This window comes from Calonectris borealis, chromosome 17 (assembly GCF_964195595.1).
Source record: "Calonectris borealis chromosome 17, bCalBor7.hap1.2, whole genome shotgun sequence".
Taxonomy (NCBI): Eukaryota; Metazoa; Chordata; class Aves; order Procellariiformes; family Procellariidae; genus Calonectris; species Calonectris borealis.
The window spans coordinates 8,216,315-8,340,317 of NC_134328.1; the positions used below are offsets into that span (position 1 = coordinate 8,216,315).

Here is a 124,003-nt window from a genome sequence, read left to right on the forward strand (position 1 = left end):
CTGCTCTTCCATATTGTTGGCCTGAGGAGCTTACAAATGCTGAAATGTTTGCTTTCCCATCTCACTTTGCTTTCCTGTTGTGGTAGTAGTGTTGCTGTACCCCCGTTTAAGGTAATAATAAATGAAGCAAGATCAACTTTGGGATGTAGAAGTCCTTCTTCAGACCCATCTGTCCAGATTCCTTATTTCCTCACACCATCACAGCTACAATACCACTAAGACTACAAGGCCTAAAGAAGGGCATATGTGCTCAAAAGCTCATTTCGGTTTTCCAGCTAGATCGGTTAGTCTGCTGAAAGATATTCTCCCTCCTTCACCGCCGAGTTTGCCTTTCCTCTGTCTCTGCAGCTGATGGGTTGCGGGTTTGAGCGCAGCTCTGGGACATCTAGTGGCTGGTAGCACTTGCAGTTCCAGGGCTCACGGCAATTTTGCGATGCTTCCTGCAAGAAATCTGGCAGAAAAGTGATTTAAAACCAAAAGACACACTCTGTCTCAGTTCCTGGAGCTACAATTACAGATGACTTCATCCTTGATACATTTATGTTTGCAAAATATTTAGGTATGCATTTATGATAGTTTTGTTATCCCTTTGCATCTCAAACTCACCCAGCTTGGGGAGCCATCTTCTGCTATTTTCATTTCATCATTTCTTTACCACAGTTGCTTCTTTATTAAGGGCTTTTTGTGTTCCAAGGCAGCTGGCATTAACATAGACAATTAGATAATGTTTTGGCAATCCAAGGGTAAATGCATTAACACATTCCCATATATTGTCCTGGCCTTTGGCTGATCTGTGAGTATTCGATAAATGAATCAGGCCTGAAATAAAGATATTTTGTAGAACCGGGCAGATCTCTAATATGAATAGGGAAGTCTCAGTTGGGATTTTCAAGAAAGCTTCAGGCTGTTATGGGCCCAAATCCTTATTCCTGCAGGATTCACCTTAGGCAAGAACCTAAAGGAGTCAAAAAAGAAGCAACCCTCCTGCTGTGTTTTTCTGAACCTGGAAAGTCTCAGACCAGCTGTAGCATCCTGGCCAGAGATCTGGTGACTGTTGGTGGCTTTCTGGGAATTTGAGCAAAAATTCAGCTATGTCTTCTCTTCAGCCCCTTCAATGCAGCAAGAGCGTGGCCTATTCCTTTTCATCCCTGATGACACTATTAACCCTGGGCAGAGGTCAGATATATCTCAACCAAGGGGAATGCCAGGCTACCGGGAGAAATGATACAGCCCTGAAAGGAGCTATGTAACTGTGGCAACCCTTTCTGATTTCATGTTTGTGTCTGCACTGCTCTGAAAAGGTGACCTGAGGCATAGCTGGAAGTCCAGCAGATGACCCACAGCAGACCCACCTGCTCTTACCCATACCCAAGCCTTTGAGCAGCCAGCTGGGTATCTTCTGCAGTGCATCCAGGCCCGCAACACCAAACTAACAGCATATTAAACTCCTGGGTGTCCTGTGTTCTCCAGAGTACACTCTCTGATGGGTTATAACTTTTTCATCTATAAAAACGCTAAGGAATCCTGCTAAGGAAACTCAGGTGGCCCATGATCAGCCCCACTGATGTTTTTTTTGCTCTCCTGGAAAGTAGGACTAACCCGTACTGTTGGGAGAAGAGTGCTCATCATGTTAAGTGGTTCACTAAAAGACGGGTGTCAAAGATGACTCATTTGGAGAGTTTCTCCTGGAGTCAAAGGGCAGTTTAAATTTTTTCTTCAAAAGCACAAGTGAATCTGCAATAAGCTGACTTGCACAGAAGACAAACCTCAGGCCACCTCAACTGTCTACCGTTGCTCGCATCAAGAGGTCACCATGAAGAAACTTTTTGGTCATAGTGTTCTTCACTTGTGCCTGGGATAAAAATATGGTCTGTGCTTGGAAATCATACCCTGGTTTCCAAATGCTTGTCACTAGATAAGACCCAAAGCTAAAGTGAATCTTGGTTTTGGATTCTCTTTCTTGTTTTGCCAGATCAGATTGTCTTACCGTTCGGCAGAGAGATGACATTTTGTACCTACAGACAGAACTTGAGATTTCCCTGAAATGCTTTACCGCTTTGTGAAAAAGTAGATCAAATCTAGTAACACATTGAATTTGGTTACTGAAATTTCAGGAAGATCAGTGTGATGAAATGTCCTTAGTTTGCCGTTGGGAGAAATGGTACCTTCATTATAATAAAACAGCTCTTTCATATGGAAATAGCAGGTGGCAGGAGTAAAAACAGTCTTTCGTTTTCAGAGAAACAGATGGAACAATTCCAAGAAAAGTGGAATAGCAGAGCTAGGTTGGAATTGTTTGCAGTTTTATTCTGCAAAAATATTCTACTTTTGCCATGATGGAAGTGAGAGAAGGTGTCACCCATACCCTCTGTGTTTATCAGTCCAATCAATATACCTCAAATACAAGAGTCTGCTGAAGGACCAGAGTTTAAATATAAATTAGGAAGAAATCTAGTTCAGTTTGTTTGGGAAAGCTCTAGAAAGCCTATCCCAGAGCTGCATACGGAACTTCTGGGGAGAAAAAGCAATTAAGAGCACTGAATATACGAAATAATCCTTAATGCCAGTGTCAGACAAAACTGAACTCACAGCTCTCGGTGCTGTGATTTCTTAATCCTTTTATCAGACCTATGCCTTCCTCTGAACTATATTCCAGCTCTGACTGCTGGTAAGCAGTTCCTTGGAAGCTGTGGACTGTTAAACTATTAATGGTCTAGTGGTAGGTGCTTATTAAGAAAAAGACACCTTGAACCACAACCAGAATAAAGAACAGAAATCCAGTTGGAGACGTGCTACTTCAGAGCTCTCACCCTGACTTCCCCGAGAAAAGTGAAGTTTTTGAGAGTCATTTGCATGGGGAGGCGGAGGAACGGTCATCTCTTCTGCAACTGATTCATTGCACACCAAAATTTGAGATTTGGGGCAGAAATGGAAGGAGGAAAATTCTTGTCCTATTTAGGAGCAGATAAAACTCCACCCTATGCTGTAACTTCTTTTTTGAAAGTCAGGGTTTGCACAGGATGAAGGCTAAATATTTCATGCATTTATTCTAATTATAAAGAAATTCTTCAGAGCTCTAGGCAGCTTGTATAGTTCTTTAAGCTTCAGATTTTTAGGCCTTCAGATAGTTCCTATTTAAAAGGAGCAAAGCAAACACCAAAAACCCAGGCTCAACTTTGAAGTATGGCCTGAAACAGATACATATTGCTGTGCGAAAAGCTGCCTTTCCCCAGAGACATTCAGAGAAAACATCATGCCAGGCTCCCCTATGCTTTATACCAAAGAAGGAGCTCCACCACTCCGTGTATTAGGGAGAAGTTTCTCCCATATTGGCCCTAAGGGGCCCAGACTTGTCTAAGCTGATCTCATCAAACCCCAAAGGGATCCATCCTCCCGCCAAATGGAGGTTTCTCCTTTGGCTGCATCTCCCCATGAAGAAGTCCAGCTGACCTGCACCCGCTGAGGAGTGAAATATCATCAAGATTTTAACAGACCTAACTCTAATTACAACATGGAGGTATATTTCTTCCATAGCTACTTTTCTAGCAGAAATCACACTTCAAAGGCACCTGGAAGATAGCTGGTTGCGAGGAAGCTGGAGCTCTGCAAGCCTCAGGGAGCCAAGCCTTGGAACTGACACTGGCTTGGAAGATCTGCACAGCAGACTGGTATTAAATACCAAGAGAGAAAAAGAATGAGAAATCAGGAAATGGAATATTATTGGTATTTCCTAAATATCAGAGTTTCCTATAAAATGAACGCTTGTCATGCAATTTCAAAATATCAAGACATTTGCCTTTCTTCAGGGCTTGTCAGAAACAGCTAATAAATAAAGATCAGGGCTTGGGAAGTTACCTCTTCAAACCTCTCTTAACACGCTGCTTTGAAACTGGATTTCCTTAAGGTCGTTGAGTTGGCAGCTTTGAAGGGCTTGCTATGTGTTCCTTGGCTTGAATTTTTTTTAGGCATTACCTAGCATCAGATGTACACGACAACTCTACAGGTCTCAGTGACTACAAAATTTACAGCAATATACTCTGTTCTATTTCTGCTTGTTTTTTTGCACTGCCACTATTTACGAGCCAAACATAAATTACCTGAGTTTAATTCATGACCCAGAGTTCAGTGCATTTCCCCAGAAATAGCATTCTCTGTTTGGGACGCTACTGCCAAAATTGCATTCCTGGAACTGAATTCCTATCCCATCCAAGACATTTGTTCTACCCATATTTCCCATCATACTATTTTATACTATTTAGGTCATTTATATTTTCATGCTCTCACAGTTACTTCTTATATGTTGCTTTGTTGCTTTGCAATTATGCTCTTAACTGTGTTCTCTAAAGTCACCTTCAGACCTTTAAACACCTTCAAATTAAAATAGCCATTTAACTTCAGTCCAAATTGCATTTAACAGAAAAGCTGTACTAAACCTCTTGCATTCTTTGGACAGAAGGAAGAACTGAAAGATGCCCAAACAAAGTATTTAGTCTAGCATTTAGCTGGCAGGGACCATGAAGAAAACCTGCTACTCTTTGCTTTAAATGTTGCTTTAATTAAAGTTAATAATAATGCTAATATTAATTCTATTCTATGCAAGATGTTTATCCCTGATCCCAGTTTGGTTGTCAATTTAATTCTAACTAATCTAATTTTAGTTTTAACTTCATCACAGCTGTCTGTAATGTCACAAGCAGTTTATGTACAGAGAAAATACAAGACAGACACGAAATGTAGAAATTCTTCCCTTGGGGCTTTTTTAATTTCCTATTGCAGAAATATTCATGAAAAAAATACTGATTGTTTTCCTTTTTTGTGTTCCATGTTGCTTCCGTACAAGCCTCCTTCTTATCTCCACCGTGTACAGTTCAAAGCAGCACCACAACCAGCACTGACAAATGATGAAATTCTTAATATACTGACCAGACTTCTGCTGGACATCCCAGCCATCAGTTCCAGCAAGGCAGCCATGATAGCTGTCATAAACCATTACGCTAATTCCATTTGGGATCCATCACCTAATATGTTATTTAGTGATCTGTTATAGAGATCCAGCTCTATAACAACTGAAATGTCCAGGCTGTAGACTGTCATACACAGAGCAGAAGATAGAGAAAATGAGTAACAGAAGAATAAAGAAATAAAATACACTTAGTAGGTAACAGTTATATTTTGTGAGTGTTTTTCCTGCAGCATGAAAGTGTAACACCTTCCCTTTTCATTCCGAGAAAGACTGATGGGTAGCCAGGGAGACATAAATTGCAGGGACAGTGATCATGCAGTGCCATCAACTGTTTGCTTCTGGTATCCACATCATCTGAGACCTACTGCTGTCAACAAAAATGACCGAAAAAATTACAAAAATTGAGCAACTCATCAGGACTCTATTTCTGAATGAAAGTTTATCAATTTAAAAACAATATTTTGCTATAAATCCCAGGTTCACTTTTCTTGTTCAAGAAGCCAGACACCGAACGGCAGGTACCTTGCTGTTGAGAGCAGCAACTGAAGCAGCTCAAGCACTTGTGCCATCTGCTGGGAACAAATTAAGTGTCGCTGCTTGCACAGGGAGCAGACCCAGCCCTCCTTGTTCAGCAACAGCCCATCTTTGACAATGAGGTTGTTCCCTTCTTTTAACTATTGTTGATGCTAAGTAAACTTAATGCTAAAGAAGCATTTTGAAGACTGAAAGCCTCTCTCTGTAGCGAAAGCAGTTGCAAAAGACAGGAACAAACTGTCCTTGCACACCTCAGATGTCTGCAAGAGGCTTTTCTAACGGTGAAGCCTATTATGTAGCCAGGGAAGAGCATAGGTCTCACAGTTCTTGTAATGAACCACTCCTCTAACGAGGGGACTCCACCTCGGCCACGGGCTGTCTCCTTTCTTGGAGCAGAATCCTGTGATCTCCTTCCTTGCCGTTTTATTCTATGCCTGCCTGCAACTCATCGCGAGCATGTCAACAAGCATGCTCTCAGCACAGCCGTTCTGCCCTCCGCAGAGCAACAGCAGGGTTAACGCTGCCCAGCTGCTAAAGCCAAATACCATTTGTACTTCTTCATGCTTATGTACCTGAAATGCGTCTCTTTGGGAAAACGCAGAGCAGTGCGGTTTCTACTGGAGAGCCAGGCAGGCTGGTCTCTGTGTTGAGCTTGTTTATTCATGGATCGAGCCTGTCCCTGAGATAAAGGCTGTTCTTTCACAAAGTTTTGGATCTCCTGTCTCAGATCCTTTGAGCCGCATCAAGCCGATTTGCACTTCCTCCTCTGAAAGGTGACGCTTCGAAAGACTTGCTGCTGTTGCAACATGTTTCAGAGCTGAGGTTTGGTGTTAGTTCCAGCCTTCACCCTTCTGTGCCTGGAGAGGCTGCAGGATGCGTTGCTTATCTCTTCCACCAAACCAGGCATACGAGGACGAGGAAGACCCCAGGGTGAGAAGAGCTCACGGAGGAATGAAATATGTTATTAATACAGTTGTCTCTCAATGGCCTCTGGCACAACAGGGACCCAGCGCAGGGGTGGCAGCATGCTCTGTAAAAGCAGAGAGTGGTATTTTCACCTCTGTGACTACACAGTGCTGAATTGCTCGACCTGGATAGTGAGATGCAGAATGCATGGTCCAAAAATACCAACTAAGAAGGATTGCAAGCACTTCAGAGGTGATGATCAGAATTTGATCTGGACACGTTGGAGCAGCAGCACGAAGGGAGCTGGATGCACCTTGCTGGAAGTAGGAGCTGTGACAATGTGGGCAGGGCAATGATGAGCTAGAGTAGGCTGCGAGGTGAGAAGGTTGAGGGAGGTACAGCAGGTGACTAAACGAAAAGGCGACAGACAGTACACTTCTACAAACCAAGTATTATATGGGGATATAGGTGAAAGGAGTGTTGAATACAAGTGTCATGAATCAGCACTCCCAAGGCCTCAGCAAGAACACTGGGAACGGCCCAGCCGGAAACCTGGAAAATAGGGACTATGGAGAAGATCAGGGAAAAAAAACAAGTTTAGCCTAGGAAAGAAAAGAACAAGAGAGAGAGATGACAGTAACCGATCTAGCTGAATCAGCGTTTGCAGCTTAAGATAACTCGCGGGTGCCAAGTCATTTTCCTCCTGACTTTCCAAAAGTAATTAACCTTTGGACTGAGACTAAGCAGGAAACTAATGAAGTCCTTCCATCACCGAAAAGGAATCTGACAGTGTCTTTGACAGGACCAGGATTGTGTCTGAAAGGATAAGAGAAAATTGGGCTCCAGGATACTGTAATTGAGCAGACTGCCTTCAGCCCCAATAATAGTGCTTTGACAAGTGGTGCTGCTGTGAACTTGAAACTTGGGAGCGGGGGGGTTGTGTGTTCAGTCACTTCTTATCCAAAAGAATTACATGCATTATAAAATTGAACTCTTTTCTTTGGATTCCTTGTTGGAGACCAAGCTAGACTTTTCCTCATGCCCCAAAAATGCTCTCTCTCTCCATTTCTCTAGTAAATGTCATTTATTACCGTTGCATAAAACTTATCTAGCCAATAAGGATCTTGTTTTTTTCAGTGAAAACATGCAGTTTAAATTGTAGGGAGGAGCCACTGCTAAAACAGTGTTTAAAGGTGACCTTGCAATTCAAAGCACTTGTGAACTTTTACTTATATGACGGTGCGCAGAATGACACCCACTGCCTGCGGAGATGTCCCTTATTGTGAGGCTCAGCCAGAGAACAGTAGTGAGAAATGGCAAGAAAACCCAAAACGCTGTCTTCTTGTTGCTCGAGAGGATGCTGCACCTCCCAGCCAGGGCAGCTCTCCCCCCTAGACACCCATCCCACCCCTCTATTGCGGTCGGCATTGACCAGAGTCGCACCAGGCATCGAAACGAGCTCAAACAAGACACAGAGCTCACAGGCTACAGGGTGCCGAGGTGTGACCGAACGAGCAGGCCCTGCCTCCCTCAGGAGCCCGGGGTGGCTTCATGCAGCAGGCGGGGGCCGCCAGGTCCGCCAGGCCCTCGGCCACCTCAGGCTCGCTGAGGGAGCGCCGCGCTGGGAGAGCCGCCCTCCCTCCGGCCTGGCCGAGCTCCCTCCGCCGGGCCTTGGGTGACGGAGCCGGGCCCGCCCGGGGCGGAACGGCGGCGGCCGCGGAGGCCGACGGGGATGGCGGCGGCGCGCGTCTGGGCGGGAGCGCGCGCAGCGGGGGGCGGGGGGGACGCGCACGGCTCCCCCCATCGAGGCGGGTGGGCGGGGGAGAGCGGAGGGGGCTCAGCTCCCCCCCCGTCGCTATAGCAACTGAGAGCCGGCTGGCGCCCGCCGGCCCAATGGGGAGGCGGGAGGGGCGGTGGCGCCCCCTGGCGCCGGAAGGGGCGTGTCGGCGGCGCCGGAAGCGGGACCGCAGCGCCGCAGGGTGTGTGTGCGTGCGCCGAGCGGCCGCCGCGCTCCGAGTCGCCTCGCCCGCCGGGATCCAGGCCGCGGTGCCGCCGCCCCCGCCAGGTGAGGGTCCCGGGCCCCTCCCCGCCGGCCCCGCCCGGGCTCCCCCCTCTTCCCCCGCCGCTGGGGTTGGGCCGCGCCGGGCCGCTGCGGCCGCGCTGGCGCCCGCAGGAGTGTGCGGGGGAGGCCTCCCCGGCCTGCCCCCCGCCTCCCCGGCCTGCCCCCCGCCTCCGCGCCGGCCGGGCCCGCTCCTCCCCGCCGGCTGGGCCGGCGCAGCCCCGCGGCGGGGAGGGGCGTCGGAGGCCGCAGCAGGCCGCGGGGGCTGCCTCCGGCGCGCTGCGGGAGGGTCCCCGCGGGAGGGGGCGCGGCGGGTCCTGCCCCCCTCCTTCCCGCTCCGAGTAACGGTGTGACCCTCCCGCGGCTGCCGCTGCGGAGCCCGAGCGGGCGGTGCCGCCTCCTCCCCGAGCGCCCGGCCCTGCCCCGCCCTGAGTGAGTCACTTGCTCCCCGGAGGGCGAGGCCGGCCGCGCACACCTGTACCGGGCGGCCAGCGGCGGGGAAGGGCTCCCCTGCCCGGCGGCCGGGGCAGGAAGGGAAGCGAGCCCCTCCACGCCAGGGTCGGTACCGGTCACAGCCCTGCTCTTCCCGAAGGCTCCTGCGTTCACGACCCCGAACCGGGAGAGGGGTTGGGGCCTCCTCGCAGCTTCACCGAACGGGGAGCTCGGCCGAAATGCTGAGCGTGAGGTGCCATGTCTGTGCCGGTTTGTATGAGCCTGCTCACGTAGGACCAGAGGCGATCATGGACATGTCACGAACGTTTTAGAAGGAAGCAAATCATTTTATTATTATTCTCAAATTTTGATTATTTGCGTCTATCTGGAAATAGAGATGAGGTTAGGGAGGACTCCAGAGGGAAAGAAGGTTGCTTCAAGCCAGCCCCAGTCTACAAAAAGGCTGGGCAGTGACCCGAAACTAACAACCATAGGTTTTATTTGAGGTATGTATAATCAGATATTAATTGGGATGGTCAAATGTCAGTGGCATACAGTCACTGTCTTAGCGTATGGGAGCAAACATGCATCTGACACAAAGATCACAATATAAATTGGTTGTTTTCAGGTAAATTCCTTGTTAATAGTGAAAATAACTTCTGGTGGTAGGAAAACAAACTGTGCATCATGCAACACCATAAAAGCTAAATTCCTACGTAAAAATTTCAGAGAGTTTGAGAACGTTTGTAAGGTTTTGTAACTTCAGTGACTGTAGGAATATTTGTGTCTTTACACGTTCACTGCTGCAGGATACCTCAGTCAAATTTTAATACTTCCTTGTGAAAAGAAAAGCTTGCTTTTATTTTAAAATAATAATAATGAGACATAAACTGGTCTAGAAAAGAAAACAAGAATGCTAGTGCCTTTTTCACTCTTCATATTAAAGGACTGCAAAAATATAGCCTGTATAATGTTTTGTTTATTAAATTGGTACCGATAAAGTGATAGACTCGTTGGACAGATGGGCCTAGTGCAGTTTTCTCAACCTCATTATGTCAGTACCGCATGTTCTGATCTCTGCTATTTTGATGTTGAGTCTTTTTTTTTTTCTAAGCAGGCCTTTGCCAGTATGCAGCTTTTTGTGCTGCATGTGAATAAACTCAAATGAGGAGGAGTTAAGTAAATAATGATTTGAATAATGAGGTAAAAAGCTAGTACTCTAATCCGTTTGGTATCCGAATACATCCCAGTAAGACTAGGCGTTATAGTAGTGTGTCTTTTATATGGCCGCACTTTTTGCCCCACCCTGTAATATAAATACTCTCAGTTTATTATTAACAAAAGCGATTTACCTGTGATATGAATACATTAGTTTGGCATGAACTTTATGCCTGGGGGAAGATTTTTTGGGATAACTCACTATTTCCACCTGGACTCTAGCCAAAACCAATTCTGCTAGGTGTTACCATGTAAGTATATTGTACTTTGGAACTGCGTGCTTGTCTCCACCAGCAGCTGTCCTCTGCGAAGTGCCATAGCTATGTAGCAGTGCAGTGCTTTCTCTCCTGCGGTCCCTCATTTAAGTGACGTTAAGAAGAACAAGGCTACTGTCACTGAATTTCAGTTGTCCGCACAGTATCAGTATTTCTACTCACTATTGGTACTTGTCATAGAAATTTCATAATTGCCTATGGAGATTGAAAACTGTTGAATGTCATTTTATTCAAAAATTATGTTGGTCAGTTTTAGGAAGCAACAAGTAATGATGGCAGAAGATGGCCAGAGCAGGTTTAGGCATGGCTTTATAGAGTGTTAATTTTATCTGAACATTTGCACAAAGATTTGAGCTGAAGGGTATACAGTTAATCAGTAAATGCAGAGGAGGCTAAAGTTATGTGCTGCACAAGGTCAGCAAGAATATCACAACTATGAAGTAATTGTCCTTTTTCCCTTGTTTTGTTTGTGGTATATTTTACTGAACTCATTGTTATACCCAAACTCTTGACAGTTGTGGAAGGTTTCATTGTTCAGATCTTACCAGTCACATTCATTTTCTAATCAGCTATTTAACAGTATGTGGTAGCCTTTGAGGGAACCAAAACAGAGAAACACAACTAATGAAGTGAAATGCCTAATACTTGCAAGGAAGGTTTCTTGCACTCCATTTAAAGAGAGTTGATTCCTTTCCTATAAAGAATATCTGTTGGGAGAGATGTCTACTTGAGAGTGAATGCCATCAACATCATGCACATACTTGTGTCAGCATGTGTGTACCTGAATTATGGGGAAGAATTTTCCATTTGTTTTAGAAGTAGTACCTCCAAAGCTCTTACTCTCTCTAATTATAGAACTGTAATTTGAAATACCGCTTACCTCATGTGAATGTTTAATTTTGGAATGAATTGCCCATCCAGAAATCAAATAAGGTATGTTCACACATTGTTGGAAGATTGAACATCAAATTTTGTACCAGTCTGCTGCTTTTCCTGTTATAATTTGAATGGACTTACAGAGTTTGTGACTGAGAAGTACGATTGCATCCCATTTCACCAAATCTGGTTTTACATTCATTTTTCACAGTGAAACATGCAGGTCTGTTAACCTGCATCCCTACTTGACTCATTAGAGACCAGTATGTCAAACCAGTAATGACACTGCTTTCTCACTAATATTTTACAACGTGGAAGTGTTTGTCTGATAGATTCTAATGCTTGCTATAAAGAGAAAAACAGTACACAAAAATCAATGACTTAATTAGCATCAGAAGAACAGGTCATCGAGAGCAGCAGACTTCAGGCCAACGTAGGCTTATTAGTATTGTCTTGTCAGTTCAATATGTTATATAAGCCAGATTTTTTTCAGTGTCAGTTTTCATTTGATTTCTGCAGACTTTAAACACAGTTATTTCTGATCTGTTTTGGCTTTGTCCTAAACAGCTCATTAAGATTGGAAACAATAAAAACTATGAAGCAGATGTAGTAACTGCTGAGCAGCAAGATGTAGTTCTCCTCAAGCTCCTGCAGTTTTCTGAAGAACATCTGTATGTTTTACTCCTCTGCTGTTGCTGAGATGTAAACGTCCAGTTCTGTGTGTCCATCCGCTCTTGAAAGTTCTGTGGGCGTCCTGACTTCAGGTGCTGTTCCCAGGATGGTCGCACCATCCCCTTCTTACTGCGTCTTCCACTGGCAGTAGCAAGGCAGTTACAAACTAATGTGTTTTGCAGGTTCTGACCTCTACCTTTGATGCTTTGGAATATGTTTCAGAGTCATGTCTACACAGATGTAACGCTTTTCTGGGGGCAGGAAGTAAGCACTTGTAACTTTTAGTACGTGTATATATGCTATTCTGCGTTTGTAAGAGTGAAAGAACTTAGGCTGAATGGGAGATAGAGAAATAAAATAATAATTAAAAAACCTACGTTTTGAGTGTGGGATTTAGGGTGATTCAAATTTCTGGCAGCTGGTACTATTGGCTGCAACTGCTGGCTAGTCATTGGCATTCCTTATCCTAAATAGTGTCCAGCCACTTCATTTTGGAGGCCTACTAAGTTATGGTTTGACAGATTCTTAAGAAGACAGTCTCTTAAGAATTTGAAATGTATCAACGCATCTAATATGAGAATCTTCTGCTTAGAACGGGCAACTTTCTGGACTCCTCCATGGCTGTGATCTGCACGTCTCTGCTCCTTTTTCCATCTTCCCTCTTTCCCCCTTGCCGATGTGGCATGGCTTCATTAGTGCTAGAATAGATCATTCCTGTTGGCCTCCTGTTCATCACCTTTGTGTGTTTTGCTCCTAGCTGCAGGTAACCCTTGTTAGATGGCTTCTGTTTGTGGCCTTAGGAGTATTTTTAGCTGTAGGCTTTGCTTGTTTCAGACTGTGGCACACTGATCCATTGTTAGAGTTTGGCTTTCATCTCCTGTACGGGAGGGACCAGTTATAACTGATAGTTGCTTCTTTGCCTTTTCAAACATCACTCCTTTCCTTGTATCTTTTTTCCTTCTGGCAAACACTTCCCTCTTTTGGAGCTCAAGCCAGCATAGCTCTGCAAAGCTCTCTCCAAGCTTCTAACAAGGTAAGCAGTGGAGAATCAAATAAGGATTTTAAGTGTTCCTTTATGCAGCACCCTGTGAACGAAATAATTGTAGGCTTACTGTCGATTGCAGGTATTTTTATGTGGGGAATGATTTTCTTACTGCATTTAAGTTCCGTTAAATCCATGTTATTGAATAACACTTTGTGTTTCATAGCAAACCTACTAACAGTACAGATATTAAGATGAATTAATTAAACAACTCAAGCCCCTGTATACTGAACTTTTATGTCAAAACTAAATCACTTCGGAGGAGCTCCATCTTCAGTAATCAGTTTGCGTTACATTTAAGATGTGCATAAATTAGTTACATTACCGAGGAAAGTTGTTTGATGAGAAACAACATTTTGATGCTTTGTGCTGGTATTTTGCCTGTATAATTGATATGTTAAACTGGTTTCTGGATCTCTTTTATCCACTACGTCTTTATGCCCTTGCAGGTCCCTCTGTGATTTCCTTCATGTGTCCTTATATGAACCCATTGACCGCCATGAAGTAACTTACATCTAAAGATAAATATGTCAGTGAGCTTGATAAAAGAAACTCTGCACCATTTCTAAACTAAACTCTATGTTGTTTGTAAATAGAATTCTGCACGGATGACTTGTCTACAAATTAGACCACTATTGGCAAAGTACAGATCAAAGATAAAACTGACCTTTCAATGGCAAAATGTAAACTCTGTTGGAGATACTTGCCTCTGGATTTCAACAAGCAGGCTTTTTCTACATAATAATCACATTCCATAAGAAGAAGAGGAGAAGATAGACAGCTACAGTAGAAATGGTTCTAGAAGCTATGCAGGCTGTGTGAAAACTAGAACTGCTCTGAAACTGTTCTGTTTAAATGTCCTGTCATTTAAAGTTGGCTCTTGTAACTTACAAAACATTCTTCAGGTGTACTTTGTTCATGTTCAGATTTTAGTGAGTGGGTAGAGAAATGCCACTGACAAATTACTTCCTGCGTTCAGCACATAGTCTAAATTTAGTGCTGAGTTAAGGGAATAGTTTACGAGGTTTGATAGACTCAACAGTGAAAAGTGGGATGGATTCCCAATGGTAAACGGTCTGATGATTTCCTTAGGCTTTTTATGTGTTGGTACTATGATACGCTTCAGAGTCGGGAGAAAAAATGCACATCACAAATTCCACTTATCCCTTTCCATCCTCAAGAGCTATCCTTTTGATAAGCCTGCAGAACCCAATGATAATATAGCATATCCCCATGGTAAAAGCCTTTTGGGGAAGACAGAGCCAAATTAATCATGCCTTACAAAACTTGTCACACTGCTACCCACAGTCAGTCTGTCTTGTTGAGGGCTTCGATCTGAAGTCTGTGTCACCTTTTAATAGGCGCCAGAATCCGCTAGTTTAAACGCAGTGTTTGAAATGGAACAGAACTGCAGCTGAATTTTACTTACAAGTATGCAAGAGGTCTCTTTCCAGGAGGCTGGTTTTAGCATTACATATCCTTACTGAGTGCCTTATGTAGATGAATGTATTAGGCTAGATATGCAAAGGATCAAACGCAAGCAGGAGTGTGACTTGCAAATGTATAGCAGGTAGGACATTTGGTTGCTGGGTGAAATAACAATGTTTGACTTGATAACTTGGGTGAATTTTTTTGCTGAAGTGGAGTATCTTCAGCTGGAGGGATTGAATACGCTTATCCCAAAATAATTTTGTAGTTAGGACTCTGTCCTTGGCAGTAGGAAACTCTGAAACTGCTCATACGCACAATGGGAATTTGGGTCTGCATCTCAGTGTCCTGGTTGAGGATTTAGTATAGGGGACTGGTTTCCCTGTGTAATAGTGTGGTAGGTGAAACTTGGATTAAAATACAAGCTGAGCAGTGTGTGCGGGGTGTTCTCCATCAGGAGGCTGTCAGACTGGGATCTTCAAAGGAGAGGGCCCAGGGAAAAGGCTACAGCAATCGCTTTCAGCCTGTTGGTTCTTTCTAATAGGGCTGTAGATGCTTGTCGAATTAACAGAAACCTGTGAAAGGCAGTTGTAAATTTACTGTTCTTGTTTGCTTTTTATTGTTCTTTTAGAAATTGTTTTTAGGCTGTTAGGTCTCAGCCTGAAAACTTCTCATCTGGACAGTGAGAGTCCTGACTGAGATTTAGGGAGTAGGAGAGGAACATTATTGCTCAGTAATGGCAAGAATAACAGTTCGGGGTCTGTCCAAAAGTGAACCTATGCACCTGGAGAAATTTTACAGATTAATTTGGGGCATCTGGGAGTTTGTGAGGTATTAAGGTCCACTTACTTTGATAAAGACAAAGAAACTTGTTTAAGTTCTCCTATGAATTTGGCCCTAAGTGGTTGAGTATAAGGTTGGCAGCTCAATGACCGAGTTAACTATATGTTAGCATCATCTTGTAGAAGTAGTCAACACTCAAGCTGCCTCACTGACACGTTCCTTACTAACTTCATTTTTCATTGCTGAAGCTCTTCAGGGGCCTTGTGATCACATGTTTTTCTTGGCTTCAGTTGCTAAACTGCATTATTAGAAATGACAAACAAGTTGTTTCCATATAAGCAATTAGTTTTGCAGTAGTGACCATCACGCGGGCCACATCTCATTTGGTTTTTGGGAATGTCAGTGTTATTTGAAAGGTCTTGAAAACCTGAGAGTGCAGCCACCCTAGCTATGCAGAATTGTCCATTATATGTATGTTGATGCGTGTATAAAAAAAAACAATTTTCTGGCAGAATAGTATAAATGTACTTTCCATAGTTGCCAACAACTACAGCTTTACTGGGTATGGTTTATTTAAACGCACAGAAACATCTCCTGTAGTGTGCAAAAAATCTTTGGTGTCAGGAGGAGCTGTCCAGTGCTTCAGTGCTCCTAAGTAGTTGCTGTTGTATAATAGTGAGGGGAAAACAAAAAAAACCCCAGAAAACAAACAAAACTGGTGGTGTCTAGCTTAGAACATGCAGTGTCTCCCAGGCTGAACTGTGGCCATATAGGAAAGGGGAGAGATTTACATAGGGAACATATTGATGTGCTGTGCTTAATGCCAATATGAATTTTGGTGCATTTTGAAGAATAATGCTTACATATCTTCAGGATTGTGATTAGTCATTTACACATAGAAATTATACATATTTGGCAACAGGTCATATAAATTTTTAAAAAGAAACCCTTCATATTACTTTGTTAGAGTTGATAGACTTCCCACTTATTAGTGACTCTGAGTTCTGCTTCACCCTTCAGCATTAACCTCCACAGTGCAGACAATCAAGAGACATTTTTCTCAATTTTTATTCCCCACTAATTACAGGAGAGCCATGGATAAAAGTGAGTTGGTACAGAAAGCCAAACTGGCTGAACAGGCTGAGCGTTACGATGACATGGCTGCTGCTATGAAGGCTGTCACTGAGCAAGGACATGAACTGTCCAATGAAGAAAGGAATCTACTCTCAGTCGCCTACAAGAACGTGGTTGGTGCCCGTCGCTCGTCCTGGCGTGTAATTTCCAGCATTGAACAGAAAACAGAGAGGAATGAGAAGAAACAGCAGATGGGAAGAGAATATCGTGAGAAAATTGAGGCTGAATTGCAGGATATCTGCAATGATGTTCTGGTAATAATCCAACAGCAAAAATAACAGTAGTTAGTACTGCAGCATTCCTCAGAGAGGCTTAAGGAATCTTACTAGTGCTGTAGACACTGCAGCACCTTAGCAGGGGAATAATTTTGCATAGCCACATACTTGGGTCCAATTCTAGCTCTCAAGTCATCTAGTTTGTTTCTTAGGAAATTTGTTCTAAAAGGGCATTTATTTTTTTTAATAGAAAGAAGCAAACAAGGCAATGTTGAAGACCACTAGCTGCTGGCTAGGGATCACCATGAAAACAAATTTAGATCTGGGGCACTGGCATGAGTCCTGCTAAAAAGCCTACCATTTAAATTCTATCGTTAACGAATGCTGATGTCCTGAGGCTTGTTTAGTACCTTTTTGGGATGGAAAAGATACGCACTTCTTCCTCCAAACCTGTTTTGCTATTTCTTTCACTTAGACGAGAGGGATTCTTTTTATTGCTGTTCAGTTTGCTAAAGATCTGTCAAGAGCCGTTGCTATCAGTAGTGTCAGCCTTTGCATCTCTCTCTGAATGCACATGTGCTGACTGTGCCACTATTCAGCTTTTCAGCTAGAGTTGCAGATAGAATCAGTTTGTTCTGGATAATTTCACTGCTCTGTGTAGAATTCAAGTTTGTGGCAGCAAAAGTGACCAGACTTGTGCTAATGTCAAGCTGCTGCTTGTCATTAGCTTGGTTGTAGACATAGGTTTGCATCAGTGTATTTCAAGGAAAATCTTTGCAGTCTTAAGCCCTGATAGCCATTAGGTTCTGCAGGAGTGAATTGTGGGTAGCCTAAACACAGCAAGTTTTCTGCTTTCTGCATTAGGATGCAAGTAGTTTCTCTTTTTTTCTGAGTTTAGACAGCGTAGGCAAAGTGATTAACGCATGAGCATACATAAGTCATTGTTAATGTTTTAACAGTTCATGCTTACCATTGTAACGAAGGCTCTGTTTCAGACATTATTTTTATGACTTGGAAGAAAAAAAAGTGATGTTTCCTTTCTCAGGAACTCCTGGATAAATACCTTATTGTCAATGCCACGCAGCCAGAGAGCAAGGTCTTCTATTTGAAAATGAAAGGTGATTACTACAGATACCTCTCAGAGGTGGCATCTGGGGACAATAAGCAAAGTAAGTAGAGATGAAATCTCTCATTCTGCTGGGGGCCGAGCAGAGTAAAGTATAAAAAATACTTGTGTACTTTTCCCCTAACATGAAGTATTTGCTTCTTTTCGCTACTGCTCTACAGTATTGAAGACGGGTGCAGTGCAAGTCACTTTTAGAGAAAGACTTCACTGAAATTAATAGAAATGATTGACAGACGTTCATCAAACCAGTCAAATTCTGCTTGCAGCCCTCGACCTCAGTGGCTGATTTTCAAGCATATTTGGCAGTGTAAACTCCTTTTCCTGGAGAATGTGTTTTTTCTCATGGAAAATGCTGTCATCTTGTTTAAACCATGAATTTAGCTCACAAGTCTTCACTATTTGCAAGCTTTCTGCATGCAAATATGGGATATTGGGTTACTGGATCCGAAGCCAGTTAATCCTGAAATGTTAAAGCAATGCAGAACTGTGCTTGAATTCCTGGTGAGTGTCCGATGTAGTCCATGTCTTGCAAACTTAGTTCGACGCCATTCTGGAGCTTGTTACCCATTAGCCAGGAAGGGATTGTTGTCTTTCCTCTGAAACCCCAAACTGAAATATAAAGTTCACGACCTACCTGCTAAATGTTTCCTTCAGTTTAAATAGGTAGTTTAGATACCTCTTCTTCCCCATATGGTTTTGTCTGGATTTGTTATTCAGAACAACTACTTCTTCAGCTAGGCTGAAAGTGAGTGTTTAATCACAGTACACTTTGACTTAGGTAGAGCTTATGTGCATTCGGATTGGTTGGAATTTATTTTGAATAAACTTCATTTTAGGACTTTTAAAATGTTGAATTTAATTTCCATAGCTCAAAGCTTTATCTGAACAAATATTTCTGCCTTAATAGTTCAGCCAGTGGTAGGCTTTTATATCTAAAAAACATTGAAAGAAGTGTCTGTGCATATGTAATTGTATGAATTTCTGGTGGCACAATAGTCTAAACCAAGAATATAATAGCTTCCCCTGTGAAGTACAGTGATGTACTGTGCGTTAATATGATTGTAATTACTTCTTGCAGCAACAGTAGCAAATTCTCAGCAAGCTTACCAGGAGGCATTTGAAATTAGCAAGAAAGAGATGCAGCCAACACACCCCATTCGACTTGGCTTGGCTCTAAATTTCTCTGTCTTCTACTATGAGATACTAAATTCTCCTGAAAAAGCCTGTAATCTGGCAAAGACGGTAAGCAGACTCCTCATATTACCAATTTTTGTGGAGGCTAAGGACATAATTACACGGTTGCAGTAGCACTTTGTAGATGATTGTTCTTTTTCATATCAAATTCCTTAAAAATGCTGTCATCTTTAAATTATTGTCATCGTAAATATATTTTCAGGGAAGTTAGCTAGACTAGCTTAGCTTTAAGAAAAGCTCATTTGCTAGTGCAGTTGATCCAGTGAAAGGGGAGACAAAATGCCTCGTCTTATGTCCATGTAACTCTCTTAAAATGCGCTTGTGTCAAATTTGAAAACACTTGGATTAATTTAGCACTTCTAAAGTGAAATATTTACTTAAATTTGAACACTTAGCAAATACATGAAGTGTCATCTTTGTGACTATGATCGTAGCCCTAGATGTCCTTGTGTGTCTGTGTGTGTGCGCTTCTCTCTGCAGAGACCAAAAAGAGCTTGTGTGGTGGGTTGTGCCAAACAAATAGCTAGTCATTTTTGTGTTAGCCTTCTCCTTAAAATAGCGTTAGAGCCTTCTAAATGGAGCTTTTTGCATCTGTGAAAGTTACCTGGTAGTAACTTGAATAATATGGTGTTAGGTGAATCTTTGTGTTTTAAGATACGCTTTAATAATACTTGGAAACAAGTAATGTTTTGCTGTGCAAAGCTGCTGTTCCTGCTTTTTTAGTTGATATGCTTATATCTATTTGAAACCGGAATGAAGAAATAGCACTCATTCATGGCTCTCAGCTCTCAGACTTGCAGCATGGGCTTTGATGTCTAACAGATCAATAGGAAGAATGGCTTTATAAATCTCTAGTGGAACATACCTGATTTCCTATGCTGTTTTGAAAAGAAATCCAAAACCTTCTACGCCACCGTCAAAAAACCCTTGTCTTCCATTTTCTTTCCTACTTACTCACATGCAATACATATATCAATTTAATGGCACCTTTGTCTTTTACTGCCAATTTAAATCAGTGAGGCCTTCATTTTTAATGAAAGTATTGCTTTTAAGTGGCGGTGTTAAACCTGACTTCAAGCTGTGTGAATCATTCTTCAGTATGACAGAGTGTGCGCTTGCCTCTTCAGTACTTGGTATTGCCATGGTAGTAAAGTTGTTCTGGGCTTTCATCTGGACCCCCCTGAAGACTTCTGTTTTCCCACTGGTTGTCTAGTGATCTGGTGCTCACTTTGGTTTACTTTTCTTCTCTTGGTGTAAAAGAAAAATGCTGGAAGCTTTTGTCACAGAATTTGAATAGTAATGTAGCAAATTTGTAAGCTCTGTGTAAGCAGAAGCGAATTCAGAGCGCAGAGCATGAAAGTGCCGTCTTGCATATTTTTAGGCATTTGATGAAGCGATAGCAGAGCTGGACACGCTGAACGAAGAGTCTTACAAAGACAGTACTCTCATCATGCAGCTGCTTAGGGACAACCTCACTGTAAGTATCGGGGGGCAAACGGCTGCACTGTGCGCTGTTACTTCTTTAGGCTGCTGGACTCCACTATGTGGGACTCAACATCTGAAGGCTTGAGTAGTTCTGTGCCATTAAAAGCCTTTTCTGAGGCATTAACTGCATGTCTTAACTGCACTATTTTTTGTAACCAGACCAGTTAGACTTGCTTGTTTAAACCAGAAATCACTTGTTAACCACTGTAACAAACAGCTTCTTTGTAACAGAAAGTCCAGTTTGTCTGTTCTCAACAGCCAGCTTGTCTTTGTTGAGCTTGCAAACTTTTGCTGGCTTTTTACTTGTAATCCTCTGCCCGTTTTCTAGTTCATTACTCTTTAGCTTTACTGTTAAGTTCAGTTCTGTATTGCTCTTAGCTAAGAAAATTGCCCAGCTACTGCTAGCTATGCTGTCTTCCCTTTCCTGACAATTGTAATTAACTGCGTGCTTTCAGTGTAAACACGTGTTTGTATTTTCTTACAGCTATGGACGTCGGAAAACCAGGGAGATGAAGGGGATGCTGGGGAGGGAGAGAACTAATGGCTGTCACGCTTCACTATATGTTCAATGTCACCCTGTATCCTACACATATACCCCTTTGTGCGACAAGCAAAAAGAATAGTACATCGACTTTCACAACCTCAACGTAGCAAAAACTGTCTGTGGGGTAAAAACAGTTGGTTGGTGTTCTGTGTACTTAAAGCGGAGGTTGGTTATTATAATGGCATTCCGAACTTTCCTATTACGAACATTTACAGTTATGATTACCGTGTTTATATTTTTAACTGAACACTGTGATTATGGGTTTTGTGATTGCAATTGGCTTTACAAAACTCTTATTGGTAGAAAAGTAGACATCAATTATGTAACTCTGGCGAGCTTAATTTGGCACCAAAATAGTCGAAGTACAATTCTGTTGTAAAGTTGTACAGAAAGTTATAGAGATTCTATTGTGACACTGGGGCATGGAAGGAAAACAATCCGATGTATGGCATTCCAGTTAGTGACACTGCTATGAATTAGTTTAACAGGCACACTCTGTAGACATTTGTAACCAAGTCTGAGGCACCGCTTTCAGTCAAAAGCTCACTTTGTCAATCCTATCTTTCTGGGGATGGGGTTTGTTTTGGGGAGGAGGGTGATGGGGGAGTTAGCAGCTTGATTTCCAAATTCTTTACACTGGCAGATAACTGGGATTTGACTTCTAAAAGCGCTTTCATGCTCATATGACATGCATGACTAAGCCCCTTCCCACAGCAATAACGTACCTAATTATACCTTAGATATTCTTCAGTAGTGAGAATTCTTGGTTCACTACCATGGACTTGCAATAGGAGAAGATTCAATTTTTTGAATGGCCTTATTAGTTTGGATGATACCATGAAGTGATCTGCCACTTTTGCATTACTTTACTCTTAGGTGAATTGAAATCTCCATGGTATTCCCGCTTTGAATTTACCTGAAAACTTCTTAAGTAATCCACTGAGCCATCTTTAAGTTCACTTTATAGAAATTTTTCTCTCATTGGACTCCGTTCATCCTTGACCCTCTCACCTGTTTAAACTCCATTAAAGCAATTTTGGACTCCCACATACGCGTCATCCTTTCTTTGGTTATGGGTGATGTCAGGATGGTGGGTGAGACCTGAGTCTGCTCGAGGACAGGTTTCTTTCCTGGGTGTTTGAGAGCTGCTAGTGCTGTTGCAGTCTTCAGCTCTTGCCTGCCATTTTTTGGTAGTACCAGGATCTGGCTCAAATATTCAGGATTTCCCATTTATTGTACTGGAATGCAGACCTACACATTTGTGATGCTTGTAACTTGTAATATTTGAGCTCCAAACGTCCTCACCTAGTTACGTTTCAAACGTCCCATTAAATAAAACCTAGTAAGAGTTGCGTGAATAATGCAGTGGAAAAGATTAGGAATAGTCACCTATCAGTCTCGCGGTATCATCCCCCTACCTTCACATTCCACTTAGGTATAGGATCCATCTGTTTGTCTGTCCATCTGTCTGCTGAAGAGAATTTCATGCACTGATTTTAAAACTCCCTTCTACTAGCTGAACAAATTGTGCAGTTAATACTTGGCGCTTGATAAATGCAGTAGTGAATGTGGAACCGAGCCTGTCTGTATATCTGGTAGCTCTTTTCGCTTTGTTTTTACTGACCAGTATTCTGCCTAAAGTTTGCTTCTGTGACGGTTATATTGCCTAGCACACACGTGGTTGTGAGAATAGTATAGCAAAAAGAAATACCTGGTTATTGATGTACTAGATTCGTGTATGTCTTTTAAACAGTTCTAGTTTCACCTTACACAAAATAATCAGGAAAGTGTAAAAGAATTCAAAAGTGAATAATAAAAAAAAATTTTATCAGTTGTTTGTGTCTGTTATCTTTGCCGTACTAGTGGCAAAAAACTCGTGGTGGCAAAATCACCACTTACTTTTATTAAATGCACAGATCTTGGATTGTGTGAGTTGATTCATGGTTTCCAAATGGTGTGAATACTTAATTACTCATCCCTTTGCAGAGAGACTTCCCCACACACACCCTCCCAGATTTGTAGTAGAGAACACTGGTTCTCTTCATTTTTGTTGAGGGCATACTTAAAATATATTGTCGTTGCAGGACTTAAAAGAAATGCAACTATAAATATCTATTTAACTTGCCATGAGTCATTGCATATTGTAGGGTTCAACACACCGTACCTGAGAAAAGTCCGTTGGTGACATGTAAAGCTTTTTCCTTAGGGAATCCTTTAAATGCACGCTTTTGAACGCAGGGTTAGCTCTTCGGCTGGCCTCTGCCAGTCGTCTGTTTGCACACCCAGCTGCACTAGTGACCTGTAACCTGCACACACGCAGCTCTTCTCAGCTGGTGCTGTGCAACAGCACTACTGGGAGTGAGCTGCACATTTAAGCGCAAGTGGAGGCGTCTTCCTGGAAATAAAGTGCTTGAGGAGGTGGATAGCAACAGCCGGGCTACTTGATACCAGTCAGCCTAAAAGCTCCGAGGAGGCTGGAGCATCTCTCACTCCTGCAGTGGGACAATACGGAACTCTGCTCTGTGGATAATGTCACTCAGCTCCTTTTGAGGGACCACTGCAAAGGTGTTAGGCCAAAATCTAACTAGCTGCCGATTCAGCACTGATCTGTCCTGTGCCATGGCTTTAAATGGTGGTCCCTCTTTATATCTGTGATTATTGCTACTTTGTCATTTTCTTCAGCCTTTATAGACATACTTGCTCTTAAATGACTTTATAGTGTATGCTAACTCTCAGTCTGACGCATGCTGATGACATCGTCAGCTCTGAAAAGAAAAAATCCCAGGTCCTGCTAGCTGCTCCTGTTCATAGAGCACTTGTCCTGCCTCGGTTCTCTCAGGTGACATCTCCCATCCTTACTTTCTCTTTTGGGGGAAATGATGAGCCTAGGAGACTGCTCTGCAGCAGTGAGGAGTTAAGGAAATATCTTAATTTCTCAAGTAATTGTAACATTTTGGGAAAGGGCACTCCAGCTGGCCCAGCCGCAGTAAGAGTCCGGGTGTACTCCACGCATTTAACTGATCTAATTGGTGCTGCTGCGGCTTCTCGTTCCTGGCACTGGTGCTCGTCTGACCTCTGGGTGAAGCAGTGTGGGAAACCACCAGAAGGCTTTTGGGAAGGTAAGGTTTCTCCTGATCTGCACTGCAGCTGACCCTACCGAGAGTACAGGTTGGGGTGGAGCTCAGCAACCACGCTTGGATTAGTTTTGCTAATTAGTAACACGTGGGACCGTGGTGCTGCATGGCGTGTGTTGCCTGGAGCAGGCTGGTGTGTCTCCTGAGCAGCGTTCAGGGATTCCATGGCAGCAGAGAAATCGCATTTTTCATGAAATCCAGCAGACCTGTTCATGAAGTCAAAAGGATTCACTTGTCCTGCTCCACTAGCTTCCCTGCTTGAAAGTGTGGAAGCAGAGGGAGCGTGGCCCTGAGGAACGGGTCTGGCTGAGACACAGAGGTGCTGGTGACTCAGGCCCAGCACAGCCCTGCAAGCAGAGTCGTGCTGGGGAAGTTGCAGGTGGAGCTGCCCTGCCCGCTGCCCTAAGCTCCTGTGCTTTTTCATCCAGCCTTTCAGCTGCACAGCGAGTTGTTGAATGACAAATCATCACCTCTCATACACCTACCATTATGTCCAGCACAGCTGGGGTGTGATCTCTGTGGATGAAGGTGTCCTTACAACACTCGTGTCATCCAGACAAAAGGTGATGGCAGAGGCCAGGTTCTGCATCCCGTGGGTCTCTGTGGGGTGTTGAGGGAGTTTGCTGTGGAGTTTGCATTAATGACGAGGGGTTGGTACCGAGCTGTGCATATCCTACTGGCTCCTGCCTGGATTTCTTAACTTCGGGGAAATACCTTCCAGAACTTGCAGGGGATTTCCTAAAAACGCGCGGGTGGGACATGCAGCGTGGGCAAGCGCTGTCAGTGCTCACGGGCAAAACGCAGCACCGCTATTCCCCTGCCGCTGATTTGAAAGGACCCGAGGAAGGCAGGCAGCTGCCATCTGCAAAAATCAGGAGATGCAACGGCTGCCTCTCTGCCTGACCCCGTTAGCTCCGCGGCGCTGGGGGCTGCCGCGGGGCTACCGCGGGGCTGCTGGGGGCTGCCGCGGGGCTACCGCGGGGCTGCTGGGGGCTACCGCTGCCCCGCCCCGGGGCTGCCCGCCCCGCCGGGCGCAGCTCGGGGCGGTGCCGGGCCGGGCCGGGCCGCAGCTGCCGGAGGGCGGGGAGGGCCCGTCCCGCCCCCGGCGCCGCCGCGGGAAGAGGCGGGCGGGCCCGGCAGCCGCGGCCGGAGCCGTGCTGTGCCGCGAGCCGAGCCCAGCCCGCCGGAGCGCTCGGCGTGAGTGCGGGGCCGGGGTCCCGCCGCCCGGCTCCGGGCTCGGCGAGGGCGGTTTCTCCCGGGGTCTCGCTTACCGGGTCCTCCCGTGCCTGGCCCGGAGCGGGGGTGGCCGGCGGTCCCCGCCGGCGGAGCGGGGTCGGGCAGGGCGGGCAGCTCGCTGCTCCGGCCGCTCCGCCTGTCCGTGGCGTGCCGCGGGCTGCCTGTGCTCGGCCCCTCGGCTTTTGCCGGGCGCGGGGGCTCGGCAGCCGGCGGCGATGGGGCGGTGCGGCCTCTCTGCTGGCTCCCGGCCTCGCCCTGCGCCCCGTCTCTGCTCGGTCCGCTCCTTTCTCAACTCCCTGCCCTCGCTCTTCGCCCCGGCAGCGGCAGAGGAATGCTGCGTTTGCTCCGTCAGCCTGCATTTGGTTTGCTGTCAGCATTGCTGTGAGGGCACCTCGGCTGCCTGAGGAGTAGGGCTGTCTCACGGAGCTGGTGCGCGGCTCTTCCACCTTCTGCCCTCGGTGGTGACTTGCCTTTGACTGAGGGATTGCTTAATGCACCTCTGCTATGTGTGAGCACAGGGTGTCTTAACAAGCGTCTCAGGTCTTTTGAGCTTTATGGTAAGAGCCCCAGAGATGGGCTTACAAGCTTTTAGGGCAGGAGCTGCATTTCTGTTTTCCCAGGCAGTACCTCGGGGGTCTCAAGCAGCGACTGTCATCTTCACACGCAGCTTTATACCCAGCTAAAACCAGTGAGAGACTGAGCATCAGTTTTCCTGCTTTGGGGGCCTTGTCAGCAAGCTGAGAAATTGGGAAGGGGTGGCTAAAAACCTGTGTTTGCCTTGTTAGAGATGGAGACGGTTGCCGGGGGCACTGGCTGCAGCCGTGTGGGCTGCAGGGCTGCTCGTGGGAAGCTGCTCCCCTGGCAGGGCAGCACCCTGCATGAAAGCAAACCTGTACTCCTCCGGTTTGTTCTGGCTGAGCAGCCGGCCGGAGGGAGCTGTTAAGGGGAAATTAAAATGGAAGTCTCTGGTGGAGAAGGGCTCTTTACCTTCTGAGGAATTAAATTCCATTTTATTTCTCTTGGGTGTCGAAAGGAGCAAATCAGTGTGTGTGATGTGGTGCGGTGTGTCCCTCTGGCCGCTCCCTGGGTGTGCGGGGGCTGTGATGTGCAGATCGCCCCAGCTTGGCTTTTGCACCAACACTGAAATGTCCCTGAAAAATGTGGGAACTGCAGCATCCTTGGGGCATTCCTGGTCCTACCACCACTGGTGGGAAGGGCACGGCTCGCGCTGCTGCAGTGGGCCCAGCCCCAGCGTGGGTCCGTGGTTGCTGCGTGCGATCCAAAACCTGTGCCCTGCAGCCTCGGGTCTGTCTTCCTCCACAGCTGAGCTTTGTGGTTGACCATGAACGCTAGCGGCCCTGGCTATCCGTTAGCCTCTCTCTACGTGGGAGACCTCCACCCAGACGTGACCGAAGCCATGCTCTACGAGAAGTTCTCGCCTGCTGGGCCCATCATGTCCATCCGAGTCTGTCGGGACGTTGCCACTCGCCGATCGCTGGGCTATGCCTACATAAACTTCCAGCAGCCTGCGGATGGTACGTTCCCTGTAACGCAGCCCCGAGGAACTGCCTCGCAACAGGGGCTTGGGGTGTGCAAGAGATGGAAGGGCAGGCAGTGGAAAAGGGAGGAGCAGAATGGATGCATCAGCCGTTGGGGCTTGGGCAATATTCTGCTGATGTTGAGTTTTGGTTGTAACTAATCCCAACCTGCTCTCAGATGGTGACACATCCCACTCCCATCTCTTCTTAGGGATTGGGAGAGGATGCAGCATCTGGGCTTTGGGCTTGTGGGGGGAGGAAGGTGACTTGCAAGAGTCACCTCCCTCCACGAGCTGATGGAGAAGGGCACCAAAACCCCTTCTGCCCTTCCCCGGGGCAGCCAGCTGCCCGCTGGCTCATGGCGTGAAGCGAGGCCCCCCTCCTGGCAGGCGTCACAGCGATACAGTGCCGTAACTGAAAGGTGTTTCATGCTGGAGCGAGGCAGCGGTGATGGGAAGGTGTTGGGCTAGTTGCCCTGGAGACCAAAATCGTTACTGGGTAAATGAGTTGGGCACCTGCCAAACTGGAGCTTGCAGGGAAGTGGATGATCCTGTGGGAGTCGGACATGATTTGGAGGGGGGGGGAAATAAAAAATTAAAAAGGAAGGAGTGGTTTGGTGGCAGGAGGGGAGGAACGCAGCCCCTGCCTGGCCCTGCTGCGCTGGGAGGCAGAGCTGCCTGTCTCATTTAGGTTAACGAGCCCCTGTCCAAGAGCATCTCTGATTCCTGTGCGTGTCTCAGCTGCTGTAGGATGTGAAAGGGATCTGCTTATGTTACCCTCCTTTCTCCCCCTGTCTTTGCTTCTTTGCCAGCTGAGCGAGCCCTGGACACCATGAACTTCGAAGTGATCAAAGGCCGTCCCATCCGCATCATGTGGTCCCAGCGGGACCCCGGGCTCCGGAAGTCGGGGCTTGGAAACATCTTCATCAAGAACCTGGACGACTCCATTGACAACAAAGCCTTGTACGACACTTTCTCCGCCTTTGGAAACATCCTGTCGTGCAAGGTACACGTGCACATGAGCCCTGCAGGAAAGGGCTTGCTGCAGAGCTGCCCCGCGTTCTTGGCAGCGTGCTCCAGCCAGCTGAAATTCACTTTCTTGTTTCACTTCCTATGAAGTTTCCTCTAAATTCCCACCTGCTTTGAAGCCAAAAGGCCCTGCTGTGTTTCCCCTGGGGATGGGGGCTTTTCCCCAGTGTCCCCCTTCTTCCCAGTCCCTGCACAGAGACGTTGTGTGCTGTCCTGTCTGAGCTCAGTGCGTCGACGGCACTCGGGTCTCAGTGAGCCGCAAGCTCCTGAGCATCATATAAAGCACCGGGCATCTGGCCTTGGGCTCGCCCGGCTCCATGACCTGCTGCCAGCACCCCAACACAGCTCAGCCGCAGCGGGAGCGGGATGTCAGGGAGGGTGAATGCCCCTGGAAAACGAGGAAGGGTTTTCCTGCGACTTACTTGTGTGCAAGCGTGGAGAAAACCAGTGTCTGTCTCTTTTTCCTCCTCCTTGCTCTGCGTTTGTAGGTGGTTTGTGATGAAAACGGATCCCGTGGCTACGGCTTTGTTCACTTTGAGACTCACGAGGCAGCGACTCGGGCCATCGAGACCATGAACGGGATGTTGCTCAACGACCGGAAGGTGTAAGTGCCGGAGAGGAGAGCGTCTCCTCGGCCCTGCGCTTGGCTCTGCTCCTCCCTTGCCGTGGTGCACGCTCGGGAGCAAACGCCTGCCCTGCTTGGGCTGCCACCTCCCGCTGCTCTCTCTTTTCTCCCCTCGTCCCGTCCCCGCTGGGCACGGTGGCCCCGCTGCTCGCCGGGGCAGTGAGTCACTCGTGGTCGCTGCTGGTGGAAGTGCGATAGTGGTTTGGAGCTGTTCCTGACGGTGGGGAAGGAGTCCAGCCCCGGGCTGGGTTTTATTGCTGAGGCGGTGTAACGAGTGCCCACAAAGCAGGGCTGGTCCTCGATCTCGGCTGTCAGCATCAGATAATCTGGGCAGGAAGAGGTTTTGTTGTTCTTCAGCTCTCTGCTTACATTGCATCACTTTATTCTCTACATCCCTGTCTCTGCAGAGGCAAGCGGCTGCCCAAAGGGCTTGGGGATACCTTGGAGGAAGAGAGCTGGCACTCGGTGGCATCCCTTGAGGTCTTTTGGGGTCTGCTGGGGTGACACTCCCAGCGTGGGGCTGCGCCCTGTGTTACCACTCTCTGTGTTTCAGTAGTGCCAAGTGGGGTCCAGGCAGGGGAACAGCCGGGTGGGACATGCTGAAGTTGCTGGATGTGAAACACGTGGTGGGTTTACGGGTGGGCAAAGCACGGCCTGAGATGACGGGGTCTCTCTTGACCTCTACCGAGACAGATGTGCCTGTGTCCATCTCCCCTCTGCAGGGGACATGGAGGGTTTCATGTCCTTTCCTTGCTTCCTGCAGGTTTGTTGGCCATTTCAAATCCCGCAAAGAGCGCGAGGCAGAGTTTGGCGCTAGGGCGATGGAGTTCACCAACGTCTACATCAAAAACTTTGGGGATGACATGGATGATGACAGACTGCGGGAAATATTCTCCAAGTTTGGTGAGCTGAAGTTTGCTTTGTTGAAGCAAAGTAGCCTCATGTCTGATAAACTGGAGTTGGGGCAACTGCAAAGAAAGCTGGGGAGAGCGCTTGATTGAAATACCGAGACCCTTCCCTCGATGGGATCTGACTTGCTTAAATATCACCTCACCAAAGGACCACAGTGGTCTTAAATCGTCAGGACATTACATGCGCTTTCCTGCTATGATGGAGGATAACTTGTGTTAGGCTCTCTCCTGAAAAAAAGACGACGTTTTTTACTTTCTTGGGTAACAAAAGTGGCATTTTTTTGTTTTGTTAGTTTTTTAAATTGTCTTGAAACCAGCCTGCTGTCTGGTTATAGGAGCCCTGGGAATAAGAGATGCTGAGTCTGAATTTAAAGCAAAAAAGGCTTTTCAGTTCAGTCCATTACTGAAGGATGCTTCTTGTGATGGGGTTTAGTGTTGTGCCAACCCGTGGACCATACTGTCCATGCTTGGCCAGTATTAACTCAGGTAATTTGTGAATACCAACCCAATACGTGTGTTCACACATAAAGGAGATGAGAACTTCTGGCCAAAGGAACTCGGTACGCTGGCTGGAGAAACCGAGAAGCCATCGGCGATGAGAGCAGCATCCAGGGTGGGAGGGATCGCCCTCACGGACACGCGCAGCCTCCCATTCCTGCCTTGCAGCGGGGATCCCGCTGTCTGTCCTCCTGTCTGGCTCTTGCGTGCTGCCACAGCCGTCAGTCTGCTCGCCGGGCTGGCGTCTCGTGGTGGCTCCGGAGCACAGGGCTGCCTGCCAGCAGCACCCCCTCGGTGGGCACCCTTCTTCAGATGAATACTTTCCTTTCCTCTTGCAGGAAAGACGCTAAGTGTCAAAGTCATGATGGACAACACTGGCCGCTCGAAGGGCTTTGGATTTGTCAACTTCGAGAAGCATGAAGAAGCCCAAAAGGCAAGAGGCTCCTCGCTGCCCATCTGCTGTCTCAGCCCCGAGCTTGTCGCCTGCTGATGTTCCCACCTCTCCTCGGGGGGCAACCTCACCAGCTTCGTGCTTGCTAGGGTGCCGGCACTGGAAGGGCAGGACCTGGCAAAGGGGAGCAGAGCTGCTTCCCGGCCCTCTCCCGGGGGGTCTCTGCTCGCTGTAGGGATGGACTGGGGTGGTGGGTGAAGAGTAGAGCTGTTGGCTTCCCGCAGCACTCAGACCCTTCCCTCCGCTGGCAGGCGGTGGCCGACATGAACGGGAAGGAGATCAACGGGCGGATGGTGTACGTGGGCCGAGCCCAGAAGCGGCTGGAGCGCCAGAGCGAGCTGAAGCGGAAATTTGAGCAGATCAAGCAGGAGCGAGTGAGCAGGTACCAGGTAAGGGGAGAGCGGGATGCTCTGTCCTGCAGGTCCACACCGAGGACGTGCCCTGGGCAGCCAGGGACATCCTTGGCTTGGGGACAGTGCGGGGCTCTCCAGAGCAGATCAGTGTGCTGGGTCCCTTCTGCAATTAAAAAAGACCCGCACAGGGGTCCAGTCACTGCCTGGTAACGTCCTGGGAAGCCGTATCTGGAAAGAGGAGAGAGATCTAAAGAGATCTCTACAGAGACGATGTCGGCAGGCGAACAAAGGGGTGTGCTCTTTTCCAGAAATTAAGATATTAGTCTGGAAATGAGGCGGCTTCCTGAGGTCTTGGAGCACCTTCATAGCGATGGTCTGGGCACCCTCTTCACTCGGTGTGTCTCGCCTACGAGTGGAGCACGCGCGCGGTCCTGGCTCCTCTCCACGTCACCGGTCCCGCGGCAGCTCTGGAGAGGACGTGTTTGTGGCGTGTCCCACCCTCTGGCTGAGCTGCTGGTGAATCACGCATCCAGCTTGAAAAGCTGCTGTGAACTTTGGGAGCGCGGGGGCCAAGCTGCTTTTCTGCCTGTTTGCAGGGGGTCAACCTGTACGTGAAGAACCTGGATGATGGGATAGACGACGAGAGGCTGAGGAAGGAGTTCTCTCCCTATGGCACCATCACCAGTGCCAAGGTGAGGGACTGGGGCTGTCACTGGGGTTGCTGGGGTCAGCCAGACGGTGTGCTCAGCCCTTGGAAATGGATTGGGATTATCATCCTGTCGAGCTATGGTTCTCTGCTGGTGGCTTGTATCTCAAGCCAAGTGTGAAGGACATGCCACTCATCCCCCAGGCTGTCCTGAGGAGCTCACTGGTTCAGCCAATATTTTGTAGCTTTCCTGAGTTACCCCAGCCCCGGGGAGGTGTAGGGTATGGGACCTTAAAGCCACATCATTCTGAATATCGCAGAGCCGCTCTGCGGTTCGGGACCAATGTGACACTGATACAAATGGAAATGACCCAAAAGCCACCTTGCTCTGGGGAGAGCGGGGTTTGCCTGGCTGACAGGCCGGCGTTTTGCCTTTTGGAAAAACATTACAAGTGTCAGTCTTGCCACCAAGACTGGTGTCAAGCTTCTCTCGAAGGCTGTGCGTACTGGTGCAGAGGGCTGGTCTGGCTTTAAGGTCAGGTACCTGTAACCTGCCAGCTGCTGGGGACAGACGCTGCCTGGCCCTCGGGCAGGGCACCGTGTCCCACTGGTCCCCAGCCCTTGCTGGCTCCTGCGGCATTAAGCACCGGAGCGTTGCTGGCCCGTGGGGCCGGGACACAGACCCCCTGGAAGATCACAGGCTGCAGATCTCGGGCTTGCCCAGATTCTGCCATCTTCATTTACCAAATCTACTGGTTTTGCCCGAGCAAATCCTCTGCTTCCCCGGAGAAACCTCTGCATGGAACCCCACGGGCACAGCCCCATCCGTCCCATCCTGGGTGTGGGGGCTGCAATGGGGTGCCTGCGGGTCCCACACACCCCCCTGCCACACCGTGCTTCGCGGGTGCTGCAGCGATCTGTGGACTTAGCTGTCTTGTTCTAATCCAATTTTAGGTGATGACAGAGGGTGGCCACAGCAAAGGGTTTGGGTTTGTATGTTTTTCCTCCCCAGAAGAGGCTACCAAGGCCGTGACAGAAATGAACGGGCGGATCGTCAGCACCAAGCCTCTCTACGTCGCGCTCGCTCAAAGGAAAGAGGAGCGGAAAGCAATCCTCACCAACCAGTACATGCAGAGATTAGCCACCATGAGGGCTCTGCCCGGCCCTCTCCTGGGCTCCTTCCAGCCCCCCCCGGGGTACTTCCTACCCCCCATCCCCCAGGTGAGTCCCCACTCCCGAACAGCCTTGCTCGGGTACCCGAATTTGGGCTGGAGGAGGGGGGTGGCAGTTGGGCTGAGGAGAGCATCTCGGTTTGTGCGGACCCAAGCACACGCTGGCATGGGACCGGTGGGATCGGCGCTGGGCTTCTGCCTAAGCAGCAGGGCTTGCCGAAACGCTGATGGGGTGCAGGTGCTCCAGGCAATGGCCTGGGGATTTAGTAGCCACCCCTGCTCCTCAGAGGAGGTCCCCAAGGAGGAGTTTGGTGGGAGGGCGTGAGCACGGTGAAAGAGTCCCCTGATGAAAGAAGGGGAGGAAGAAGGGTTACAGAGGTGCAAAAGCTTGCGGGGAGGAGATAAGCGGAGCTGCTGGAGGGCACACAGGCAGCAGGACTGGAGGTCGATCTTTAAAGCGCTCTGGCACGCTGCAGCGCGTGGTTTTGGCTCGCCTGTCTGTGCCTGGCAGCCGCTGAGATGCCCTGCGTTAGGTCTGGCTCAGCTCGGCTCCCGAGTCACCTTCGATAACGTGTTCTCCTTTCCTAGCCACAAACCAGAGCTACCTTCTACAGCCCCAGCCCAGTTGTCCCAGTCCGTCCTGCCACTCGCTGGAGTGCGCAGCCCTCCCGGCCGCCCCGTGAGTCAGCCTGCCTCTCCCCGGGGGTGCGAGCAGGGCTGGGTTAGGGACTGAGGGTCTCTAAAAGCAGCACAAAACCTGTAACCACGGGGGGCCCTTGCCTGGAGAAGTGTGCGGGGGTTTGGTGCAAGGGTCATGGTGATGGGCACCGGGGGATGAGACGTTAGGGTTGACCCCAGAGGTGAGGTGCTCCTGAGGTTTCTCCAGCTGTGGTCACTCCCCTCCCGCCTCCTTCCATGCCTTTGATACCAAGAAGCTTTATTAATCGTGCTCCATCTTTACAGCAGCGTATCCTGCAGCTACCCCCATCCTGAGGGCTGCCGCGCCGCCCCGGCGCCTGCTGTCCAACATCAGCACCATGAGACAGGCCTCCACCCAGGTGCCCCGCGTGCCCCCCCAGGCCCAGAGAGTGGGTGAGTGGGGGAAGGACCCACCTCGGACATCGCCATAGCGGCCGTGCGTGGGCGAGGGTGCTTGCTGCGAGCTTGGGTCTGCCTCTGAAGATGGTTTGGTTTGTGGAATTGCTCGTGGAGAAGTCTGGATGGTGCCCTCGGATGTGATGAGACTGGAGCAATGTCGGTAGTAAATAAGGGTGTAACTTCTGGGGAAGGTTGTGGTCTTTCAGGCAACGGGACAGGTCTCTGATATGCAGATTGGTCTTGTCGGCCACTGCTCCTTGAATACGTTCATTAAAGATGACGATGGTGCAGCCATGACACCCTAGGCTTGGTGCTCAGACCGAGGCGGAGGTTGGGAAAGGACCTCGTGGGCAGCAGCAGAGGGTCTCACCGGCTCTAGCTGAACTGCTGCCGAGGCCAAGCCTCCAGTAAAACACGCTCGTGCTAGAAGTGTCTGGAGCTATGGCCTGAGAACCAGACCCTGCTGGCATCCCCGGTGCCTTGCTGTGCTGGGGCTGTCCCTGTGTCCCAGGGTGTCCCCTCCACCAGCGTGAGGTGGCTGTGCTCCTGCAGGGCTGGCGGGGTGGTGACCGAGCTGCTGTCCTGCACATGGTGCCCAGAGCACTCCTCACCCCGAGAGTGCTTCAACCCCGTGTCTGTCCCGCACCCCTCTGCCTCTCCTGTGAGTGAGGAAGAGGAGGATGCTCAGTGGGGCTCGCAGTGTAGCCCCCTCTGAGGTTCCTCTCTGGACGGGCTTTGAGGAGAGGCTTAAGTAGCGGTGGGTGGAAGCTGCCCACCTGGTGAGTGGGTGAAGGTCTGATGTCCCCCAAAACATAGGACGATCTGGTGCGGCAGCATCTACCTACAACCCTCCCAGTTTCATGCGGATTTAGCCCAAGGTCATCTCTGGTGTTGAGTGTCTTATTGCTGAAGCGAGCAGGGGGACCGGGAGGGCTGTCTTTGGCTTGTCCCCTCTCCTTTAGTCCTCGTCCCCCCATTTCTCTGCCCTTGCCTCCCTGCAGGAGGGCAGCCAGGGTGAGCTGGGGGACAGGGGCACTTGCTCTTGCAGCACCCTGCTCGGTGCTGTCCCCGTCCTCTGGCTGCTGATACAGATGGGCATTTCTGGAGGAGAGACAATGAGGCGTAGGTGCCTTTGCAGCTCTCCTGCCCTCTGCACAGTCAGACCACCCCAGCCCAGTGGGCAGGATGGCAGTGCCCTGCCTGTCCTGGGGAAGCTGCCTTTGACCTGGGGGCTGCTTTGAGCCTGGGGGGGGATTTTTCAGGCCCTCTGGCTGAGCACACTGCCCTTGTGGCTCCAGCCTCCTCGGCACAGGCGTGTGTTTAGCGGGCTCTTCCTTACAAATGGTCCTGTCCCCATTGCAGCCAACATCGGGACGCAGACAGTCAGCGCTCGGGTGCCCTCCTCGCCCACCCTGCCACGGGGTACCCCGCAGTACAAGTACTCCTCGGCCATCAGGAACGTCCAGCCGATGGGGCACGTGCCGCCCATGGTGGCCCCGCAGGTAACCGCTCTGTGGGCTCCCAGCTTCGGCACGGCCACCGCAACGTGCGTCAGTCCTGGTCCTGCTCCGGGTTAATGCGACTGCTGACCCCAGGCAGCCCCATGGCTCTGTTTATGACCGGTACCGGGACCTTTCCCGGGGCCTGCTGGGGTAACTGGGGCTACAGATCTAGTAGCCACACAGCTGTGATGCCTGGCTCCAGCTTTCCTGGAAGCCGGCATTTGGATGCAAACAGGCAATGCCAGAGTCTGCGTCAGCATCTCTGAAGGGTGAAATGCCCTGCTGCGTTCCGGGATTAGCACCATTCCTGCAAGCCAGGTAACTCGCACGTTGCTTCCAGCCTTTGATTGCTGCTCTTCTCTGTTTTTTCTCCAGGTGGGAGAACCTGCTGTGCATGTCCAGGGGCAGGAGCCGCTGACGGCATCCATGCTTGCAGCAGCCCCTCCTCAGGAGCAGAAGCAAATGATAGGTGGGTGTCACGGCTGCTCTGCTGGAGCAGATCCAGCTGTGCGTGCATGTGAGGGCATGTGGACTTGCATGGTCCAGGGAATAATTAGCTGCTAGGAGAAGCTGTAAGCCTTTGTGGGATTGCTCTGATATTATGCTGCTTTGAAAAAGAAAATTAAAAACATTCGGGCTGTGTTGGAAGGGTATGGAAGCAGCAAAACCACTCCCTGTCTGTATTAGCTGCCTGGTAGTCAGATGGCATCTGGTGAAGCTCGGCAGGAGAGGCAGAGCTCCATGCTGCCAGGCTGCACCAGGGCATTTGTGATTCCCCTGAACTCTGAGCCATCCTGCATCGCTGCTCTCAGGCACTGATGAACAGCTTGGTGGCCGTAGGAGTTAGGGTCAGCTCTGCTGCACAGCCCGTGGGCTTTGGGAGCCGTCTGGCGTCCTGCTGGTGGGGTGGCTGGTGCCCGTGGCATGGGAGGGGATCGCTCGCCCTGCTGCAGGGAGGCTGCCCTGCTCTGCCTGCCTTGGTGGCTTGGTTTGGCAAAAGCACAGCAGGTCATGGACCAGCTCTTCCCCCCACGGGAGGAAACTGCTCCTGCAGAAGTAGGCCCCTTCACGGGCACGCTGGTGGGCAGGCGTGGGCAGCGCTCGCCGTTCCACTGCCCTGCTCCCACAGCGGGTGCCTGCTGCTGTCTGGCTTCACCCGGCAGCTCCCCTGCCTGCAGACACCGTTGCTGTGACATGCTGGAGTAGGTTTGCTTGTGAGCAGTGATTTTTCCACCACCATCACCACCCTTGTATCCCTTTTCAGTTGAAAGGACAGAGCTGGGAGGGCTGAGGGCACTGGGTTTGAAAATGCTGAAGGTCTTGCATAGTGCTGATGTCCTCCCTGGTGTTTGGAGCAGGTGAGCGCCTCTACCCTCTGATCCACGCGATGCATCCCTCACTGGCCGGAAAGATCACTGGGATGCTGCTGGAGATAGACAACTCTGAGCTGCTGCTGCTCCTGGAGTCCCCCGACTCCCTGCGCTCCAAGGTAGGAGGCACGCGGTGCCCAAACAAATCACATCCCGAAGGGCTAACTACCCGCTGCTGCAAGGAAAGGGGACCATGGCCCAGAAGATGGGCCAAGGACGTTGATAGCCATGGGAAGAGCAAGTAGCTGCTTTTTTTTAAGTGAAAAATGAGCAGAAAGGGCCCCAGGTTGATGGCTCCGCACCCAGTGCCTGAATGCCTGCCTGCCTTCAGCAAAAGGGCCAAGTTCAGAGGTTTGGAGGTGGCTGGGAAGTGAAAGGGGGAAAGCAGGGTGGGTGTCATTCCCTGGAAGGACAGGGGGAAATGAGAATACAGACCTGAGAATAGAAACCCAGATAAATACCGCCTCTCTAAAGCATTTCTTCAGTTTCCTCCTTAATCCTGGTGAATATTTAGCTTTGGTTCCCATCAAAACAGTTGCAGTGAATTGACTGCATCTCCTTGTTGCTCTCTGGAGGCAGGATTCACTTTTACCCTTTCACTGACTTTTTTCCGAAGGAGCGTGGGCTCTGCGGGGTGGTGCCAGGCAGCTCCACCTACGGAGAAGTTTCATTTCTCTCCGGACAGTTCTGACTCCTATAGAAAGGGAGAGATGCCCCAGCATTTTCCAAGGGAAGAGACAGAAGAGGTCTGTGAGCTGATCAGTCTCCTGCAGAAGCAGCAGACTTGGATTTTATAATTATTATTATTAAAGTCCTTTCCCTCTTGGAAGAGGGTCTGTGCAGGGGCCAGATCGGGACCTGGAATATTGCATTTCTTGTGCGGTGTGCTCCTATGTTGGAGCAACTCAACTTCTCCCCCCTTGTGCTCTCTGTTGTAAGATCGAGGAAGCGGTTGCTGTTCTCCAAGCGCACCAGGCTACCGAGACGTCGCACAAAAGCAGTGCTGCGGCGTTCCTGCAGTGACTGCGGGTAGGTGCAGGGAGCTGTTGCAAGTGTCGGAGTGTGCGCGGTGTGCTCAGGGTTTCTGACTCTGAAATTGGGGATTGGCTTTCTTGTCCAGATCAAGTATGGCTTGATGAGCAATGTAAGTATCTTTGACTGTAATATTCCACTTAAGTCACATCTTCCGTTTTCCAGACTTAATTGTTCTGCAGAGACATGGTTCTCTGTGGTTTTTCTGTGTTCACAAGGGCAATCACTGTGCAACCAGGAAGGGAGATAGGAAAGGACCTTGCTTTTTCTGTAGGTCTAGTGGGGACTGGCACAATCTTTCCTGGGATTTCCCAGTGTTTTTTGCAGAACCTTGTCAGTAGATACCCTATAAAATGTTGGCGGTCCTGTGTGGGCTTTATCAGGAGAGCTGGCCCTGCTGCTGAGGGTGGGACAGACCCATTAACAAGCAATTCAGACTTTCACATACCCCTTCGAAGATAGTATTTTCTTGACTTGTGATCACAGGGAAACTGTGTGTTAATCCAAGTTCAGGTGAATTCTTATCTGGATGAAGTTGTTCCTTTAGCAGTTGAAAATCGCATATGTGGGTTCTTTTGGGTTTTTTTGTAGACTTCAGGACTGAGACTGAGCCCTGAGAACACTGCCTTGGAAGAACAGCAGCAGCAATCCCACCGTGCTTTTGGAATCATGCCTGACTGTGACCCTGGCTTGTCTTCAATGCTCCATCCTATTTTTTTGTGTGTATTGTACGCCTTGCAGAATTGCTTCCTCCTGCACCTGTGAAAAATCCCCACGTTAATTCTCTTCTGGCTACGGAAAGCATTTGTGTGAAATGTAGTGTGGAACCCAGCCTGGTTCAGTTGTCCAGGAAATGACAAGTGCTGATGAATCATCATTTTTAGTGAATTTATTGGGTTCTGTAGTTTTATTTGTTCCTATAGCTGACACTAATAAAGAACTGATGCTTCCACCCCCAAAGCATGGGTTAGTTCCCTTTGCAGAGAGACAGCAAATACTTTTTCTGTTTCATGTGGGTGGAGGGATGGACTTAGGTCAGGCTGCTGTAATTAGTGTTTGAAGCTTGTGATGCTGGCGGGGCGGCAGTGCTGAGAGCTGGCAGGAAGGGACATACAGGATTAAATGAACAAATTGCCAACCAACAGGCTCTCCTGATCCTTTCTGACTCTCTAGGAGGATGGCTTTAAGCAAATTTCATACTATCTACCTGGATTTTATCGTTTCTAGCTAGCTGTTTTTAACTTCCTTTATAAAAGGCATCATCTTCCTGCAGTTCTCCTTTTGTAATGGACCTTGTATGCCTGCAGGAGTACTGGCACCGAGCGTCTTCTGCTGGTCACCACACTGTGTGTGTTGGTCACCACACTGTGTGTGTGTCTGTGGTGCACAAGACCCAGCTTTTGAGGTATTGTGGAGTAGCTGTAAATCAAAAGCTGCTTCTCCAATGTGTGCTCCTGACCAGTGGTTTCAAGGAGTCATTGGTGGGCCTGAAAACATTCGTAACTGCATTGCGTCCCACTGGGACACTCCCTGCTTGCAGGAATAGCTGGAACCTGTTGCTACTGTGTTCTGCTCTCTGGGCCTCTCCCAGGGCACGTTGCTGTCGTCATCCTGCCCGTAACGCTCTGCTCTTCCTATCTAGGAAAGGAATTTCAGTCCCTAGAGGCTCCTTGGTACTCGAGACTGGCGATGTATTGACCTTGCCTGACTGCTTCCTTGAGCTGACAGGAGCACACCGCCACCACCACCACCTACCTTCTTTCTGTCCAACGTGCGTGCTGGTGTTACTGTCTCAATCTTCTGTGCTGTATCATACTCTCACTTCAGCTTGCTGCTGAGTCATCCCTCCTACCTCTTGTTTTCCTCCCAGCATTTTAATAGAATCACTTACACTTGCTGCTGTGGTGTCTGCTCTGCTCAGCTGGGACTCGGTTTCTTTTTTTTTTTTTTGCCAATTTTTCCTCTGACCTTAAATATTTCTTTTCCTCATAGTGGATGCCTGAACTGTGCACTCTTTAGATATCTCCTTCTCTGCGAGATGCTTGTAAAGGATCTTAATCCACTTAAATGAAGGTTCTGTGTGTTATTTCTCCCAAAGTGTAACTGGCTGGAAGCTTTCATGCTTTGTCTCTAGAGGAAAACTGTGTATTTGCATGAGTGTAATGCATGTAAGAAGCCAGAATAGAACTGTACAGGTAAACTTCATTCTGCTGTTGGCTAGCACCAACAAGGTGCTAGGTCTGCAACCTTTTTTCAGGTGTAACGGGCCAGTTCGGATGCGCCTGTGACACCGCCTACAATGCTAGATGGCTTGGCTTGAGAAGACAGCCGTAGAGCTAGAGGGAATGCAGAGTGGGGCCAAGGAACCCAGGGACATCAGAATAGCCTAAAAAAAGGACATGAACAAGGACCAGGGTCTTTCAAATGTTTATCAGAAAAGGTGAAGTTGGAGCTTGGATCCCCTTGTATACTGGAGGATACTGGAAAGTTTTCGGAGTAGCTTCCTGGCTGAACTCCTCGGGGAAGTCTGAGGCTTTAGGGAATTGAGGCAGGAGCAGCAATGCACACGTGAATCTGGAGTCTCTAGTCCGGAATGGTTGCTGTGGCTTTTGAAAGGGGTGGATGAAGGTGTGCCTCTGGCAAGGGCTCTCCAGCTGCCCATGTGGACAGCACTATCTTTGCATGCCTGGGAAGCGTCCTGCACGGACAGCAGCACCGTCGCTAGAAGAGAAGGGGAGATAGGAGCAGAAGTGACCCTGGGCTTGAAGTAGTGCGTCTTGTTGCTGTGCTTGATCTTTGTCTACCTGGTGGTATTGCTGGGGAAAGTCTTAGAGATAAGGTACACAAACAGCAAACGCTGCTGCTTAGAGGTGTTACCTGCACTGTTCAACTACAATTCATTGTATCTGCCACTCCAGATAAGAGCTATCCTTTTAAGAGCTCTGCTGTTAACTAAGTGAAGCCAGTTTTTTTCCTGTATTCCGTGACCTTCCTTTGCTTATCTGTGTGCTGCTGCCCTGTGCTTCCCCACCCTGAAATCCATCACACTTACTTGCTAAAAGCTCGGGCAAGCACTGGTTGCAAGATCAAAGGAGCTGTGGGCTTAGAGGTGGGAGTGGAGTGAATGGAGCAATTTGTGCCCCTCAGGGAGGAGTTGTTTCAAGCTCTGGCCCATTACAGCTGATGGAGTACAGCCCTGGGACCTACAAAAAACTACTTAGTATCAGGCTAAGATAAGAAATCTTTGTCTGTCTTTTAATGGCATTAAAGTGATGCCTGCTTTCTAAATTCAGTTCAGTGGGGTACCTGCCTGAAACCCTGACTGCTGGCAGAACAGAGCAAGGTGGGAAACAAAGATATGGCCTAGCTTCTATCTCTTGGTCTGTACTGTGAGCAGTTGGCTCAGGTCTAGTGTTGTCCAGCATCTTGACTTACTAGTTAAAGCACTTCATCCACGCACAGCGTGCAAGGCTGAGCAATGTATTGTCACTGCCTGACAGCTGGCTTCCAAAGCAAGGCATTATACAGCAGCGCTTGAAGTCTCTGACAAAAAGGGGGGACAGTATGAAGTGGTTAAAAAAGCAGTTAAAAATTCATCACGTAAAAAAAACAACAGCTCTAAGGTGAAAATAAACATGGCTTTAATGAGAACTGGTTGTAACGGTTCATAGAATAACTCCAAATATCTCTTTACCTACAATTTTAAGTCAGTGCTGTCAATACCAGATAAGGAGAAAATAAAAAAATACAAACATGCATTGAAGTAGTAAGCCAAACCTCAGCTAGGATGTTACTGCGTATCCTCCTCCCTGTAACATCCTGTAGCAACTGCTCCAAAAGGCACAGAGGAGCTAAAGTGGTTTTTAAAAAACAAACCAAAAAACAACACAAAAAACAACTGTAAAATTCCCAAGCACCCAGAATCTGAAAGTAGTAGTGCACAGTGTAACAAGGCAGGCTTAACTTGCTGCTGTTTTCTTAAATGTGCAGAGTAATTAAAAATAAAAGAAAGCCGCTACTGTAAACACCTGCCCAGCCACACTAAGCAGCAGAAACTCAGCTGAGGGCCAGCAAGCATCAAGTGGGAGAGGGACAAGCTTGGCCCTGGGCAAGTAACTGTGCCTCTGTTACAAGAATGGTGTGTGGTGCCAGGGCAACTGCAGCAGTTCCTGCAGCAACCTTATTTAAGTAATAGCAGCACAAATGCAGCAAAACTGTCACCTGAATAAGGACAAAAAAACCTCTTTTTGTAGCTCTTCAGAAAGAGAACAGCCATTTCACATGCATCTTAGCCAACATGGAAAGAGTCCCTGAGGCCAATAGTTACAGGCAAGTGGACTTCAACCAGGGAAGTTAACCTATATGCCTCTCAGGGAGGGGCATTAAAACTTTGAATGATCTTAGAGGAAGATAATAGAGTTTGATACAGATTGTGTGTCTTAACATTCATTGTGCTGGCACAGAACCTGTTACATCTCAGCAGCAGTGGAAGATAGATTTCAATACCAATCCTGCATTAAGATTGGTCCCTATAACATCATCAGAAGGGAAAAAGCTTTCTTCTGCAGTGGAAAATAAAGCTTTCCTTGTTGCTTGGTTACCCTAGACTCTGTTCAGTTCTTGCAATAATCTCAGTGCAGCTGTGTTCTTTGGTTCAGTTTTCAACAAGCTCTTGATATCGGCAATACTTGATTTGTAATCCTAGAAGGAGAATATTTTTTAAGTGTTAGTACATTGAAAATGCAGTCTAAGGCTCTTGCTGCAGAATTACTACCCTGCAACACAACTAAGCCCGTGACTCCCCCTGTATAATTGCTTAAGCACTGCCATCAATGTAGCTGTTCTAAACCACACTTAACTAGGGCTGAGAAGACAATTTCGTCACCCAAGTGGGTTCTGAGTCCAACACCAATGCAGTAAGTCTTCCAGTACTGCCTAGAGAATCTCTCACCAGACACGAAAAGATGAAGCTCAACACAACATGTAGCCGCTTCCAGCACCTCCAGAAACAGGACCTGGTGCTGAGAAACTCAGGAGATCCAACCAGCAAATAGTGATGTGAAAGAAAATCCCCCCAGTCCACACAGGTCTCAGCTATCTGATGGCAGATACTGTCTAGCACAGAAACGAGTTCTAAATGGCATCTCTTGCCCTGATCATGCATTAACAGGCTTCTAGTCCTAGCCTAAAACTGTTCAAAAACTCCTGACTGACTTACCTTCAGTTCTTTAAGTGCCTGAGCACGCCTGTAGAGTGCCTTAACGTTTTTAGGATCTAACCTCAGAGCTTCTGTGCAGTCTTGTACTGCTTCCTTGTATTGCTTCAGAGTCAGGTAACAGAGAGCTCTGCAATACAATTACCTGGTTAGAGACCTTTGGCTAAAAGCAGCATCTACTGCTGCAACATACGCAGCAGATCTCAGCCAACCCCTACGCAGCACAAAGCCGGACTCCAAAACAGTCTTTAGCCTCATATGTTATGTAATCTTACTTCTTGAGCTCAAGTTTGTTTCAATTAAAAGGGTGGAAAAAGGGAAACGGTTTTTCAGTCTGAAAAAAAAAAGAGGATTTTTAGAGTAACCTACACTAAAGCACTTCAAGGATGCAGGTTCCTAGCTATACCAGTCCAGAATATGCGCTGCTTGCTGCAGTTGCCTTAGGAGTCTTTAAGTATAGCAGTCTGCAATTTGTAGTTCATGGGGCAGCAGACGCTACTGCAAATAACAGAGTCCTGGCAGACAAGCATTAAAGGGAGAAATCCCTTACCAGCCCTAAGCTGATGTCTCCAAGGGTTTTTTGCAGTACCTGATCAAAGAACATTACACAAACTACAGGGAAGACTGCACTTGGGGCAAATGTGTGGGTAGTTTTGGTTTATTCATTTGTTTGGGAGCAAACATTAGGCAGCTCTGTCAGAAGTACCACCGTGGCTTTTATAAAGGGCCAAGAGGTACTTGGGCAAAGAGCCAAGTAGTACCTGTTGGTGTAAGTCGCACATTCCTCGTTGAGCTTTAAACTCTCACTGTACTTCTCAACTGCTTTTTTATGGTTTCCTTTCTTTACAAGTTCATTTCCTTCTTCCTTCAGAGTTCGAGCTCTCTCCATGCCAGCAGCAGTCTGCTCTGGAAACAGCGTGAAAGAATACAGAACACTATAAAGCTGACAAAATCAGCACAGCCTCTCAGAAAGCAAATATCCTCATGCCAGAGGTGAGACACAGAGACATCAAAGGATCCAGAATCAACCAAAAAGGCTGTGGCAGAACCAGGCCCCGGTTTCTCCAGGCCTCAGCCCCAGCTGCAGACACGCCAAGCAGGCGTGGCTGCTGCCTTGTTCATCACCCTTCTGAGCTACAGGGCTCTGTGCCCGGCCCAAGGGCACGCTCTCACCTGGTCCTCCCCGCGGTGCAGTTGCAGGAGGAGTGTTTTCCCCGGGGGCTCCGGCAGAAGGAACGCTCCACCTCGTCTGGGCAGAAATGGGGACTGTGGGGATTGGCGGGAGCTTCTGGCGCCAGTTCACGCCATCCTTCTCCAGCAAGGCTTTAGTCATCCTGGAAGAGAGAGCTGGCAGTCACCCCGTCTGTTGGCCGGACGGGCCATGCAGTAGCCAGTAGGGTCACTTTTTAACCTGGCTCATGTATCGAGGACAGCATCTCTCCACTAACCCCTTTACATGCATCTAAACTAAGTTCCTTCTACAGGACATTAATGAAAGGAGCTTCTTCATGTCAGCAGAGCTAAAAATACCACAGGACGAGGGCTGGACCTGTCAGTGCTCAGCCGAGCAAGAGATGTGCGCGTCACCCCTCAGCCTGGCAACCGATGAAGTGAAGCAGACAGCTCCAGGAAGAGAAAAGGACTACGGCTCCCTGTGAACCCAGTCAGCATAGGGAGGCTTAACGGACAGGGTACTGGAGCCTGTGGCTTATTATTTGTTTTAAAATAGGCACTGAGCAAAGCAGAAAGAGTCCCAGGGAATTCATTCCCAGCCCTCAACCAGCATCTCGAAAGGAACTAAGGGTGCTAGCAGACAAAGGGAGCACAGCCAGGCCTGCGCCTTGCGCGAAGCATCAGAGGCCTCGGTTGCTTCATCCCTGTGCTCGCGACACGGCTGCAGCAACAAAGCAAGACTCGCAGAGGCGGCTAACCAAGCTGCTGTATTCCCAAGCCTTTCGGTATTACCGGTGCCCCGTTACCTCTTGTGTGGTGTTACCTGTTGACGCCGTCGTGTGCCGCCTGTATGGCGCAGTCCACCTGCAGCACGGTCTTGTAGTCCACGTAGGCCAGCTGGTACCTCTCCAGGGCCTCGTAGGCCGCGGCCCGCCTGAGGAGGGGTTTGATCCCAAAAGGGACCAGGTCGAGGGCGCTGCGACAGAGGGGAGAGAGCCGCCCGGGGCGGTTTGGGAGGGCGGGCGGCCTCGGGCAGGGCCGCGGAGCCCTGTCACGGCCCGGCCTCGGGCACGGCGCGGCCAGGTCAGGCCGGCGTTGCTCCGGGGCTGTCACCGTCCCCGCCTCGCCTCCCGCCCTAACCTCACGGTGGGGGAGGGAGTGAACGAGCCCTCCGGCCCCGCCGCCCCCGGCCCCGCCGCCGCTCACCCGCTGCAGTCGGCGACGCAGAGGCGGCAGGCGCCGTCCTTGAGGTGGCAGGCGGCGCGGTTGGCGAGCAGCACGCTCCGCTCCTCGGCGGCGGCCTCCCCTGCGCCGGGACACAAGCGGGAGAGGGGTTCAGCCCGGGTCCGTCCGCCCGCCCCCCGCCCGGCCCGGGGCGCGCCGTACCTGCGGCCTCCAGCAGCGCCAGCGCGCGGGTGTAGAGCGCGGCGGCCGGCCCGTACTGCCCGCGGCGGAACTCCTCGTTGCCGGCCCGACGCAGGGCGCTGGCGCTGGGCGACGCCGCCATCGCGCCGCTGCCGCCGCGCCGGGCCGGGGCCGGGGGAGGCCACGCCCCTCTCTGCCGGCGGGGCGGGGCGGGGCGGGGCCTGGACACACCACTCCCCGGGGCGGGGGCGGGGCCTGTCAGGCCACGCCCCCTCGCCCCGGGCGGTGGGGCGGGGGCGGGTGCTCCCCCCTGGCTTCCGGCGGCGGGCGGAAGCGGCGGCGCGGCGCGGCGGGCTGCCATGGAGGAGTGAGGGAGTGACCGGCCGACCGACCGCCGCCCCGCAGCGCCATGGAGACGGTGCAGCTGCGGAACCCGCGCCGGTAAGCAGGGGCGCGTATCCCCGCGGGGACCGGGGCGCCGCGGTCCGGCCGGCCCGTGTGGGGGCCGCGGCCTTCCTGTCGCCGGCGCGTCCCGGGCCTGAGGGGTGTCGGCGCGGGGCCTGGCGCCGGCGGGAGCGGGGCAGCCGGCCGCGCTGAGCTGCTGCCCTTTCGCCGCTCCGGGGCCCTGCCGGCGCACCGAGCCGGAGGAGTGCCGGGGGCCGCGGGCCGTTGGCCTTAATCGCTTCGCACCGGGACGAACCGGGGACAGCACCGAGCTCAGGCGGTGGAAAAACGGCTTAAACAAATACGGGAGCCTGCGGAGAAGGCGCTGGCTCCGGCGGCTGCGGAAGCTCACACCGGTTAATGTGGCTGTACTGAGGGGCTGTGCTGGCCCGTGCCGGTGTAACGGCAGAGCCCCCGAGAGCTTGTTCTTCCCGCTCGTCTCCCTTGGGTGAGTTTCGGGCAGGTTTGTTAGCCCAGCCTCGGCGCACAGCGCGGGCGCTGCCTGCCCTCCCGCTGCCCCGCGCTGGGCCCGGTCGCGCCGGCGAGGTGCGAGCCCGGCTCTTCGAGGGGCTTCGGGGCGACCTGCGAACGAAGCCTTGAGCCACCTATCTCTGAACGCCAGGCCGCAGCGGAGTAGGTCTGCGGGGGGAGTTTGGGGATCAGCAGGAGTTTGAATGAAGTGTCGGTCTGTCAAAATGCTATCGGTGGTTTGCAGCTGGGTCCCAGGGAACGCTGTCGGCAGCGAACAAAGGAAGCTGCCGGCTCTGGTCTTCAGTGACATAGTCTTTTTCTGTTAAGCAACAAAACAGCAATGTATCTTCTATTAAAAAAAAAGAAGTAGTCTGTTTTTATTCTATAAGTGCTTATGCCAGTGTTTAACTGGGAGGTGATTCAGATTAGATCTGAACAACAACTGAGGCGAGATTGGTTTTGTGTTGCTGTTCTGTCCTTGTTGTATAAACATACAGTAACAAGGCAGAGTGTGTCTTTGGCAGCAGCGAGTGCGCTGGGCGAACTGGACAGTGCAAAGTAGTTGTGCTCCTGGACTATAGCAGAAATGAGGTAGTTTGATGCAAGCGCAGTAGTTGTTTGGTTATTGTGTTTGGGTATATGAAAAGCCTTTTTTTTTTTTAACAGAATTTAGGCCTCATCTTACCTTCAGCGATAAGGATCTGCCTCTTGCATCGCCACTTTTTGGGCTCCTTGGAAATGGCGGCTTGTGTGGTCACTGATAATTTTTTTTTTCCCCTTTTCTCCTCTTCCCACACCTTCCTCCCTCCCCATTTTCACAAGGACAAGTAACATTCTGTTGGTTAATGCATATCTTTGCAGGGAAGCTAGTGCCTACTTTCAGTATTTCACCACTTCCTGAGTCTGCTACTTTATAATGTTTCCTTTGCTTCAGGAAGCCATTGTATGTACTCCATGTGTGAGCTGCTCCTCCTATGTGGCTTTTGTGCATAAACATAATAGCCAGGGCTCAATGACTGGTTTCTCACTCTGTTTCTGAAGAAATTGGGGAAAAAAATTATATATTTAGTATAAAAATTAGCATGCCTGTGGCTGGAGTCATGATCTTTAACAGCAGCAGTAAGAGCTTTCAGTAATAATTTGCAGCTGCAGGCGACCACGCACATTTCATTTTAAACACTGCGTGCTGTGAGACCAGTAAGTTCTGAAAACTCTGAGACTAATAAGTTTCTGTGTTTCAAAAACTTGCATGAGCTGGTTTGGGGACTTTGGAGGCTTTTTTGTTTGGGTGTTTTTTGTGTTGTTTTTTGCTGTTTTTCAGAATTTTTTTTTTGTTGGTGTGAAAATGAAAGAGCATTTGTTTGTGGGCTGTTGAATACTGCTTGTTCGACAGTAAAATACTTTGTTATCAGAACTTTTTTTTTTATGTAGTCCTTAGCTATTTCAGGAGGTTTCTTGGTGACCAGCTCTCCGTGTGGTAGAGGTGGACTGAAACAAATGGGATTGATCTTGCTGCTTTGTGTACAGAATCTCCCTGAAAGTTGTACTGGGGGCTAGGGGGGCTAAGTGAAGGATCACAGTACATAGCATGTGGTTTTTCCCCTAGGAAGTATTCCAGCTGACTTTTATTAGCAATGCATTTAAGAGGGATGGACCAAGCAGCATTAAGATCTTGAAAGAGTCAGATATCAGTTTCCTTTCCCTTTTTTTTTTTCCCCCTCCCGGTAGAATTTTCCTAGTATTTGTCCAGGCCCACAAAGTTAAGATGTGAACTTCTGATGTTAAGAACATACAGGTGAGATCAGTATTGCCTCCTTCCGCCCAACAAGTATATTCTACACGTACTCTAAGGCATGAGGGAAGATGATGTTCCCTTTTGCATGGCCTTAGTACGTGTCCTTCCATTCAAGATATTGACCTTTAGCAGATATGTTCAGTAGCTGCAAGACTCTGCAGTGTTGTGTTGGGATTTGACCACCGGCATGTGGATCCCGAGATGCGTTTCCACCAAGAGGAACTCTGGATTTGTGTGCCTGATCACATTCTGTTCTCTGTAATTCCTGGTCCTTTTTTGCTGTTAGATGCTAATAATATTCGGTCTCCTGATGAGGTGAACTAAACTTACTTCATAATCAATTTACTTCATGCTAAGCCTCGCGTATGTTTAAGCAGTGCTATTTATTCTTCTGTTTCAACAAAGTCCAAACTGCCATAAAATTAAATGTAATTATTTCTCCATTCTTACATATACAGGCAGCTGAAGAAGTTAGATGAAGACAGTTTAACCAAACAACCTGAAGAAGTATTTGACGTATTGGAGAAGCTTGGAGAAGGGTATGTGCTCTATTTCAATATGCCCAACGTACGTTTCTCTAAGAACAAATCTATGTAATGGGTATGTGTTCAGCGTTCTCTGACTTTTCACTTTTGTCATGATCCTGTTACTGCAAAGGTATGTACTAACATAGTGACAGTGTTTGGTTAGTAACAAAATAAAGAATTTGTTTCCCAAGAGTAAGATATCTTAATCCAAGCAGTAGCTTATGGCTCAGCAGTAGGGAGTTAAAACATTGTTGAAAAACGCCAATCTGAAGTTGATAGGGCTTTGTGGGAACTCGAGGTTTTGTAGTTCATCCCTGGTGCCTCTTGTGGAAGATCTGCATGCTGGAAATGAACTTCTGTTGCATTGTGCCGCTTGACAAGGCAGAGCAGCATCGGAATGCTCGGTGAGTGACATGTTTGCCTTCTTAAGCAGTTCGTTTGAAAAAGCTGATTTGTAAATCTGCCTGGCTGCTGTACGTAAAGAAGCTGGAAATAAGACAGGTAATATCTGAGAAGAACAAGCAAACCTCTGACCAGAGCTGTAGTTCTTACTGATGCTCAGCTGCCACTGTATGCTGGAAAAAGAGAGAATTGTATTTGTTGGATTAGTGTAGAAGGCCCTTCCAAAGCTATGGGCAGTGTAATGATGATTGGCTCCTTTCTGACCGTCTTAGTGTGCTGTGACTTATTTGTATTATTATAGTGTTTAGAAGCTAGTGGACGGATTATTTACATTAAAATACAAAATATTTTGAGCAGAAGGATAGTTAATTTTTTACCTGATGGTTGCACTTGCAAAAAGCAAAACCATAACATTTGCATTTTTAAAATGTTGTTGCCTTCAGCGTTTGTTTAATATTTTGTTTCGTAGTTCCTATGGCAGTGTGTTCAAAGCCATTCATAAAGAAACGGGTCAAGTTGTTGCAATTAAACAAGTTCCTGTGGAATCTGACCTGCAAGAGATTATAAAGGAAATATCCATAATGCAGCAATGTGACAGGTAAATGTATACTGCAAAATTGGTATGCAAAGGAAAGTATTGTCTATGATCTGGCATTTTAATCAAATAAAAGCCATGATGTTGCCTTAAATGTTTTTTAAAAGGCCGACTTGTACGATCAAGTTACCTCGTGTTAACTGACCGTTTGGGTAGTGTTAATCCAAGCAAAGGTAAGACAACGAAAATTTAGCTTGCAACAAGAGAGCATTCAGCTAAATTGAATAACCTTGCACTTGCTGCCAGCAGAGAGCCAAGCGTGTGAGCAGTAACTGCGGTTCTCCCCATGCACCGTCACTTGTTGAACAGTGGTAACTTGATTGTGTGCTAGAACAGCAGTTCCCATGTCCAAAGGGGTAATGAATCCTAAACAAGTTTTGGTATGGACATAGGAAACTGTTAGAAGAGAGTTTTTTGTTTGTTTTTTTTTTTTTTTTTGGTTTTAAGGGGCATGTGGATTAGAGCCACTAATGCATGACTGCTCTTGCATGTGCATAATCTACGTGCTGTCATCTGCTTGGGTGGCAGAATTGTCCTTCCTGGCCATTTTCTGCCTGTGCAGGTTCTAGTGCGAAACAAGCTGTTTGCTGATCTGAGCATCCCCAGAATAACTTGCTGGCAGCTCTGCGGGCTGATGGTTGGCTCTCTGGGTTGTCTTTGCATGTTTCTTATGGGAAAAGATGTTGTGCTAACTTAGCTAATGAGAAGCTCGTGGGTGCAGAAGACCTCTTCTCAAAGTGTGTCCTAGGCTGAAAGTTTAAAATATACTAATTTCTTCTGGTAGTATGAATTTAGCCTTAAGAAACACTACTTTGGTGGACTTCAGGCATGGAAAACTATATAAAATAAATTACATTAGCAATATAAAACCGTGGTCCCAGTCACTCTATTGTACTTCACCCTCCCTATCTTTAAATGAAGGTGACTGGTGGCAGACAACAAAATGTAACTTTGAAAGTATTTGTTAGTGAAAAATCTTACTGTGTAACTTGGAAAACATTACTAGGTGTCTCTTTCCTGAAAGAAATTAAATATTAGCATTGTAAGGCCTAAAATGAGACCTTGCAGTTACGAACAGCAGAGGGAGTGAATCACTGGAACATCACGTTTTCCGTGCAGGCATTAAGGGACGCTGTGCGGTTGCTAGTTTTACAGTTTTTCATTAGAAAATATTCAGCAGAGAATAGATTAAGTGCACTTTTGTTCCTTAGCTCCGTTCCCACAAAATCAGGAACAGTTTTTCTGTTAGTTTTCTGCTTTGCCTTTTCCAGAGGACAGATGGTTATTCTGATCAATAGACTTTACTAGGTGGTTTGCTTTTTGGGCAGCCAGATAGCTGACTGTGAGAGACAGTCTTAGGTTGAACTGGTTTCCTAAAATACATCCTGGACTGGATTGTAGAAACAAGTAGGTGCATGTGGTAGTGGGGGAACATTTGTCTTAATGAACATGATAGCTGTTTTCCAGCAAACTTTGGACCTTATTTAATGTTTCCATTTGGTTGCAAATGCTCTGCAGCAACTGTACCAGGGACTGCTGTGGTCTGTTTCTCATTCCCTTGTCCTGCCTTCTTGCTTGCCGTAGCACTGACCTTGTTGTAACCTGGTTCAGGGAGCTAAACCAGATTGAAGGCTAATCGCTCCTTATTTCTATAGGATTTGTGTTCAGATGGTTTGGCGCTCTGAAGTGACTTACTGGCAGGTCAGATGAGCACCACTGTGGGGAAGAGGCTTGGCGGAACTATAGTAGTCCTGTGCAACTTCAGACTGTTTAGGAATAATTTTGATCAGGGTTTCAGTGGCACTTCAACTCTGAATTTCTAAAACTTATTTAGGGACTCTGCAGTGTGTTTTGCTTATTCAGTTATGCTGGTTACTGGTATTTGACCTTTTGTTTTCTTCTTTTTTTCACATTTCATAGTCCTCATGTGGTGAAATATTATGGCAGCTATTTTAAGAATACAGACCTGTGGATAGTCATGGAATATTGCGGCGCTGGATCTGTGTCTGATATTATTCGATTACGAAATAAAACTGTACGTCCTTTCTCCTTTGAATGTATGAATGGGAAACAGGCGTGTGCAGTAGCTGAAGGAAGCTGAGTAGTTTGGGCATAATTCCCACGGTGTTCAATGCCTGACACAACCATTGGCCATACTTGAGATATGCAGGTCCTTTGCTCCTCTGAAAATGAGAAAGCTGATTACATTGGTCGAGTTTTAATTATCTGGACAATGTAATCAGTGGAGCAGATTTTGGTTTGTTGGCTTTCCTGAAAACCCAGACCGATTCTGAGTAACAGACTCTACTTTGTCTTACTTCGGTTATTGCAGGATAAGAATTACTAGTTGAGAAAGGGTTATGGTATGTGAAATATGGTATGTGTGTATATGTATACTTGTTGTAATCTAATTCTACTACATAATGCTGTAACTCGCTAACTAATTTCCCATTAGCATGACAACCTTTCATGAAGGCAATTAAATGGTAATTAGTGAATGTCAGGAAAACAGACTGAAACACAATAGTGTTATATCTCAGCAACTGATAGGTTGGCAGTAACTCTTCTTTTCTTTAGCTCACAGAGGAGGAAATTGCTACAATAGTGCAATCAACACTGAAAGGACTAGAGTACCTGCATTTTATGAGGAAAATACACAGGGACATCAAAGCTGGAAATATATTGCTAAATACAGAGGGACATGCTAAACTTGCAGATTTTGGAGTGGCAGGACAACTCACAGTAAGTAAAACCAAGATGGTGATGGTTGTGTACACGTCAGTTTATCTTTTTAACCTGCATGTGAGTATGACATGCTTGTGAAGACTTTGAGAAATTGTTCTAAACTGGTTTTTAGCACTTTACATCAACATAATGAGATGCCAAACCAGCAAGAGATTAGAGCAGAGCTTCCTTTATGGAAGCTGCTATACCTAAGTAATGGTTTGCAATAGCATTTGCTGTTTTCTTCAGAATATTAGTAACTTCTGTAAGCACATTTCAATTCCTCTTTGCAGCTCTCTGTATCCCAGTGTTGCTGAATCTAATAACGTGCGTGTGTGCAAATGGAAGATAATTAAGGTGATGATTCATTAGTGAATGTTTGTGGCTAATACAATTGCCATTGTCTGGATCTTTATCCTGTTCTTCTTCTCAGGACACCATGGCAAAACGGAACACAGTTATAGGGACCCCATTTTGGATGGCTCCAGAAGTGATTCAAGAAATTGGGTATAATTGTGTTGCAGACATCTGGTCTCTGGGAATCACTGCAATAGAAATGGCTGAAGGAAAGCCACCATATGCAGATATTCATCCTATGAGGGTAACGACTGTGGCCTTTTAAAATGTATTGCTGTATGGAAAGGATTTGCTATTATAGCTGGCTGAATAACATATCAATATACCATCTTGCTTTTAATTTTAAATTTTTTTTTCAGTTCTTTGTACTGTTGATTAAATGAAAAACAGGTCTTTGAGAAGGAGAATCTGCATGGGAAGGAAAATCACGATCCTCTTCTGTTAAGACATAGCTGAAGCTCCCTGTGTTGGGTGTGAAGAAACATATTTTCAGCTGTTTAATCCAAAGTGATTTTTCTTTTTTATGCAAGCACAGATTTTTAAGACTTAAAAATGGCAGATTCACACCTTTTGGGGCATGTAATGGCTCAGACAGAGGTGTAAGCACCTGGTGAGAAAAGTCTGATTTCTTGCTACTTGATCCATCTGAGCAAATTTATGTATAATATTGGCACAAACTCTTCAGAAGCAACAAACTTGAAATGTCTATCGTTCTTTAGTACCAGCGTATGTTTGTGTGTATTTATGTTGTATTGTTGGAAAGCTTTAAACTTTGTTTGGAAATCTGGAATATTCTTCTGTTTTCAGGCAATTTTCATGATTCCTACCAATCCGCCTCCAACATTCCGGAAACCAGAGCTCTGGTCAGACAATTTTACGGACTTTGTAAAACAGTGTCTTATTAAGAGCCCGGAGCAGCGTGCCACTGCAACACAGCTTCTGCAGGTCTGCCTTTTCTTACAAGAACGTAAGCTCTAGAGAAGGCTTGCTAGGGTAGGCAGTGCTGCATGTCTGTTGGTTTCATTTCTTGCTGCTCCTGCTTACTACAGATTTTACTGTTTTAATATCTCGTTTTAAAAATTTTACACTCAACTTTTCAGTTCTTCTCTAAGAACCAGTCTAACTTCAATTTCCTATCTTTGTCTTCCCTGGGTTGCTTGTTTGTCTTTTGGAGTTTTGTGTTTTGGTTTTTTTTTTTTTTTTTTACTTTCAAATTCTCACCAGCACTGCCAAGAAACTGCCTATTAAAACTAAAAAGGGGAGGCTAAATGAAAGTGATTGCTCAGAATGGTCTAGGTATGGTGATGATCTGTGTAATTGGTTCTTTACAGCTAAGCTGCTAAGGAAAGAAATAAGTAGAGTTTGGGAGGGGAATGAGCCCAAGGTCTCACAGCAGTAGTGCCTTTGGATCATGTTTATTTTAGCAATGTATTGAGTTAAACCTTAATTTTGATTGGAAGTAGGCCATAGTGACGGTGTCTTACTGTTTCATCTTGGTTTGCATGCAGTGCTTATTTTTTTTTAAAATACTTCTCAGCACCCATTTGTTAAAAGTGCCAAAGGAGTGTCAATTCTGCGAGACTTGATTAATGAAGCAATGGATATCAAGCTGAAACGTCAAGAGGCGCAACAGCGTGAACTAGATCAAGATGATGAAGAAAATTCAGTGAGTATTTAATAGCAACAGTGTACGAAGTCCAAACTCTTGCTCCTTTCGTAAGGCTTAGCTGCTTTGGTTTTTCATTTTGCAATGTTTTGTCCAATTGCCTGTGGATTTGACTTAGTTCTCCAGTTTTCTACTTTATGACTGCTTAACCTGATGCTTGGTCTCTGTTCAATCCTTATATTTGAGTGGGATAGCCAGCATGTATGGCTTACTGTTTAGCTTAGAGCGTAGCTAGTGACCTGCGATTGAGTAAGTCTACAAAGTAGTGTATGCAAAAGACTTGGTACGTTTTCCCAGTTGGATTATATTATTTATGCAGTAATGAGAATTTTTCATTGTAGATTCAGTTCTTAGTATAAACTAATAATATCACCCATGGTGCACTATAAGTACGTTATGTTGTTTTACTATTGTTGTGCTTTAGAACCTTCCTTATAGAAACTTTCTACTACACAAGAGCAACCGACAGAAGCCTGAGGTGAGGGCATGACAAGTGTTCAGGGGATTGCTGTGAATTTAAGTTCGAGCTCCTTGTTTCAGTGGTTACAGCATGTGAATATGGAAAGCATGTTGAAAGCTGTTTTTTGAGCCTCTGCCTGCTTCAACCTGAATAAATGAAAGGGGCAGCAAAAGGCATTGTATGCCAGAGTCCTTTTCAGAGGTTAGACTTGAATAGCATGGTCACAGTATCTATGCTTGAAGACATTGTTCATCTAGTTTTCCAGTTCAGGACTGCCTATTTGTTCAGTGTGGAAGTATCTTTATTGGTCATGTTGCCATGATGTTGACTCTTAAGAGTGTTGTCCCTACCCTCTCTCCTTCATTTCTGACTGATCTGGAGTCATATTGCTGAGAGATGGTGTCTATGTAGTGGAGTTGAGTGGTTTCTGTCGGGGGGTGTGTGTGTTTTCCTAAAGCTTCTCTACTCCGTGTCTGCTAGCAGAAGAGCATTCCCAAGCACTTCCCAAGTGCTGTGGAAATTTCTGCTGTAGTCCTTTGTTAAATGATGTGTAGCTAACAGATTTATTACTTCCTCTCACCCACTCATCTCCACATAAAATTACTTTTCCTCCATTAACATATCCTGTAGTTTTCTCCTCCTCTTGCTATTGGTTTTGAGGTTGGGAAGTAAATTATGTAGACAGCTTTGACAGAACAGATAAAATGCATGGAACACCAGAAGGTGGAGGGGTGTACTTCTTTCTTTCAATGACATTGAGATGCAGTATTACAGCTTGATGTGCGAGATCTGTGTTTTCCCTCTAACAGTAATACAGATCAGTAAGCCCATGGTCATGCATAAAGAACTGTGGACTTCATCCTTATAACAAAACATGAGCATCTCATCCAAGGTGAGATGCTAGAAACTCTACTGTAAACCTAGGAAGTGACTTCCGTTGTTGTAGTTGGATACTTGGTCCACATTTCCAAGAAAATAAATAGATTGTGGAAATTTTGACCTTGTTCTTCATGAAATCCTACTCACAATGTATACTTAGTGAAGCACACACCACCTAATGAAACTATGACCTTTGGCTGACGTAACTATCTGCCAGGAAGTTGTCCTGCCAGAATTTGTTTTAGGAGCTTGTGTTTTCCTACAGAATCAGTCTCTTGAGCCTTGACAGCAATAATTCAAACTTCTATAATATTAGTACCTATTAACAAATGGAAAGATAAGAAATAATTTTCATCTGAAAACAATGACTAGACTTTGATAATTTCATTCCTTTTTAAAGACTTGCAAATTCAGTTCATTTTTCTCCAGTGCTTCTCCAGTTTATAGCAAGTAAAACTACCTAAATGTTAAAGACAAGCTCCTAAAAAATAGGGCGATCATTTTTCTCCAGGGTGCCACATGCGCTCAAAACTTAGACCTGTTGCTGTCTAATAACTAATACTTTACCACTTGAGATAGGGGTTTTATGTCAACAGTTAAAACTAGCAACATGAATAGAAACACTAACAACTGAATGAGTATTGTAATCTACTCTTACAGACAGGTCACCAGGTCAGAAATGAGGTACAAGATGCATTGAGAAGCTTTGGCTGATTATTTATCTGTTCTCTTATTTATCAAGCTGGCAGAAAAGTATAAAGACTTCATTACCTGCTTGGAGATGACAGGGAGAGAACTAAGTACATAAAATGTCGTTGGCTTCCGTGTGTATTTGTAAAAATCTCTGAATTAGTAAGACTTGTTAGTGTACTTGAGTACAGACACTCTTTGTGGGAGTTCACCACCATCAGTAAAAATGTATTTATGGCATCCTTGTACAGGAAGAAGATGAAACCGATTCAGGTACCATGGTGAGGGCGAGCGGAGATGAAACTGGTACCATAAGAGCTGTCAACACGATGAGTGATGGAGCCAACACAATGATAGAACATGATGGCACCTTGGAATCCCAGTTGGGTACAATGGTCATAAACACAGAAGAGGAAGAGGAAGAGGGCACCATGAAAAGTAAGAAAACATCTTTAACTTCTAGAATATTATTTAAGACCTAATGTGGGCTATGATATGTATTCCCAACCTGCTTTGCTGTTTTTTGTAGCTTACTGTGATGTCTTTTGGTTGTAGGGAGCTAAAACTCCTAGGTCAATGCTCTCTGGCAGTAGAGAAGAGAGACCCTTTCTAGGTCCAAGTTTCAAGCCATTCTTTTTAGTCTTGCACTTGGTATAGCTGGTGAATTGTGCACAATTTCTGCAAGCTTCTGTGCTGATAGAATAAGATCTGATTCTAGCTAGTATGGTTTTTTTGTTGGTTCTTTTTTGCCTGTTTTGTCTTACAGAATGTAGAGGAGGGAGACTCTAGCACAGGGTTAATCAAAAAATTTGTGTTGCTTTAGAAGGTGATCTGGCTGTAACCTGGCATGTGAAAACAGCAAGTCTGTTTCAGAACTGATGCATCAAATTAAGGGCTACATTTATGAAATGACAGATATCTTGCACATTTCAAACACAGCAAGGCACGCAGTGGGAGGAGCGAGCATCTCTAGACTTGTGTGTTCCTTTAGTGTTACTTTAATCACTAAGGACAACTGAATAAACTGCTGTTCTGAGACATTCAAGTTGAAATTTGTTCTGCCCTAAAATAGAAAAGCTTGCTAAAACTACATGCCTTGTCATAGGATGTAAGTTTTAAAATGATGTGACTTTGATCCCTGATAGTCTGTGGAAGACCTCACAGCTTCAGCTGGAAAAGGGTTAAAAATGTTTCTTTGATTAAAGAAATGGCAGTGAGAGGCTGCCTGGAAAAGTGACTAGAAGAAAAAGAATGTTTTCTCAATTATGGATTCTCATAGAAATCTGTTCCCAATGACTGGGTAGCCTCAGGAGTATTGAGGCAGAGGTAGTCACAGATGACTCAGCTGGCCAGCTCAGATGTTTGTTCAAGGACCGAGGAAAGTGCTGAGTGGGGGCTCAGCAGTAGTTAAATATGACCATCATCGGCAAGGCTTGTTCTTTTGGCTCTTGCACTGCTTCTGAAGACTTCCTTGGCTATCTGATTTTGAACCTTTAGCTCTTGTGGGCAAGGAAAAAATTCTTAACGGGATTTTTCCAAACTCCTTTTCTCAGGAATTTCTGTGTTGAAAGCTTCTTCCATGTGGGGGCTCTCTAGAGCTTGTGGAAAGATGCTGGTTTTGGGAGTGAAATTTCAGCAGAATCCGTTTAAAGAGTTTTCCAAACTTTGGCAAACATTGATTCAGCACATTAAAAAACAGGTGTCAGCCTATGTAGCAGCTTGTTGCAATAAAGTCAGTGGAGTAATGCCATCGGGTTTTGTGGAACAAGGTAGCTCTAGCAAGGAGACGGATGCTTAGAGTAGCTAAAAGGTCACCCAAAGAGTGGGACGTGTTAACAGCCTTAAATAAACCTAGTGAAGTTGCAGTTTCTTTACAAACAGAGAGTAGGGTTAGTTTCTCATCATCAGTGTGTGTTGTTCCATTTCGTGATTCACAATACAGAGGTTTTACTGTCTGTGGTGCTCCTGACAGGCTACCAAAGGTGTGTAAGTAAAGTGCCTCTTCACTTTATCTTCCTACGTTTAACATGTGCTTATCTTCTCACCATCTTTTTAAGATGGCAGTGCTTGTAACTCAGAAGCATCTAATGCTCTCTACGAAGTAGTGTACAGGGGTTTGAGGAGATGCCTTTGATGATATCTCTTCTGCAAGGACATACTCTCATTTTGAGTAGAATCAGTTATGAGGATATAGCAATGTCTTTAATAGAGTGTAGTATCTAACCTCAAGAGGGAGCTCCAAAACAAGCTCTAAGAGCTCTAGATCTCTGGAACTAGAAAGTCGAGTTTTTATTAACTCCCCGTTAGACTTCAGACTTCTTAAAAACACTCTGTTCTTCAACTGCTGCCGTGTAACAGAACTCAAAGCTGAGTATGCGGCAGAAGTGCTTGAGCGGCTCTGCCTTCTGGGGGAAGTGTTTTGAGATCCTGGGTGCAAGTGATGGTTGACACTGGTACTGCTTTCACATCGAGGGGTTTCACACCGTAGTATCTTGTGAAACCCAGCTGCGCTCAGCGCTCTCTCTTAATAACTTGTACCTTGATTCCAAAAAATCTGATGTTAATGAAAATGATTGTACCAGACTAAAACTTAACTTTCCCTTAACACCTTATTCTCCTCCTTCCCCAGTAGCATAATTCTGAAATTCTGGCTGCTGCACAGAGCAGTTCTGTGTTTGTTTCTTGGAAGCGCTGCAAGGCAGTGCCTTTGAGCAATTGCCTATAGCTCCATTTTTCAGCTTGCTATTTCCATATTCATGTTCTCATAACATTCAGTTAAATTAATTTAACTGTAAAGCTCATCAGGCTGCTGCAGAACTCTCTGGAGCAAGTTCTTTTTGTAATCTTAGATATAAATGTAATAATGCTGTTTGGAAACCACTGAGTTTGAAGAAGCTTCATTGATTCATATTTTTAAAGATGTCTATATTTCATTTGGCAGCTTGTGTTATGACTCACAATAAAACCTGTTTTAAGTCAATAAAAAAGTTCTGATTTTTCTTGCATGGCGTTAGTAGGAGAATTTAGCTTCCCTAGGTGTCTTGGGCTTTTTAACTGCAGGCTTCTGAGCTTATGTTCTAGCCCTTTCTCCTAATTTAAAAAATAAATCTGTGTCTTCACCAGGTTTTGGTTTGCTTTTATTTCTTTTTAATGTAAAAAGTCTTTATAGGACATTGAAATACAAAGCTTTAGATAGGAGTGTCTGGCAAACAACTTCCAGTAGCCTTGAAAGTGATTCTTGCATAAATCAATTCATGATTTTGTCAGGGTCAGAGGAAAAGCATTCTTAAATTCCAGTATTTTACATTGTAGGGGAAGTTTGTTTTGTGCTCAATTGAGCTGTAATTCTGTTTGCTTAAATTCTTTCACTTGCTTGGCTTTTTTCTGGGCACTCAATATAAATACTCAGGCAGCATTAAAAATGTCACTATGACATTCTGTTACGCATTTTGAAAGCACTCAAGTGATTGCCTGAAACCACAGATATTAAATTGCGCTGCGACACGTTTCACTTATAAATCGATTGGTAACAGATTACTTATGGATTGCAGTTAAACTATTCCAGGAAAACTTTGGAAGTAGCTGAAGAACTGTAGATGAACAATCATTTGTAATAACAGACATTTCCATTGTGCTTGAGAGCTGGAAGAACTTTTGAACTGTTAATATGTCTGAAATCATCTTTTTATAATTTTTCTATGAGAGAATATATAGTGCTAGTAGAAAGTGCAGCATTTTTTACTCTTTCTTTTTTTGCTTTTTCTTCTTTATTTGCTGTAGTCTTTAAATAGTGGAAACTTGGCATGAGTTGTACCTTCGATTTAAAGAGTGGAACGTAATTTTATAATAAAGCAAATAAATATATGGCCTTCCCTGGACTCTGCAATATGATCAGATCCAAGTGAAATAGGATCTAGTTTGTCTAGTACTATAATCTGCTCTATTTTCTATATTAAAGTGCCTCTTGCTTGTTTAAGCACCAAATAAAATGACACTGGAGAATGTAGAACTGCCAACGGTAGTGTGAGTTGGGCTGTCTGGTTTTTGGGTCGAGGTGAATGAGGGATTTGGAGAGGGTGGAAGAGTTGTGGGGTTTTCGTTAATGTGGCACGCGTTCAGTAGAGCCTCTGGTGCAGAGGTAGACCAGCAGCTCTAATAACCCTGTTGCCTCTACCTTGTAATGTAATGTGCAGGTAAAAATTCTTAATAGTTTGTGAATATTTAAAATAAAAAATTCTAGGCTTAATTCTTATAATAAAGTTAGGGGTGGTTTAGGTTTTGTTATGCTTTTACCATGCCCACGCTGCTAAATGTGGTTGTGTCTTTTTAAAAAGATATTTCCCCTTTTGAGGGGAGATTGGGTTTCATTAGCAAATTAAATGAGCTGAGATGCAAATTTGGCAACTTCCTATTAGAAAAATGATTCAGAGTAAGCTTGTTAGTCTTGGTGGCTTTGTGAGGCATCCAGGGGGTGACGCTTAAAACCTAAACCAGAGAAGTGTTACTGCCAAGACTCGCGAAACTTTTTTGTCTCCTCTAATTAACCTGTAATTTTTCATGAAAAGCAATGACTGTAAAAGCTGTAATGTGAACAGCAGAATGAATATGGATGGCAGAAGGTTTATATGATTGCATTAATATTATAATTGAATAAAGTATTACTGGTATGTAGCTGAGGTAGCTATAGGTGGTGTAATATCAGTAGTTGTCCAAAAAAGTGCAGATGCCTGTTATCCAAATAGCCAGTGCAGGTACTGTAGAGAATAGCTCCACATTTTGTCAGATTTACATCATGTGTACGTCAAAGATACTGGCTGTGTTTTGCCTCTGTTTTTCTCCGAGGACAATAGCTCTTCTTAGCATCTTCCCACTACTTAGTGTTATTAATGTCTAGTGGTACATTTCTGTGTTCAGAATAAATTGGTCCATTTACGCATAATTGGACCATAAAACACTCTTAGCGTTATGCATTTAAATAAAACACTGTTTATAGAAACACCTACATTGATTAAATTCTTCTCGAACTGTAAGAAGCATTGTGCTGCCACTCTTGAGGTGTGGAGAATATAAATCTTCACAGATAAGTCTTCTAGCTGTGTTACTTTCTGACTTTTATCTTAATAGCAGCCTTGCTGGCAAACTTGACATAAACAGCGGCAGCACAGTTTGTTTAAGAACATCACGTTGTGCGGACATGCAGACGGTATTTTTGAGCGATGGGAGGAGTTGTATATGCTGTCATTTTGTTGTTGGGTTTTTGCTGTGGGTTTTGGTTTTTCTGTTTGAATAGCGGTAGGCTACTGGACTTCGGTGCAGTGTGTTAGCAGCTGAAATAGTGGTTCTGTGCAGACTGACGCATGACAAAAAGTTAAGTCTGGGATCTAAGTTGGATGCTTGTCCACCTTCGGTTGTCCTGAATATTTGACAGAGCTTTAATGCTAAGACACAGTTAATCACATGCTAATATTTATATTTTCAGAGACACTGAAATTGGAGAAAGAGATGTATGTGTTTAACACAGCTATTTTTGCTGTTCCTAACACTTTATTATTAAGCACCCCTGCATTTGTGATGGTGGGGGATAGAAAATAGGGGGATTTTTTTTTTTTCTGGACAGAAGCATTGTCTTGAGGAAGAGGGGAAGTATGACTGACAGAGTTCTGAATATCATACAGGAGGCAATATGTTTCAGGAGACTCAACCAAGAGACAGAGTAGTAGTAAATCACTTAGTAAGTATATCTCTGTCCCATACGCATGCAAATATTTGCACGTACAGGCAAACTGTAACTTACCTGTCTCTTCTAAGAATAAACTCACTTCCTACTGGATCAAAATAAACCCTGGAGAAAGCTTTCCTCCTGAGCAGGAATGAGGAAAACTCTATAAACTCTTAAATTCTTTAATTGCAGAAGTTTAAAACCAAATTCATTTTTACCAGCAGATTTTCAAGCTTCAGGAAAAAAATGTTCATTGGCATGTTGTTTTCTGTTCTCTCTAGATAAGCAAATGAGTTTCCGGGTTATGAATAGAAAGGGTGTTAGCAGATGCTTGCCTGGTTATACGCCATTTGGGGAGCCTGAGCTGTTGCCCACAGCGTGCTGGACCTGAAGACTGCATCCCTGTCGATGGGGTTGTTTCTTGTTAAGATTCATCAGAACCTGAGCCAGATGATGCAGGATATGAAATGTTCACTTCTTTCTTGATGCTCCTTCATATCTCGCTGCCTGTGTCACATACTGTAGTTGCTGGACTAAATTAGCAGTTCAAGCTAATGAGGTGAAAGACGTAGGTGTCCACTGAAAAATTGTGATGGAAGAAGAAAGGTGCTATATATTTATAATCTTTTCTGAGTTTTTCTGTAAAAGAGATTCAAAAGGAGTTTACCTGGTCTTAAACAGCTTTCATTACTGTGAGGATTTCCTCTTTCAGAAAGAGTCTTCAATTATATACACCACAGCTTTGGATGAGTATTGGTACTCTTTTCCTTAGATGACTTTGATGTCTTATATTCATTAAAAGAGATTAGTTAGGATACCTAGTGTTGATTTTTATGGTCATTTAGGAACTCCTTCTTAATAGCAGGACCTGTCAGGTAGGTTCTGCTTTGATTTAGTTTGAGATAGACCATAATTATGGGAGGACTTGTCCTCATAAGCTTCAATAGATATGAAGTGCTATGTGGTCTGCTTTTAATGTGAGGAAATCTCAGCTTGCGTTGCCATGGGGTGAATTCATTAATGATGGAGCACTTTTTGCTCTGGTTGAATAAATTGGCATCTCTCTGCTCTGCTGCATAAAATGACTCAGTCCTGTTCATACTGTACAAATTATGCTGTCCAGCTGCTAAAGTTCATCTGTGATCTCTAAGAAATAGCCTGAAGCAAATAAAGCTGCAATTCCATTTGAAATTTAATATTAATGAAGTGTTGCTTGCACATAATCATCAGGCGCTGCTCTGTGTATCCTAAATATGTGTGCATTTTAAGCCTTCAAGTTACATAATTCAATCTAAAGCAGACAGAAGCTTACTGAGACTACTGGGGACTAAGCCTGTGAGAAGTCAGTGGAAGATCTATGCTTATTTAGACCACTAAAATGAAAGATGACATTGGATATGAGAACCCCTTTAAAAAAAAAAAAAAATTAAAAAAGGGAAGGTGAACACTGCAGAGGATAATGGTTTGAATGCTGAAGAGCTGAGGCTTGTTCAAGAGCAAGTGTGTATACACTGGCTACCCATAAAGTTCAGACTGGAAATGAGAGGGTTTATAACTCCAGGAGAATAGCAAGCCTGTCAACAGCAAGGACAAAGCAAACCAATTGCTTTGTCCTCAAGATCAATAGATCTTGATCCTTCTGTGAAAGAAACTATATAATATTATATGTGATAGCAGAAGGCTGTGCTGCTTGTCCCAGGGGATCCTTTCTGGCATTACGTCTGACTAAAGGCAGTGATAGCTCTGCTTTCTTTCAAGTTAACATGAGTGCTCTTCACTGCATCTCTGCAGAGCTGTTTTGAGCTTCGGCTCGTAGGGGTGCAACTTCCTGAGCTTTGTGCAGGGCGTTTGTGATACTTTCTTAGCACAAGTCAACATTTTTGGTTTTGTTGCTCCTGACACCTCATTCTCGTAAACACAAGTATTCTCCAGAGCTGAGGCCAGTTGTCTTTCTAAAGATTGCAGCCTCCTGAAATCTTGACAAATACATATATGTGTACCAAGTATCACATTTTAGTTTGATATTGCTAATGTAGTAATTGATCACTTCATTGTCGTTGATTTACATTACCTTCTTTGTAGTTGAATTTGTAGCATGATCCCCTGACTGTTCCCAGCCACTACTCTAGCTCCAATTTTGATGATATAAGGGATGAAATCTCTCACCGCGGCTTCAAGAATAGGTATTTTAAGTATTAACTGTGTTAACTTAACTGACTTGAGTAAAGTGTGTGTTCCCGAGTTATCTTTCTGTCTCATGATAAGCTTTGTGACTCTAGAATTCACCCTAGGTAGATAATAGCAATCTCTTTCAAGAGGAAAGAATAACAAAACAAGGGTTCTTCTGCTGTCAAGTTTGAGTAGAGAAGAATAATTTTAGAGAAAAGCAGAAATTCTAGTTTCATTACTCAGCAAGCTTGTTCAGATAGATAGAAGGACTTTATAAATCCTACTTTCCTTTTGAAGCCATCCTTTGAAGCTTATGAGCTACTGAAAATTTTCAATTGTGAGAGCTAATTTGACAAAATCAACAAAATGAGTGCTTTGATTTCTGGGACTAGATGATACTAAATGATCTGGTTTCACAGATATTCTTTACTGCTGGGGAAAAAAGTAAATCTCTTGCTGGTTTAATTGCCTGTGCTGTTTCTTCTCTATCATTCTACTTTCTCTGTAGCATCATATGGAAGTACAAATGTCTCGAAGACTCTCCACACCTTCTTTGTCGTCATCTGCTTGGTGTAAGCAGGTCTGTATGCTGCAGTCAGCCACTAATTCTGACCTCTTCCATTCCCTCAAGTATTCAGACAGGTGATGTTTTTGGGAGGGGGCAGACTGGTTTAGTTCTTCCTTAAAACTTACCATTGCTGTAGCCTCGCAGAGGAGAGGACCCAGTACGCCGAGGCCACTGGCTGTTGCTGGTGTTGCCTTGCTGGCTTCTTGCAGTGCCCTGCCTGTATCTGTCCGTTGTCTTGTGGCTTGTCTGGGCTGCGTGTGCTTTGGGTAAGGACTGTCCCAGCTTGCATGGTACCACATGCAGTTGGGCTTTGCTTTCCAGTGCTGAAAGACTAACACTGAAATCAGTGATAAACTCCTTTAAAAATCAAAATATAAGGGGATATTTGTTGCTCACAACTTATGTCATTCTCTATCTTTGGACCCATCAATTTCACATCTTTTTCCATTCTCACACACAACAATACTGATGCTCTTACACTTTCCTAAACACGACTGTATACCAGACAGCACTTGCGAGTTTTCTGGGGAGGGCTTCTGTTCTTCACCGCATGGCAGGCTGAAGGAGGAGCGGTCCTCCCAGCGCCTGTGGCTCTGTACAGCTAGCCCAAACCTGCAATTCTGCAGTCAGCTGGACCGGCTCCAGCGGAGCTGTGGTGTTCCATTTGTGTAATTAATACAGCTCCTAAAAAGATGACTGCGTATCTAAATGGCAGACCATTAATGGCTCCAGGGAGCTCCGCGGCTCATCCTTATAAGCAACTCTTTAGGTTCCAAAATAAATGCATGGTGAAGCCTTTCTTATCACCGCAGGGTGACCTTCTCTGCTCTTCTCTGGCTCTTCTCTGCCGCACTTGTGATCTCACTTTCTGTCAAATGTTCATATTTTAGTCTAACCCTATAAAACTAGGAAGTTAAATGCTTTTTGGCACAGACACGTTTAGTGTGGTGTCATCTTTCAGCAGCATCTGCTTCTGCAAATAGCAGTGATCGATTTTTGTCTTCAGCTGCCTATTATCAAAATCTTAAAGATATAGCAGTGTGATTCTTGTGTTGAATTAATAGCAGATCATCTTTGGAAAGATGACACTGTTGTTAAGTGCCAAGATTGACGAAAGAAATCCAGTCATGCTGGGATGATAATTGATTTGGTGTAATATCTTTCTGTCTCTGGGAACGTTTCTGTCGGTCTTGCTGCATATGCAACCCTGCTGAGATCATAGCAGCAACTAAGATTTCAGACATTTTAGATCTATATTCCAGATATTTTTCATTTTATATTATCTTTTTTTCCATTCTTTGCTTGTCAGTTAGCAATCTCTATTTTAATCAGCTTAAAACCAAAACCAACACTAAATAAAGATGCAGTGTTACATGTTGATATGTAGAAATGTGCTAAAATTGGTGACTAAATGTACTAAAATTGGTGAGTAAATGTTGCATGCAGTTGAAAGGCCTAAGGTGACTTGCAAGGTTAGAGGTGTCTGACAGCGGGTGTGAAGAGCATGAGTTGCAGAAGAGCTTGGCTTGGCAGGGACCTGTGGAGGTCATCGGTCCGGTTCCCTGTGTGATGGCTGGGACCAAGTGCAATGTCAGAGCCGGTTGCTCAAGGCCTTGCACAGTCGCTCCAGCCCTGCTCCGTTGCACAACCATCCCTTTTGTGAAAACTTTCTTCCTTATTCAGCCCAGTCGCCCTTGCTGCAGTTCAGACCGTTCCTCTCACCCTTTCGCTGGGGAGAGGCGGGCTCCGATGGCCTGTTGGGGTGGGAGACCGCAGCTAGAGCCCCTCCTGCCCTCCCCAGGCTGGGCGTTTACCCCCTTCCCTCCCACCCTCTCAGCATGGCAGAGACCCCTTCGGTGTCACGGCAGCCTTCTGCTGCAGCCCCCCAGCTTTTTGGTCACTTGTACTGGTGGGGCTGAAAATCCAGTTGTACTCTTCAGGATTATAAACTACCACCACCACTTCATGTGCTTCCTCCTTTGTCTGTTTCATTTCTGCACGAAAACTTTTAAGTTTTATTAAAAACCATAAATTTTATTAAATAAAGCTTGGGTTTGGATATGCCTTTCGATAGTTCAATGATAGGTTCAACAATTCAACAATAGGTGGTTGTTCAGTAGATGTAACTAGTTGTTTACAAATATTACAGTTCTTGGCAAAACACAAGATGTGGGGAAATAAGCATGATTCTTTTAAGTGACACTCTGTTCACTCACACCAGAGCTTAATTCAGTCTTTTTTAAAAAAAAAAAAAGAACGGAATAAGCCACAGTCACTGGAGTGAAACACTTGCTTTCAAAGTCTCCTGTGCTGCAGACAATTGTTTTCAAAACATACAGTACAAGCTTCATTTAGATTTTCTTTTTTTTTTTTTTTTTTCCTAGGAAGCCTGAATTACTGAGACCTAGGCTGGCTGTCAGTAAGCTGTGTATAGATTAGCCTAGGTGGTTATGAATTCCTCTATTTCTACAAAAATTGTTGGTGTTAAACATTGCCACGATTGGCCATAACAACTTACCTCCTGCTTCAAACAGGCTGGACTGCAGCAGAATATAAGGGGTGTATTTACTTCATTCTAAATAAATGTTTTATCACTTAGCAGTAATTGGATTGCTATTGTATTTCAGTAATTATTCCCAACAGCAAATCTGTTCTGTACTTTGCAGACGTGTTCCCTGACTGACCTTCACGCAGCCTGTCTGAAGGTGTCCTTTCTTCATCTAATTCTGTACGATGAGGTTTTTGGTTTTGTTTTTCAAAAAAGGGGGAACTACTGCCAGGGGTAGAATAATTTGTCTTTGCACCAGTTGTCATAGTGCAAACATATAAGCACTTCAGTTCATGCTTGAGCTTTTAGCTGGCCCTAGAGAGGCACTACGATGCAGTGCTTTTTCAAAATGCATTGTGACATATCAGGCTGTCTAGAACCACGCTTCTCTCAGTATCGCAACCCAAATATCCTGCCAAGATTTCTCATACTTTGCAGAAATTTGTATTTAACACGTCTATAGACAAATAACTTCCTAAAGTATCTCATAGCTGACCAAGGAATTCATACACTTGTCTGAGAATCAGACAGAGTCTGCCAGGGAAGTTCTGGATCACTGGATGGCAATTTTACGTGCAAGAATAATATTCGGTGATTAAATCTTAATGGCTTTCCAGAGTAGCTAATATTTTTTCAAGAGGAAAGCACTGCTGAATGCCCTTAGTGAGGACTGTCTTGTGATAGCCTGCCCTCTGTACAAACTCTTGTAGGAGAGTCTCTGCGTTACGCAGACCCCACAAACCCCTCAAAGGATGGATCCATCCCCTGTGTACTTGTCTGAAGCTCTAAACTTTTGGTTGATTGCCTGCCTGACAGATTATATTTATTTCAAATGTATGGCATTCGACAGTGAACTTATTTCCACAGTCCCGAATTAGGCTATTCTGATGGCATTTTCTGTTAACTCTAGTCCTAATCCTGCTTTCTGAAAATGATGGTTTCTGCATTGCCTAAAACATGTTTCAAGTATGGTTAACCTACTCCAGTGTCTAGAGAACCATATTTTATCAGAACAAAAACATTTTACTAGGTATTGTTTATAGTGCTTACTTCCATTATGCTCACAGGTTTTTGTGAAGCATTTTGCCATAAAGAGCAGCACAATGGCATTAAGCTGTGAGTGGTTTTTAGCTGCGTTTGCAGCTGTCATGGTCTTGTGGTGCAGCCCTGTTAAAAACGTGTTTGCTTGCTGTGCAAGCCTGCCTCTTCATTTAGCTTGAGACTCTTTACAAGATATTAGCTGCACTGTAACTCACAGGCCAGGCCAGTTTTAAGTGTGAGTAGTCTGGTTGCACTGCTGAAGAAATCTTCCTTTGGGAGATAGTGAAGGTCTTTCGGTCTTGACTTGCTGTGAAGTTAAATTTTGTGTTTTCTTCCTGTGTTGGCTTTTATGCAATCTCTGCTAGGAATCAGCATTTTCATCCTCTTACTTTTCATCACTTCCTTCCCTATTGCGCTGTCGTCACCCTACAGCTGAAGCTGCCTCCGTTCGTGGAGGCCACCTCCTCTCTCTCCAAACAGGACTGGGGATCTGCTTTGATCTGGGAACTTGTGACCTTGCGTGTCTTCCTTCAGTGATGGAGATGTTTGCTGAAGGGGTTGCTAGATTTATTCGTGTGTAATGGTACTTAAATCACATGAGCAGGGATTCAGATGGTGTGATGGCTGAAGTAAGAAGGGATACATTACTGCTCGTAGCCCTAATCCCACCAACTCTCAACATACCTGGGCACCCTATAGAATGGAGTTTTACTAGCTCGTTGCTTTTACTGGATCGGCAGCATTCTTCCTTTTCTTTTAACTTCTGCTTGTTCAGAAGAATAATTTAGACAAATAAGAATAATGTAAATCAAGTTGTGCTAAAGCTTTGTGCTCTTGGCTATATCCTTTCTTCTCCCATCAGTATGGGTGAGCTCTTTGTTATTGAGAATGGTGCTTGGGAGGCTTACGAGACCTGCTCTTAAAAGTATTCATATTTAGGGGGTTAGTTTGACTCCTCTGTCTCTCTTTGTACCCTTGCCCATTTCTTATTACCCCGAGTTTCTTAAATGCAGTCTAGAATTAAATGGTTTATCTATCTGGCTTATTCGAGTAATCCACTAAGAAAGTGTGTTCAGAGGAATTAACTTACGAAAAGAAAACTAGGGCAGTAAACTTGAAAACTTACTAACTGACTGTTTATAAGAAGAAAAAAAGAAACTTTGCAAACTAATTAATCCTTCCTACACAGGAAATGTAGAACTTGACTACTTCTACCCAAGGCAAGTTATGTGATATTTGTATGGTGGAAGTGGTCTTTGAAAGCCTCGTTTTTGTACTATTCCATTTATAAATATAAAGATGAGTTTCTGCTTGTAAAAGAACGCTGTTTAGTTTTGGAGCTTTGCGTATTTTCCAGTGCATGCAACCTGGCTAGGATGAAAAAAAACCCAACCTCTCTAGTTGGTAGCAGTTTAGTTCTAGCATTCAGTGCATGAAGCTCGATTACTGGTAGTGTGCTTTGATGGATGGATTGCAGGTCTAGAGGCCAAGACCTCCAGCATTGTAATCACTTGTGTGGCGGGCTTTAAACTTCCCTTCTCCAGTTTTCTCACTGTACAGTCAGTTTTATATTTGAAAAGCTGCCGAAAAAATAGTGCTTTAGCAATACTATGTGATTTAATGTGTGCTAAAAAAATAAAATCACTTTTGGGCATGATGTAAGGCAGTATAATCGAAAATATATTTTTCAAAACAACTTTTTTTTTTATTTTTAATATTTCTAGGGAGGGATGAAACGATGCAGCCAGCCAAACCATCATTCCTTGAATATTTTGAGCAGAAGGAGAAGGAGAATCAAATCAATAGCTTTGGGAAGAATGTGTCTGGCCAGACAAAAAATTCATCTGATTGGAAAGTACCACAGGATGGAGACTACGAATTTGTAAGTCTATACTTTGAAATTCAATCAATGTGACAATCTTTAAGAGTTTTTGTCAGAGCTGCTATAAGATTATTTCTTGTTTTGGCAGACTAATGGAAACTTGAGGAGATTCTAATTGCTAATACATTTGGATGGGGCATTTTGAAAAACTCATTTTCTTTAGGTATTTCTTGATAACGATAACCAGTCATTATCTGTATACTTGTTTAAAAACAAACTAACGAACAAAAAAGCCTGAGGACATGAAGGTACAAGTTATCTTGCTTTAGTTTCCCATTATGCATTTAAAATAAAAAAATAGAATTCCTGATGGCAGTTAGAAAATGCAAATCCTGAATGTATAGTGTTAGAACCATTGAATTTCCTTGTTTTTCTGAAGCTTTGGCACTGGGTTTTGTTTTATTATGTAAACGTTGAGCTTGTCTTCATTTCTCTTTCAAATCCTCAATTTTAGTCTTCCTAACTAAGGTTCACGTGCTCAGAATTTTCAGGACTTTTCAGAAGTCCAAAGAAAGATCTATTATTCATAAATTTTATAATTCAATTCTTCTTGTAAGGATGGAAAATTTCTGGTTTGAGTTCAAAATGCCGGAAGATGCATGCTCTGCTGAACACTCTTTCCTCTGCTGCATTTTCTTTGAATGATACTTCACTGCAAGCACTTTTTACTTTAAGAGCATTTGTGCGCCCTCATGATGTCTGTCTGTGTTGCCCGTGGTTCAGGTTGTCACGCTGCGTTCAGCAGTTGGTGAGATTCACTCCACCTTCACAAAGCAGCGTGGAAAGCGAAATCCCTCTGCTAGTCACGACTCGAGGAGATGCTTTACTTTAAGGCTGGAATAATAGCTGGAGCGTTTCATTCTCTTTGTACAGATTGTATAGGCTACTGCTGTTACATAGATTTTGTTGTCTTTGCTGCTGCATCTCAAATTTTCCTGTTTAGCCTGAAAAGGATGGCTAGCTGAGGGGACCTGCTCCATTCTCTCTCTTGCAGCCCTTTGCACTGTGTTATGTTTAGCCTGAAGGCTTAAAGTCACTGCATAAACATGTTTTGCAAAAATAACCTGCAAGGTGCCTGTGTATCACAGGGTCTGGGCCAAACACACGATTCCAGTCGAGTCAGATACTCCGTTTATTCTCTCTCACCTTACATGCTGTAACTTAATTTCATGATAAACAATTATTTTATGATGTGTGGTATTTCCCAGGAAAGATGGGCTGATTTGGAGTATCTTAGAAGTCTTTTGTAGTCTGCAGAAGATGGCCCAAGGGGAAATTTGCTGTAATTATTTTACTTTCTAATTTGGTTGATATCAAATTTCTTAATTACCCTTATTTCCACTGAGTAGGATGTATTCCACCCTGCATACCGTGAGCTGTAGGTGCAGGCTGCACCCAGCGAGCGGCACAGGCAGCGTGGATGACACAAGGAAACGTCGGTGCCATTCTAGCAAATGGGACCTACAAGTATTTTTAGAATGTGCAAAGCAACTGTTTGACATGCATGTGACCTTGTTTACTGATTTCCATTAGTACTGAAGTATTGCCATGTGCATAGATTACTAGTGCGCTGGAAGCAATAAAAGCAAGCAATAAAAGCTAGCAATAAATCGGGCTTTGGGTCACCTTCATGTAGTAATTTGTAGAAATTTCACTTCCCAGCTGTATGTTTTTCTCTAGTTCAACTGTGTTGAATATACTAGCCTGTCTTGCATGCAAATTTTGTAACAGAGCTACTTTCTTTTCTATAGGATAAGAAAAATGCTTGAAAGCCACCTTAATAAATACATGTGGGTATTTGTATAGTGCTTATCTGAGGATTAGTAGCAGTAACCTCAGGTTGTGTAATGTATTCAAAGACTTAAAACTGGGTATTTTTCCTATTTGGCTAAAAATAGATCAATTTGGCTAGCTATGGGTAAAAGTCATGTTTATTAATTGAAAGCATCAATGCAATAAGCGTTGTGGAATAAGAAAACGCACACTCACTAGTAGGTGTATCAAGTACCTCTGTCCTACAGTTGCCTGCAGCTATAACTTATTTCTACTTTGTCAAAGTAGGCAGGTTTGAGCAGACTTTGTCTGTAGAGGTTTGCAGGATTCCAAGTAAAGATGAGATCAGTGAGATGCTGGGTGAATACTAGTTCCTCCTGGGCTTTAAGAAATGTTGAAATATTATTGCTTTGTGCTATTGCAGACTAGATAAATATGCCTTGTCTTCTCTTCTATTCCTCTCCCTCCGATGTGACTAGCACCTGGAGTCTCCTGTCTTCCAAAAAAAAGGGCAATGTTAAATTACAAAAGATTTTTGCTCTTTTCCCCTGTGGCAAAACCATTTGACCTTTTCTTGACTAACATTGTTCCTCTGAAGCAGACAAGTAAGACACTATTTATATCACAATGGCAATGTCATGTTAGATAAGGGTTAGATCGAGTCAGCCCCATCCACTGCAGAGCTGAAAACCCAGAGATTCTGTTCTAAAAGGTGATGAATTCCATTCCTCGCAAACGTGATGCTCTGGCTGTGTTCTGGTTGTGGTCAGAGATGGCATAAACCCAGTGTATTTCTGGCAGTGTATTTCCAGCCTTGGATTTCTGAGGTAGAAGTTATTATTAACTGATTAGTCAATACCCAGTGGCGTTAATGTTTATCCCCACTCATGTTTGAACAAGGATCTCTAAAGATTTAAGCCCTGCTTGATTACAAAAAATGTTTTCAAGAACATTATGATTTATTTAATATGGGGGGAAAATACTAATTTTGGGCAAAAATTCTTGCTTTTAGGAAGAATATAACAAACTAATATGAAAATGCTGTAGGGGTAGGCTCTTAATGGGCAGGCTGCGCTGTGTGTAGAATTCCTAATTGCCATAATCAGATCTCAACATTTTTGTAGTTGAATTTAATCTTGCCAGTGAACATTAGTCACATACTATTGCACAGACTTAAATTAATAATGCTAGAAGATTTGTTTAGACAATGTCATACATTTTTTTCACTTTAATCTTTCAGTAGTACTGTAATGTAAGGCAAAATTAATTGTGCAGTGTTTCCTGCCCTTAGATGCAACAAACCCTTTGCTTATTCCTATTTTAAAAGCTTTTTAACTGCTCTGAGCAGGTCACTATTCTAATCTCACTTGTGGCTAAAGTGGGATCACTTTTTTTTTTTTATTCTGGTCCTGCTTGAAAGGCCTTCAGTCTTGCCAGACCTATTGTAGCACGTATTTGTGGATCATCCAGTCATCAATGTTGTCTATTATATCGCTAATCATTTTATTGAAAGCCTGTTTTGTTAGCGAATTAGGCAGGTTCCAGCCGTTCATGGCTTATGGTAGCTATGACAATACTGAAACCTTTTCAGTTTTATTTCATGACTGCGGTTTCACTGGTGAAAATGAGTGGCAGTAGAGTCCCTGTCAATCTTGAATTTTGCCATCATGATGCAACTGCTGTTTTTTAATACCTGTAGTGTTGAGCTTAGGTTTTGCTTTAACTCTAATTCATAATTTTTCATATATCAGTGAATCTATGCTAATTAAGTATCCTAGGGGCTTGTTTTGGATGTGGAGTCAAATAGGACCTGAACTTTTAACAGACGCTAGAGCAAGGGTACTGCGGGACATCAAGTCTTTCTGCAGGCTTTACACAAGCAGTTGAAGCCGTTTGCTCCAAGTCTTTTTTGATTCCAGCACCTGTGTATCTGCTGACCATTCCTGGCCTGTGTAAGGCACCTTGTCAAGGGCTTAACTGGTGCAGACACTTTTACGTTGTCTTTAGCTGCTCTTGCTATCTGTGCTTCACTGGAAGAACACCAGGTGATAGCTGAGCTTTTGAAGGAGAGCATTGCCATTAACCTGCAGGACCTCAGTGGAGAACTGCAACCATCAGCAGTCGTTTTCTGCACTGGCAATCTCCATCCTGCTGGTGCAGCTCTGGGAAGGAAGCTGACGTTCAGAAACAAGGTTTATATCTCTTTCCTGAGAAGTATCCTGCTTCCTTTGGGAAGACCTTGATTTGCTTGCATCTGATAAGTCTTGGTGAATCAGACCTTTCCTACTCCTACAATTATCAACAGCCCATAGTTTGGGTCTTTCCTTCTCACACCTTGGCTTAATGACGAGGGTCTGCCTTCACAGGTTCTCTCATTGAAGCAGAAAAACTTTGGAGCAGAACTTTTTTCCTTACAAAAATAAAATTAACATATATCCTTGAGAGTGTCAAGGTTTGCAGAAGTAGAAGGAGTAGACATGGCAAATCTCTCAGCTTTCCGTGGAAGGGCTGCAGAAGATGGCTGTTGCCATCAACCTTTGTTCACAGGTTCACCACGCTTCAGTCTGCCGTGAGCGAACTTGTTTCGGGTCTTGTGTTTCCATGCTGTGATGCTGTAAGTGCTGTTCTCTGCGCTAGCTCATCTTTTTAGCTCCCGTTGAGAAGTGCCTTGTTGGCTGCTGATGGGAATTTCTTTGGACAGAAAAGATTGGTGTGAGTTCCCCCAGTTCCGAAACAGACTTTATCACTTTTCAGTGCGCAGTGTCATCTTTTTCTCTACTGCTGGGGAAGACTGTCCTGCAAGCTGTACAACTGTTGCTTCTGAAATTTTTGCATGGCAAAAAAAGGAAGGATGAGCAGGAGGTGTTAATTGCCTCTAATTGGGGGGAAGAATGCAGGTGCTGATCAGCTGCCGCTTTTGTCAGGGCTGCACAGCCAGCGCCCTCACGTACAAGCAACAGTTTGTGTCTCCACCTCACCACCTGCTAGACAGAGATGGGCAGAGAAGGGACTTTGCTGAGTTACAGGAGTTGGAGGAAGGGCTGGGTTTGATCCCACAGCTACAGATCTCACCGATCTCTTTCCAGTAACCAGTGTCTAGCCTGTTGCTCCCAAAGTGCTTGGGCCACAGCTTGCTGTCCATACCTGACTTCTCTGTGGATTGTGCTCCTTAAAATTCACTAATTTTGAAATGAGGCATCTTTGTTTCAAAAGTGTCTGTAGACCGCGTACTGTGGTCTTTGGTTTTGTTTCGAAGCTCTTGCTCCAGTGTTCCTTTTCCGTACACGGAGTCCTGCCAGGGGCTCCTTGGAGCAGGAAGCTGTAGGAGCTGGATGGTTCACCAAGCCAGTGGGACGAAGGAGTGAGCAATAGAAACATATTTCACACTTGCGATTCCAATTTGTTCAGATAAGAGACAAAGCAATAGTCTGGTAAACTGTTGAAGCAAAACATCAAGAAAACACTTAAATTTTAATAAAGTCCAGTTTCTAAAAGTATATTCACATATTCTGGAGTTCTTGAATTACCTGCACTGCAAGAGAGTTGGTATTGCAACTGCAGCCTCCTTTAAATAACTTTAAATAACTGTATGTCCATTTATACTTACTTGATAGGAGACTGATATTTTTTGTGTCTCTCTCTCTGTAAGCAACTTCTAGCCAGTTTTTAACAGCTACTGCTTAGATCTTTCTTTTTTACAAGTATGACGGAAATGAAAGTGAGCCTTCCCCTTGCCTGAGTGGAGGTATAATTCTTTTTCTTGAAGTAGTAAAGAAAAATACAATTTGCTGTTTACTGAGACAATGTTTCATTATGCTGCTCTCATCTGGGATATACTGTTTTTATTAACATCCTCATTTCTATGCTTTTACTTAGTAGTTTGAAACATTACATTGGAAACAAAGATTTTTAAATAATTAAGTAAGTAAAACCACTTCTAGTATCTTTACCAGCAGAGGAGGAAAGTGTGTTAGTCTAATGGTGTCTTCAGCTTGTTCAATTGGACAAATGGCTGTTGGTTTGCGGTGAAATCATGAATGTGAATCCTTTTCCGTCTAGTTAGACAAATTAGGTATTGGTGTGGTAGCAAGAGATTGAAGTGCTTACTGAAAACTTTATAGAAAGCTTAATTCTTTCAAAGCAAGTCAAATCGCATTAGGACCATATTGTATTTTTGAGTCTGGTGGTAGACACCAGCCTGACAATGCCTGCAGATCAGAGTCTACTCATGCATACCAGGTGTGGTCCTGCACGATGGATCGCTGCAGGCTGGGGTCCAAACCAGGGAAGTGCAGTGACTGATGCACACCGCAGCTCTGTATGCTGCTCAGCCCTGCCATGAATCTGCAAAAGTTGCAGCTGGTATCTCACGGGGCACAGCGTTACATCTCCTGCATCGCCCTGCTGCTTCCTCTACGCCACTATAGCACGACTACGGTTAAAAATGGAGATCACTCAGCACAGTATATTTCTTCTGCCAGCTCAGGACTGTGGTGAAGAATGGCTGCGTACTGGAACCATATGTTTCTTTCATTGGAAATGATTTATAGGGAGGAACTGTTAGAGGGCAGGTGATTTACTGCTTATCAATAACAGTAAACACGTTCTGCTTTACAATGACCAGAGTCTCTAATTTACTGTATTCTGTCTGTGAAGGTGTCATTTGTCTTGTGAACAGCTTGTTGTCTACCAGTACCTGGAACATTCAATGTCTTTGGTTTCTCTTGAACGTTCATTTGGATAGCATTTATTAGCAATCTAATATTGATGCTTTATAGCTTTACTGCCTTTTGTCTGTCCTTCTAGAAGTTCGATCGATTAAAAACTTGAGAGTATTTTCTGTACAGTTGCAGGCTTTGAAAATGATGACAGGCTAAATAATTGGCTCTCATTTTGTTGGAACTGGTCTTTGGGTCTTTTCTAGCAGTAGGAAGAAGGCATGCTGAGGATACATGGATAAAGCAGATGCTTGAAGAAAAGTACTTGTATTATACGGGTAAGCTGCTGTTGTGTGAATTCTTCTAGTTTATCATTTTATAGTGTTTCCTGACTCTACTGTGATCCTCTGAGCTTTATCTTCTTTTTACTTCTGTCTTTTAAGCAGCTTGGTAAAAGTGTCAGATGCAGGCCTCTACACTGATCTTTCTGTTCCTCCTTTCCCCCATCCAAATTATTAAAGTGAATAATCCGAGCTGGTTACTAAGACTCCAGAAAGCCTATCCACTTGGACAGGAGCAAAAAAAGCTTTATTAGAGTGTGTACATTTGCAGGTCATATAAATGGGATTATTTGACTATCAAATAATCTTGAGACTTCTACTGAATTATTATGAAACTTGCAATACATTCTTTCTTTTCTAAGAAAGCAAGTTACTCTGACCCTTGTGTGATGAACAAAGATTGACTGTTCCAAAAATTAATTTGAATATGTGTAGTTTTGCATAGAAGAAAAAAAAATATTTTGTTAAAGTAGAGCTTTTTTCAGTAACATTTTTTTCCAAGACTAAACCAAACACTTTGAGTGAATCTTCAGGGATTTCTCTGTCCAAAAGTTTCTTTCCTTCATCTATCATGAAGTACGCTTTTTCCCAGCAGTGGCTGGAATAAAAATTACTTCTCAGGCACTGATTTCTTCCAATAGTCTTTCTTTGATTGTAAAGTGAAGTTATTTGCTAAGGCATTCATCAGTTTGAGAGATAAAGCCAGATCTGGGATGGCTGATAGATAACGCTGTCTAGGTCCTATGGAACTAGGGCTGATTCCTAGTTGGGAAACAAGTAAACTTGTTTGTGCTGTGCTGAATCTAAAATAAAGCTTTCGTTCAATGGGAGAGCATTAAGACCATAATTTTTGGGGGAAAGAAAACAGACTTTAATAAAAAGAATATTTCTCTGACAACAGAAGACGGTCCAGAATAGACAACTATTAATTTCCAAATCCCATGGTATCTCCTGCTAATTGAGGGAGATCTTAAAGTGTAGTACCTAGCTGTAATTTCCACTGTGAAGTATGATTTATAGAGAGAGACATGTTTTTGCGATGTTTTATTCATTGGTTTTAAATGTCACCTGCCTTGATTCATAACATTGTTGTCCCTTAAATGGATTTCCTTTTTTTTTTTCCTTCAACCATCTGCCAAGAATTTTTAAAGCTCTGCTAATTGTTTGTGTTTCTTTTAAGCATTACCTTTTCAGCATATTTGGTATGTTCTTCCCAGCAAATACTTTTAACTAGTGGCATCTTTACTAAGGAAAAATGGTTCATTTTGTCACCTTGTAATCAAACATACAGTTATTTTAAAAATAAGCCCAGGAACAGCTTATTTATCTCTCTTATTGTTTGTTAAGTGGTCTTGAATCTTCTGTAACATTTGCATGAGGAAGACACTCTGAACCTTACTGCAAACCTCATCGAATTCATGGCTGGTTCAAACTGCGATTTACAGCAGGCTCTGTGTATGTAGGTTCTATAAACCTTTCTAAATTCCCTTCATAACAGCAAAAAACCCTCAGAAGATACCACATTTTGTTTTAAAATTTGTTAGCAATATTTGAAATTGGAAAAGGTAGTTCAGTGACTTGACTCCTAGATCTGTTGTGGAAGAGAATAGATTTCTGCTGTCTTACATTTGATAACAGGGTCATTGTTCACCACCTGCTTTCACTTTGGTGCACACTGACGTTGATTGCAAAGCACTTACTGCCACAACTTGCTGTCAAAATTTCATTTTTGCTATATTTTTGTATATAGCAGGCCTTCTGTGACATAAGGCTTTTAAATGAAACTTGCGGTGAGTGGGAAGTAAAATGAGTTGCTGTTGTTTGTGTTGAATTGCTTAGGTGATAGCCCTTAAAGGAGACTGGAATAATGTAAGGTGAAATCAACTTTATATATGAGAGTATTCAGCCTTGTAAATTCAACATCCTGGACTATCTTTGAGGCCCCTTTCCTACTGTAGCATTTAATCAGCTGAGATGTTGACTGGAAGTTTTGTGGATGAACTAAGTAACTAACAGAACTTCAGCCAGGGTCTTTGATCATGGGATTTGTTCCACTACTGCTCTGTGTTTAAGGTCAGGCTGCAATGTGCATTTCTGCTTTGGGAGAAAGGAAAGAGGAATTAATAATTGAAGGTGTGATGTTGGAAAAATCTCTGAGCATACTGAATTCTTTAGAAAACCTGTCTGAGCCTTGTTATGCCTTGAGATCTGTTTTCAAGGCTGGGTGTGTTCTTGGCACAGCATCTCCCGTAAAGAAAGAACACTGCTGCTCAAAGGAGATCTATTTGAAATGCTTCTAAAATCTTCTTGCAACTCATCTGTCAGTACAAATGTTTATAAAGGGTAAAGTAGCTTAAAAAGACAAGCTTGTCCAGGTTTTTCTCATCCGTAGCGAAAAGGGCTCCTTTTGGGGACTCTTTGCATCAGGAGCCTAATATAGCTGCTCTGGATTGCCTCTTGGAGGATGGAGTCTCTGGACCATCTCTGGACCAAGGGAAAAGCCTGGGGATAAAGTCTCCACCAAGCCTCTGTAAATACTTTCCAATGGGTAGGATCTCATCTGAACAAGGGTCTGAAATGATGTACTGTGGAGAAGCAAATTATCCCAGCTCTGACTTCTGGACATGGTGCATTTGCCTTTGTGCACCCTCTTCTTGTATTACTATAAAACCTGCAGAAAAATCTAGATGTTGCTTATTGCCACTGTTATCTGGTGTGTGTAATTACTGGGTGTCTCCCTGCTTACCTCACCAGGAGACTTTGCAGGGGGCGGTTTCATCATGTGTGAGGCATGTTTGAGGTCTTGTTCATACAGAGAAGGTAATGGAGTTTGCAGTTGGCTGTGGCTGCTTCCAATGGCCAGGGTGTCCTGGGAGGTTTGCCTTAGCTCTTATTTCAATAACCTCGGAGACCTGGTAGCTTCGGAACCCAAGCTTTGATCTTCAAGGAAGAGGGCGAAAGAGTAGCTTAATACATAAAGGCTGATACAGTCTGAAAGGAATATTTTTCAGAAATGAAGTGCTTAATTCCTTCTTGTTTTGCGTCTTGCCATCATGCAGGATCATTATAAATAGATGCCCAAGTAATAGTGAACACTTGGGAAGACCTTGCATGGTGAGGTATGCAGGTTCACGCAACATGGATTTTATGGAGATGGTTCACTGGGGCACTGTCCCCAAAAAATATTTGTCTCTGAGATATTAAACATATGCCCCTGGTTTTAAAGACGACAGCCTCTCCCACAGTCATGCAGCTATTCATTTTTCAAAATGCCTTGGAAATCTCTGTAGTTCAGCCTTTCCTCAGGAAGCTTTTAATTTTCTCTCCCGTCTTCCTTGACTTCAAATGGCAGCTATTGCTTCCTTTCCCTTAGTGAAGGAGGGGAGGCAGAGCAGCGTTGGACCGGGGTTTTGTGATGAGCCTTGCTTTTGGGTACACGGGGTAGGGAACTGGTGTGGTCTTCCTGGAAACAACCCCCCTGCAGCAGCCCCTAGGAGCAAGGGAGGGAGGAGGAAAGGGTATGTCAGATTGAAAGGAAGCTCCATTACAGACCCTCGTACCCTTCCTAGCAGAACATAGTTAAACCTCTCAGATTTGTAGAAAATGTTATTTGGTTTAAAGGAATCAGCATTTTCTGACACATTGCTTTTCTTAAAAAAACAAAAACAAAACAAACAAACAAACAAAAAACCCCCCAAAAACCACCACCAAAAAAAACCCCACGTTGGTCAGCTGTGTACTTTATGTCAATTTGTCCAGCTAGACAGATCTTTAAAGCCCAATGACATGATTTATTTTAGCATGTCCAGAGGTATTTTGGTTACTCTTACTTAAGAAAATTAAAGCATAATCACTTAGAGAAGGGAAAAAACCTCTGCATGTTTTTCCTTAATCGAATCACTGGCAAGCAAGTGTTTTTTATAAGCAAGTGATGCTCCTTTTTGCTCTGTGGGGGTTTTTTTTGGGGGTTTGGTTTTTTTTTGCTTGTCCAGACAGGCTGACCTTTTAGCTTGGTTTCTAATTCAGTTACTGAAAAAAAAAACAGTGAGATAACTTGTCTTTGTGGTTACAGGATTAGTCAGCCACTTTCTAAGTCCCTAAAGGATTTTAAGGTTTGGACTTCTTGAAGTTCAGTGCTGCAGAATAACACTGACACAATTTGTCATTTCCTTTGTTTAGATTAAGTGTGTATGGTACTTGGGATGATTTTGAAGTGAATAAGGTTATTCATACTCATAATTGATACTAAGGCTAAAAAAGGAAATTTAATCTTGAAGCTCAGAAGATTAAAATGCATTGGTCTCTTTAAAAAATACTCTTTTTTTTTTTATGACCACTCATACCAATGAGTAGAGCTTTGGATGGGTTTTCTTCCTTAATATAATTTCTGTACATCGCTGAGGGTAATACAGTATGTAGAGGTTATATGGTTGTGCTGGCTGTAACACCAAAAATCCTTGAGCCTTTTAGGGATTACAGGAAGGATTGATAAAGTGCAATTCTTGGCTAAGAGCAACTCAGGGATGCCAGAGTTATTGATGCAGGCTACGATGTTCCCGCGGCTGTGCAATCTTCTCTGCGGGTAACCGCTCTGCATAATCGCTGCGTGGTTATGGGTAGCCAGAGTAGCCAGGGAGATCTGTATGTTTGCTATAATCCTCTGAAATTGGGTTCTGTATTGGGAATTTTCTGACATGTTGCCAACAGCAAAGCTGCCCCCTGGCTCTTGCAGACTTTCGAGAAATGGGGGAAAACTTCCAAACTGTCGGGAGGGTGAGGAGGTAAAGAAAAGATGCTTCTTAGCTGGTGAAGGAGCAGTTGTCTATCTAAAGCATGTATGTATGTCTCTTCCACAGCGGTCACAGGAATTAGCTACTGAAAGTACGCTTTAGGAAGATCCTTGCTGAACCAGCAGGGTCAAACGTTATGGGTGTAAATATAGCCTGAAATAAGAGACAATTGAGTAATAAAACTCTGGTAGTTCCTGCTAGAGAAGAGCAGCGGCCTCGGCAGCCGCTGGTGAGTGAGACTCCATCAGTGAAGTTAGTGATGCCATGAGCAGCAACGCCTCCAATGGAGGGGCAGCTTCCCCAGGAGCCCGTCGGGCCCTGATCGTGTGGCAGCTTGAGGGAAGCCTTGCTAAGCTGCTAGCAAGATGCTGAGCTGGAAAGAGAGGTCTTGGCAGGAGTCCTTTCTGCAGATGCAGGACAGAGGGAAGTTTCCAGTTTAGATGTGATCTTCAGAACGTAGTCGGACAGGGAGCAGGGCAGGGAGGATGGCACACATTGCCTTCCAGTAATTCTGTAGGAGTAGTACAGATACATTGGCCTGTATCATGCACCTTTATTTTAATCAAGAGATAAGCAGAGCTACATAGAAAATAACTAGGATCCTTACTGGCATTGTAGCAGTAAGATGTTTCACTTTCAGTAGCCATAAAACTCCACATTTATGGAAGTAAGGTAGAGCTAGCCCAAACATGTCCTCTGAGAAGGCCTGGGTCTCCTCTGATATAAATCTCTGTTAAAATACTTTTTTCCAGTTCGGCTAGGGATCACACGCTGAGTGTGTGTTAGTGCATGTCTTTCCTTCACAAAAAGTGATGATGTGATTGTACTCATTTAACTGTTTCAGCTGCTTGGTTTGCACTGACTTAAGTTGACTTGGCCTCTAGAGCGTATAATGATCTAATTGAAAGTGGAGTGGTACTGTGTTGCGGGAAGTCATCTGCCGTCCAGATGAGGTGGCCTGAAACAACTGGCTGCAGATGTGCACTGATCACAGATCCTGTTCACCGTCTTTGGGAAGTTCTAGCCGCAGAGCTGTTTTGACTTATGCTGGATGCCACAGCCCATGATGTGTTTTGCTAGCACATTGCCTAAATAATTAAGATGCATTAAAAGCAGAAGCTTGTGCTGCTGAGACTTATTTTTCAAATCCTTTGAAAGATTAATATCTGTATTTTTAATCTTGCATGAAATGCCACAGTGAGTGCATTTCATCCACTGCTTTCATAACAGTGAGAAACTGCACTGACATGCTAATGCTAAAAGGGGGGAAAATCAAGATAATTAATGGTTGTGTAGGCACTGGGGTTTGTTCCGATTTACTGTAGTATGGCTGCTTGACAGATTTGTGAAGTTGTAGGGACCTGACAATCATGATGAAAAGCGTGCGGTAAGTACCTGTAGGTTCTTAGATTCCTGTGTTCCTTGCGTTGGACAACTTACAGTGAATAAATAGTTAATGCCTGCTCATACATTACATCGAAGCCTCCTTATGCTAGAATCATAAATGAGAACAAGGCACTTAGTTTTTAGATCAGTGATTGAAAGTATGCCAAATGGTATTGAGCCAGCGTTTCAGGAAAAATGCTAAGGAAAAAAATGGCATGCTATTCCAACACCAATTTATATCACTGTTTTCAAGACCTAAAGTCTGGAGCACTGCTTAGCATGAGAAATCACCCTCTTCATTTAATTTTGGCCAGAAAAATTGAATGCTTTTTTTGCTGGTTTAAAAAAATTGCATAGTACTATTCAGTAATCTGTTCCCTCAGAGTATATTTGATGCGAGCATTTAATTGATACCGTGTTTAACCACTCTTTCAAGTTACAGTAGGCTAATTCCAGAATAATCTCAGTTCTTACACTTGTCAGAGCTCACATTCATGAATCCTTGAGATTTGACACCTCTCCCTAGCTCGTGGACTTCTGTAGCACCCATGCACTCTCGCATGCTGCAGGCTGAATTACACTCCGAGGTGGTTGCTACAAATAGTTGCAGCAAGTGGCATCTAATGGGTGATTGCCTCCCAAAAATAAAACCCTGCTTGAGGAGGTGATAGGAGAAAAGTTCAGAAGTGGAAGTGGATATGCATCAAACTGATCCGCAGGATCCAGGAGAGGAATTACAAGTGTGCCCTTGGTTTTATCGGAAGGGAAGCATCTTGATAGCATTGCTGATAGCCAAGGTCAAGTGAAGCAAGAGTTTAATTGTCTCTTCTGTGAAGAGCCTCCCTTCCCAAAGGACATCTGAACACTTAATAGACTGTTTGTAGGAATTCTTTTCTACTTATCTCTTGTATGTAGCCACTTCTGATGTCGAGTGTGATAATAAATAGCCTCCTGTGAGGGGCTCCGATGTGCTTCCATACAATTGTAGACCCAGTTGGTTGTTTTGGTTTTGTTTTGTTTTTCCAAAGTAGCCTGTTGCTACTATATTACAGTGGTAATATTTTTCATTATCTCTAAGAGCAAATTCCTATTTGGCATTTAATGTTTAGTGTAGCTTGGATAACATGGTTTGGACAAAAACCCTTCTCAAGCCATGTTTAGATTTTGCCTGTCAAAATACCCACAAGTAAATGAAGAGTTGTGCTCCCTACTAATATGATTCAGGATGTCTTGAGTTTCTTTGGGGGGCTTTCATCACTGGGCATGCAGTCAAGAACTGTTAGATCGCAGCGTAAAACTAGGCAGAAAAGGAAGATATGATAATACTTGTCTATGCTAAATAGACAATTAATTTGTTTTTTCTTTAGTTCTCATCTAGCTCATATCTTTTCCACTAAGAATTTAGTTCCCTGTGTAGCGTGGGAAGCTGCAATTTTATTACTTCTGTATTTTAGTCTTCAAACTCCCACTGCCCCTTATGAAGTGATAATTGCTAAAGCCAGTTTTTCTAAAGGCTATTTAAAACTTAAAAGTTTGACATCAAGTTGTGTTGAGCAGTAAATGCCACCTGGAATATTTGTGTGAAAGGCAGACCGATTGCTGCAGCTGGGTGTTTCCTTTCTAAAAAGCCACAGGCTATTGGTGGTGAAGGTGGGGAGATATTCAGAAAATACTCTGTGAGCGTGTGGAAGACAAGTGTTCAAACTCACAGAAATTATGGTAGAGGGGTATGATTAGAGGGCTAAGGAAGGAGAGAACAACTTCATGATTTGATTTGTAGGATTTGCTGTGGTATCAAGACTTGAAAATATCCTCCTGCAAAACTGTTCAAATACTTTCACTGTGAGGAAAATAACCCCATCTCGCCAATGTCTCCTATATTCCGATTTTGTTCAGGGTGCATCTGCATGTCAGGGTGCATCTGCATGTTTGAAAGATGATGGTAGAACAACTGCATCCCCTCCCTGGAGATGGAGGGTTCATGTTTGGCACAAGCTTCAGGACTTCTAAGACAGTATTTAAAAACAAAGTCCAGATAGCATGAAACATTGCAAAGATGCAAAGGAAAGGCTTTGTGCTAAATCTAGGGATCAGACTAAGTGTCAGCAAGTAAAAAGAAAGTTGCAGGAGGAATATGTTTTTCACTTGCCCTGACATAATACTTTTTGATTCCTGTGCAGCCGGTGAGTTAGTGCTCTGCCGAAACTCTTTGTTGGGGGAGAAATGTGTGAAAGCTGCTGGGAAACAGCTCGTTTCTATTTGATGCTCATAATTCATGCAGCAAGAGGATTTTGCTGGCAGTGTTTTTGGTAAAGGAGCAAATAAGAATGATAGCTGAAGTGACTCAGGGATTACTGGACGACATCGGTATTTAAGTCAGTAGCGCAGACTGGTCCGAGTCAGTGGTGACCTCGTGCTGCTGAAGGGCCGTTGCGGGACCAGAGGAGCATGCTAGGTCCCAAAATGGTCAAGCTACAGACCCTGCTGTAGGAAAACTAGGCGTGGGTACTCTTCATGTTAGGACTACGGATACCAAGAGAACTGTGATAAATCATTTGCATCGGGTTCTAATTCAAAAAGTTTTCACTGTTTGGGTTTTTTGTTTGGTTTTCTTGGGGACAGGGAAGGGGCTAAGCTAATTCTCTAAGCTTTGTGTTTTACAGTAGATCTTGTGTGAAATATAAATCTGGCATGGTCTGTTTAAAAATACCCTGGCAGGTTTTTAGACCACCTCTTGCTCAGGTCAGAACTGCATAGGTATAAATTTCAGACCATGGTACCCTTGAATGTCGAACCTGTGGCTATGTCTAACTTGTCTGCAGAGAGCCTTTATTTGTTTTCCTTTTGCTACTTAGATTCACTTACATTCAGTAGAATATCGTGTTGCAGTGACGCTTTACCTGACTGTAATAAATGCAAGGGATATTTTTTTCCCCTATTTTTTAAAATGCTGATTTGAAAGGACGGCAACTCAGAAGCAGTTTGCTGAGGTGAGCATTGTTCAGCGGAGTAGTTATTCACAAGTCTGTCTGAAATGCTGGCAAAGAGATGACATGAATAGCTTACAAATCTTCTCCTTGAGGAATAAATTGTATATCAAATGATCTGTTCCTGATTTGTCCATCATTACTACATATGCATGGAAAGGCCGTAGGTTATGTCCTTCTGAAGGGCGTAATTACATATGTCCTTCTGAATTATATAGTAGAAATCATCAGCATAGTAAAACAAGACGTTGCTGTCAGTGGTGTCTGCAGCCTGAGGAGCAGTGAACGGCGTGCGCGGCTCTGGGCGAGAGGCTTTCAGGTGAAGACTTGCACCTCTGACGTTTGTCTTCAGTTGGGCATTTTTACAGAGAGTTAAGATCGTTCTCAAAACCTTGAGTAAAAATACAACTGTTAATCAAATGGTTAAAAATTAGCTTTCTGCACATACAAGCTTGCTTGAACAGTTTTGCTGCGCTACCGCCTCTCCCTGTTGATAGATGTGTTTGACCAACCTTATAACAAGTATTTTATATCAGTCTTTACATCTGAAATGAGATTCCTTCCTTTAAAAGTTTGTCTTAGCTATTTGATCACTGTGGACAAAAATAGATAGCTTTTACAAAGACGCTTAGACTTCTTACAACAGAAGAATTGCTGAGGAGAAGTGAGGAGAGGGATGGGACTGAGCCCGTGGCTAAAACCAGCTCTAATTGCAGCTGTTCAGAGCTGAGACTTTACCCTGAGTAACTGTCTGTCATGAGATGCTCTGTCCTTGTCCTTCTTTTCTTATTTTGCTTCTGGCGTTTCTTTAAGAGAATAACGTCAGTATCCCAGGAGTCTACCACTGCAGAGACAGATATGCTAGAGTTTAAAGACTTAATTTCTGGGAGAAAGTCTGTCTGTGGCATTGGCTTACAGTGAAATGCCATGCAGCAAAGTGAAATGGAGGCCATCACGTTTTAAGCAGTTGTTTGTGTTTTTTTTTTTTTTTCTTTTAAAGATGCATGTGCAAGTGGAAGGACAAGCTGAATAATAGTCCAGCCCAGGTCCCAGGGCTCGTGTTATCGCGGGCCTGAAGCACAGTGGGAGCAGAGGGCTAGGCGCCCTCTGCAACTGCGTGGGCGCTTGGCTCTCATTCATTAGTAATTGGACTCCTGTCAGTCTCTCGTTGGCTCATCTGTGGTGAACAGCCACGTTCTGGACCTTTTACCAGTGTTGCTCTTTGGCTTCTCTGCCTCTTTTAGGAACAGCATGGCATTCGCAGTCACGCTGACGTTATTCTAGATAAAAACTCTGTAATTAGTTCATCCTCATCAACACACAGCATTACGCACAGGATGTGTTTCTGTGCTCTTAGATTTTTGCACTGCGTCAACTTGCCTCTCTTCCTTCTCCCACCATCCCCGTTTAACCTGTGATCAGCCTCCTTAAGTAGCTACTTTGTTCTGCATCACCCATCTGCGCAGGTAACCCACTTCGCAATTTGTTCATATTAATATATATCTGTAGGCTTTTTCCCACCCCAGACTTAGCTGTACTCTCAGCATCCTCTGTGCTGTTAGCCGTCTGTCCTGACAAACACACAGTCCCGGGAACTGCCAAAGCCATTGCGTCCCTTGGCAAGCAGTTGCTTACAGTTAGCAGAAAGACTTTGTATGCCGGTATCCACAGAGGGTGTCCCATGATGCTAGATCATGTTCGAGAACATTCATAGGGCGGTTTTTATTTCTTATTGCCACGTTCTTGGGGCATCGCTGTAAATCTGCTCTGCCCTCTGGTCCGCCGACTCTGGCGATTTGTCTCTGGCTGTAAGCAGCACCCAGCTGCTTGGGAGCATGATGGAGAATGCTCAAAAGGTGTCCATGGAAGATGCAGCCTCGGGACAATTCCTGACACCTAATAGTTGGCTTAAGCCCTGAGCAAGGTGCTTTAGATCCATTCCGAAACTCTCTTTTAGTATTCTAGCGCTGGCTACTCTGTGAGAGCTGACAGCCATTTGATGCGATAGAGCTGCTTAGTATAGGTGTTCAGTACTTGAATTAATGTTTTCTTCTTTTTTGCGTTTTTATTTGACTGTTCAATTCCCTGGACTGTGGGGAAGGGGAATGTTGAATAATTACCTGCTCCATAATAAGTTAGTGTGAAAAGGCAACCGGTGCCATGCATCAACTTAAACTGCTGTCTGGTAAAGTTGCATTAATGTGTATAAATAATGTACATCTTTGTGGAGGAAGTGCTTTGTCTTTCTAATGAACAGCTGGCTGATTGGAGAGGCCGAAAGACTGTATACCCTTGCTAAAAAGGCTTTGTTTTGCTTGTGCCTAGATTATTAAAGTGGATTTATGATCCTGTAACTGCAACTAGGAAATATCTTATTTAGCAGAATATACTAAAGAATTTCAAAAGACCTTGTGAGAAATCAGCTAACAGATGACTCTGTGGTTTGGGGACTGGTATCTCTTCCGCCTCTGGAAGAAGGATCAGGATTTCCGTATTTTAGTATTTACGTATGTTTTTAAGGACTGATGCAAACTGCCATTCAACAGCTAATAATTCAGTTGTTGCCTTATAATAGGCAGCAAGTGTTTCACTCTGATTTTTGGTTCAGAAATGGCTTGAAGAATAACCATGATAGCTGACTAATTAACAGCTAAACCAGACAGCAGTGTCACTTGCATTTAACTGAAGTAAAGATAAGTCACTCAATTATGACATTTGTTGAAAGTCTAAAAATTGACACTTCTTTGTTCACAAAAAAAAACCCACCAAACCCAAATTATTTTGCTTGTTCTTAGTTTCCACAGCAGGTGGTCACTGAAAGCAGGTGGTGCAAATAGTCATTCCCATCCTGCTGCAGTGGCTGTAAAACAGTGTCTCCCGTGTGTTTCTGGGGGTCACTTGGTCTTGGATGGGAAAAGGACTGGTGCTTAGGTGAACATTTGAAGTACTTCCAGTGTCCATATTTTTTACCATAATCCTAAAATCCTGTCTGTTCCACAGGTTATAACATTATGTCAAGGGATAGCTATGGACAATCTAAACTGTCCCAGGCCACACTTGGCATCTCTCATCACAGAATAAAACTTTCCTGTGCCAGTTCTCAAATTGGCATGCACAAGAGAACCAATTAAACAAAGGGCAGGCAGATAGGGAATTCAGTGAAGGGAAGCTTGTCCAGACTAGCCTGACATCTTCACGTGTACAGTAAAACACAAATTGTACTTGCATATTATATCAGTATGAGGCTGACCCAAAGTGACCTGTTGTGTGTGTTCTGGGATTTCTAACTTAGAGGAGTTTCAATTCCTCACCATGATTGAGGTTCAGCCTGCTGGTACATAAATGCTTGGGTTTTTTTTTTCAAATGCAACTTTTGTCAATGGTTTTTTTCTTCCTATTGCCTTCTGTTTCCCTTTGTCACTTAAAAGAAGGAAGTTTAGTTGCAAGGGAGGGGGAGAGAACTTCACTGCTGTTCCATCTCAGTACAGTATTTCTGTTCTAAGCCTGCAAAACAAAGCGTTAGAAAAACAACTCAATGGGGGAAACATTTCATTGGTTGTTTTATACACTCATGCTGTCACTAAACAGAGCATGTAATAGATCTGTAAAATGGGCAAAAGCAGCCCCGTATCCTGAAGCTCATGCCAGTCTCATTGAGAGAGGAGCCCAGCAGCTTGGAGCAGAACTCTTCCACCTTCTTCTACTGGAAGACGCGTTGTGACCATCAGATGGGCAGCAAAATCCCTGTAGATGTGTGGATGGTGGCTGTGCTGATGTTGATGTCTGTTCTTCTTTCGTCTCCCTGCTAGCTAAAGACTTGGAGTGTTGATGAACTTCAGAGGAGGCTCTCAGCCCTGGACCCCATGATGGAGCAGGAGATTGAAGAAATCCGCCAGAAGTACCAGTCAAAGCGGCAGCCGATCCTCGATGCCATTGAAGCCAAGAAGCGGCGGCAGCAGAACTTCTGAGCCACTGGTAGAATGTTCTTCCATCCTCAAACAATCAGCTCCTTGCTTTTATGACTACTAAACAGATTGATTTCTATTGAAATATGCTAGCAAAATAGAGGGCAATACTTCTGCTCATTTATTTTTCCATAGCACCTTTGTGAACTCAGGAATGCCATTAAGTGGAAAATCCTGATGGTATGTTTTAATGTTAGACATATATTTAAAACATTATTCCGAAGGAGTTTTGTTACTGTTTTTAGGGGGATTGTTTTTAAATCAGAGGAACAGGTAGAAATAGGCTAATGAAAGTTGGCTCACTCTCTTTTCAACTGAACTTTCAGTAGTCCATTTTGGTTTAAGTTAATATGGATTTTGGTATTTAATGGCTGCATCTGTGTTGGTTTTTTTGTTTTTGTTTTTCTTTGTGAATGCACAGACTCAATTTCAAGCTGTTAACTGTATCTTTCTACTGTTAAGGTACTGATAAGTTTTAGGTCACTGAAGAGAGCAGGTGAGAACATGTACAAACTGTTCGAGCCTTTTGAAAGAAACTTAAATCTCACCTTTTAAAAAGCCTGTAATAAGCCCCATGCCTTACACTGTGTGCTTTAAGCAAGCGTGGTTTCTTCAAGACCTCAATTTTCTCCTCTTTTTGTGTGCTTTATGAATTAATACGAGTAGATAAAGCATGTTGTGCCTCCATCAGAAATTACATTCTGTAATTTAAAATCCACACCGACTTAAAACCAAAAGCCAATCAGTGATCTGATTCCCCTTTGTCTGTCTGTCTGGAAACGTCCTTCAGGGAGACCCTGCTGACGGTGGAGTACAGGAAAAGGAAACAGTATTCGAATGGGTGGAAGTTGTGTGAACCTCTCTCAGGAATTAGGTACTTCTGCTGTGTCTGAGAGGACTTAAAAATCTCCACAGTTTGTGAAATATTTTATAGGCTTCATTTCAAATTTACATTTTTAGATGCTTGAATAAAAACTTAATTTCACAATCCTTCACATTTCTGCAAGGTTTAGCACATCAGAAAATTTGAACTGAAAGTAAAGACTGTTGAATTAACAAAGATGTGCATTTATGGTGGTGGAGCAAAGGCGGAGTTGATCTGTATGAGAAGACAATTACTGATGTCCTACTGGAAGAGATTCAGCCTCTTCTCTTCCAGTTCCTTTGGATGCTCTTGTGTTCTGTCTTTAAATTTCCCTGCCATTCCTGCCCAATATAGCTCAATCAACGAAAATGCCCCAGCGTGTACAATCGCTGTGAGGATGGTGCAATTAACTCACACCAGTGGAGTGGTGAGCAAAACAGAAGAAACCAAGAGTTCAGCCTAATCGCAGGGCAGAGACCAAGTGATGCCTCTGCCCCGTGGGCTGTAACGGCAGAGTTACGTAGTTTTAGATGTATCTAGCATATGATGAAGTATTTGGACAGAGCAAGTATTTCTACCGATTTAGTTTTATTTTGCTCTGATAGAGGGAACAGTTTCCGTGTCATTCTTCTGAAATAAGCCTTGGTACATCACCCAGATAATTAAACTAAAGAGCAGTGTCTCCTGAATCAAATGCTGCTAGAGAGGTGAAGTGTTCATTTCACGCCTCCGTAGGCTCTTTCGTTTTCCCCTTGGAGCAGACTCTTGGCTACTGTTAACAGGTATACTCCGTTGCTGCGAAAGGAACCAAGCCATTTTTACCCCCTCTGCAGATCTGGTTGCATCGGTTTGTCTCAGGTTGATAGGCAGTGCGAACACAGCTCTTCCAGAGATCGGCAAACCAGATGTCCCTAAGGGAAAGGGCGGCAGTAAGCGGTGTATCTAGGGTGCTGAAGTAAGAGTACCTCCTGGGATAACCAGCGATTTGAGAGCCTAAAGTATTGGGAAAGTTTTGAATTAGGAAAACTGGGTAATTAAAAGCTTTGTTGTTGTTAACGGACTAAAATCCCTTAGTCCGGACTCTCTAATGAGGTCTAGTGAAGTACTGTGTGAACATCAGGGCTCATACAGTGCTCGTCTGAAATCTGTGCAATACGTTTTGCCCTAAACATGTGTTTATTATGACCAATATTCATGAGCGTCCTTTGCATCCAAGAAACTCCCACAACTTATGAGGGAGTTTTCTGGTCAAGTGTTGGATCTTGTATTAGTCACTTGGATGGATCTGGCCCAACACCTCTGGTGTGATAGACGTATGGATATGTGACATGGTAAACGGTGCACTGCTTGTGTGGCGTGGATCAAGCAGATTCTGCTGGGAGTCGTTTTACCTCTGCACTGTGTAGGTAACTTTCTAGTGATCGGAGGGCATTAGAAAACCCAAGTTTTAGGTGAAACACCACAGGGTGGTGTCTATGGAATATGCAACCTGTGACTGCTGTAACTGAATGTAAGCACTCTTGAAATACTCTGCTTTGCTGACGTGATTGTCTTAAAACACAGCAAGTGAACCAAAATAAGTAAAACTGCTCCAATGGCTTAACTGTCTTTGAACCTTTCTTAAATGCTTGCAGTGGCAGAGACTTGATGATGTTTCTTGCACTTGGAGCTCTAATGCAGAGGAATTATTTTCTCCTTCACTGATTTTCAATCTGTTAGAGAAAATAATTTCCTTTTTGGTCCCTTTATAGAGTGTCTGGGAGCATAGTACTGCTCACTTCTCAGAGTCCTCCAGGCTAAGACCAAGGCTCGTACCGTAAGGGAAAGCTGTTCTGACAAAGTTTTTAAGCAAAACTGCTTAATTGTGAAGCTGCATTCGTGTGCTCCTTGGGTCCATCTGCATTGCTGAAAGTGTTCTGGACAAACCATTATCTTTGCTTCTAAAATCCAGAGATACTGATGATGTCAGTCATGTGAGACTTAAAAATGTGAAGTTCGTAGCTTTAACTTTTTTGTAACAAAGAAACTAGCAACACTGGCATAAAGTGCTGACTTGAAATGCTATTTTGTAAGATCTGGCTGTTTGTATATAATAGTGTTGGGTCATTAGTTTGTATATGTATGGAATAGTAACTTTTATTGCATTCCTCTGAGTTTGATACAGGAGATTTTGTTTGATCTTTCTGAAATATCTTGCCTTATTTGTTCAAAGGGGCAAATAAACTGTCCTTACCTGAAAGCATCGGTGTCATAACTCATATTTATGCATTAAAATACTCTGGTGTGTATTATTGCGTATCAGGACACATTTTAACAGGATGTGCCTCTAGTCAACCAATGTTATGCAAAATTCTGGAGGAGCATACAAGCTTTAATAAACACAAGGAGTAAACATGTCAGAAACACATTTTTGAACAGGCGATTCTTTAGCCTTAAAACATTATTCATTCTGCACTCCGAGGAGAGATTTGCTCCAGTTCAGGGGCAGGTCCCCCAGCTCTGTGGCAGTTCAGAAGGACGCGCAGTGGAATTTCAGGCTGTTTCCCCACATGCCGAGGAGCGCTGGCAGCCCTTCCTGGAGCTGCAGGAGGTTCATGTGCCCCAAGGGGTGCTCCGGCAGATGGGGAGAGTGAACTCTGCTGTAGATACTTGCTATCTCTGCTCTGTTATTTCACACTGCAGCCACCTTCCTGAGCTTGCAGTCAGGTTTGGGACGAGGTATGTATCAGTTTATCCACCTTCCTACACAACAGGTGAGGCTAGAGGCTGGCTTGCCTAATTCTGGCTGACTTGCTGCACTTTCAGCCTTCTAGCTTGGAAGAAGATGAAGTTGACAGTGAGTGGGTGCTGCCTTCCAACAGTGAACTGTTGGCTTCTACGTGGTTTCCCTGAGCAGTTACTAAATCTGTCCTGAAGCGATGACTAACCAAAGCAGAGACAGAATTCATTCAGGAGTCAGCTTTGGTTAGCAATCCCGGAAGAAACAAAATAGATTTGAGCTTTTAAATGTTAGGAAGGAGCGTGGAAATCAAAGGGAGGGAGACCATGGGCATTTCTAGTAACTGGGAAAGCCTGGAGCTCCTGCATATTCTCAGCAACATTACCAGGATATTGCGGAGTCCTGCACGAAGGGAGGGTTGTGCTCCCAGTGCAGCAGCAGCACTGCAGCCCTACCAGGGGAGCGCGTTCCCTTCATGCAGGGAGCAGTGCGCCTGCTGCACAAATATTAATTGCATATAACTAACAAAACCAACACTGACAAGTAGCCACGAGCTGGGGCTGATGTTTAGCCAGGTTTTTCTCCCCCATGGGGGGAAAATTCAACTTTCCATGAAGCCTGTAGCATTGGCAGTTTTTCTGCTCCTCCCATAATAATTATCAGTACTAAGGTACAGGTGTTGCTGTGCCAGTCTCCTTTATGCCCAGCTACTTTCCTACACCCTCATTTTGTCCCATTTCCTTCTGTCTACAGGCCAAAAGAGTTTGAGCATGTGCTTTAGATAAATGCTTTGAGTGTTGGCTGACAGCCCTGACTTGAGAGTTGACAATTTTTCATTGCATTAATCACTCTGGCAAAATTTTAAAGAGTCAAACCAGGAAACACCCGTCAGCTCTTTCCAGACTGAAAGTGACTTAATTGCCCTTTAATTTAAGAGTCCAGGAAGACAGCCAACTTATTTAAAAACTTTAAAACAATTCAATTCCATCTACGAAGCACAGTCTGTTCTGCTCCCCTCTAGGTTGTCGCTATTAAAATCAATACAGCGCTGGAAGCAGAGAGAGCTCAGACTCCCTGAATCCCACCCAGGGTGGTCACAGCAGCAGAACGGCCTCTTGCAGACCTGCCTCTGGACAATCAACGGCTGGCTGAGCTGTAGGGCGGCCTTTCCTCAGCCCCGAGAGGCTCTGGACCATCGCTTGTTGACCGTAGCGGGGATGATTTTGAAACAAAGGCGCAGGGCAGTTCTCCCCCTCTGCTGCTCTCGCCAGATGCGATGTCCGGCTGTGGACACGCGTCGCTGGTGCTGCGCTTCCCGCGCGCCTGACCTGTGTTTTTCATTCCCTGAAATTGTGTGACCTGTCTTAGGCGTATCTGGTTAACTTAATTCCACATCTTCAAGGCTATTCATTTAGCTATCTCAAACAGAATGAAAGCCTTGAGATTATGTGTTTCCTACAATTAAATTAATAGCTATGGTTCAGATAAAGGCTAAAGTGAACCCATGGGTATATGCAGACCTTGGGGCTTTCTTACTACAAGGAGACAGTTTTAGCATAATTGTAAAAAACAAAATCTGAATTACAGCACCATTTGTCTTCACTGGTCTCCATACATAGTTCAGCAAATACAGGAATTACAAGTAATGCTGATTTAACGTGCATACTCAAGCAATTAGCTCTGATTTTTGACTCCCTGAGCTGAGATCAGCAGGGCTGTAGGAGCCTACGAGCAGGACAGATCCCAGAAATGCTGCCAGCGAGGAGCTTTTCCTCCTACAGATCAAGCCCTGTAAAATCTCCCGGTTTTCCAGTAACCAGCTGAGTACACGGACCTCGCTCAGGGTTGTCACGGATCTGAAAGTTGGCAAAGAAGTTTTAAACAAAAGTCATGAAGTTTACTTTGTCTCTTTGAGCAGAGTTGTCTAATTCTCAGCTGCATGAAATAGCTTAATAAGGTCACTCCTTAATCACCATTCCCTGGAGGCAAAGGAGTCACTCTTTCATCAATCATTTTGTGAGTGTGGAGAGCAGCTTTTGTAGAAATAACCTGATAAAGTGTTTAATTGATTTACCCACTGTACCCAATGAAAACGCAGCCACTCAGGAAAACTGATTAGGGATTAGCAAAAGAACATGAATTTCCTACTTGCCTTAGAAATAGTAAGTTAGACCAGTCCTGGCAACCCATCGCTGCACAGAAGTGTCTTGCTAACGCGAACGTGGGCTGCGATCACCCACTCCTCTGGTGCTGGGCACCTTCCTGCACCCAGTTCTTCCCTGCTCTGCAGAACTCGAGCTCTGCTAGATCTGCCTGCAGAGCAGTGGGAGGATTTTCCTAGTGCAGTTACTCATAGCCATACAAATCCTAATGTCTTCACAGAGAGGAGGAGGCTAAAAAAAGAAAACATCTTTCCGTGGCTTTCCCAAACCCGAGCCTGGCGTTCTCGCACACCAGGCCCTCGCCGAGGGCAGCCGCCGTTTGCAGCACGGCAGGGGGGCTTGCAGGAGGGTCCTGCCTTGCTTTTATCCCCCAACTTGGGGGAGCTTTTGCCTTGGAAAGATTAGCAGCATGTGGATTTTTTTTTTTTTTTAATGAAAAAACTCTCAAAGGAATAAAGATTAAGCTCTATTTTTAATCCTCCCTTCCTAGCACATCTAGTGGAGGGTTGCACTTGACGCAGGGAGAGCAGCAGCAAGTCTTCCCCTCCCCAGCCCGTCCCCTGCAGACAGGCAGCCTAGAGACACCCCCCTCATTTCAGAGCATCAGAAGCCACTTACAGCATCGAGAACAAGCTCAGCCTTTTATGCTGCCTTCGGGATAAAGGAAGATAAAGCCCAAGCAGCATCAGAGCACAAACTACACCCCCCTGAAACACAGGAGAGCCAGCTCCCAAAGAGCAGCCACCCCCTTGAAGTAGCCGGACACGCTGGTGGGATATCTTCTCTGTGGAGAGAAAATTGGTGCTGGGCTTGCTCAGCTTGGCTAGCGATGCTGCTCCTTGTGTGCTCAGCCTCTGCTTGGAGGCTTAAAACCCTCTGCAAGTGCAAAGGTATTTCCTTAGGCAGCCTGGTGCTATCCTTAGGGCTCTTCTAAACCTCCCATGGGGCTACTGAACTTTTTTAAGTCTACAAGCAGTATTGGCCAGAGGCAGCCTGTGGTAACGTAGCTTAATTAGTGATAGCTCTCATCTGCTGATGACCACAGTCCCTATCACGGGCAATTTGCTGGCTGGGTGCTGGAAGCCGGTCTGAGTGTTGCCTTTGCAGCAAGGAAAGCAGCAGAGGCTGGATGTGATTAGGGCCACTAAAGCCGAGGGGATATTCTCCATGCCAGGATTTGGGATTTAAACACAACTGTGGTATTTGAGCAGCTGCTGGCCTGCACAAGCTAGCCTGAATTTGTCTGGGTGGGCTTCAGCCCTTCTGGCTTTAATACTTGGAGCTAATGAAAGCAGCAGGGATGCAGGGGGGGTGAACGCAGCTGTCGGTGTGATGGACCAGCTCCTCTCGGGTCTCCGGAGCTGCAGTCTGCTGTCTCCCCTCCTCAGCCCAGGCACTGGTCCCCTGCCCTTGCTAACAGCCACAGCTGCGAGCGAAACGGCTGGGAAGCCGGCAGGGAACGTGCACACACGTCCTCCAGCCTTCTGCTAGCAAAGGTGTGCCTAAAACGTTGTTTAACCAAGTCAGCTTGCTACCTAAACTATATTTTCTTTTAAAATGGAGCCTTTTCTATTTTTAGTCCAAAACATGGCCCACAAGCCTGGGATTAAAATTAGTTTCTTAAAACAAGAGTGGCTATTAGGGGAAATAACGTCCGGCTGCTGCTCCTCGGCTCCCAGCGCTGGGTTTGCTCCTGCCGGCGGCTCAGCTCTCCTGTCCCTTGCTGTTGCTGATCGCAGCGTGTGCGTTTCTGAAAATTTCTGCTCCTCCCCGCCTGCTTCCCAGATTTCATGGACGTGTAACGAATGGGATGGAGGAACGCACCATGCTTGGATGGGGCAAGCTCTTTGCTTTGGGAATCATCCTGCATTTTTAATGTTAATTGTGATCCTTTCCTCTCCCTCCGAAAGCTGCTCTGTGCTTCCCTCCCTCCCAGCCGCGATGCCTGGCTCCCTGTGCGGCTCTTCCCGGAGCCCACCGGCTCCAACCCATTCCCTCGCGCCCCGAGGACACCCGGTTCAGTGGGCCTCCTGGGAGATGAGTTATCCAAAATGCTCCAGCTAGGATGATGCCAGCGGCTGCTTGCACCGACCCACTGACCCGGCGCCGGCTCTGCCGGTGCGCTGCACGAGCACAGGCACGCCGAGCTGCCGCGAAACAGAAAAGTAGCCTCCAAAGCGGGTCACTGAGGTCTTTAATAAAATATACAGTATGCATTCCATGCATAGATAGAAAATTAATTTACATGCTTTTTTAATTATTTGCATAATGCTTTTTAATTAGTACATGTAATTTAGTCTTCGCATTTTAATACATTTTGCTACTGGAATATTTATGGAGAGAAGGGGAAAATCCTTCCTTTATTCAAGTAACAGTGCAGCGGGAGCTGGTCGGAGCAGACAACGGAGCTCACTGGTCCCAGATCGCGGTAAGAATGAGCGCAGAGCAGACCACAAACCATCAATACTGGAAGACTCAATGATACCAGCAGCGTCAGCACCCTCCCATCCCACACCGCTGTTCCCTGGGGACGCCTCCCCAAGTCCCATTGGGGTTCAGAAAGGCTGGATCCGCACAGGTGTTGGTCTTTTCTTCCCCACAATCAGCAGATCGCTACAGGCAGAGCCAGCACCGGCAACCGCGGCTGTGCCGAAGGCCAGCCAGGACAACCAGGGCAAACACCACGATCCAGGTGCCTGGGGCCATCCTGCAGCCACCAACATATTTTTGAGCTGCTTAGGTGATTGCAGGGTGCACGTTTCTCCCGCTCAGAACAGGCGTTGCTGGGTGTATTCCTCTGTGCACAAAGGAGCTGCACGATTTCCAAACAGAGAACTGGGGGGGTCAAGGGAAAACTCTGTAGGGAATTAATGCTGTGTTGGGAGCAGCCCCGAACGTGCTCAGCCGGGTGGGGGATCCGGGCGGGAAGGGGGCCCGGCACTCCGGGCGAACCTCCCTGCCCGGCTGTGAGGTGCTCAGAGGCTGCGGTGACGAGGAGCAGTGCAAGGTCCCCTCTGCCCCGGCTCCCCACGGACATGGGGGGTGCTCCCTCCCTGCAGAGGGAAGGCGAGTGCATTGGCACCCGGGGAGCTCGGCTCCCTGCGGGGACAGAGGTGATGCCGGGGCAGCGTGACCCCCCTCCTTACAGCGCTCCTGCCCCTGCCTGGCCCCAAGGCAGGGAGGGACGAGGCAGCAGAGCGAAGCCGGGCTGGGGGTTGTGGCGAAGGGGACCAGGGCATGTAGCCAACCTGGCTGGCTTTGGTCATCTCCTCCACCCCATCACGCCAAGAGCCCTGGCAGCTCTTCCCGCAGTGGAAATCACAAACATAAGGCAATGGCAGAGGCAGCTTCTCCATGCCCAGCAGCGTCCCCCCACGTCTGCTCCCTGGCAGCCCTTTGCAGGGACTCTGCCTCCTCTCTGCCCCGGGGGCTGGGTGCCAGCTGCTCCGCCGAAACAAAAGCCCCATGGCATGGGAGCCCCATGGAGCGAAGGGCTTGGTGGGGAGAGCCCTGGTGTGACCCCTCGGTTCCCCCAGCTTGATCCCCTTTGGCTGCTCCTGCCTCGGAGGACAGCAGCCCTTTTGCCCGGTCATCCCTGGCTGGTGTCCCCCCTGTACAGACAGTGCTCCCGGCTGTGCCACGCTCCCAGCACAGCCCCCAGACCCAGATCCCTGCGGGTCCCAGCAGTGGCAGCGCAGGAGAGCGGTTAAACCCCACCTGCGATGGAAGGAAGGTGAGGTCCAGTCGGTCCCGCTGCAGGGGCTGGGGACAGGGGGGCTCACCCTGAGCTGGACACCACATCTCCTCCCATACAGACTCATTTCCAGCCCCCTTTCCCCCGTGGCCAGTGGGGCAGCTGAGCCTTTCGAGGCTGTTTCCAGCTGGGGGTAGGAGGTTGGGACTGGAGTTGATGCCAACCTGGCACAGGACCTGCAAGGGCAGCCAGCCTGGTCGGGGGCTGCCTCACCCTCAGGCTATTTAACCTCACCCTGGGCATCACAAAACCTCAGGGCAGAGGAAAATCCCCCTTCACACAGCCGGGGCAGTGCCTGATCGGGGTCACCTGTATTTCTTTTTTTCTCACTCCCTTTCTGGCAGGGGTATGTCCAGTGCCGCAGCCTCCATTTGCAGCCACAGGGAGCAGGGCCATCACTGGGTGAAACACATCCAGGCGGACCTGGGTGCTGCGTCCCGGAGGCTGGAAGCAGCCGGCACCCGCTGGGCATCTCCTCCAACCCCTCCTGTCCTTCGCAGGGCAGGGGTGATGCCAGGCACGGTGCAAGACGGGGAGAGCCTGGCTCCTCCGCTGTGTCCCGGTGCAACAGCCGTGCCGTGCTCGCGGTGAGCAAGCCGGTCCCGCGCGCGCCCCGGTGCCGTGGCGCGGTGGGGTCAGGGCGTGGGGTGGGCGCTGGGGGTCAGACCGCGGCGGTCGGGGCTGCCTCTGCCCAGGGAGGTCTCGCTCAGAGCCTCCGAGTCTCGGTCGCGGCTGGAGGTGCTCTCCACGTCCTCGGGGTCTTTCTTCCCGCTGTTCCTCACGGCCGCCTCCAGCGCCTTCTGCTTGCGGTAGAAGTGGGAGAACTTGTTGAAGATGATGGTGATGGGCAGCGCCACGACCAGGATGCCCCCCAGGATGCAGCCCGAGGCAGCCAGCTTGCCCGCCACAGTGACGGGCACCACATCGCCGTAGCCCACGGTGGTCATGCTGACCGTGCCCCACCACCAGCACGCCGGGATGGTGTCAAAGCCAACGTCTTCCTCCTTCTCAGCGGTGTAGGCCACGCCGGAGAAGACAGAGACCCCCACGGCCAGGTAGAGCAGTAGGATCCCCACCTCCCGGTAGCTGTGCTGGAAGGCAAAGCAGAGCAGTGCTCAGCGGGGGCCACAGCACCCGTCAGGGCCGGGCCACTGGGATCCCGCAGTGCAAATACAGCCCTGCACACCGACTCCATGCACGCCTCCGTCGGGGATCTCGGTGTCTCTCTCCATCCCTGCCATAGGATGTGTCTCTGCGGGGCCAGGCTCAGACAGGTTGGGGGGGTGCGTGGGTGACCCACACCCGCAGTGAGTGGGCAGCCGGGAAATCAGCCCTGGCACCCACAGCCGCCCCTCTGCCCTCCACCAGCCTGGGAGGGGGAGGCAGTGCCGGGCCAGGGGACGGGCAAGGGGACCGGAGCTTCCCAGCCAGCGTTCCCAGGCAGAGGCTACTCCCCTGCCTCCAGCACTCGCTCCGATCTGATCTCGGCTAACAATATTTAGAGACATTTTCCTTTTAGCTTGGCAGGTCCCCAGAAACCACCTAAAGGCAGCCTCTAAGTGAAGCGATTTGTATTTTCCTGAGACGCTGGCGAGGCGCTCGCAGGGAGGACGTGTGCCTCCGCTGCAGGCTCAGCCCTAGCTCTTCAGCCCCGGGCTCCCCGCCTGCCGGGAGACCCCACAACCAGAGCCCCAGGGACTCACCTGCTCCCCCCTATACCCCACCACCACCTACAGTCCCACCGCCCATTTAACCCTTCGTTACACACCTGGGAAGGAGGGATCGGGGTGCTCCAGCTTGCAGAGTTCAAGAAGATTTTGCTCTTACACTGCTCTTACACGGGGTGGGCAGCAGCTCTGGTGGCCCTGCAGCACCCCGCAGCAGGGTCAGCCTCCCATCCCTCCCCCAGCACCCATGGGTGCAGGAGCCAGATGCAGTGGGGGGGTGTCTCTGCACTGCCTTGTTGCAGAAAGAAACCCGGGTGGAGGCAGCCCGCCCTGCCCCCTCTGTTCCAGCCACCAAATGAAATGAGGTTTCATGGCTACCAGAGGCAAAACTCCGGCTGATCCGACTTGGGAGGCACCAGCCCGGCAGCAAATTTCTCCTGGCTCAGCACCCCAGCCCCAGGGCTGGGTGACGGGTTAGGGGTCGGCCGTTGGCACCTGCGCAGCACCCAATGACCCCGGTGAGGGGTCTCCGGCAGTGTCTGCAGGACGGCCCGAGGGCAGAGGGGCTTGTTCCAGGGGGAGAGTTTTCTTGCAGAAACCACCGTTTCTGAGATAATTACATTTCCCTTCGGGTTTTGCTGCTTCTCTATGGGAGACTCAAGTGAACCTCTGAGCTGACATGAATCCAAGCAGCCCTGGTCATCAGGTCAGTCCGGGGATCCATCCAAAGTCAGCGTGGGCTGGTCTCAGCACCCACCCCCATGGGGTGCTGCACCCCCCTGCTCGCCGAGCCCCACCCCGAGGGGTCTGGGAGCCCCAGCGGGAAGGGGACCATAGGACACCCAACCTCCCAGGCGGGTGCATGGGACCCAGGGAGACAGACTGGCAGCAGAGGTGTGCAATGCTCCTTGAAGAAGCCATCATTTCTCTGGTTTCAAACGAAAACATTTTTGTTGCAATCTTTCTCTGGATATTCTTAATTTTTGAGCAAAGTATAAACCCATGCCAAAAACCTGGGGTGGGGAAAAGGCAGTGGGCAGTCAGGGGACAAGGCAGCAAGTGATGCCGGGAAGGGGACTGCCAGAGGACAAGCTGGGACCAGGCAAACTGCCATGGACCAGCGCTGGCACATGGGCCAAATCCAGCACCCAGCTCCCACCCCTGCCCTGCAGCCGGCGAGGTGTGAGCCGAGAGCCCTGCACGCAGCGGGGATGGGGACCCCCAGCGCAGAGCCCCCGTTTTTCGGCAGGGCCAGGCTGACCACCCGCCAGTGCCAAAGCCACCGCTGTCCTCACAGCATGGCTAGTCCACTCGCTTTTTGATTGTCACAAGCAAATTTCTTGGATGTTTCTGCCCACTGATCTGCCACATTGCTCTTCATCTTTTGGGGAAAGGAAAGCAGAGCTCTGATCGTGGGGTTTTTTTCCCCATTCTCCTAACAGCCAAAGAATGTTTTAGTGGAGACCACATAATGACTAAACGAAACAACATTTCAGCAAAGCAAACAACAGAAGACGTGGGAAAAGAGCTTCCACGGTCAAGATGAGACATAAAGGAGGTGGATTCACGGCAGGGAACGAGAAGACTTTGCTTAGACTGCTGGCAAAAGCTGCTCAGCTAATGCCAGTAATACCGAGGGGAAATAATCTCCTCCTCCTCTGCTGTCGCCTGTGGCTGCAAATGCCCTATAGCAGCTCCGAGGGAGCTCCTTGGGAAGGACAAACAGCTCAGAGTCACCGAGTTTCAAGGATGTATCACTTGGCCATGAAAGGCTTGCTCCTGGCTGGAGCTTAACAGCACGTCCGTACGTCCCAGCTGGGGAGCAGCAGAGCTGAATAACCTTATACATTTTTAAAGAGTATCAGTTATGGCCCTGGGATGTGTTGGAGGGTGAAGGTGAGGGGGAAGTCAGGCAGCTCGATAGCTCCTACTGCTTTAATTTTCAAGCAGGGTCAGGGCTTGCGGCACAGCTGATCCTCAGGCACTGGCTGCCACCTATTTGCAGCCATTTATCCTCAAAATGTGTGGTTCGCTCATTGATCCAGGGGCAGGCAGCCGCAGCTGGGCTTTGGGTGGGATGCAGGCTTAGCCGGGGTTCGGGTGGGATGCAGGCTTAGCAAGCAGCCAGCCTTGGGGGATAATAAAAGGCTCCAGGGAAGCTGCCACCCCAGCAGCAGTCTCTTTGGGTGGCAGGAGCCCTGCCTGCCCTTGGGACAGCCATGCATGGGCTCCTGCCCCTGCTGAATGCACATCTTTGCTGCAGTACAGCAGAAGACAAATGAAATGGAAGAGCTCAGTTTGAGCCTGGCTGGAGATAACCAGCATGGGGACCAAGCCCGGAGATGGCCTGCGATAGTGACAGCGGGGTGATGCATCTGCTGTCTGGGGACGTGCAGCTCTGGCTCTTCCAACCGATTTGTGTATTTAAGCCCCTAAGGGGACAGACAACAACTGTAGATCCCTGCAGATGCCTAAATTACTCCGTGCCTAACACCTATTGACTGCCAGTGGGAGACAGGCACCAAACCCGCACCCGGGAAGCTGCGATAACAGTAATGGATGTCGTGCATGGCAGGGAGGAAGAGCAGAGACGTGTGGGAAGCCTCTCCTCAAATTAAATAGACCCTGGATCAGGCCGCAAGCAATCTGAAGACAGTTCAGAGTTTATGATGTACAAATGACAGAAATCCCTCTGCTAGCACTTTTGTGGCAGGGGAACAATTACTCGGCTTGCCAGAGCCATCGCTCCCGCTTCCTGGCTGTTAACAGCCTTTACTCCTCTGCTGCTGCTTTACGCTCTTGCAATGGGAAGTAAATTATGATTAACAAGATGTTGTAATTTATGTGCCCAGTAAATCACAACGCCAAGCTGCTGCGTCAGATTTGTGTCTTCGCTCATCCCCATTTACAGCTGGCTCCGGAGTCCCCGGGAAGCGGCACTTTCCAGCACGTCACTCGGTGAATCAGCGGCTCGGCAGAGGCTGGAGCCAGGACACTACCGGCTCCCCGGATCTCGTCTGCTGCTTAATAACATGCAGATGAGCCCATCAGTCCCTGCTCTGCTGCAATGTGTTATTCACGCTTAAATGGAGCCCAGAAAGGGTTCAGGGAGCCCTTCCCACATACAATTTTATTTCAATTCCGCAAGCAGTGTTACAGGGGTCTGTCACTTGCTAATTGCTCTTTCAAGGTGAGTGTTCGGAAGTAAGTACGATGGAGGTAGGACTTCAGGCATCTTCATTTCAAATAATCCTCCCTGGACCCCATTTTGAGCAGGCTTTGAGGATGCCTGAATTTTTTCCCCCATTTTTTTCTAATGTTCTGTGGGATTTGCAGGATTAGGGGTGGGCTGGGCTGGTCCTGCTTCACAGCAGAAGTTGGCAGAAGACCTTTCCTACTGCTCATCCTCGTCCCCAGCCACGCTGGAGGTTTACATTTCTCCATGGCTCACCCACAGAAAAACCCTGGCAGTCAAGTCCTGCTGATGCCAGGACATCCCATGCCAGCCCTGCCACGGCTGCAGCAGTGAGAAACGGGGTGTCCCCAGCTGCAGGTGTGCCCGCTTCACCCCTGCGATGCCCCGCAGCGCCAGCAGCTGCGGCTCTGGCCCCTGCCAGGCGCTGAGTGGGAGGAGAGCATCCCTTTGGTTGAATTTCAAGCTCTGTTATGAAGATTGCTTTCCTTGGCCATTTGTTTGGCATAGCCTTTGTTTGAAGGAGGAAAAAGTACAGGGACATTTCATGAGCAGTGCTTGAAAACCAGTTTTCTGGTTTAAATGTGGGGACCAGAGGCAGTCCCACGAGGAGAGGAGATGTTTGCGCTGGTGACCCCCTCCCTGTGCCCAGCACAAGCCCCGTGTGTGATGGGGCATCGGGAGCCTGTGTCGCCCTGCGTCTTGGCAGGCTGGAGGATCGGCTTTAGGATTTCTCTTGATGTGGTCGCCAAGAATCAGAGACAGTTAAAGGCTGAGTTTAATTGGCCTCTGCATCAGGCTGGATTTTCTGTGCAAGCGCAGGAGGTGAGGGGACAGATTCACCCTCCCCAGATTCGGGCACGTGGCCCTCAGCCCGCAGGGGATGGAGGAGGGAGGGACGGTGGGGGAGAGCTGAGAGCTGCGCAGGGCACTGTGACTGGTCCATGCTGTGCAGCTGGAGGAGCTGCAGCGATGGAGGTCTGGGCCACAGCACCAGGCTGGTGAGGATTTCATGATAGCTTCATGCTTTGACTCTTGTCACAGCTGGTCTTGGTCTGGCTGGGGGTGCTGCAGAGGGGGTCTGGAGAGACGCAGCCTTGGTGCATGCCATGGAGGATGAGGCTCTCCTCTCACCAAACCTGCAGGGGTGCCACCTCCCAGCATGCCTGGACCCTGGTCCTTCCCTGTCTCAGCATCTCCACATCCAGCTCTTCCTCCTGAGGACCACACGGTCCCCCAGCCCTGCATGTCGTGCTTTCCCTGAGCCTCTCCAGCAGCTGCTGGTAGCCCAGGCTCTGCTGGGGACACACACCCTGCCTTGGGCTGGTTGTCGCAGGCCCTGCAGCTAACCTTCTGCTTTTCTATTGCTGTTCTGCACCACCCATGGTTAACCATGTGCCAGTCCCCACCTCATCATACCCTGGAGCATCCAAGTGCCAGTTCAGCTGGACTAGGATCTCTATGTCTCCCTAGATGGGGTTGGACACCCAGGGTTGGACACTGGCCTCCGGCCAGCTGGCAGCATACCCTTAGGAGGTTCCTCCTTCTCCCAGACTGGGAACAGGCGCAGCTCCGAGCCACACAGGCTGGTGCTGGTAGCTGGCCTGGTCCCAGCTCAGCAAGCCACTCGCAGCCCAGCCGGGCACTGACCCACTTCTGGTGGGACATCACCATCCACCCATGCATGGCTGAGTCAGTTCCAACACCGTGCAACAGGACTTGCACACCGTGGTGGGGAAGGGGTGGCTGAGTCCCTAGTAGCACCAGTTCTGCATGAAGCAAAGTCTACAAGCCATGGGGTGAATTGCTGTTTGCTCTGAGTGTGTGCACAAAGAGGACTCATGAAGTGCTCCTCACACTTGGTTGCTTTAGCAGACACACAAACCAACAACCCAGCCCACCACCCCAAACATGCTCGCCAGACACCACCCAGAGCTGGTAGCTCACTGGGAACGGGAATGTCCACATCCCCCGGCCAGACCAGAGGTCTCCTTCTTACCCACAGACTATAGGAGCATATAAGGAGATAAGGAGCTAGTTTACCTTCAAGGTGGCCCCCAGTGACCTCAGTCCGGTGGAGTGTCGAGCCAGCTTCAGCACCCGGAATATCCTCATGAGCCGAAACACCTGCACGACCTTGCCCAGGTTGCCCAGCTCCGAGTCACTGCCCATGGTCACGTCCACCAAGAGGGTGAAGTAGAAGGGCAGCACCGAGACAATGTCAATAAGGTTCAGCGGGTGCTTGAAGAACTTCCTGGGGTTGGGGGAGAGCAGGAGGCGGGAAGACACTTCAAAGGTGAACCAGGAGATGCAGAAATACTCCAGCTTGTGCAGGACGGGTGCATCGAGCACGTTGCCGTTCTCATCCACCTCCTGGTACTCGGGCATGCTGTGGATGCACATGGTGGCTATGGAAACGAGCACCACGCTGATGGACACGAAGCTGAAGAGTTTGCTGGGGATGGAGTAGCCGGGGTTCTCCATGGTGAGCCAGAGGCGTTTGCGCAGATTGCCACAGCGCAGCGTGCTGTAGCGCAGCAGGTCGTGGTTGATGTCGGAGATCTCATCGGGGGACGTGTCCACGCTGCTGACCTCGCTCTCCTCGTCCCAGTTGTGGTGCCGGCTCTCCAGCTTGCGCTCATGGTAGCGGTAGCTGCAGCAGGAGTCCAGGAAGAACTCGTTGATGCCCCAGTACTCGATCTCCTGGCAGAAGGAGAAGACGCACAGCTCCTCCATGACGTGCAACTTCCCCGTCTGGTAGAAGTGGAGCACGTAGAGGAAGAAGCCGGGGTTTCGGTCGAAGTAGAACTCCCTGGCACTCACATCGTAGTCATCGCAGAGCTGCAGGATGGACTCCTCCGAGTCGCAGGAGAGCAGGCGTCCCAGGCGGGTGTCGGGGAACTTGGAGAGGGCGCTGGAGCTGAGCCGCCTTCTCAGACCCCCCACGTTGATGTTGATAACGTCCTCCTCAAAACCGGGACCCCAGTAATTTAAGGTCTTGTTGACCATGATCAGCAGAGCGGGAGCTGGTTCCACCTGCGGGTGAGACACAGCGGGGCTGGAGGGGACGCAGGGCTCCCCCCACTCCGGGTGCTCCCGGGAGGGAGAGGGCCAGAAGCACCCTGGGGATGCTTCTGGAGGGATGTTTGCCTTTTGAAAAGTGAGGACCAGGGAGGGGGGGGGCGGAGAGAAACAGCTTTGGGCAGTTGTTCTTCGGTGGTATGGAAGGAAAAAAAAAAAAAGGCAATGATTTTTCCAGGTCAAACTTTTCCTTGCTTTATTTTAAAGTTTCTCCCTTTGCTAATGGCCTACGGAAGGCAGTGTACTGCACCTCCGGCACCTCATCCAGGGGGCTTGCCTTGTTCAAACAGGTAATTAGTTGCTGAAGAGAGGATTTATCCCCCAAAGAGCCTCCCCTGTGGAAAAAACAGATCTCACGCTGCCCCGTGCTCATCAAATCACCGCCGCAGTGATTCTGCCAAAGAGCTTTGTAGCCCGACTACCTACGTTGCTAATTAGACCTGGTCAAAAAGTCCTTTTTGGATGGTGCAATCTTCCCAGCAGCAAAGGCAATTTTGCCAAAATCAAAGTGTTTTCACAGAAGTTGTCAGTTTTAGGGAGAATTTCAGTGGAAGAAGTGTCAAAACAATTCATCTCCCTGCTTTGTTTCCTCTTGTGTGTTCTGTCATGTAAAATATTACGATTATTTTTATAATGTTGAAACATAACAAAAACATGATTCAGAATCATTGATGACAATTAAAAACCTGTGCATTGGTAGGGAAATAAAAATCAAAGTTTTGATTTCTGTCATGTTTCAGGATTTTAGAAGTTTCGGGGAGCTGGGCTTTTCTGTCCAGCAGAAATTCCATTTTCTAATGAGAAGCAGTTAAAGCATCTAAGAAAGAGAAGCATTCCACACCTGCAAACACATTCACCCGTCTCGACCAGAAGCTTAGAATCAAAAGGCAAATAAAAAGGTTTGTGATCTTCTTGTGTCAGACTTGAAATCAGACTTCTCCACCTACCTTATTCATCAAAACGCCTGGGGACGTGCGGAGCAGCCCCGTACCCAGGCGGTCCCCCCGCTCCTGGCAGGGGAGTGTTGGGTGTCCTTAGGAGGGACATTGCATTTGCTCTCTTGGTTGAGGAATTACGTTTTTCCCCACGCATTGGCTACTTTGGAAAAATCCCGCTATTAGGCGTGACTTGCTCCTGAGCTCTGCTCGCACTTCCAGAGTCGCTGCTGGTACCAACACGACTTCTGCAGCCGCTGATGCTTTTGCTGCAGTGGTCACTGAGGCATTTGTGACCTCCAGACTAGCCTGACTCCCATCTCAAAGGCTTCCCTCCCTGGTTTTAATCAGCCAGCTGCTTATTAGAGAAATCCCTCACCTTCCCTGTCTTGTGTCGCCCACTGAAGTTTTCAAACTTTTAGGTGATGCAGGGTCAGAGGCCACAGGCAGGCAGCGGGAGATGAGGGAAAAGGCTGCAGCAGCTCCTGGGGTGATGCCGAGGTGCCACCAGACCCCGCACAGGACAGTCCGGTCCGACAGCAGCCACCAAGGGCCAAGGCCAGGTCAGTGACACGAGGCAGGTCCCCCCCTGCCCAAGGGAATCCCGGTTCCCCTGCAGACCCCCTTGCACCCCAGCCCCACGTTGCTCACCGGACATCTCATGGGGTTTACGGGGCAAACACCAAAGCAGGGGAAGGGCTCTGCATGTTTTCCAGTGTCTGAGAAATGCAGCGTAAAAGGTTTGTCAGACCGGGAGGGACCTGGGGGATGTTTTTACATCTAAATCTGGAGGTCAGAGCAGAGCTGGAGAGGAACAGGTAGTGGAGTAATGGTTAGAAATAAACCCCAGAGGTATGTTTTTAAGCTGAGCAGGGCTGTGGGTGCAGCAAATGCCAGATTTGTGCGAAATAGCCTAGCAAAGGCATCTGCTAACTCCACTGCATCTCAGAGCCAGGGCTCCTTAAAGACACAGGCTTTGCACCACAAAGCCAGCGGTTCCCATTACACCATGTCTGGAGGAGGCAACCGGCTTGTGATAAGCCTCAGAGCTTAATGGACTGATTGTCTTGCCTTTCAAAGGGGAGGGAAAAAAAAAGAAGGATCAACTTTTTTAATGCTTAAGACAAAAGCAAGGGACAAAAAAGGGTGTAAACTCTCCTTTTCAGGGATAAATTGGAATTTCTGTAACAGATTAGCTTTTCCAGGGAAGACATCACACAGCCCATCTGTGGGGTGGCGATGACTAATCCAGGTTCCTTCCAGAAGGATGCTCATGCATTCAGGCTACAAACACACACGGAGCCCGTGGGGGTGGGTCTGTGGGATCCAGCTTATCCCACACCCGTCCTCAGCCTCTCTCCGCACCCGCCTTATACAGGAGCCCCCAGGAGCAGCCACTCCAGGAGACCAGGTCAAATGTCACCGAAATCACAGGAAAGGTGGTTTTGGGGCTGGGCTGGGGCACAAGGTAGCCCGGGTGGCTACGGGTGGCTGTTCTGGGAGAGCAGGACAAGCCTAAAGCGCTGCTCCAGCTCCGCAGGACCATGCCCAGCGCACGGCTGTGCTGCATGGCTGCGGCTCCGGGTGAGACGTGCCAAACCCTGAGGGCCAGGAGGGAGCTGGCTCCCACCTCTCTCCCAGCTCAAAAAAAAGGTGGGTGTCAGGACCCTGCAAGGCTTTGTACCCCAGGGAAATCCCTCGCTGCCTGCCTCCCACGCGGGAAGCAGAGCGAGGAGAAGGAGAAGGGTCGCGAACTGTCTGAGATGCTCCTTTCTGATGTTCGCTTCTGAATACAGCAAATTATTTCTGCCCACATACAGCTTTCATCTAGGAATCTAAAGCAGCAATTAATAGTTTTATAACTCTTTTGCCTACTTGTTTCACGACTAGCTAAGCTCAGCTTTAGAATAAAACTGAGGTTTGAACTAAGACCTGGCATGATCTCCCCTGTTGGATCATCAAAGCATGCGCCCGTCTCGCATTGGCAGGGGTATCTGCTGGGAAACAGAAGCTTACTTTAGGAACGTTGGGTGTTTTTTTATTTTAAAGCATAACGGACAGAGAATACAAATGTGTCTGTCTGGAATAATGTGAATTTGCAAAATTTTCCTTCCGTTAAAGCAAAATTTCCATAAATGATTGGTAAAATAGAACAGATAAAGCCAGCCTCTTTCTGGTAAATTTTGAAATATATTGTAAGTTATTTTAAGGAGACAACCATCAGAATTACACAAGCCCAGTGTGAGCTGGGTGTTGGGCGTTCAAATGAATATGTATCTTGTGGAGAAAAAAATCTCTGATATATGCATTTATGACAGTAAAAAATATAAAAACAGATCAAGCATATCTGTAAGAAATGCTAGAAGAGTTTCCCTTGGCAACGTATTTTTTTCTTAAAGGCTTTCAAATGGAAGTTATGTATATTTGTTCTAACTGGCAGAGGGGACCCAAGGGAGTGGGAAGGGAGATGCTAATAGACATTCAAGTGAGGATGCAGCAAGTGCAGGGAGTATTGCACACAGGGGCTTTTCCAACCAGGTACAATAGATTTAGATTAACAGTCCAAATAAAAAGCCCTGTACTTACAGCTCAGCGAGGCTTCCCAGCGGGGAGTCGTGTGGCTTGTCTCAAAGGAGCCATTAGAAATGCGTAGAGAAGGAGGAAACCCTTATCCTTTGCCTGCAGCCCAGTCCTAAACGCCCTGTCACCCCGGGCTTGCGACCCTGCACGTCCCAGGTGTGCAGGGCTGGTGGCTGCAAACCGCTGGAGAAGTCCTGCGTGGGATGCCCATGGGGCTGGGGTAGGGCTGGGGGTCCCCCGCTGGGTACCTGAGGCGGGGAGTGGGGCTGGCTGACCTCCCAGCTCCTGCAGGATGGTGTCCCCATTAGCCATGTGCTGGGGCAGGACTGGGAAGACGCCTGCTTTCTGGTCATCCAAAAGTGCCCCTGCAGAGCCCCGTCCCCATCGCTGAGCGTCCCTGTACCCATCGGCCTGAAGATGCTCAGGACCAAGCCCTTCCTTTGGCAGTGGGGGGTTTGCCAGGCGGGCGGGGGGGGCATGGAAGTGGGGGGGCATTCCCACTGCTGGCTGCTCCCTGCAGGCAGAGCATGAGCTGCTGCTGTACACTGAGGGGCCACCGAAGTGCCCAGGGATGGGGATGCAGATGACGGGGGGTCTCCCTGCCTGCTTCGGGGTGCAGGAGGGGGTGATTACCAACAGCTCGGGTTTCTACTGCGAGCGGGCAGCCCAGCGCCTGCTGCAGATGGTGCCCTGCCCTGTGCCAGCCTCTGCTCCCAGATCCCACGCAGAGGGTGCACATCTCTCCGGAGGGGACCCCCGCGCCCTGCCCTGCTCCCTGGGGAGGAGGAGGTGCAGCCCCCGTGGGGGGAAGGCTTCGGGGAGAGGGACTCCCCTACACCCGCCTGCAGAGGGACCAGAGGAGTATCCCTGTGCCCCGGGTCCCAGCAGCACCCCGGGATGTGGGTGCTAGCACGGCGGCTCCCTGCTCATCTCGGGATGTCGGTGCCTCGCTTCCCCGCTCATCCCGGCGTGCCGCTGCCCCCATCCCTGCTCACCCCCGCACGCCGCTGCTCCGGTTGCCCTCTCACCCCGGGATGCCGGTGCCCCGGGTGCCTGCTGCGCCCCAGGGTGCTGATCCCTGCAATGCCCGGGGATGCCGGTACCCCGAGTTCCCGGGATGCCGGTGCCCCGGTCCCTGCTGTTCCCTGGGTTGCCGATCTCACGGTCCTCGCCGCGCCCCGGGATGCCGGTGCCCCGGGTCCCCGGGATGCCGGTGCCTGCAGCACCCCGGGATGCCGGTGCCCTGGGTTCTCGCCCCGCCCGGGGACGCCGGTGCCTGCCGCGCCCCGGCTGCCGGTGCCCCGGGTCCCCGCGATGCCGGTGCCTGCCGCACCCCGGGAGCCGGAGCCCGGCCCCGCGCCGCCGCTCACCTGCCTCGGCGCCGCCCCCGCCGCAGCGTGCGCGCCCGGCGCGGAGCCGCGGAGCCCTGCGGGGCCGGCGGCGGCGGCAGAAGCTCCGCGGGGCCGGAGGGGGGGTCCCGCCCGCCGCCCCTCCCGGGGGTGCCGCCCTCCGGCCCGCCCGCCCGGAGCCGCGGGGTGGGAGCGGGGAGGCGAGGCCGGTCTCCGGTCCCCGGTCTCCGGTCCCCGGTCCCCGGCTGCCTCTGCCCCGAGCACCTCGGCGGCACGATGGGGCCGGAGCAGCGCAGTCTCCCGGGGCCCCCGAGCTGTGTGCAGGGGAGAGGGCTGGGGATGCCCGGGGATGCCCGGGGGGACCCCACCCCGTCCCCCGGGGAAGCCCACCGGGACCACAAGACGGGGAACCCGATTTTGGCAAAACGGGCTGGCGGGTTGGCATAGCTCCGGTGCGAGGCAAGCGGTCTCCCCTGCAAAGGCAGCGCTGCGGTGGCCATGCGGGGCCGAGCCGGGGCTGGCAGCGGGACGGGAAACCTGGGCCAGGCATGGGTATGTCTGCCCCGATCGCCTTACCTGCTGGAAGCACCTTTAGCAGCCAGGAGAGCCTGCGGGATGGCTGGTGGGAGCCGTGGTGGGGGTACGGGCCTCGTCCGGCCCTGGCCTACCCCAGCTCTTTGCAAAGCCACCCAAGTGGCGAGTGCTGCCCTTGGGGGGCTGAGCCCCTGGAGCTACGCGGGGTGCCGCGTGCTGTCCGGTGCTGTGGGTGTTCAGGCTGAGCCGGGCCCCAGCAGCGGTGCTGCTCTGCGCCGGGCAGATGATGCGCCTCTGCCCTCACAGTCGCCCTCCATGCGTTCCAACTCCATCTTCCTCTTTGGGACAGGGGGTGCGTAGGGCACCGAGGCAGCCGTCCGGGGAAGAGCCCCCCTGGCTCGCGGAGCTTCCCACTGTCTCTTTAAAGGCTCATCGGGAGGTGGGCGAAGGCAGAGAGTCCCAGGCATGGCACACGTTGTGTTTCAGGTCAGCAAGCTGCTGCCGCTATCCGGGGCCATCCCCACACGGCCCGGGGACCGCTGCAAGCACACCAACTGCCCCAGAAGTCAGCTGCTGGAGCAGAGAGATGGGAAAGATAGGATGAGCGACCTTCCCGGGGTGACGACCAGGGCTGCATGTCCGTGCAGTGATGCCTCATTGCTCCGGCAGCCGGCACAGAGCAGCTGTGTCAGATAGGCACGGGGTGAGACTTCACACCACCCTCCGCATCAGATCCCTCGGCTTGCTGATTCCAGCCCGAGGGGCTGGAGCCTGCGGGTGCTCACGCTTCTCCAGCCTTGCACATGGCCGGCTGAGAGCTCTTTTTGGAGACGAGCATCCTTCCCCCTGCCCGCATGCCCGCCTCCCGCGGCCGCGTGTGCTGCCAGCCCCGTCCCTGCGCCAGGCAGCGCTCGCCGCGGCGGGGCCATCAGCGTGTTTCCATGTGTGTGATGTGTCAGACTGTGTGTGCCGTGTGCTTGTTTACATGGGAAGGAGGCAGCGGGGGGAGGGGGAAGGGATGACTTTGAGGGAGGCCTCAGGAAAGAAAAAAAAACAAACCGAGGAGAAAAAAAAAATAAGGGAAATTCCTCTGTTCTATGATATGAAGTAAAAAGCATTTATTTTTATGGCAATTAGGGATGGCTGAGCACCCCTGGAAGCTGCAAGATAAAGATGCCCAGTTTTGTCTGCTCCGGGCACTTGCAGCAGACACCTTCAGCCCAGCTCACAGCGGGTGCTGAGCCCCAGCGGGGTGCAGCCCACGGGGTGGAAGGAGGGCTGGCTCCCGCATGGGCTTTTCTCCACCTGTCACTGCCATCCTGTGACCGGCGTGAATTTTCTTTTCCCTTCTGAAAATATTTCTCAGCCAGCCATTTTTCAGAGAAGGAGCCGTGCCTTGGGGGCCGTGAAGGCGCTGCGAGGGTGCCCGCTCCATCCAGCACTTTGTCTCTGAACTAGTGTCTTATTTATGCACCACCACAGGGTAGACCTGAGCCCTGTCCCCCCAAAAACCAGCTCTCCCAGCACCGGGAGGTTTGCTGAGTGTCCCCTGGGCCTTGCGGAGGAGCTGAAGCGTGAGTGGGAAGCGAGGCAGGGAGCTGTGGGGCTCTGCCCGTAATGCTCCCAGGCTGGAGGGGTCACACTGGGAAGGGGCTGGGGAGACAGGGAGGGGAGACACCTCCGTGCCTCCTGCTGCAGCGCAAAGCCCTGGCTGAAAGTAGCTGCAGGAGAGCAAAGTTCACCTCTGCTGCAGATGCCCCATTTAGGCTTGTGCTGGCATCACAGCATCCTTCAGAGGGGACTTGGCTGCAGCACCAATGGTACCCGAGGTGAATTTTCCCTTTGCTGCACAAACTCAGGTGTGAAAGGCCTGACACTCCCGTTAACCACCAGAGCTTGTTGGCCTGACTTCGCACTGACACTGGCAAGCCATGGCAGGAAAGGGAGACTCCTTTTTTAAGGCTCTTTCCCAGCAAACTGAGGTGCAAAGGCCCTTACTCGGTGCATCTGGGTGTGCAGCCGCACTGGGAGGGCACAGCTCCCCGAAGCACGGGCCACGACTCCTGAACTAACTGGCAGTGATGTGGAGATGGGAACAGGCAGAAAATCAGGTCAGCTGGAAACGCCTCGCCATCTCTTCCTTTCATGTCTCCCCCCATCTTCCTCTCTTGGGGAAGGAAGGTCTCCTCCCGCCGAAGCCGGGGGGGGGATTATGTCGATAACCACATGGTAAATCCTCCATGTGGGGACGGGGGGCGAAACCTCTTGCCGTGGTCTCCTCTGCAGTTGGAAGCAAATCGCAGAGGCAGGGTGAGTCTGAAGCCAGCAGCCATTTCAGTACTGCAGTGAGTCATCCCGAAAGGCGCTCAGCTTGCGGCAGCTCCCTTCCTTTCTTCTTTCTGCCTTTTTTTTTTTAATAGCTGATGTAGCAATAAATTAAAAAATAGGGGAAAATACATATGAATATAGCATGTCTGCAGAGCTCCTTTAATTAAAAGAAAAATCTTCAAGCACTTTTTAGCCCCTTGGACATCTGTTGTGAAAGGCCAGAGCCGCTGGGTACCTGCCACATGGGAGGGTGGGATAGAGCGGGGCGAGCACGGGGGCACCTGTGAGCACGGGGGATCCGTGGAGCCAGCAGCCAACGGGGACTGATTAATGCCGGGGGCACAAACACAAAGCATTTCACAAATAGTCCTTTCCAGAGGGAAAGACCTAAATTAGGGCAGATGCAAAAGCCTGCTCTTGCATTTCTCAGTGGCAAAGACGTTTGGACTTTCCTTAATACTCTTTTTTCCTGGTGGTTTCTGCGCTCGCTGGTGTGTTTGTTCCCCCCAGCATCCTACAAGCTCTGGGAGAGGGTTGCTCTGGCTGGAGGGGTTTGGTTGGGCTTCTCCTTCCCGTGCCACCAGCTGTTCCCGTCCCCGTGCCATCGGCTGTCCCCGTGCAGCCTTGCCTCTCCCTGGAGCCAGCCCATGGGGTGGCGGGGAGGGAAAGCCGAGCCGTGGTGGCAGCATCCTCCGAGCAGGAGGAGGGGAGTGGGGACCACCAGCTCTGGGCGTCCCATCTCTACAACCCCCATCTTCCTCCCAGAGCCACAGGGTATCTGCTGACAGGGGCATATCAGCTTGCTCTGTGCTGGACATTATTTAACCAACCTCCTTCAGACTCTGGAGCCCTTGAATGCACCCGCGGCATCCAGCCCCCTGCAGTAAGGTGACTGCGTTGCCACCCGTCTGCGGGCACGGGACAGGCTCTTGGTGTATTGCCTGGCGATGGCCCATGGCTCTGACAGCCGGAAACTTTTCTGGCTTGGAGTTTTACTGAGCCCACTGAGTGCCTAAGCCAGGAAAGATTAATGAACATTCGCTGAACTTGCTGGAGACCTTGGCTTGCGGTTGGGCTCCGAAACTGTAACCAGAAACATGAGAATATTTGGAGAGTCATAACGCAGCGGTGGCTATTTTTTATATAGATGGGGAACCTCTGGAGAGGGAGCAGGGAGATGCTGCAGTATAAGGTCAGGCACTTCAGAACAATGATTTACTGTCTGGAGGGTTTCCACATGCCCCGAGGACATGCATTGCCTCCATCTTATAGCAACTTGCAATCTCCTGCGTGCTGCATCCCCTCCCTCCACCCTGTCTCTGCCCCAGGTTGTTTCACTGCTCTCCAAGGCCCAGGACACATCCCCAAAATCGAATTCAACAAAGCCAAGGGCCATTCCCGGGCTCATTGTTAATCTGCTGGAGCATCTCGGGCCAGGGCTTCCCGCGGGCCAGGCAGCCCTCTCCAGACCATTCCCAGCAGGGCTGGGAGCCGCCTCGGGCAGGGCTGCTGCCAGGAGGGCAGGCAGCGTGGTGTTAGAGGAGAGGTTAATGGCGAGGGCTTGGTCTGTTCCCTGCCACCTGGCTTCGGTGCCAGTCAGCCCAGGCACATTTAATTCACTAGTATAGACAAAGCCACAGCGACTAACCACCGTACCCAGGATCACACAGGCAGCACAGGCTCACTGCCTGCTTTCTCCGCCAAGAGAGAAACAGGTGAAGATGGAAGTACAAATTCCGTTGTAATTAATTCTTACAATATTGCAGGTCAAACCATGCGAGTAACCAAGCGTGCAGCCGAGCCTTTGACTCTGCACAGGCTTGTGCAGTGCAGACGCTTGCCCTGCACTTTGCTTTCCATAATTGTGCATGGCCACGGCCACGGCCACGGCCACGGGGGGAGTGCGTGTGGTCCTGGAGCCCCGCCAGGCACAGCCGGGCAGGGTGGAGCCGGGAGCCCTGGGCACGGTGATGCCGCGCAGGCAGAAGCTGTGCCAGGACAGGGCGGAGCGCAGCTCGGTGAGAGCCGGGGGGATGCAGCCAGCACGGGCTCTTTGCTTGAACTGTGGGTGCCAAGCAGCCGAAAGTTTCACCCATGCTGAAAATCCTGAACTCAGAGGCCTCCAGAAATAGCGCTGCCTTATAAATTAGTATTTGGTGATGACACAAGGAGACAAGTTGGAAATCAGTCTCTCTGTGCAGTAAGGGGGTCAGGATAAAGGGAGATGCTGTTTCCCTGAGATGCTTGGTCCTGCAGATACTTTTATCCCGTAGCAAACACGGGCGAGGGGCTGGCACCGGCAGGAGAAGGGGCAGCAAACCTGCCCTGGGGCTCTACCTCTCCACCAGAGCTGGGGTCAGCGCGTGGCCGCTGGGTTTGGGCCCCTTCGGTCCCTGCCCAGCTGTGATGAGACAGCTAGAAATTTCAAGCCAAAATTATAAATTGCTGATGAATTGTCACTATTGTTATTTTGCAGGTGGAAGTGCCCCGGTGGTTTGAGGCTCCGGGGCAGTGCCCGGCTCCCGTCGCAGGTCTGCCCCAGCTACCTCTGCGCTGGCGAGGGTGTGAGAGCAGCAGCAATTACAGCTGGAGATTAACGGGGCATGGACTGAGGGGGAGAGCCTTGCCCCTCTCTGGAAGGATGCTGTCTTTCGGGCTCCCTGCAGAAGATTTTGGCAGTGCTGGGGGTAGTGAGAGGGGCTCTGGTGGTGGAGGGTCTCAAGGCTCTGAGGGATGCCAGCGGACTTGGACCCTATCTCTGCCTCTCCCTCCTGCAGACATCATCCCTGCGTGGGCAGAACACCTCAGTCCAAAGAGGAGGAGGACTTGGGGCTGATAGAGCTACAGCCTTGGAGATCTGCCCCGTGAGATGCTGGAGCGCTGGGGAGCGGGGTGGCGTGCCACCCCAGAGCTGCAGGGTGGCTCTGGGGGCCCAGGCTGGCACGGGACCCGCTTGCTCCCCCCAGGTGCCCTCGGCGGCGGATCAGCCCTGCCGTGGTTCAGGGCTGGTGGCTCGCTGCCAGCCCCAGGAAGGCTGCAGAGCTGCGGCGGGGGGAGCAGGGGTGTCTGATGGCTCCTTGGCCTCCTGATAGATATTCGTCCGCTGCTGCACAGAGAATACCGCAGTCTTCATGTCAGAGTCCAGATTTTGCAACGCCAGCTATGGATTTTTCCCCACTGTACAGCTGGCCTGGCTGCTTGTCACCGTATTTTTGTAGTTTTGAGGTGCTGTACCAGGAGTCTTTGAGCAAGCGGCAGAGGAGCAGCCAGGGGTGCAGGGGCAGACCCAAGGATGGAGCTCGCTGGCTGAGCCTGGCTGGTCAGGAGAGGCACGGGCACTCGCTCCTGCAAAATGCAGACAGGATCCCATGCTTCATCGCCTCCTTCCACTGACATTGCCATGTTGAAGGCACCCCTCATTCCTTCATTGATTTACAGAGTTCAGGGCTTGCCTTTTTAGGTAGATTCAGGTACCAAGAAAGAACACATCACCTTCTTTCCAAAGTCTTGTAGCAGTGGAAGAAGCATTTATGTCCCAAGAAAATACCCGTTGGTGGACAGCCCGTGCTGGGATCCAGGCAGAAGCCTTGTTTGCCTGGGCCCTGGAAGGAGCGTCCCAATGACATTTCAGAAAAACATTTTTCTATTTTTAGTGGCCATAGTGCACAGAGCCAGGGAGTCAGTACGTGAGTTCTGAGCGCCGGCCCAGCCCCGTGCTGGAGACCAGGGCTAATGTGAAAAGCAGTCGTGCATCTCTGAGGATGCTCGGAGCAGCAGCAGGCTGCCCTGGGCTCATTAACGTGATCAAGTCACAGGAGCTCCTGAAGCAGAAAGGTATTTGGGCAATGGCCCACTACCTGCTTTTGGTCTCCACTTGGCCAGGCTCCAATCGTGTTGGGACCAGGGTGTTTCTCTGATTTGCACCATATCGCTGATTTGTGCCTTGAAGGTCCAAACCTCTCCATTTGCCTGCCTGTGCAAGAACATGACAGAGCGGTCTGCGATGCCGTGCTGCTTTTGCCATCTCTCCTTGATTAATGTGAAACCCAGCTTCATGAATCATTCATGAAGCTTTATTTAGTATAATGATTTCTGACATCCAGTGCCTGGGAATAGCATTTTGGGACAGACCGTTTGCGACCAGCGAACTCCAGAAATAATGAGCTGACGTTTATCCCATCTGAACCGGGAACATACAGAAGGGGAGGGAGGGGGGCGAAGCAGCCGTGCCTCCTTCAGAGGGAATCACAGGTTGCTCTCTAATTAGCCAAATGTGTAAAAGCTAAATATTGACAGAGCTTTGCGGTTCCCTGTGTCTTGCAATCACATTGCATGTTATTAACCTACATAGTTGTCGGGGAAAGGAGCATCTGTGTGCGCCTTGGCACAGGCAGGGCTGAAGAGGCAGGAATTCCCCCGTGCGATGCTGCTGGTGCTAACGGGGAGCTGGTGCCGGGACCCGAAGAAGCTGGGAAACGGCTTCCCCTTCACAGCTGGAGCTCGTCTGGGCTGCCCTATAGCATAAATAGCCCACCCTCCTCTTCCACAGCACTTTGCTATGGGAAGGCACTGGTTTCAGCTGGGAGGGTCTCTCTGCAGGTGAGTGGCCTCATTTGGGAGGGGGTGTGCAGGTACCCTGGTGCCTGCGCTGGTGGATTTGGGGGTGATGGTGAGTTTATGACCCTGACCTTGCGCAGAGCACGTGTGTGGGCTATGACTTGGGATCTGTGCCGCAGTTTGCTGTGTGAGCAGGGGCTGTTGCAGCCTATGGGAGGTGCTTTGCTGGCTGCTGGTGCTTTCCTCTCTGCAAACTGCTTCGTGTGAGTCTTCAAGTGCTTCGCCAGCTCTTTGCCAGAGCTGTTATTTGCATAACATCCCCGCTGCTTAGCTGAATGCAGACATCAGCCTGTCTGAGGGACTGCGGGTCTGGCCCTGGAGCCAAGAGCTGGGGCTGCAGAGAGGGCATGAGCGGGAGCCTGGCAGCCCCAGCCCTGCCTGCACCGCTGCCCAGCCTCCTGCTGAGCTCTCACACACACCTTCACGCAGTGTGGCTTACTGCAGAGGAAAGAGGTTTCTGTCTCCTCTGCTCTTTTTCTGCGTGGGGACAAGGCATGCAAAGATGTTCCCCAGCTACAGGGTGCTGCCAGTGCCTCATTTTTTTGCCTTCCTTTCCTTTTGGATTCCCGGCTCAGGGAAGTCCTGCCAGCATCAGGTTTCCTGGGTGTGCAACCCTGTGTGGCTGCAGCGGAGAGCAGCCTGGTGAGGATTCCTGGTGGGATGAAGCGGGGGATGGAGCCAAGCAGCACGGCACAGCTCTGCTGCCTCTTGGCCGTCATGGGGCACGCAGAGCCGTTTCTGCGCCAGGTCGAAGGCCTTTGTCACAAGCAGCTTGTGAGGCTTGGCAGCACTTTAGGCAGGAGAGAAACTGCAGCAGGCTGCTCTGGCATCCCTCGACCACGGTCGCATCTCCTGCCAGACCCCGCAGCTCTGGGGCTCCCACCACGCAGCGGGCTGGGTGCGGTGCACAGCCGGGGTGATGCGCTGGAGCCAGACAGAAGGGACAGTTTCCACCCCGGCTGTCTGACAGGCTTCCCGGTGGCAGATGTAGCCTCCCTCCGCCGTACAATCCCGGGATGTGGCTCCCCCTCTGCCCTCCCAGCACAGTGGGAGCTGTGCATTCCCCCTCACTGTGTCTGGGGAGGGTGGGAGGGCACCGGGAAGGGTGACTGGTGCATCCTGGCCAGGCAGGGCAAGGCATGTTCATGGCAAGACTCCAAGCAGGAAAAAGGCATCCCTGTGTCTTCAGAAAGAAAATGCTGGAGGGCATCAGCTGGTGTGAGACAGCTCTGGCCCTGACCACCCTCTCCCTGCAGCTGGAGGGTGACTTGGTCCGGGCGAGGAGCTGAGTTTATATAAATCTTCCCACAGAAGAACACACAGAGTGAATTCATACATCTGTTGACCTTCAGCAGTGTGAGGATGGTTTATTTTTCTGCAGAGGTGTATATATATTTCTTTTATGGTGGGGACCAGAACAGTATTGACTCCTTTTCCCACCTGAAATACTGCTGCTTCTCTGCGGAGGAGATGAGGGCTGTGCATAGCACCAGACCATGGGCAGAGCCGCTGCCGAATGGATCTGCTCAGCCTGGGGTATTTTCTCCTCTGGATTTGATATGGTTGCTGCATCCTGCTGGGACTACAGCTTCCCACTCCTAGGCCAGGCTAGTTAAATAACCCTCCCTTTTCAAAGCTGTAGTAGTTCTTATTAGGCTGGTTTGAATCATCTCTTGAAAAGGTCTCGCATCACTCTTGAGCACCGAGCTGTTCTGTATTCAGACCCTGACCACCCAGTCTCCTGAGCCAGAGCATAAAATGTGCAGAGAGAAGGCTCCAAGAAAATATTAAAAAGATGTTCAGGTGTGTGGTGGGTGAGACCTTACTTCTCCATCCTCCGCCTTGTCTCCATCTTGGAGCGGACCAAAGTGCATTTCTGTGTGGAGCAAGGCTGCCTCCGTGATGCCAATAGCTCCCTGGGGAGCCACTCTGGATCCCATCTCCTGGGATGTCAGGGAGCGTTCGATGTTTCCTTTGGGGTTCATCCAAGAGTGACTGGCCCCAAAACCCCTGTTTTGAGGGAAGATAGAGTAAGCCAGACTTGCCGCATGCGAAAGGAGCTGTATGGCTCCCTGCCCTGCAATGGTGCTGTTGCTGGGACGTGCCATGATGGATGTTTCAAACCCAAACATCCTTGAGTGCAACCTTTGCCCATGTTCCCAGCACCAGACCTGGTGGACTCGTCCCAGGAGAAGGTCCCACAGCAGAGTCCTGAGCTGTGGAAAGCCCCCAGGCAGAGAAAACGAACCCCTTCATCTCCAGGCTGCTCTAGCCCTGGGGAAGCAGATGACCTAGGAATAACCAGCATGGAAACGTCTCCTCTCTGGCACAGGACTTGCTGTTTATCCTGCTGTCTTGCTGGCGTGTACCTAGGATGCAGAAGGGAATTCCCCTCCTCTCCAGAGACCTGGATGATTTTCAGTCAAAGCACACTGCCAGGAGCTTACCCCAGTCAGTGGTCTGCCCTGTGCATGTTTTGGTGCATTGCCCAGCTGCTCCCAGGCCGGTGCTGACTGCATGGGGCTACACGGTGATGGGAGCTCCCCAGTACAGCTGTGGCGGTGAGCTGGGTGTTGCTGGAAATGCTGTGCACAGTGGTAGGGACCTGTGCCTGGGGAGAGGAGGGCAGAGGCTTTGTGGAGGCAGCTGCAGGTGGATGTACGCAGTTGGGGCATTGCCTCAGGGATTTTGAACTTGCAGTGCTCCCAGACAGAAGGAAGCAGGACCGAGGCAGACCAGATGTCCCCATAGCATCCTCTGGCCCCAAAACCATCTCCTCCTGCCTGCGCCAGGGTGACAGTGGTGACATGGGCAAAGCTGGCTCTGTCTCAGGGTAGGAGGAGGGACCTCTCCAGGCCATCACATGGAGATCTGGAGGCTGCAGGCAGCGGTTTTTGGGAGGATGAACCCCTCCTGGGCTGCTCTCTTGCCCTTGTCTCTGCGGAGGAGCTGCTGCACTGGGCACGGCAGCCATCGGGTTGTGCGGGGCCATGAGCACTACCAGCTCAGAGGCACCCCATGCCTGGAGCTCTGTGCTTAATCAAACCAATTAGCAATTTAATCTTGTTAACAAACCAAGATAATTGCAGCATTATCAAATTAGCCAGCTGTATGGAAATGCCTGCTTAATAGCTGATAATAGCTGGTCCTGATGGAGGAGGGAGGGCTGTGATCTGTGACTAATGACTGGTGGGAGGTGTAATCAGGCTTCTCTGCCCTGGGCCGCTGCACCAGCCCGGGCTGCCTCGGTGCGGGGATGGCTGGGGGAGCACTGGGGCTCTGCCCCTGTCACCCCGTGGCTTGGGTGGCACAGTGCTTCCCACTCAGAGGGGTGGGTTGGTGTAAGGGTGGCAGAGAGATTTTCCCCCAAGTAGGACACTGCACTGGTCAGAAGCAATGTCTGATTTTACACTGAATTTGGCTGATGAGCTCCCAGCCCTTGTTCTGCCTGTCCCTGCCGTTTCCAACCTCCCCTGGCACTGCATGAGCTCTCCAGGTATCTCTGCCCTCCCTTGGCTGAGCGAAGCAGAGAGGTGGTCTTTCACCATAGGACTTCTTCCTTCCCAGTCACTGAATAATTTCTGAGTCTTTGCCTCCCTCCAGTTCCTCCATGGGGGTGACTGTGGAAGGACTCGCTCCAGCAGATGCTCTCCCCAGCCTTGGCCAGGGAGCTTTCGGTGTCTGCCTTGGGCCATGTGAGATGTCGATCCCACAGCCCGAGGTTTCATCCTGCTGTATTTGTGGGTGGTTTAAATATCTGACCAGTTCGTGCTGCTCTCCAGATTGCCTTGCTCGTGCCCAGCAGCGGGGATCATTAGCTCAGCCCTTACGCAGCAGCAGCAGCTCCTGCACCAGGCAGTGCCTGCAGGATGCTCCTCCCGGGCCAGGAGCTGGGCTGCTTGTGGGGTCTGCCTGGCTGGGAGCTGCAGGGTGAAGGAGATGGAGGCAGTGTGCCTCCTCCCAGCCAGCCACCCAAATGCTCATTTTCCCCTGTCATCCAGCATTTGCTAATTTTCCTCTCTGATCTCTCTAGTGCATGCACACAGACCAGGCTTCTCTCCCAGTCTGGGCTGGGTCTGCTTGTTGAGAATATGATGATGGGACACGCAAGCCTGACATCAGCTGTAGCTCCATGTAATGAGATGGGGA

General features: G+C 47.7%; 5 protein-coding genes across 13 annotated transcripts; 3 read left to right on the forward strand and 2 right to left on the reverse strand.

The window, feature by feature from the left end:
• The first annotated feature begins 8,337 nt into the window (after positions 1–8,337).
• On the forward strand, positions 8,338–22,717 carry YWHAB (tyrosine 3-monooxygenase/tryptophan 5-monooxygenase activation protein beta). 2 transcript variants are annotated; one of them, XM_075166448.1, is made up of 6 exons: positions 8,338–8,468; positions 16,276–16,576; positions 17,583–17,706; positions 18,742–18,905; positions 20,239–20,334; positions 20,827–22,717. In XM_075166448.1, exons 2-6 carry the CDS (start codon positions 16,283–16,285, stop codon positions 20,881–20,883), a joined length of 735 nt encoding a protein of 244 aa, XP_075022549.1. In that variant the 5' UTR covers positions 8,338–8,468; positions 16,276–16,282; the 3' UTR covers positions 20,884–22,717. The 2 variants fall into 2 exon arrangements, with proteins under 2 accessions (XP_075022549.1, XP_075022548.1); XM_075166447.1 differs by lacking the exon at positions 8,338–8,468 and adding an exon at positions 13,546–14,547.
• Positions 22,718–26,567: 3,850 nt separating this feature from the next.
• Positions 26,568–39,358, forward strand: PABPC1L (poly(A) binding protein cytoplasmic 1 like). 3 transcript variants are annotated; one of them, XM_075166451.1, is made up of 15 exons: positions 26,568–26,791; positions 27,606–27,799; positions 28,311–28,426; positions 29,211–29,350; positions 30,195–30,289; positions 30,559–30,696; positions 31,257–31,352; positions 32,261–32,527; positions 33,067–33,157; positions 33,442–33,570; positions 34,939–35,078; positions 35,454–35,547; positions 36,437–36,567; positions 37,388–37,477; positions 38,072–39,358. In XM_075166451.1, the coding sequence occupies exons 1-14, from the start codon at positions 26,599–26,601 to the stop codon at positions 37,469–37,471; spliced, it is 1,908 nt and encodes a 635-aa protein (XP_075022552.1). In that variant the 5' UTR covers positions 26,568–26,598; the 3' UTR covers positions 37,472–37,477; positions 38,072–39,358. The 3 variants fall into 3 exon arrangements, with proteins under 3 accessions (XP_075022552.1, XP_075022550.1, XP_075022551.1); XM_075166449.1 differs by lacking the exons at positions 33,067–33,157; positions 34,939–35,078; positions 35,454–35,547; ... (1 more) ...; positions 37,388–37,477; positions 38,072–39,358 and having other exon boundaries at positions 33,442–33,588; XM_075166450.1 differs by lacking the exons at positions 33,067–33,157; positions 33,442–33,570; positions 34,939–35,078; ... (2 more) ...; positions 37,388–37,477; positions 38,072–39,358 and having other exon boundaries at positions 32,319–32,415.
• Positions 39,335–45,412, reverse strand: TOMM34 (translocase of outer mitochondrial membrane 34). 4 transcript variants are annotated; one of them, XR_012676260.1, is made up of 10 exons: positions 45,255–45,412; positions 45,075–45,174; positions 44,692–44,844; positions 43,869–44,029; positions 43,457–43,601; positions 42,699–42,825; positions 42,082–42,181; positions 40,916–41,023; positions 39,962–40,201; positions 39,335–39,511 (listed from the first exon to the last, which is right to left on the reverse strand). XR_012676260.1 is itself a non-coding variant. In XM_075166454.1 (8 exons), exons 1-7 carry the CDS (start codon positions 45,373–45,375, stop codon positions 42,083–42,085), a joined length of 906 nt encoding a protein of 301 aa, XP_075022555.1. In that variant the 5' UTR covers positions 45,376–45,412; the 3' UTR covers positions 39,335–40,201; position 42,082. The 4 variants fall into 4 exon arrangements, 2 of the variants coding, with proteins under 2 accessions (XP_075022555.1, XP_075022554.1); XR_012676259.1 differs by having other exon boundaries at positions 39,335–40,201; XM_075166454.1 differs by lacking the exon at positions 40,916–41,023 and having other exon boundaries at positions 39,335–40,201.
• Positions 45,413–45,527: 115 nt separating this feature from the next.
• On the forward strand, positions 45,528–93,174 carry STK4 (serine/threonine kinase 4). Of its 3 annotated transcripts, XM_075166455.1 has the most exons (11): positions 45,528–45,674; positions 48,402–48,482; positions 49,342–49,470; positions 51,388–51,502; positions 52,045–52,209; positions 52,625–52,792; positions 53,356–53,493; positions 54,086–54,214; positions 56,495–56,681; positions 70,013–70,170; positions 89,915–93,174. In XM_075166455.1, exons 1-11 carry the CDS (start codon positions 45,643–45,645, stop codon positions 90,071–90,073), a joined length of 1,461 nt encoding a protein of 486 aa, XP_075022556.1. In that variant the 5' UTR covers positions 45,528–45,642; the 3' UTR covers positions 90,074–93,174. The 3 variants fall into 3 exon arrangements, with proteins under 3 accessions (XP_075022556.1, XP_075022558.1, XP_075022557.1); XM_075166457.1 differs by lacking the exon at positions 49,342–49,470; XM_075166456.1 differs by lacking the exon at positions 45,528–45,674 and having other exon boundaries at positions 48,402–48,510.
• A 6,703-nt stretch (positions 93,175–99,877) lies between these two features.
• On the reverse strand, positions 99,878–107,467 carry KCNS1 (potassium voltage-gated channel modifier subfamily S member 1). Its single transcript, XM_075166458.1, has 2 exons — positions 106,474–107,467; positions 99,878–100,661 (listed from the first exon to the last, which is right to left on the reverse strand). The coding sequence occupies exons 1-2, from the start codon at positions 107,437–107,439 to the stop codon at positions 100,206–100,208; spliced, it is 1,422 nt and encodes a 473-aa protein (XP_075022559.1). The 5' UTR covers positions 107,440–107,467; the 3' UTR covers positions 99,878–100,205.
• Positions 107,468–124,003: the final 16,536 nt, after the last annotated feature.

Excerpts from the sequence above, each read along its gene's own strand:
- YWHAB (XM_075166447.1), top strand. The coding sequence starts at position 14,498 with ATGCAAAGGATCAAACGCAAGCAGGAGTGTGACTTGCAAATGTATAGC. Across the intron at positions 16,577-17,582 it reads ATATCTGCAATGATGTTCTG|GAACTCCTGGATAAATACCT; the intron begins GTAATAATCCAA and ends TTCCTTTCTCAG. Across the intron at positions 17,707-18,741 it reads ATCTGGGGACAATAAGCAAA|CAACAGTAGCAAATTCTCAG; the intron begins GTAAGTAGAGAT and ends TACTTCTTGCAG.
- PABPC1L (XM_075166451.1), top strand. The coding sequence starts at position 26,599 with ATGAACGCTAGCGGCCCTGGCTATCCGTTAGCCTCTCTCTACGTGGGA. Across the intron at positions 30,697-31,256 it reads AGCGAGTGAGCAGGTACCAG|GGGGTCAACCTGTACGTGAA; the intron begins GTAAGGGGAGAG and ends GCCTGTTTGCAG. Across the intron at positions 36,568-37,387 it reads CCGACTCCCTGCGCTCCAAG|ATCGAGGAAGCGGTTGCTGT; the intron begins GTAGGAGGCACG and ends CTCTGTTGTAAG.
- TOMM34 (XM_075166454.1), bottom strand. The coding sequence starts at position 45,375 with ATGGCGGCGTCGCCCAGCGCCAGCGCCCTGCGTCGGGCCGGCAACGAG. Across the intron at positions 44,030-44,691 it reads GCACACGACGGCGTCAACAG|GATGACTAAAGCCTTGCTGG; the intron begins GTAACACCACAC and ends TCTCTCTTCCAG. Across the intron at positions 43,602-43,868 it reads TGCACCGCGGGGAGGACCAG|AGCAGACTGCTGCTGGCATG; the intron begins GTGAGAGCGTGC and ends CGCTGTTTCCAG.
- STK4 (XM_075166455.1), top strand. The coding sequence starts at position 45,643 with ATGGAGACGGTGCAGCTGCGGAACCCGCGCCG. Across the intron at positions 52,210-52,624 it reads GAGTGGCAGGACAACTCACA|GACACCATGGCAAAACGGAA; the intron begins GTAAGTAAAACC and ends TCTTCTTCTCAG. Across the intron at positions 52,793-53,355 it reads CAGATATTCATCCTATGAGG|GCAATTTTCATGATTCCTAC; the intron begins GTAACGACTGTG and ends TTCTGTTTTCAG.
- KCNS1 (XM_075166458.1), bottom strand. The coding sequence starts at position 107,439 with ATGGTCAACAAGACCTTAAATTACTGGGGTCCCGGTTTTGAGGAGGAC. Across the intron at positions 100,662-106,473 it reads CACTGGGGGCCACCTTGAAG|CACAGCTACCGGGAGGTGGG; the intron begins GTAAACTAGCTC and ends TTTGCCTTCCAG.